The 112,001-nt window shown below is 43.1% G+C and overlaps 3 protein-coding genes and 1 pseudogene across 6 annotated transcripts; 2 read left to right on the top strand and 2 right to left on the bottom strand.

Moving 5' to 3' along the window:
* The first annotated feature begins 20,701 nt into the window (after positions 1-20,701).
* Positions 20,702-34,566, top strand: LOC135509438 (gigaxonin-like). Of its 4 annotated transcripts, XM_064930091.1 has the most exons (13): positions 21,012-21,030; positions 21,170-21,232; positions 21,313-21,510; positions 21,846-21,960; positions 22,213-22,563; positions 22,790-23,010; positions 23,399-23,520; positions 25,581-25,693; positions 26,954-27,103; positions 27,197-27,333; positions 30,735-30,869; positions 32,352-32,461; positions 32,590-34,566. In XM_064930091.1, the coding sequence occupies exons 3-13, from the start codon at positions 21,320-21,322 to the stop codon at positions 32,769-32,771; spliced, it is 1,827 nt and encodes a 608-aa protein (XP_064786163.1). In that variant the 5' UTR covers positions 21,012-21,030; positions 21,170-21,232; positions 21,313-21,319; the 3' UTR covers positions 32,772-34,566. The 4 variants fall into 4 exon arrangements, with proteins under 4 accessions (XP_064786164.1, XP_064786165.1, XP_064786162.1 ...); XM_064930092.1 differs by lacking the exons at positions 21,012-21,030; positions 21,170-21,232 and adding an exon at positions 20,702-20,934; XM_064930093.1 differs by lacking the exon at positions 21,170-21,232 and having other exon boundaries at positions 20,954-21,030.
* A 1,809-nt stretch (positions 34,567-36,375) lies between these two features.
* LOC135509437 (C-Maf-inducing protein-like) lies at positions 36,376-74,824 on the top strand. Its single transcript, XM_064930089.1, has 21 exons — positions 36,376-37,241; positions 61,711-61,836; positions 61,934-61,984; positions 62,179-62,340; positions 62,527-62,568; positions 64,177-64,239; positions 64,654-64,734; positions 64,895-64,998; positions 65,166-65,270; positions 65,723-66,124; positions 66,592-66,657; positions 67,285-67,311; positions 67,420-67,468; positions 67,577-67,684; positions 67,779-67,895; positions 67,997-68,137; positions 68,507-68,554; positions 68,776-68,922; positions 69,043-69,148; positions 69,556-69,626; positions 69,717-74,824. The coding sequence occupies exons 1-21, from the start codon at positions 36,921-36,923 to the stop codon at positions 69,768-69,770; spliced, it is 2,391 nt and encodes a 796-aa protein (XP_064786161.1). The 5' UTR covers positions 36,376-36,920; the 3' UTR covers positions 69,771-74,824.
* Positions 74,825-75,367: 543 nt separating this feature from the next.
* LOC135508830 (1-phosphatidylinositol 4,5-bisphosphate phosphodiesterase gamma-2-like) lies at positions 75,368-98,804 on the bottom strand (annotated as a pseudogene).
* A 1,080-nt stretch (positions 98,805-99,884) lies between these two features.
* On the bottom strand, positions 99,885-105,610 carry meak7 (MTOR associated protein, eak-7 homolog). Its single transcript, XM_064930094.1, has 8 exons — positions 105,534-105,610; positions 105,122-105,284; positions 104,420-104,653; positions 104,174-104,318; positions 103,617-104,015; positions 103,313-103,431; positions 102,945-103,124; positions 99,885-101,631 (listed from the first exon to the last, which is right to left on the bottom strand). Exons 2-8 carry the CDS (start codon positions 105,278-105,280, stop codon positions 101,509-101,511), a joined length of 1,359 nt encoding a protein of 452 aa, XP_064786166.1. The 5' UTR covers positions 105,281-105,284; positions 105,534-105,610; the 3' UTR covers positions 99,885-101,508.
* Between the last annotated feature and the right edge of the window lie 6,391 nt (positions 105,611-112,001).

Below are 112,001 nucleotides of genomic sequence, written 5' to 3' on the forward strand. Positions count from 1 at the left end.
AGAACCCAGAAGATGAGGCAGACACAGCAGTACTTGAGACGGTGTATTTAATAAAGTAAAAAGTGAAGTCCTTCAGGAAAACATGTAACTCCACAACCTCAAAAGGAATTCCACAAGAACAAGGTAATCCACAAGGTAATCCTCCAAGACAAAAGGTAAATCCACAAGGTGGTAGGTATAGCATAAAAAGCCTCAAAAGATACTCAAAAATAAATAAACAAGAACAAAAAACAGAATTCCACAAGAGCGTCCACCGGGATCAACAAGAGTTCACAGAATACTAGGGCTGGGTGCTAACATACAAACACAGAGCAAAGAACTGAGGGAAACTAAGGGTTTAAATACAATCAGGGGAAACGAGGCACAGGTGCAAATAATAATGGGATCAAGGGAAAGCAAAAGGTCAAAAAGCACAATGGGGGCATCTAGTGACCAAAAACCGGAACAACCCTGGCCAAATCCTGACAAGATGGCACTGTGATAAACTGCATCCAGTTTGCTGAGTAGAGTATTGGAAGCTATTTTGTAGATGACATCACCGAAGTCGATGATTGGTAGGATAGTCAGTTTTACTAGGGTAAGTTTGGCAGCGTGAGTGAAGGAGGCTTTGTTGCGGAATAGAAAGCATACTCTAGATTTGATTTTAGATTGGAGATGTTTGATATGAGTCTGGAAGGAGAATTTGCAGTCTAGCCAGACTCCTAGGTACGTATAGATGTCCACATATTCTAGGTCGGAACCATCCAGGGTGGTGATGCGAGTTGGGCGTGTGGGTGCAGGCAGCGAACGGTTGAAAAGCATGCATTTGGTTTTACTAGCGTTTAAGAGCAGTTGGAGGCCACGGAAGGAGTGTTGTATGGCGTTGAAGCTCATTTGGAGGTTAGATAGTACAGTGTCCAAGGAAGGGCCGGAAGTATACAGAATGGTGTCGCTTACTTAGAGGTGGATCAGGGAATCGCCCGCAGCAAGAGCAACATCATTGATATATACAGAGAAAAGAGTCGGCCCGAGAATTGAACCCTGAGGCACCTCCATAGAGACTGCCAGAGGACCAGACAACATGCCCTCCGATTTGACACACTGAACTCTGTCTGCAAAGTAGTTGGTGAACCAGGCAAGGCAATCATTAGAAAAACCGAGGCTACTGAGTCTGCCGATAAGAATATGTTGATTGACAGAGTCGAAAGCCTTGGCCAGGTCGATGAAGACAGCTGTACAGTACTGTCTTTTATCGATGGCGGTTAAGATATCATTTAGGACCTTGAGCGTGGCTGAGGTGCACCCGTGACCGGCTCGGAAACCAGATTGCACAGCGGAGAAGGTACGGTGGGATTCGAGATGGTCAGTGACCTGTTTGTTGACTTGGCTTTCGAAGACCTTAGATAGGCAGGGCAGGATGGATATAGGTCTGTAACAGTTTGGGTCCAGGGTGTCTCCCCCTTTGAAGAGGGGGATGACTGCTGCAGTTTTTCAATCCTTGGGGATCTCAGACGATATGAAAGAGGTTGAACAGGCTGGTAATAGGGGTTGCGACAATTGCGGCGGATAGTTTCAGAAATAGAGGGTCCAGATTGTCAAGCCCGGCAGATTTGTACGGGTCCAGGTTTTGCAGCTCTTTCAGAACATCTGCTATCTGGATTTGGGTAAAGGAGAACCTGGAGAGGCTTGGGCGAGTAGCTACGGGGGGGCGGAGCTGTTGGCCGAGGTTGGAGTAGCCAGGAGGAAGGCATGGCCAGCCGTTGAGAAATGCTTGTTGAAGTTGTCGATAATCATGGATTTATTGGTGGTGATCGTGTTACCTAGCCTCAGTGCAGTGGGCAGCTGGGAGGAGGTGCTCTTGTTCTCCATGGACTTTACAGTGTCCCAGAACGTTTTGGAGTTAGAGCTACAGGATGCAAATTTCTGCCTGAAGAAGCTGGCCTTGGCTTTCCTGACTGACTGCGTGTATTGGTTCCTGACTTCCCTGAATAGTCTCCGCGATATGCCTAAGGCACGTGGGGACTAAGGTACGTTCACGCAGATGAGCAGGGACCCTGGGAATCTTTCTTTTGGGTTTTTTCAGAGCCAGTAGAAAGGCCTGTTTAGTGTCCTAAGTTTTCATAACTCTGACCTTAATCGCCTACCGTCTGTAAGCTGTTAGTGTCTTAATGACCATTCCACAGGTGCATGTTAATTAATTGTTCATGGTTCATTGAACAGGTATGGGAAACAGTGTTAAAAGCCTTTACAATGAAGATCTACTGTATGAAGTTATTTTGATTTTTATGAATTATCTTTGAAAGACAGGGTCCAGAAAAAGGGACTTCTCTTTTTTTGTTTACATATGAGATGAGTAATGCCAGATATGTAAACATTATTAAGTGACTAAAATACTGTAGGAGGGTATAGCATACAGTATAAACATATGAGATGAATAATGCAGGATATGTAAACATTATTAAGTGACTAAGATACCGTAGAAGAATATAGAATTGAATACAGCTGTAACGGCTCTCGTTTGAAGGAAGAGTGGACCAAAGTGCAGCGTGGAAAGTGTTCATGATCTTTAATGTCAAGAATCACTCAAACAAAAATAATGAATACAAAAACGAAGGCGAACAGTTCCGTCAGGCACAGATACTAAGCGGAAAACACCCCCCCACAAAACCCAAACGTAAAATGACAACTAATACAGTGCCTTGCGAAAGTATTCGGCCCCCTTGAACTTTGCGACCTTTTGCCACATTTCAGGCTTCAAACATAAAGATATAAAACTGTATTTTTGTGTGAAGAATCAACAACAAATGGGACAAAATCATGAAGTGGAACGACATTTATTGGATATTTCAAACTTTTTTAACAAATCAAAAACTGAAAAATTGGGCGTGCAAAATTATTCCACCCCTTTACTTTCAGTGCAGCAAACTCTCTCCAGAAGTTCAGTGAGGATCTCTGAATGATCCAATGTTGACCTAAATGACCAATGATGATAAATACAATCCACCTGTGTGTAATCAAGTCTCCGTATAAATGCACCTGCACTGTGATAGTCTCAGAGGTCCGTTAAAAGCGCAGAGAGCATCATGAAGAACAAGGAACACACCAGGCAGGTCCGAGATACTGTTGTGAAGAAGTTTAAAGTCGGATTTGGATACAAAAAGATTTCCCAAGCTTTAAACATCCCAAGGAGTACTGTGCAAGCGATAATATTGAAATGGAAGGAGTATCAGACCACTGCAAATCTACCAAGACCTGGCCGTCCCTCTAAACTTTCAGCTCATACAAGGAGAAGACTGATCAGAGATGCAGCCAAGAGGCCCATGATCACTCTGGATGAACTGCAGAGATCTACAGCTGAGGTGGGAGACTCTGTCCATAGGACAACAATCAGTCGTATATTGCACAAATCTGGCCTTTATGAAAGAGTGGCAAGAAGAAAGCCATTTCTTAAAGATATCCATAAAAAGTGTCGTTTAAAGTTTGCCACAAGCCACCTGGGAGACACACCAAACATGTGGAAGAAGGTGCTCTGGTCAGATGAAACCAAAATTGAACTTTTTGGCAACAATGCAAAACGTTATGTTTGGCGTAAAAGCAACACAGCTCATCACCCTGACCACACCATCCCCACTGTCAAACATGGTGGTGGCAGCATCATGGTTTGGGCCTGCTTTTCTTCAGCAGGGACAGGGAAGATGGTTAAAATTGATGGGAAGATGGATGGAGCCAAATACAGGACCATTCGGGAAGAATGATGGAGTCTGCAAAAGACCTGAGACTAGGACGGAGATTTGTCTTCCAACAAGACAATGATCCAAAACATAAAGCAAAATCTACACTGGAATGGTTCAAAAATAAACATATCCAGGTGTTAGAATGGCCAAGTCAAAGTCCAGACCTGAATCCAATCGAGAATCTGTGGAAAGAACTGAAAACTGCTGTTCACAAATGCTCTCCATCCAACCTCACTGAGTTCAAGCTGTTTTGCAAGGAGGAATGGGAATAAATGTCAGTCTCTCGATGTGCAAAACTGATAGAGACATACCCCAAGCGACTTACAGCTGTAATCGCAGCAAAAGGTGGCGCTACAAAGTATTAACTTAAGGGGGCTGAATAATTTTGCACGCCCAATTTTTCAGTTTTTGATTTGTTAAAACAGTTTGAAATATCCAATAAATGTCGTTTCACTTCATGATTGTGTCCCACTTGTTGTTGATTCTTCACAAAAAAACACAGTTTTATATCTTTATGTTTGAAGCCTGAAATGTGGCAAAAGGTCGCAAAGTTCAAGGGGGCCGAATACTTTCGCAAGGCACTGTATATGAACCCCAATCAGAGACAACGATAGACAGCTGCCTCTGATTGGGAACCACACTAGGCAAAAACAATAAAGAAATAGAAACAGATTCTCCCACCCGAGTCACACCCTGACCTAACCAAACATAGAGAATAAATAAGGATCTCTCAGGTCAGGTCGTGACAACAGCAGATACATATGAGATGAGTAATGCCAGATACAGTGGGGAGAACAAGTATTTGATACACTGCCGATTTTGCAGGTTTTCCTACTTACAAAGCATGTAGAGGTCTGTAATTTTTATCATAGGTACACTTCAACCGTGAGAGACGGAATCTAAAACAAAAATCCAGAAAATCACATTGTATGATTTTTAAGCAATTCATTTGCACTTTATTGCATGACATAAGTATTTGATCACCTACCAACCAGTAAGAATTCCAGCTCTCACAAACCAGTTAGTTTTTCTTTAAGAAGCCATCCTGTTCTCCACTCATTACCTGTATTAACTGCACCTGTTTGAACTCGTTACCTGCATAAAAGACACCTGTTCACACACTCAATCAAACATACTCCAACTTCTCCACAATGGCCAAGACCAGAGTGCTGTGTAAGGACATTAGGGGTAAAATTGTAGACCTGCACAAGGCTGGGATGGGCTACAGGACAATAGGCAAGCAGCTTGGTGAGAAGGCAACAATTGTTGGCGCAATTATTAGAAAAATCACCCTTGGTCTGGGGCTCCATGCAAGATCTCACCTTGTGGGGCATCAATGATCATGAGGAAGGTGAGGGATCAGCCCAGAACTACACGGCAGGACCTGGTCAATGACCTGAAGAGAGCTGGGACCAAAATCTCAAAGAAAACCATTAGTAACACACTACGCTGTCATGGATTAAAAACCTGCAGCGCACGCAAGGTCCCCCTGCTCAAGCCAGCGCATGTCCAGGCCTGTCTGAAGTTTTACAATGACCATCTGGATGATCCAGAGGAGGAATGGGAGAAGGTCATGTGGTCTGATGAGACAAAAATAGAGCTTTTTGGTCAAAAATACACTCGCCGTGTTTGGAGGAAGAAAAATGATGAGTACAACCACAAGAACACCATCCCAACTGTGAAGCATGGAGGTGGAAACATCATTCTTTGGAGATGCTTTTCTGCAAAGGGGACAGGGCGACTGCACCGTATTGAGGGGAGGATGGATGAGGCCATGTATCGCGAGATCTTGGCCAACAACCTCCTTCCCTCAGTAAGAGCATTGAAGATGGGTCGTGGCTGGGTATTCCAGCATGACAACAACCCAAAACACACAGCCAGGGCAACTAAGGAGTGGCTCCGTAAGAAGCATCTCAAGGTTCTGGAGTGGGCTAGCCAGTCTCCAGACCTGACCCCAATAGAAAATCTTTGGTGGGAGCTGAAAGTCCGTATTGCCCAGCGACAGCCCCAAAACCTGAAGGATCTGGAGAAGGTCTGTATGGAGGAGTGGGCTAAAATCCCTGCTGCAGTGTGTGCAAACCTGGTCAAGAACTACAGGAAACGTATGATCTCTGTAATTGAAAACAAAGGTTTCTGTACCAAATATTAAGTTCTGCTTTTCTGATGTATCAAATACTTATGTCATGCAATAAAATGCAAAATAATTACTTAAAAATCATACAATGTGATTTTCTGGATTTTTTTCCCTGTCTCTCACAGTTGAAGTGTACCTATGATAAAAATTACAGACCTCTAAATGCTTTGTAATTAGGAAAACCTGCAAAATCGGCAGTGTATCAAATACTTGTTCTCCCCACTGTATGTAAACATCAAAGTGACTAGTGTTCCATTCCTTAAAGTCGCCAGTGATTTCTAGTCTATGCCTATAGGCAGCAGCCTCTAATGTGCTAGTGGTTTAATAACAGTCTGATGGCCTTGAAAGAAGCCGTTTTTCAGCCTCTCGGTCCCAGCTTTAATGCATCTGTACTGACCTCACCTTCTGGATGATAGCAGGGTGAACAGGCAGTGGCTCGGCTGGTTTATGTCCTTGATTATCTTTTTGGCCTTCCTGTGACATCGGGTGCTGTAGGTGTCTCTGGAGGGTGGGTAGTTTGTCCCTGGTAATGTGTTGGGCAGACCGCACCACCATCGGGAGTGCCTTGTGGTTGCGGGCAGTGCAGTTGCCATACCAGGCGGTGATACAGCCCGACAGTATAATTTCAATTGTATATCTGTAAAAATTTGTGAGGCTTTTAGATGACAAGCCAATTTTCTCTAGACTCCTGAGGTTGATGGAACTTTAAGCTTTCCACCTCCATTGCAGCCCCATCGATATAGATAGGGAGGTGCACCCTCTGCTGTCCACGATCATCTCCTTTGTTTTGTTGACGTTGGTTGAGAGGTTGTTTTTCAGGCACCACATTTCCAGGTCCCTCACCTCCTCAATGTAGGCTGTCTTGTCATCGTTGGTTAAGCCCACTACTGTTGTGTTGTCTGCAAATTTGATGATTGAGTTGGAGGCGTGCTGGTCACGCAGTCATGGGTGAACAGGGAGTACAGGAGGGGGCTGAGCACGCACGCTTGTGGGGCCCCAGTGTTGAGGATCAGAGGAGTGGAGGTGATGTTTCCTACCTTTACCACCTGGGGGCGACCCGTCAGAAAGTCCAGGACCCAGTTGCACAGGGTGGGGTTCAGACCCAGGGCCTCGAACTTAATGATGAGCTTGGAGGGTACTATGGTGTTGAATGCTGAGCTATAGTCAATAAACAGCATTCTTACATAGGTATTCCCTCTTTTCCAGATGGGATAGGGCAGTGTGTAGCGTGATAGTGATTGCATCGTCTGTGGATCTATTGGGACGGTAAGCAAATTGAAGTGGGTCTAGTGTGGCAGGTAAGGTAGAGGTGATATGATCCTTGACTAGTCTCTCAAAGCACTTCATGATGACAGAGGTGTGGGCTACGGGGCGATAGTCATTAAGTTCAGTTACCTTTGCCTTCTTGGGTACAGGAACAATGGTCACCTGTCTTGGGTTGTGCCGTGGCGGAGATCTTTGTGGGCTATACTCAGCCTTGTCTCAGGATGGTGAGTTGGTGGTTGAAGATATCCCTCTAGTGGTGTGGGGGCTGTGCTTTGGCAAAGTGGGTGGGGCTATATCCTTCCTGTTTGGCCCTGTCCGGGGGTGTCCTCGGATGGGGCCACAGTGTCTCCTGAACCCTCCTGTCTCAGCCTCCAGTATTTATGCTGCAATAGTTTATGTGTCGGGGTGCTAGGGTCAGTTTGTTATATCTGGAGTACTTCTCCTGTCCTATTCGGTGTCCTGTGTGAATTTAAGTGTGCTCTCTCTAATTCTCTCTTTCTCTCTTTCTTTCTCTCTCTCTTGGAGGACCTGAGCCCTAGGACCATGCCTCAGGACTACCTGACATGATGACTCCTTGCTGTCCCCAGTCCACCTGGCCGTGCTGCTGCTCCAGTTTCAACTGTTCTGCCTTATTATTATTCGACCATGCTGGTCATTTATGAACATTTGTACATCTTGGCCATGTTCTGTTATAATCTCCACCCGGCACAGCCAGAAGAGGACTGGCCACCCCACATAGCCTGGTTCCTCTCTAGGTTTCTTCCTAGGTTTTGGCCTTTCTAGGGAGTTTTTCCTAGCCACTGTGCTTCTACACCTGCATTGCTTGCTGTTTGGGGTTTTCGGCTGGGTTTCTGTACAGCACTTTGAGATATCAGCTGATGTACGAAGGGCTATATAAATAAATTTGATTTGATTTGATTTTGGTTGCCATCTTGAAGCATGTGGGGACAGCAGACAAGAATAGGGAGAGATTGAAAATGCCCATAAAACACACCAGCCAGCTGGTCTGTGAATGCTCTGAGGGCGCGGCTAGGTATGCCGTCGTGGATGGCAGCCTTGCGACGGTTAACACGTTTAAATGTTTTACTCACGTCGGCCATGGAGAAGGAGAGCCAACAGTCATTGGTAGTGGTCCGCGTCGGTGGCACTGTGTTATCCTCAGAGCGTGCGAAGAATGTGTTAAGATGTCGGTCTCAGCAACGTGGCTGGTTTTCCTTTTGTAGTCCGTGATTGTCTGTAGTCCCTACCACATACGTCTAGTCTCTGAGCCGTTGAATTGCGACTCCACTTTATCTCTATACTGACGCTTAGCTTGTTTGATTGCCTGCTGGAGTGAATAACTACACTGTTTGTATTCTGCCATATTCCCAGTCACCTTACCATGGTAAAATGCGGTGGTTCAGTTTTGTGCGAATGCTACCATCTATCCACGGTTTCTGGTTAGGCTAGGTTTTAATAGTCAAAGTGGGTACTATATCTCCTAAACACTTCCTTATAAACTCAGTCACCGTATCTGTGTATGCGTCTCGATTATTTTCACAAGCTGTCCAGGACATATCCCAGTTCAAGTGATCAAAACAATCCTGAAGTGTGGATTCCGATTGGTCAGACCAGCATTGAATAGTTCTTAGCACGGGTACTTCCTTTATGAGTTTCTGCCTGTAGGAAGGGAGGAGCAAAATGGAGTCGTGGTCAGATTTGCCTAAAGGAGGGTGGGGGAGGGCCTTGTAAGCATTTTGGAAGTTTGAATAGCAATGGTCGATTCTTAGCAGCGCGAGTAGTACAGTCAATATGTTGATAGAACTTCGGCAGCCTTGTCCTCAAAATTACTTTGTTAAAATCCCCAGCTACAATAAATGCAGCCTCAGGATATGTGGTTTCCAGTTTGCATAAAGTCCAGTGAAGTTCTCAGAAAGCTGTTGTGGTATCGGCTTGAGTGGGGATGTAAACGGCCGTGGCAATGACGGAGGAGAATTCTCTTTGGAGATAATATGATCGGCATTTGATTGTGAGGTATTCAAGGTCGGGTGAGCAAAACGACTTGAGTTCCTGTATGTTCCTAGAATTACACCATGAGTCGTTAATCATGAAACATACCACCCTTCTGCATCCCGGAGAGAAATGTATTCCTTTCTGCGAGATGTACTGAGAATCCTGCTGGCTTTACCGACTCCGACAGAGTATCCCAAGAGAGCCATGTTTCTGTGAAACAAAGTATGTTACAGGCCCCGATGTCTCTCTGGAAAGAAATCCTTGCTCTAAGCTTATCAACTTCATATCCAAATAATGAACACTAGCGAGTAATGTACTCGGAAGCTGTCCAACTGAAGCGGAAGATTCCCGGTGTGCGCGCCTCCTAAGTCGAACCAGCAGGCCGCCTCAAATACCTCTCCTCTGCCGGCGATGTTTTGGGTTCAGCCTCTAGAATAACTTCAATTGCTCTGGGGAGAGTGAACAAAGGATCTGCTCCAGGAAAGTAATATTCCTGGTCGTAATGCTGGTAGTTCTGGTGAGTTACCGCCGCTCTAATATCCAATAGTTCTTCCCGGCTGTATGTAATGACACAAAACATTTCCTGGGCTAATAATGTAAAAAATAGTACATAAAAAATGAAATAATGCAAAGTTTCGTAAAAGCTAGTCGCAATGCTGCCATCTCCGTCGGATGTCCCCTTTAAGAACGGAGCTCCCTTGGTCATGCGCAGTGTTGCTCTATTTTATTCTTGTACTAATTTGCTTTGTAAATGTGAAGCTCCAGTTCACTTCCTTGTATTCAGAGTCTTTCTTATTATATAAATTAGTAATAAGAGCTAAGACACTACACTTGCCTTTTCGCTGATCGATTTGTGGTTTCAGGTTGGGCGAAAACAGAGTTGGGTGCAGTGGAATCAGTGAGGGTAACGAGAAGGGGTAATTGTTTATGTTCCTGCTGGTCATTGAATTGTTTTGCTTTCAAGAAAGGGCGCCATTATTAAGGAGTGATTACTGGGGTAGAAGTAAACGTCTGAAAGTTGACCAACTGAAGTGGAAGATTCCCAGTGTTTGTGATGCTTGTTGTTTGGTGCGACGCAGACTGGGTGGTATGTGTGGTGAAACAGAAGAGTCATTGTCTGTTCTTTTGAGTTCAGATGTTGAGTTTTTGCCTGACAAAGTGATGTTAGGATATATAAGTTATTCTGAACGAGCTTTTGTGCCAAATACATTACGTTGTTACAGGTGTCAAGCTTATGGGCATGTTGCAGCAGAGTGTATGAGGGAGGTTCCTAGGTGTGAGAAGAGTGCAGAAGGGCATGAGACAAAGGAATGTGTAGCATTGGGGAAAATAGTGGTATGTGTTGATTGTAGGGGTGCCCATGGGTCTGTGGAACAGAAATGTCCGATGCGAGAGAGGCAGGTTGAGGTTTTCAGTGTTAGTGTACTGCAGAATTTGTCATTTGCTGAAGCAGTGAAGAAAGTAGAGGAAGATGGGTCAAGGGGGAGGGATCCTGAGAGGAGTGGTGTGAGTAGTAGATCAGTACCAGTACAGAGGGATACGGCAACAAGTGATATATGTGTACGAGACTTGACATCAGAGAGTTACAGGGTGTGTTAAATAATGGTGGCCCATCCGTTCAGGCTGTTGGCCTGAAGTAGGACTAAATATATTTAAATAGTGGAGTAGGATATTTTTTGGGGGGTTGCCGGGGCGGGAGGGTTTGTGAGTGTAGTGTTTTTTTTTTTTTCAAGCTAAGTATAAGGGATTTATACTCCAGTCTAGTAGGTGGTGGTAGTGCAACATTTATTTGATTCCAACCACCATTAAACCTAGAAGAAGAAGAGTAGGTTACCTTGAAAACAACAGTCGTACATCTTGGACAGTCTCCAGTTCTTATTATACCTCAGTACTTCAGCCCCATTCAGCAATATGGTGTGCTTCAAATTAAAATACTTTCGGCTTCATACGCCATCAGGTGTTTTTCATAGAAATATGTGGATGACATCAGCACCACCACTATCTACTGACTTTAATGTCTATGGATTAATCAGACAAGCCTGGACCAGAGCAGCCCCATAGCTCTGAAGTTGATTATTAATTAGCTAGATTCTTCAACAACAAAAAAATGACACATTTCTTCAGCAGCAGTGTGAAGTCATGGCTTTGGATAGTAGCTCCAAATCTCTCTTATTTTTCTTCCAGGAGGTTAACTGTAGGTTGCTGGCTGCTTGAAGTCCTAAAACCCAGAAAGCCATCCCTATGGGGAAAATCAATGGGGAAGAATAGGATTTGGGATAAACTCTGAAAATAATGTCTGAGGTTAACACAGGCTTAGGAGATCTTATACGTTTTGTTATATAACATAATATCAGTCAGTTGACATGACCTTTATGAATTATGAAGCCTTTGTGCTTATGCCATTACATAAATGCAGGATGAAAATACGCTAGCTGATGAAGATTATTTCATAGAACAAAATGTATAAGATCTCTTAAGCCTGTGTTTACCACAGACCTTATTTTCAGCATTTATCCAAAAACTACAAAAACGCCATTAATTTCCCCATAGCGATGAAGCGTCCAACAAAACATGGCAGAGTTAGTGCCTACAAAAAAATGGCATTACTATTTCTCTCTATATCCAGGGATCCAGGGATCTGTTCCAGTGTTGACCCGACATTTTTGACAGGATTTGCCTGTTTTGTTATTTTGGCACTAATATGTGTTACATATCAGTTTGCAAACAATGTAAAAAAATATATAATAATAATAATTCAGTTAATAAAACAGAATACAAGTATGGTCTCCTTTTTGCTTTCTTGAGGAAGACAGCTTCAAAATGCAGGTGTTTCAGCCTAGCTCAGTGCTTTCTGTGGTGGTGGGACAACCAGTGGGAAAAAACTGAGCGTAGGGGTAGGTCATGTTCTCTAGTTGCGCTGTGATTGGCTCAGTGTTCTGTCACTCATGGGGACACAACGTCACCGCCTAGTCTAAAAAGGTAGAGCTCGAAAATGTAAGCCCCTTGGGTGCTGCCATAGAGTTACATTAGAAGTGCCCATCCAAGAAGGCTCAAGATCATTGGTTACAGATAAAAGGATGTCAAATCACGTTATATCTACAGTAGCTTTGATTGGACTGATAATGTCAACATCATACTTTTAAAATATTAGCTAGCAGTCATCATCATGAATTAAGTCGACATTCTACTGGCAAATCCATTTTAATCCTTGTCATATGAAGATAACTAATGAAGAGAAACTATAGATAAAATGTTTCGGTGCTCATTGGCCATTAGACATAAACATTACACAACAAGTTGGAAAACGCAAATTCAACAATGAGTGGTTTGGAAGTAATCAGTGGCTAACTGCAAGCAATTCAAAGCAATAACTAGCATGCTATTGAGTGGAGTGGCTGTGTGATCCCAAGTCTGGCATAAAGGGTCTCTTTTCTAAGCTTAAAATTATAAACATTCAACATTGGCAATGCTGTCAATGAAGCATGATTTGTGCCGCACTCAAAACAACTGTTAACTCGGAACTGGGAAATCTGACTTCAGTGAGTTCAAGACAACTGGGCACTCGGGGGAAAAAACTAGCTCCGACTGGGAAAATATGTTTTGAACGGTCATCCAAGTCAGAATTGTAAATCGGGAAATTGGGCCTCTTTCTGGAGCTACAACCTGAAGATCACTGATGTCATCATGATGCGACCTTGTTTTTTTCCCAAGTTCCCAGTTGTCTTGAAAACACCATAAATCCAGAGAATGCCAGACTGATGACAAAATTTGCCCACGAAGGACCGCCGCACCACCTTCCTGTTCAAGTGAGTATAGCACAACAAGGTGAGTCCGAAAATGTATTGTATGCTGCTGCATAAATTATGTAATATGCCAGGGAGATATGTATACTGTAGCTAAGAAAGTAATACTAAGTGTATGTTGTGTAGTATGCTGTTAGTAGCCCACGTGCCTCACCCTAATACTTTGGTTTCTTTTCCCCTCTTAATTTCACCTACTGTTCTGACTTGGTGGTGCACATGTAGCCTATAGCCTGTGTTAGAGAAATAGAATCATAGAATATTATAAGAGCTTCCTTTGTTTGCTTATATGACCCCTTTATTTATCCTACTGTTCTGACTTGGTGTACAGGGAGAACACGGTAAGAAAGTTCCATGTTCTGAATTCTGTCACTGTACATTTAAAAAGTGCTGAACAAATAATTATATTTCCTGTCCATCCTAGCTCGTTCATTAATGTTTTAATATAAATTACGGATTGCCTATCCGCATGTCGTCCCCTTATGCCATAGTTTGTACATCTCAATTGTTAGTAGAAACTACATTTGTTTAAGCAAGTCAGCCATATCAGCTGTTTTTTTAAAGACAGTAAATGAGGCCGAATTAACTGTTTTGCTGCCAGAAAAGGCTCCGCTGATAGCCAGGGGTAGCAGTGGTAAGATGTTGGGACTGCTGTTGGTACTGTGCTGCTGGGACAGCGATATGTAGGCCCTACCGTTTGTCACCGTTATAGTGCAATTAATGTATTGTTCAGTGTTGTGTAGTGGCATGCATCTCACATTATTTTTTTGTTTGTTTGCCCCACCAAGATTTACATGCTAAAATCTCCACTGATCTATTCAATCTTGCAACAGTAAAAGGTCATGGCTAGAAGGGATCCATCCAGCTTTTATCAAATTAACGTCAGATTTGACTTTAACGCAGCAGGTTATGAGAATTAGGCTAAGGTTAGGAAAGGGGTGTTCTTTTGACATTCATTTGACAGCAGTAAACTGGAGCACCAAATCTGCCATAATTAGAATGAAATGAATAAATGCACACAAAAAATATCTATAAATACATGATTGGTGTCACACTTTTTCTCCATCCCTATCAAACACAGCTGATTAATCAAATTGCATTCTAAACTGAAGATCATGAGTTGATTATTGGATTCAGGTGTGTTAGCTGGGGCTGGGGCAAAACTGTGACACCAATCAGGCCCCCAAGGACTGGAATTGCCCACCCCTGTTGGGAATGTCCATTTGGCCAGAAAAGCATGGTAAGCTAACGTTACTGAGTGAGTATCATGCTAGCTAGTTTGACCACAACTGATAACGTTGTGGCTAGCTAGCTGCAATTTACAGACACTCAGTTTTACACTTAGCTTGCCAGTTAATGAATTTAACTGCAATGATCATAAATCATTGCTAGCTAAGGTACCTAAATATCTGTCAGATGTAAAGCAAGCAGTATCGTGGCATGTCAGAAGCAATGCATGTTGACTAGCTCACGTTAGCTAGATCATTGATTAAGCAATAGAGTGGATACTTAATTAATAGGGTTGTCATTTAGTTAGCCAATGTCATTCTTGACATCATCCATCTTTGAAGTTGTTTGGCTGCAAAATTACGTCTCAACAATCCAGGCATCTAAGATAGCAGCTAGCTACCTACAGTCAAATAAGAAGAAACATGTTGTCATAGTGGAATAATTCTCCTATGTGAAGCTAGCCACAATACGGATTAGCCAGAATAGTGGAATTTGCTGTTCGCTTTAGCAATTGTTAGTGAGATTAAATGAGATGTAATAAAAAATAATATATAAAAATAAAATAATATATTAGCTTGGTATAAATTCACATGTATGCCATGTAATTTGTCATAGCTATTATCACAAAATGGCATGTATACTTTTAATCAGATCTATTGCATTTACATACATGAATGTGGAGTAGGCAAACTAATACATTAATTCAAAATACAGATACCAGGTTGAGGCTTTTGACCAGCAGGATCATTGAGCACTCTGTCAGTAAGTCATGAAATTGTTTTCCTTCACATTGCATGATACTAGGGAGGAGGCCATGGGCCAGTGGGAGGTCAGGGCTCTCTCTTTCTAGTATTCACTACCTCTCTCTGTCTCTCCAGGTGCTACTAAAACAGACTGGTCCATGAACATCCGGAGCTTTCTGACCAACTACCTGCGATCTCTCCAGATTGGATTGGATTTACTGTACTCATGTCAAAACTCATGCGCTCTCCTCCCTGTAAAAGTCTCCCAGACATTTATCAGATACATTACACAGGTGTCAACTAAAATATATATCCTTGACAAGATTGAAGAATGAGACAAGACAAAGTGAATAAGTGACTGTGTCTTTTGCAGTTTGTATGAATTTGAGTGGTTACTTACAATACATGTTGACAGAATGGCTGCGAGACAGAGTGAGAGAACTGTTGCTGTACTCCCAGCACAGGAGGTTGGTGGCACCTTGAAGAGGAATTTTACCCTGGAGGAATCTGGGCTTGTTTTCATCATGTCTGAGGCATTTCTAGGACAGTGAGATAATTACCCAGGAGAATCGCAGGTCAGGGCTTTGCATGCGGAATGATAAACCCTATGACGGCTTCCGGTGTATTGATGGGGGGGTAATCAAAATGTATGTAGTCCTGCTTTGTGGCATTTCGAAGGGTTTATGTTAAACTGATCATACTATACGTTTTTGTGGGTATAAATATGATTGTCCTTAGAGCCATTGGACGTCTTTCAGCGATGTTCCTATCGGCGGAGTCATTGCTAAATATACAAGCAGACATTTTTTCCAGTCATTAAAAGACTACAACTTGTGTTGGGCGGTGCTTCATACTCTGGCCCGCGTCCCTCCCCCAAAGCGGGCTTTTTTGAAAAGGAGACGGACACTAACAACAATCCTTTGGGCAAAACTGAAATAACTCCAGACACAATGGCTTCAAGTGATTACTCTCATCAACATGAATTCAATTATGGAGCATCCATTAGCGACATTCAACCATACATGTTTCAACCAGGATAGAGCGAAGAGGATTTGAAACAGTTTGATTTAGCTAACATAACGTTAGAAGCTGAGCTACAGCCGATGCCAGCACCAAGAGGGCAGATGACATTACTGTACCTAGCAGTGGAGGCTGATGAGCGGAGGACGGCTCATGGTAATGGCTGGAACGGCGCAAATTGAATGGCATCAAATACATTGAACTCATGTATTTGATACCATTCCACCCATTCTGCTCCAGCCATTACCATGAGCCCTTCCTCCACAATTAAGGTAACACCAATCTCCTGTGGTGCCTCACTAAGAAAATTATTTTTCCTGCAAGCCATCTGGTTAATTTAGTTTATCTACTGAAACCCATATTGCTGGCTAACATAATACTGTTACAGTAGGGGGAAATCAAATAATGTTTCTGTTTGCTAACTTAGCTACCTAGATGCTAAAGCTAGCAAACAACTACCGGTAGCCATATCTATAACTAAAAATAGAAGAGGTTTTACAATCGGAGATCTTCTGTATCTCGATTTTTAGTCGTAGATATTGCTAGCTACTAAACAGCAAGCTACAATGTTACAACCAGCCAACTAAAGCTAGGTTTACTGGCAAAAGTTAGCACAACTGGAATTGGTTAGCTAGTTAGCCTGGCACCTGCTAACTTGTTATGCGCCTCACATTTGTAACTTGTTCGCAAATGTGTAACATCAGCAACTGTAAATAATTTTACGAGCTAGCTATGTAAAATCATTTGAGGGTTGACATTGGTTATGATTATTCCCACTCAGCCCAGTCAAAACTGTTCGCTGCTCTGGCCCCCCAATGGTGGAACAAACTCCCTCACGACGCCAGGACAGCGGAGTCAATCACCACCTTCCGGAGACACCTGAAACCCCACCTCTTCAAGGAATACCTAGGATAGGATAAAGCAATCCTTCTCACCACCCCCCCCTTAAATGATTTAGATGCACTATTGTAAAGTGGCTGTTCCACTGATGTCAGAAGGTGAATTCACCAATTTGTAAGTCGCTCTGGATAAGAGCGTCTGCTAAATGACTTAAATGTAATGTAATTATGACCGTGCATTTCAATCTCATAAAATGATAGTGTGATGCAAGATAAGCATGCCTGATAGACATGGCTGTAGGTAGATACGGTCTGCCTTCCTACCTAGGCTCATTTGTACAGTCTTGGTCACTGTGCAATGGTTGATGGTTATGCCATATTTCTTTCTATTAGGCTAGATATTGTTGTAAATGTAATCTCTGTGCCTGTGCACATGTATGCATGTTCAACTTGTCTATCCTAATGTTGATGCCATGCTGGCATGGTTCAACTGTTGTTCAAACTGTATAAATGTTTTAGTTAGTCTTACAGAAAATACTGTGTGGTGCCTGGGCTTCTTCCTGGAGTGGATTCTAGATACAGAAACAGGATTCCTTTGCCTGCTTGTGTCATTGTAGCAGAACTGTATCCCTTGAACCATATCCCTCTCGAGGGATAAGACATTATGCTGGATTTCAAGCAGATGACTCATGAGGAGTTGAATGGCAGGTAGATCATGACAACACTCCTTCCACAGATTTACAAGTATTTCCTGAACTTACTGTATGTTTCTTTGGAATGGCAATTTCTTGACCATCTCTCCCATCTGCTGATCACCAGTTCTCTTAGCTAATGAATGTTACAACGGATAATGTGATTTAACTGATTTATGGGGTACATTACTGGGCGTTACAGGATACAGTTAATGTCAAGTTTACATAAACTACTTTTAATGACTCCAACCTAAGTGTTTAAACCACTCCACACATTTCTTGTTAACAAACTATAGTTTTGGCAAGTCGGTTAGGACATCTACTTTGTTCAGGACACAAGTAATGTTTCAAACAATTGTTTACAGACAGACTATTTCACTGTATCACAATTCCAGTGGGTCAGAAGGTTATGTACACTAAGTTGACTGCCTTGAAAACAGCTTGGAAAATTCCAGAAAATTATGTCATGACTTTAGAAGCTTCTGATAATCTAATTAACATCATTTGAGTCAATTGGAGTTGTACCTGTGGATGCATTTCAAGGCCAACCTTCAAACTCAGTGCCTCTTTGCTTGACATACTGGGAAAGTCAAAATAAATCAGCCAAGGCCTCAGAGAAGATATTTGTAGACCTCCACAAGTCTGGTTCATCCTTGGGAGTAATGTTCTAACTCCTGAAGGTACCACGTTCATCTGTACAAACAGTAGTACGCAACTATACAAACCATGGGACCACGCATCCATCATACCGCTCAGAAAGGAGATGTGTTCTGTCTCCTAGAGATTAACATATTTTGGTGCGAAAAGTGCAAATCAATCCCAGAACAACAGCAAAGGACCTTGTGAAGATGCTGGAGAAAACAGGTACAAAAGTATCTATAACCACAGTAAAACAAGTCCTATATCGACATAACCTGAAAAGCCACTCAGCAAGGAAGAAGCCACTGCTCCAGAAATCGCCATAAAAAAGCCAGACTAAGGTTTGCAACTGCACATGGGGACAAAGATCATACTTTTTGGAGAAATGTCCTCTGGTCTGAAGAAACAAAAATGGAACGGTTTGGCCATAATGATCCTCGTTAGGTTTGTCTCGCAAGCCGAAGAACATCATCCCAACCGTGAAGCACGGGGGTGTTAGCATCATGTAGCATCATGTCGTGGGGGTGCTTTGCTGCAGGAAGGACTGGTGCAAATTATGTGGATATATTGAAGCAACATCTCAAGACATCAGTCAGGCATTTAAAGCTTGGTTGCAAATGGGTCTCCAAACAGACAATGACCCCAAGCATACTTCCAAAGTTGTGGCAAAATGGCCTAAGGACAACAAAGTCAAGGTATTGGAGTGGCCATCACAAGTGGCCATCACCCTGACCTCAATCCGATAGAAAATTTGTGAGCAGAACTGAAAAAGCGTGTGCAAGCAAGGGGGCATACAAACCTGACTCAGTTACACCAGCTCTGTCAGGAGGAATGGGCCAAAATTCACCTAACTTATTGTGGGAAGCTTGTGGAAGGCTACCCAAAACATTTGACCCAAGTTTAAAAATTTAAAGGCAATGCTACCAAATACTAATTGAGTGCATGTAAACTGCTGACCCACTGGGAATGTGATGAAAGAAATCAAATCTGAAATAAATAATTCTCTCTATTATTCTGACATTTCACATTCTTAAAATAAAGTGGGGATCCTAATTGACCCAAGACGGGATTTTTTTACGAGCATTAAATGTCAGGAATTGTGAAAAACGGACTTTCCTCCGGCACATTGGTGCAGCTGGCTTCCGGGTTGGATGTGCGCTGTGTTAAGAAGCAGGTGCGGCTGGTTGGGTTGTGTATCGGAGGACGCATGACTTTCAACCTTCGTCTCCCCTGAGCCCTTACGGGAGTTGTAGCGATGAGACAAGATAGTAGCTACTACAACAATTGGATACCATGAAATTGGGGAGAAAAAGGGGTAAAAAAATAATTTAAAAAAATCTCAATTATAGTGGATTTATCGGTGGTGAGTGTTTCCTAGCCTCAGTGCAGTGGGCAGCTGGGAGGAGGTGCTCTTATTCTCCATGGACTTTACAGTGTCCCAGAACTTTTTTGAGTTTGTGCTACAGGATACAAATTTCTGTCAGGAAAGCTAAGGCTAGGTTTTTCAAACTGCCTGTGTATATTGGTTTCGACCTTCCCTGAAAAGTTGCATATCACAGGGGCTGTTCGATGCTAATGCAGTCCGCCACAGGATGTTTTTGTTCTGGTCAAGGGCAGTCAGGTCTGGAGTGAACCAAGGGCTATATCTGTTCCTGGTTATAAACTTTGTTGAATGGGCATGCTTATTTAAGATGGTGATGTAGGCACTTTTAAAGAATAACCAGGCATCCTCTACTGACGGGATGAGGTCAATACCTTGACCAAGATACCCGGGCCAGGTCGATTAGAAAGGCCTGCTCACTGAAGTGTTTTAGGGAGTGTTTGACAGTGATGAGGGTTGGTCGTTTGACCGCAGACCCATTACGGATGCAGGCAATGAGGCAGTGATCGCTGAGATCTTGATTGAAAACAGCAGAGGTGTATTTGGAGAGCAAGTTGGTTAGGATGATATCTATGAGGGTGCCCGTGTTTACGGATTGGATGTTGTACCTGGTAGGTTCATTGATAATTTGTGTGAGAATGAGGGAATCAAGCTTAGATTGTAGGATGGCCGTGAACCGCAAATTGTACTATTGTGGCTAATCCTTTTTGTGGCTAGCTTCACATAGGGGGGTGCAACAGCAATTGTGCTAGGCACTGTGACATTGATCAACCAATGCTGTTTTATACCCTGATGAAAACCGCTTGTCTGTCAACGTTGGATATTAGGTTATTAAATTATTGCATCTGAGCTCCTAGAGTGTGCGGCTCTCCTTTTAGTTTTTCAAGTGTTAGATACCACCGACAGATGTTTGATTGACACATATGTTTTATTAACACCCCCTCATTATCATATTGGAGTAAGAAATACAGAAATGACTAAAAATGAATTAAAGTTTGAATTAGATAAATAATAAAATACATACAGATATGTAGAGAATGTTATTTCATTTTAGTCAGTATTTTTGTATTTCCTTGCTCATTCATTTGTCGATTTTATTGATTTATATAATTGTGACAGGTTTGGTCTACATCGTAAAGAGAAAACAAAAAAACTTTCGTCGCGGGAGAATGACGTATACCACGTGGAGTTTGTGGGCGTTACATGGGTGGGTCCAAAATACAGCACAATGGGGGCTGTGTTCGATTACTTTGAAGATGTATCCACCCTTTCTTCCTCGTGCATACACTGAACTGTATGAAAGCGGAAAACAATGTTGCCACGTATCCATATTTATCTCAGATATGTGATTGTTCCAGGGGAAGGAATGTAAAAGTATTTTAACGGAGCCTGGCTTGTAAAATAGAAAAAGTGTGCTAAACGCTTCTTCTTCTTTCTTTTTTTTAACCTTGCGTTCTGACTTGTGTGTAGTGTGGCCCATGCAAGGTAGGCTACAGTGAAGTGGGACGAAGCCAATGACTATGTCATTCCATTTGGGACGCTCCCTGTTATTTGTTTATATCTAGTTAGTTAGCGAGCTAGGTAAAGTAGCGTACTATTATGGTTATGATTGTCACATGAGCCTGTGTGGTTGTATTGAAATGTTTGACCCTGCCAAGTATAACGTTAGATGATTAACTACCCTATGTCACTTAATATTCAGCCCAATAATTTATTATAGGCAGCTGGCTAATTTTGCATGCTGACGTTAGCCTAGCCTACGGTCGGCTAATTCTGCCTGAAGGTAACTCTGGCATGGTAAATTGCTTTATTCCTAGTTCGCAAGCCGGGCTGGTGTGCTAATGACATGTTTTTTCTCTGTAGGAACACAATGTCCAGTACTGAGTCCGAGGTTAGCGTTGCAGGTTCGGTGGTGTCAGACCCTCAACACTCTCAGAAACTTCTCAAGGCCCTTCGCTCCTTTTGGCAAGAACAATGCTTCCAAGACGCAGTGTTAGTACTGGACGGGGAAAAGATTCCAGTCCAGAAAAACATTTTGGCTGCGGCTAGTCCATACATCAGGTAATCCGTTAGTTATGTCTTGCTTTACCTTTGTCGAAAGCAGAACTGTTGCAATGGATGAAATCCATTCCATGGTTATTCTAACTTTGATACGGCTGGGGATGTGACATTGTTTCCAGCTGTCAACAGGGCGTCTCCCGCAGTGTCCCACTCGATGCTGGTAGACTGTCAGATATTTTACCTGTCATGCTGATCACATTTGTATTGGTTTAGTACACATATTTTGCAGACATTGCAACAGTGCAGTAATACCTAACAATACACTCAAAACCAAACAAAAAGGAATGAAGAAATACTAGAATGCAACACATACCGTATTCTGACATATTCCATAGAACAAAACTGAACTACAACCCTCCAAAGGAAGATGGATCCATGTACACCATTGAGCTTCAGGGAATCTCTGTCACTATCATGAAGCAGATCCTGGACTACATCTTTAGTGGGGAGGTGAGTAGTGTGCAATGCTGTAAATGGGCCTAGAATAATGTGTAAATGGGACTAGAATAATGTGAACATAAATGTGATTATTTTACTGGCTTTTAAATTGCCTATAACAATATTGTCCTGTACTTCCTAACTCTTTTGAGGGTATTCATATTCCTATTTGTAGCTTACAGTTTTTGAATCTTATGTTCCCTATTTGAACAACCCTGATCTTACATTCCTCCTTCCATCCTGCTCATTATTATCTGTGTGTAGATCAGTCTGAGTGAGGACACCATTCAGGACATGGTCCAGGCTGCTGACCTGCTGCTTCTGACAGACTTGAAGTCCCTGTGCTGCCAGTTCCTAGAGAGCTGCATTGCTGCAGAGAACTGTATTGGGATCCGGCTCTTCTCTCTACATTACTGTCTGCACCATGTTCACCATGTTGCCACAGACTTCCTCCAGACACATTTCCGTGATGTGGCTGCCACGGACGAGTTCAGGGAGTTACCCCCAGACCGGCTGTGTGAGATCCTGTCCATGGAGAAGCTCAACGTGGGCAATGAGAAGCATGTCCTGGAGGCTGTGGTGCGCTGGCTCGGGCATGACCTGGAGGAACGGAGGGTGAGAACCTTATTTTACTACTAGGGGTGTGGGGGTTCTGCCCTTGTTTCTGTCTGTCAGAAAACAACCTGTAGTATTCCATGGCTACAAAAGTAGAATTACAACTACAATTATGTTCAGAGACTACTACATCATTTGAAGGACTGTTTTTCCCACATTATTTGCCTATCCATTACTATTGGCCTCTCAGCTCATCCCGAGTAACCTATTTCTGATCCTCTCCCAGGTGCACATGAAAGAGGTGATGTCATCAGTGTGGATCCAGGGCCTGGACCAAGGTTACCTGAGGGAGCAGGTATTGGGAGAGCCCTTGATGAGGGAGGTGATCAGGGAGTACTGCAACGCTCCACTGGGGGGTGCTGCACTGCAGGGTGAGGCTCTTCTAGCCGCCTTCAAACCTCGTGGCTACTCGGAGTGCATCGTCACTGTAGGAGGGGAGGAGAGAGGGTGAGTATTTGCTGACTCTTACTCTGGGAGGATGTCCAGGCATAAGATGTCTACATTCTGTTGACTGTGTATATGAATCATACAATGTGGCCATAACGCATTAATTCTCATTTTACAGAATGCTGTGGTTTTGTGTGCGTATGCTTGTTATACAAACAGTTTGCAATGGAAGTTCTTGCAAAACATTCAGAGAACTGAAATTTATGACAAGCAAGATGGGAATTTAAGGGCCGTAAGAATAGTGTGGTTGATATACTGAGAGATTTGAGGTAACACAAAGATTTTTATGGTGACACAGAGAGAGGATGATGTTAGAGGGAGCCAGTGTGTCAGATAAAACCAACAGGATATAACTCACTTGACTTCCTGTTCTATGGTTCCTGTTTAGAACAAGGAAGCCGTCAGCCATGGCACGCTGCATGTGTCCACTCTATGATCCAAACCGTCAGCTGTGGATCGAGCTGGAACCAATGAGCATTGGCCGAATAGGGCATGGGGTGCTGGCTGCAGGTTGGTATTGAATCCAGACCTAGTTTTATTTTTACAGTACCAGTCAAAAGTTTGGACACACTTACTCATTCAAACTATGAAATTACACATGCAATCATGTAGTAACCCCAAAAGTGTTAAACAAATCAAAATATATTTGAGATTCTTCATAGTAGCCACTCTTTGCCTTTGACAGCTTTGCACACTTGGCATTCTCTCAACCATCTTCACCTGAAATGCTTGAAGGAGTTCCCACATGCTCAGCACTTGTTGACTGCTTTTCCTTCACTTTTCATCCCAAACCATCTCAATTGGGTTGAGGTTGGGTGATTGTGTAGGCCAGGTCATCTGATGCAGCACTCCATCACTCTCCTTGGTCAAATGGCCCTTACACAGCCTGGATGTGTGTTGGGTCATTGTCCTGTTGAAAAACAAATGATAGTCCCACTAAGCGCTAATCAGAGGGTGTATCACTGCAGAATACTGTGGTAGCCATGCTGATTAAGTGTGCCTTGAATTCTAAATAAATCACCAACATGCTTCAGGGTGGGAACCAAACATGCAGGGATTATCTGTTCACCTACTCTGAGTCTCACAAAGACACAGTGGTTGGAATCAAAAATCTCAAATTTGGACTCATCAGACCAAAGGACAGATTTCCACCTGTTGAGTGTCCATTGCTTGTGTTTCTTGACTTAAGCAAGTCTCTTCTTATTATTGGTGTCCTTTAATAGTGGTTTCTATGCAGCAATTCGACCATGAAGGCCTGACTCATGCAGTCTCCTCTGAACAGTTGATGTTGAGATGTTTGTTACTTGAACTCTGACGCATTTATTTTCTGAGGCTGGTAACCCTGTAATGAGGTAACTCTGGATCTTCCTTTCATTTTGCGGTCCTCATGAGAGCCTGTTTCTTCATCAGTGCTTGATGTTTTTTGCAACTACACTTGGAAGAATCGTTCAAAGTTCTTGTTATGTTCCGTATGAATGACCTTCATGTCTTAAAGTAATGATGGACTGTTTCTTGTTGCTTATTTGAGCTGTTCTTGCCATAATATGGACTTGGTCTTTTACCAAATAGCCCTATCTTCTGTGTACTCCCCCTACCTTGTCACAACAACTGATTGGCTCAAATGCGTTAAGAAGGAAAGATAATCCACAAAATATATTTTGATTTGTTTAACACTTCTTTCGTTACTACATGATTCCATATGTTATTTCATAGTTTTGATGTATTCACTATTATCCTACAATGTATAAAATATTAAAAATAACAAAAAACCCTGGAATGAGTAGGTGTCCAACTGTTTGACTGGTACTGTACACACACAGTATATACAGTGTGTTCGGAAAGTATTTCGGTCCCTTTTTCCACCAAGGGACACTAATCACAATGTTGCCATCACAAAACCTCTCGCACTCACAACGCCATAAATGTGGTTGTGAGGCCGGTTGGACATACTGACAAATTTTGTAAAATTATGTTGGAGGTGGCTTATGATAGAGAAATAAACATTAAATTCTCTGGCAACAGCTCTGGTGGACATTCCTGCAGTTGGCATGCCAATTGCACACTCCCTCAAAATTTGAGACCTCTGTGGCGTTGTGACAACTGCACATTTCAAGTGGCCTTTTATTGTCCCCAGCACAAGTTGCACCTGTGTAATGATCATGCTGTTTAATCAGCTTCTTGATATGCCACACCTATCAAGGTGGGTGGATTATCTTGGCAATGGAGAAATGCTCATTAACAAGGATGTAGAATACATTTGTGCACAAAATGTGAGAAATTATCCTTTTGTGCTTCTAGGAAATTCTTGGGATCTTTTATTTCAGCTCATGAACCATGGGACTAATGCTTCACATGTTGTGTGTTATTTCACAGTGTTGATGTCTTCACTATTCTACAATGTAGAAAATTGTAAAAATAAAAAGAGTAGGTGTGTCCAGTCTTGACTGGTACTGTACCATTGCAGTCTTCATGGCAGTTTATAATTATGGATCCCACAATTCTCATGTAAGTCAAACCCAACCCAGTGTAAGGGATCAACCATGAATTAACACCATTCTTTGTCCTCTCAGAGGGCTACCTCTTTGTGATGGGTGGTATGGATGAAACTAAGATGGTCCTGAGCAGTGGGGAGAAATATGACCCAGACACAAACACCTGGACCCCAATTCCTTCCATGAAACAGGTATTCTACGTAATTGATAATGCCCTCAATCTGTGTTTGGAGGATATATTAGCACGGGTGGTGTTTTGTCGAGGGCCGGCAAACCATGCCAACATATCCTCCAAACATTGGCTTTGAGGGCATTATCACTTTTTTATACAATGGGGTTACCAACATATTCATATAATGATTGACATATTTTCATATGTTGGTTTTATTCGTGCTATGTCATCCTTCCACAAGATATAGTTCCGACACAAATATAGGGTTGCTACCTAAGCCGGATGGTTGTTTGTTTGCCATTTAACGACTAGGTCACATCTGTCTTTTTATTCTGTAATCTATGAACGCAACCCAGTTGTTTCTTCTAAATGTTCCATTGCCATACTGGCTGGCAACATTCTTATCCCTTGCTTGCTAGCTAGCCAACTATGGCTAACTTAGTCACATCAAATAGTGTAGCCAGAATAACAATAGTATCTTCATTTGCATTTATGCAAGCTGTTTTCTTGTGACATTTATTTGGACACATCCATAAGAATGATGCCAGCTGATTCATGATTTCGACTGGCTGAGAAACGCTGCCTGTCTGGCTCATTCCGACTCCCGACACGTTCATTACTATAGGATAGCTGGAGATCAAATTTGCGATATTGGAACAATGTTGCAATTGTCGGAGAGGCAGGTGGCAAGGTTTATACAAATCTCCGCTGTTGAAAACTAAATGTTAGTCTAAAAGAAATGTGAGAATGTCTAAATGCTTTTATAGTGGAGATCAAGTTTCTAAATTGCCTGGCTGGACTGATGACTGGATTGCGCAGTCAGATGGAACAGAGTAAATAGGAATTTTAACGTCCATAGATTTTGCCGGTGATAACTTGTGGAATTGACACCTTCTGGAATGCGGTTTTAACCAATTGGCATTCAGGATTGGACACACCCGTTGTATAATACTGCACACAACATAGAAACTGCAACTTTTTTCCCCCTTTGCAATCCTTCCAACCTGTCAGTAGCAACATTCAACCCACTTGTGTCATAGACATTTCAAGTGATGCCATTTTGAAGTTACTTCAATTGGTTATATAGACCAAATGTCTTTCACTGGACCAAGTAATTTAATCCATCAAACGTTCCATATGTCCTTTTTACTTGTATAGGCTACTCACTGGTAGCCATGTTTTATGTTATCTATCCTTCTAAAGCATTATCGTTCTGAGTAATGCCACCAGGGGACAGTATTGCCCACTTATTAAAGGCTTCTGCTCTTTGTTTGGTCAGGCGAGGCAGAACTTTGGTGTTGCAGAGCTGGATGGGATGATCTATGTTTTGGGAGGAGAGGATGAGGACATAGAGCTCCTGACTGTGGAGGTTTTCGACCCTCACTTTAACACCTGGACAACCCAAACCAGCATGACAATGGTCCGCAAGGTGAGACATGAGCACTTCCAGCTTGCTATAAACACATTCACAAATTGCAACCTCTCCAAATCTCTCACCACTTGCCCAACGATCTCTCCTCAGATTGGCTGCTATGCCACCATGAAAAAGAAGATCTATGCCATGGGTGGTGGGTCATATGGAAAGCTGTACGACTCAGTAGAATGCTATGATCCGAAGACCAAGCAGTGGACTGCAATCTGCCCTTTGAAAGAGAGAAGGTACAGAATCAATTCAGTCGTTAAAATAAAATAGTTCCTGTCAAAAGTTTGGACACCTAGCCAAGGTTTTTCTTCATTTTTACTATTTTCTACATTGTCTTTACTATTATTCTACATCAAACTATGAAATCATGTAGTAACATTTTGTATTTATTTTTTTAATCTAAATATAGTATTCAAAGTAGCCACCCTTTGCCTTGATGACAGCTTTGCATACTCTTGCCATTATCTGAACTAGCTTCACCTGGAATGCTTTTCCTTCACTCTGCTATCCAACACATTTCAATTGGGTTGAGGTCGGGTGATTGTGGAAGCCAGGTCATCTGATGCAGCATGCCATCACTCTCTGTTGTCATAGTCCTTACACAGCCTGGAGGGGTGTGTTGGATCATTGTCCTGTTGAAAAACAAATAATAATCCCACTAAGCGCAAACCAGATGGGATGGCGTATAGCTGCAGAATGCTGTGGTAGCCATGCTGGTTAAGTGTGCCTTGAATTCTAAATAAATCACTGACCGTGTCACCAGCAAAGCATCCCCACACCATTACACCACCTCCCCCATGCTTCATGGTGAGAACCACACATGCGGCGATCATCTGTTCACCTACTCTGAGTCTCACAAAGACACAACGGTTGGAACCAAAAATCTCAACGTTGGACTCATCAGACCAAAGGACAGAATTCCACCGGTCTCATGTCCATTGCTCATATTTCTTGGCCCAATAAAGTCTCTTCTTATTGGTGTCCTTTAGTAGTGGTTTCTTTGCAGCAATTTGACCATGAAGGCCTGATTAACGCAGTCTCCTCTGAACAGTTGATGTTGAGATGTCTGTTACATGAACTCTGAAGCATTTATTTGTGCTGCAATTTCTGAGGCTGGTAACTCCAATGAACTTAACCTCTGCAGCAGAGGTAACCGAATCTTCCGTTCCTGTGGCGGTCCTCATGAGTGGCAGTTTCATCATAGCGATTGATGGGTTTTTTGCGACTGCACTTGAAGAAACGCTCAAAGTTCTTGTAATGTTCTGTGTTGACTGACCTTCATGTCTTAAAGTAATGATGGGCTGTCATTTCTCGTTGCTTATTTGAGCTGTTCTTGCCATAATATGGACTATTTTACCAAATAGCCCTATCTTCTGTATACCACAGCTGCCTTGTCACAACACAACTGATTGGCTCAAACGCATTAAGAAGGAAAGCAATGCCACAAATGAACAAGGAACACCTGTTAATTAATGCATTCCAGGTGACTACCTCATGAAGCTGGTTTAGAGAATGCTAGGAGTGTGCAAAGCTGTCTTCAAGGCATAGGGTGGCTCCTTTTGAAGAATCTAAAATATACTTTGATTTAAAATTTCTTTGGTTACTACATGTGTTATTTCATAGTTTTGATGTCTTCACTATTATTCTACAATGTATAAATTGGACTAAAGAAAAACCCTGGAATGAGTCGGTGTGTGTGTGTGTACACTCTCACTAACGTTTAAACGTTTGGGATCACTTAGAAATGCCTCAAGTCCTCAACTTGCAGCTTCATTAAATAGTACCCGCAAAACATCAGTCTCAACGTCAACAGTGAAGAGGCAACTCCGGGATGCTGGCCTTCTAGGCAGAGCTGCAAAGAAAAGCCATATCTCAGACTGGCCAATAAAAAGAAAAGAGGAACTCTGCCTAGAAGGCCAGCATCCGGGAGTCGCCTCTTCATTGTTGACGTTGAGACTGGTGTTTTGCGGGTACTATTTAATGAAGCTGCCAGTTGCAGACATGTGAGGTGTCTGTTTGTCAAACTAGACACTAATGTACTTGTCCTCTTGCTCAGTTGTGCACCAGGGCCTCCCACTCCACTTTCTATTCTGGTTAGAGACACTCTTTGCTGTTCTGTGAAGGGAGGAGTACACAGCATTGTATGAGCTCTTCAGTTTCTTGGCAATTTCTCACGTGGAATAGCCTTCATTTCTCAGAACAAGAATAGACTGATGATTTTCAGAAGAAAGGTCTTTGTTTCTGTCCATTTTGAGCCTGTAATCGAACCCAGAAATGCTGATTCTCCAGATTCTCAACAAGTCTAAAGAAGGCCAGTTTATTGCATCCTTAATCAGCACAACAGTTTTCAGCTGTGCTAACATAATTGCAAAAGGGTTTTCTAAAGATCAATTAGCCTTTTAAAATTATTTGGATTAGCTAACACAACGTGTCATTAGAACACTGGAGTGATAGTTGCTGATAATGAGCCTCTGTACGCCTATGTAGATATTCCATTAATCAGTCGTTTCCAGCTACAATAGTAATTTACAACATTAACAATGTCTACACTGTATTTCTGATCAATTTGATATTATTTTTATGGACAAAAGAAGTCTAATTAAAACAAATAAAAACACATTTCTAAGTGACCCCAAACTTTTGAATGTGTGTGTGCATACCGAAAGTACTTGACATTATGGATTTATGGTACAGCCTTATTCTAAAATGGATTAAATTATATTTTAATGGCGGGAACTGGACCACAGTCATACACTTTTATCCAGAGCATCCCAAACATGCTCAATGGGTGACATGTCTGCGTCTGCAGGCCATGGAAGAATTGGGACATTTTCAGCTTCCAGGAATTGTGTACAGATCCTTGCGACAAGGGGCTGTGCATTATCATGCTGAAACATGAGATGATGGCAGCGGATGAATGGGATGACAATGGGCCTCAGAATATCATCACAGTTTCTCTGTGCAATTGTGTTCGTTATCCGTAGCTTATGCATGCCCATACCATAACCCCACCGCCACCATGAGACAAACCTCTCGCAGTCACGACGCCATACACGTGGCCTGCGGTTGTGAGACCGGTTGGACGTACTGCCAAATTCTGTGAAATGATGGCGACGACTTATGGTAGAAAAATAAACATTAAATTCTCTGGCAACAGCTCTGATGGACATTCCTGCAGTCGGCATACCATTTGTAGCATTGTGTGGTGTGACAAAACTGCACATTTTAGAGTGGTCTTTTATTGTCCCCAGCACAAGTTGCACCTGTGTAATAATCATGCTGTTTATTCAGCTTCTTGATATACCACACCTGTCAAGTGGATGGATTATCTTGGCAAAGGAGAAATGCTCAAAAACAGGGAGGTAAACAAATTTGTGCACAATTTGAGAGAAATAAGCCTTTTGTGCGTATGGAAAAATGTTGCATCGTTTTTTTTTCAGCTCATGAAACATGGGACTAATACTTTACGTGTGTGTCAGGTTTGACTTTAGAATAGAATACACCGTTATTGTCCACATTTAGATGTAACATTTATGAAGAAATCCCCTGTGAAGGATTTGTTTACTGTTGGTGTTGCTATTGATATGTTCTCATTGAGTGACCCCTGATGTTATGGTGTGAATGTCTCTGCCTTCAGGTTTGGCTCAGTGGCATGTGGTGTGGGTCAGGAACTCTATGTGTTTGGAGGCGTGAGGAGCCGTGACTCAGACAATCCAGAATCCAGCACCATGACCACCTGCAAGTCTGAGTTTTTCCATGATGAGATGAAAAGGTCAATAATAGGGCTTGTTACTTTGATCAAGAACTTCCTTATTTAAATGTATGCTTCAGCCAGAATGTGTTGGATTGGGTATATCCTTGTTACCTAAAGATGCATGTATAGTTGAAGTTGGAAGTTTTTACATACACTTAGGTTGGATTCATTAACTCATTTTTCAACCACTCCACAAATTTCTTGTTAACAAATTATAGTTTTGGCAAGTCGGTTAGGACATCTACTTTGTGCAAGACACAATTTTTCCAACAATTGTTTACAGACAGATTATTTCACTTATAATTCACTGTATCACAATTCCAGTGGGTCAGAAGTTTGCATACACTAAGTTGACTGTGCCTTTAAACCGCTTGGAAAATGCCAGAAAATTCTGTCTCCTAGAGATGAACGTACTTTGGTGGGAAATGTGCAAATCAAACCCAGGACAACCGCAAAGGACCTTGTGAAGATGCTGGAGGAAACAGGTACAAAGGTATCTATATCCACAGTAAAACAAGTCTCATTGTCATAACCTGAAAGGGCGCTCGGCAATGAAGAAGCCACTGCTATAGAACCGCCATAAAAAAGCCAGACTACGTTTTGCAACTGCACATGGAGACAAAGATCGTACTTTTTGGCGAAATATCCTCTAGTCTGATAAAACAAAAATTGAACTGTTTGGCCATAATGACCATTGTTATGTTTGGAGGAAAAAGGAGTGTTGCAAGCCGAAGAACACCATCCCAACCGTGAAGCACAGGGGTGGCAGCATCATGTTGTGGGGGTGCTTTGCTGCAGGAGGGACTGGTGCAGTTCACAAAATATATGGCATCATGAGGCAGGAAAATTATGTGGATATATTGAATCAGCGTCTCAAGACATCAGTCAGGAAGTTAAAGCTTGGTCGCAAATGGGTCTTCCAAATGGACATTGACCCCAAGTATACTTCCAAAGTTGTGGCAAAATAGCCAAAGGACAACAAAGTCAAGGTATTTGAGTGGCCATCACAAAGCCCTGACCTCAATCTGATAGACAATTTGTGGGCAGAACTGAAAAAGCGTGTGCGAGCAAGGAGGCCTACAAACCTGACTCAGTTACACCAGCTGTGTCAGGAGGAATGGGCCAAAATTCACCCAACTTATTGTGGGAAGCTTGTGGAAGGCTACCCAAAACGTTTGACCGAAGTTAAACAATTGAAAGGCAATGCTACCAAATACTAATTGAGTGTATGTAAACTTCTGACCCACTGGGAATACAAGCTGAAATAAATAATTATCTCTACTATTATTCTGACATTTCACATTCTTAAAATAAAGTGGTGATCCTAACTGTCCTAACTATGATTAAATGTCAGGAATTGTGAACCCGAGTTTAAATGTATTTGGCTAAGGTGTATGTAAACTTCCGACTTCAACTGTATGTATGTTGTCTCTGTTTACTGTATTTGTAGTTGATCAAAAATCTTTCAAGTGTTTATTTTCCCAACCACGCTCTGTCCAGATGGATGTACCTTGATGACCAGACTCTCTGTGTTCAGACCAGTTCCTCTTTTGTGTATGGCGCTGTCCCCATTGGTGCCAGCATCTATGTCGTGGGAGACTTAGACACTGGTGAGTTAAAGGCAGACTCCTGAAGTAAATTATCACTACTTGGCAAGTATTGGCAAATACATCTTACTGTATGCGTGCACTGTGTAATGTATACATCGATCTCTAAAGGTCTGTGTGTCTCTGCGCAGGTACAACCTATGACTATGTGAGAGAATTCCGTCGCAGCTCGGGGACGTGGCACCGCACCAAGCCCATGCTGACATCTGATCTGTGCAAGACTGGCTGTGCAGCCCTGCGCATCGCTAACTGCAAACTGTTCCGTCTGCAGCTGAAGCAGGGCCTGTTTAGACTCAGGGTCCCGTCCTCCTAGATAGAGCACCTAAATGAGCTCCATCTCCACACTCACAGCAATGGAACATGAGAATGGAGGTTGAAGGGACGTCCCAAAGGGGACATTTGGAGTATTTATCTGCATATTTTGGTGGCTTTCTTAGGTTCCATCAGGGTATTATTCTGTGTGGGTACTTGCTTGAAGAGGGATGGCTTTTTAAACATGACGTTATTTCATATGCAATTTAACAATGGGTATGATTTGTAAATAGGTTTTACTGACCATTTACCCATTGCTTTTTGTTTACTACGTTCTTGCTGCTGTTTGGTGGGTTTTAAAGAATTTAACACACATTTTAAGGGGAGAAAAGCAAGAATGCCATAGTACTGTCATTCATTGTAGCATAGGTAGTAATTTTTAAAGAAAATCTATACCCATGTCTAACACTGCATTTTTTTGTTGTTAAAGATCAGTCGCTGAATGACGAGACATCCCATTTTCGTTGTTACCTTATAGTAGCTAAGGGATTCGTGGCCTTTGAATAGACTTGGGCGATATGGACAAATCCATAATTATATTGTGACTGAATTGTCACAATGATACGATAAATGTAAAACATTAATGTGCATCAGTTACTTTTTACATTATCCTTAGGTACAACACTCAAAGTAGTAGTTATCACTTGTCCTGTTAGCATTCGCCCATATTAGCAGCCTTATTTCGTTTCAAACTTCACATTTATTTAGTATAGACTACTTATTGATATCAGTAAGATGTCCTCGGTGGTGGGTTTGGTTGGTGGCAATCATTTTTCTGGTTTATCATGACAACTTGAGCTACACGAGGAGACTTCTAAAAGAACAGATGTGGTTTTACTTGTTCCCTTAGCTAAGGGACTTGTAGCCTATAAAATAAGCAAAATGTCGTCTTTACCCACAAACTTAACTTAGATTGTTTTTAAATGGACAGCTTTGAATGAGTAATGCCAGAAGCTGGAGCATACTTTGTATTGAAATGGTAACAGGTTTTATATAACGTTACTGTATCTTAAGTGAAATCTCTTTGGGACGTGCGTGTTTAGTGAATTTAAAGCTGAGTTAAGCCCCTTCCTTCCATTGGTTTCCCCTTAACCAAGCACTCTAGGCACAGTGTGGGCCAGAAATGGATTTAGAGTTACTGGTGTCACTCTTAAGTTGCTGGATGTATTTTGCTGATGACTTTTGAACTGGCTTTCCAGTCAGTGTGAATAATTTTCTTGGCATCTGTTAACCCCATTTGTTCTGTGTGAGTTACAGCTGTTGCTGTCCATCCCATTTGAAGGGAAACGTGTCTCTCACATGCTACAGAACTCACAGAAACATATTTTTAAAATGCATTCACACGCCTTTATGAAGCCAACAGAGCTCAGGACACTTCTGAAAAGCACCAAGAACAAATGTAAGAACAGGTATCACAATTTACACTTAACACTGTATACTTACAGTATGTTAGTGTATTGCTGAGAGACTCAACATTCCATAGTCTTTAGTGTAAACTGTGAGAGTGACACTATCTGCATTCTAGTGGTCCAAACAGTGCTTTCACAAAACATTCACCCATTGTGTAACTATCAGAACACTGTGATATGCGCTTTATGCATTGTTCTTTGAGGAATTCTGCAATCGTACCATCAAGTGGTTGTTAACCAAAGTTGGGATGTGAGAGGACCATGAATTCAAATATGTTTGTATTTTTGTATTCAATTCTGTGGGGTAGCAAGGAAGGTGTCATGGAAAGAGCTTAATCATGAGTGTCTTCAGTTTAACAAGATGATTAAACAACACTGGCCAGCTCAGTAGTTATTCCTCTGTGACTTCAGCCCTGGTTTAAATCTAGTAGCATTCAGGGTGTTGGAGTTTTGTTTTTATGTTTCAGAGGATTCAGGAGAAACTGAAGAGGTATTCCTCAAATAATCCATTATATTTGGGTTATTGTTTATTTTAATCTCTCGGAAACAGTTTACCAAGAAAATCTGTTACAGATTCAGTGACACTGTTGACTTGTAACTGTGTGTGTCTTAGATGAGGGGCAAGCATCGGATTAACACAACAGGTTTACTGAAGATAATCAGGATGGAGTTAACCAAGCTGCTCTCATGACTTTCTCAATTTAACTGTAGTCTTGTGACTCAACACCGAGTGGCTAATGTTAAACTGAGCCCTGAGAGACTACTGCTTCTGCTGCAGTTTGGACACAGGATTTCGGCTGGGATTCAGCTGGGAGCACTGCCCACTGAACTTCCATTAGAAAAGACTTGTGGCATGTGAAGGGAAGCCTATCAGAAAGCCACCAGCGCACGACACTGCATTGATAAAACCTGTTTGAGATTTACATTGAGCATAATATTTTTTTTTAAATAATAATGCAGATTGTAAAGTAATTCATTCCACAGACATTAAGAAACCTCATATGTTATTTCATAAGGAGCTTGTTTGTAGGCCTTCATCGTTGCATTTCAGTGTGGTGGATCATTTTAAAAGACACTACATATGGGGTTAAAGTTCCTCATATCTGACATTTCAAAACTGCATCATGACAGTCACTGTTTTTCTTTCACTTTCAGCTTTACTTAACATTCAGGCATGAGCGGCTGAGGCACATCTGCAATGTCGTGGTCAAGTTAAGTAATGGGAGTGGTTGGAATGGAAAAACTTTCTGAGAAATGTGTTCAGCTCCCAGTTGGAGCATCAAACTCAGTGGTCAGGCGATCTTAGAGCTTGTTTTCGACAGTGTGACCCATGAGATGAGTGCCCAAGATACAGTACGTCTCAAGCTCTTTCTACTGAGTCCCCACAAATAGAACAGTTTGAACATGTTGTATAAAGACTGACTTTTAATGAAGAGAACAAGGTACAATTGCTCATTTACATTTTACATTTACATTTAAGTCATTTAGCAGACGCTCTTATCCAGAGCGACTTACAAATTGGCTCATGACAGTAGTGTATGGTTACTCTATCTCTGCAATACTTATTCAACTCAATATGCCCCTAGTCTTGTCAACATAGTGTCATATTCAGTGGGTTTGTAACAACTGTTTCTTAGGTGAAATCTGGACACATGGATACTGGTAGTCTGACCCACTGCTGAAACCGTTTTAATGGTGTGTGTTGTGCACTCCCCAACCAGACAATTTGGATGCTTATCAATCATTTCTGCAAAGTACCAACGTTGAGGTCACAGTTAAAGGGAAACTGTAGTTCATGCTTATTGTAGCCTAGTGTGCATCACAATGCAAAATATTTTGCAATAAAATGGAAAATAAGCCTTTTTCTGTTTGCAATTTAAACTGTACCGACAACTAATTAAATAGGTCGACTTCCTCACATTAAATATTCGCATATGTTGCCCTCAGTATCATATCAGGTCTTCTCATGATTCTTAAGGCCCATGATCCCAGCAACATTTATTGAATAGACTGATAGATTTGTGTCAAACCCCGTCTTCAACAAAAATGGAGACGGCACTGCTTGACGAGAGATAATTAGCATTTGTCGTACGTCCTCCATTTTTGTATTGAGTTAACTGCCCTCCTATCGCACAGACAGCAGACAGTGGAGCTAAAAGACTTACAGCGCATCCGCTTGCCTCCCCATTGACGTCACTTTGGTATCACATGAACGAGAAAGGACCAATCCAAGTGGCTCTATCAAAGTTCTTTTGCGAAGATAGAGGAAGACCGAAAAGGGAACCTTGCCAATGAACATTTAAAGACAAAAAAACGTCGCCTTTTGGATTTGGGTCTTTTGTATCAGAGCTACGTGATTAGTATGAGTTAAATCTATGGATTATGTTAGCTGAACTGGGGCTGGCAATGGCCCAAACATATTGAATAGATCGTTGGGGGAGCAAAACGCGACGTTGTAGTGGGCATTGTACGGATAAAGGATTATTTGCCTACCCAATAACTGCTCCGTCGTGAAATATCCCCACCAAAGATTCGTTCATGGCTTTTCTGTCAGTGTCTCCGCCGTGTCTGTTTTCCGCCCGCAACACCATTTTAACTATTGAGGTCGCATCGCTGTAGATTTGCTCCCAAGCCCTACAATCTACACACCGCCGGCTTTCCTTTTTATATATATATGTTTTTTTAACTACTAAAAGTAATACATAGTTACCTCCTAGGATAATTTTTGCGACCAAATAAATATGGATTTTAACAGCAGCGGTGGGGGAAACGAGCTACATAATAACCAATTCTATCAATCTGAGGAGAGCAAGCCTTTGCTTGGAGAGATGTCTGCGCCGTTGGAGGGGAATAATAATAAATTATGCGCCGGGCCGTGCAAGAGAACTCTGCAACATTGCAGCAGCGGGATGCGATATAAACTACTACAGGAGGGGGACATCCAGGTGTGTGTGGTCAAACACCCTCGGACCTTCCTCAGCAAAATTCTAACCTCAAAATTCTTACGGAGATGGGAACCGCACCACCTCACCTTGACAGACAGCAGCCTGGCGTCTGCGACGGTGAGTTGCTACTGTAGTTAACTGTTTCCAAAGGCCCTAATGTATTTTCTTGAGGGGGTGGGTGACATTGTTTTCACTTCATCGATTAAGCACGACGACTGACTTGTATGTCACTAACAGCAGAAAATGTAGCCAATATTTGTTGAATATGTAGCGTTTCCTTTGTTATACCTTCCATGTTCCATTTACTCAGCTGATAATGTGATCACAACATTGTTGCTTTATTTCCCTCCTCAGTGACAGTTTATTCGCTACACCTATACGCATCCTCGGACAACTCCTATTTGCTGTGCTTTTATTCTAGCTGGCTACATTTTTCACATACAATTTGAAAATCTCTAGGACTTTGTTTAATCAAACATGGCTGTCCTACTGTTGTGCTACATAGGCAAGCACTGGCTTGTAATTTGATAAGAGCGCAAATTGTGGTGTGTATGTATGTATGTATGTATGTATGTATGTATACACACATATTGTTTTGTGAGCAGCGAGATGGCTGGTACGCTCGTAAGTTTATTTGATGACGTTTTCTACAGGTTATGGAAGCTGAATTGGGTCTATTGTTATTGATCTCCCAACAGCTGCCGCCTATGGATTTGTCACCTAGAATAGTGTAGCATGTCAGCGGTCAATTTAGTTTACTTTAGTACATTCAATAAGTTAATTGAAATCCAATTAATGTATAAAATACTCAAACAATATGCACTTATCAATTAAGGCATTACATTTCAATGCACTTCCTGAATTCACTGAATTGACACCAACTGTGATTTAGGGGGTGTAGGCCTAGCTCTCAAACTCTAGATGGCATTCTGCCTTCACCCTACAGTTCTATGCCATTAGCTTCTCCCACGACTGCCTCGAACTACAACAACCCTTAACATTTAGAAACCTCAATAATCATTGCTTGAGATAAGGGCCATATCCTTCAAAAGCTTTATCTTTCATAAGTGAGAGGGAATCCTTCAAATAAAAAAAAATATGTTAACTGTGGCAGTTTTACCCATAACCTAGCTGTATGGATCTGTGCGTCTCCACCCGATGAAACTACATTTCCGCTACACTTCCCTAGTATGCTGGCACACTAGTATTCGGAGTGTGCTAGATAGCTAATTAGCACGAGTGGTCGCCTCATTTTCCGTCAACAAGCGTAGCTCATAGATTAAAGTTATTTCTAAGAATATGGGTTATAAATATACACTGAACAAAAACATTAACGTTAAGTGTTGATTAGAGGTCGACTGATTAATTGGCATGGCTGCTTACCAATTGTTATGAAAACTTGATAATCAGCCTTTTTGGATGCCGATTACATTGCAATCCACGAGTAGACTGCGTGGCAGGCTGACCTGTAACGCGAGTGCAGCATCAAAAGGACCGTGTGGCTGCAGGAAGCCAAGGTAATTTGCTAGCTAGCATTAAACTTACCATATAAAAAACTATTTTCACATAATCACTAGTTAACTACACATGGTTGATGATATTACTAGGTTAACTAGCTTGTTCTGCGTTGCTAGTAATCAATGCGGTGCCTGATAATTCATCACTGAATCACAGCCTACTTCAACTTTGCCAAACTGGTGATGATTTAACAAAAGTGCATTTGAGAAAAAAACACAATCGTTGCAATAATATACCTAACCATGAACATCAATGCCTTAATTAATATCAAAACACAATTATATATAAAGATTCATGTTAGCAGGCAATATTAACTAGGGAAATTGTGTCACTTCTCTTGCGTTCAGTGCATGCAGAGTCGGGGTATATGCAGCAGTTTGGGCCGCCTGGCTCGTTGCAAACTGTTGAAAGGCCATTTATTCCTAACAAAGACTAATTAATTTGCCAGAATTGTACATAATTATGACATAACATTTTAGGTAGTAAAACAGTAATATTTAGACCTAGGTTTGACACCCGTGCGATAATACGGAACGGCTCTGTAACGTTTTGTTTTCAAAATGATAGTTTCCGGATCTGACCATATTAATGACCAAAGGCTCCTTTGCCAAGATAATCCATCCACCTGAAAGGTGTGGTATATTTGATTTTTAACCTTTATTTAACTAGGCGTGTCAGTTAAGAACAAATTCTTATTTACAATGATGGCCGACGCTGGCCAACTGTGTGCCGCCCTATGGGACTCCCAATCACGGCCGGTTGTGATACAGCCTGAATTCGAACCTCAAGTGCTGAGATGCAGTGCCTTAGACCGCTGCGCCACTCGAGAGCCCTCTCAAGAAGCTGATTAAACAGCATGATCATTACACAGGTGAACCTTGTGCTGGGGACAATAAAATGGCTCTCTAAAATCAGCAGTTTTGTCACACAACACCATGACACAGATGTCTCAAGTTTTAAGGGAGTGTGCAATGGTGGCATGCTGACTGCAGAAATGTCCACCAGAGCGGTTGCCAGAGTTAATGTTGTCTCATTTTAGAGAATTTGGCATTACGTCCAACCGGCCTCAGAACCACAAACTACGTGTATGGCGTAATGTGGGCGAGCAATTTGCTGATGTCAATATTGTGAACAGAGTGCCCTGTGGTGGTGGGATTATGGTATGGGCATGCATAACCTACAGACAATGAACACAATTCCATTTTATCGATGGCAATTTGAATGCACAGAAATACTGTGATGGCATCCTGAGGCCCCTTTCTTTTAAGGTATCTGTGACCAACAGATGCATATGTATTCCCAGTTATGTGAAATCAATAGATTCGGGCCGGAGAGTAGGGCTACCGTCTTATCCGCTTTTGACCAACCATGCCATTTAGTTTTTTCGCATTGTTCGTAACATGTTTTGTACATAATATTGCTGCTATCATCTCTTATGACCGAAAAGAGCTTCTGGACATCAGAACGGGGATTACTCACCTCAAATTGGATGAAGAGTTCTTCAATGAGTCGGACGCGTGGGATATACTACGGACACCTGACCAGGCCCAGATCCCCGTGAATCGCTGGAAAAGGAAATGTCGATTTCACGGAAAGAGATCTGGCTGCCTTGTGAGGATCAGGCGACGTGTGGCTAATCTGCCCTTGCCTTCTGTTCTGCTAGCTAACGTTCAATCACTGGAAAATAAATGGGACGAAATGAAAGTATGTATATCATACCAACGGGCCATTAAAAACTGTAATATCTTATGTTTAACGAGTCGTGGAAGAACGACAACATTAAGAACATACGGCTGGCGGGTTATACACTCCATCGGCAGGACAGAACAGCAGCCTCTGGTAAGACGACGCGGGGGCCAGAACGTGTATTCCAAGCATGCACTGACCAACTGGCAACTGTCTTCAATGACATTTTCAACCTCTCCCATTTTCAACCTCTCCGAGTCTGTAATACCAACATGTTTCAAGCAGACCACCATAGTCCCTGTCTCTGAACACTAAGGTAACCTGCCTAAATGACTACCGACTCATAGCACTCACATCTGTAGCCATGAAATGTTTTGTGAGGCTGCTCATGGCTCACATCAACACCATCATCCGAGAAACCCTAGACCCACTCCAATTTGCATACCGCACCAACAGATCCACAGATGATTCCACCTCTTGCATGCACTCCACTATGCACTTTTCCACATGGACAAAAGGAACACCTATGTGAGAATGCTATTCATTGACTACAGCTCAGCTTTCAACACCATAGTTCCCTCAAAGCTCATCACTAAGCTAAGGACACTGGGACTAAACGCCTCCCTCTGCAACTGGATCCTGGACTTCCTGTCGGGCCACCCCCCAGGTGGTAAGGGTAGGTGGTAACACACCGCCACACTGATCCTTTAACACGGGGGCCCCTCAGGGGTGCGTGTTCAGTCCGCTCCTGTTCACTCATGACTGCATGGCCAGGCACAACTCCAAAACAATCATGATGTTTGCTGATGACACAACAATGGTAGGCCTGATCACTGACAACGATGAGACAGCCTATCAGGAGGTCAGAGACCTGACCGTGGGGCGCAAGGACAACAACCTCTCCCTCAACGTAACCAAGCCAAAGGAGATGATTGTGGACTACAGGAAAAGGAGGACCGAGCATGCCCCCATTCTCATCGACGGGGCTGTAGTGGAGCAGGTTAAGCGCTTCATGTTCCTTGGCGTCCACATCCCCAACAAACTAAGATGGTCAAAGCACACCAAGACAGTTGTGAAGAGGGCATTACAAAATCTTTTCCCCCTCAGTAGACTGAAAATATTTGGCATGAGTCCAAGGTTTTACAGCTGCACCATTGAGAGCATCCTGACAGGTTGCATCACTGCCATCCAGGACCTCTATACCAGGCATCGTCAGAGGAAGACCCTAAATAGTGCCAAAGACTCCAGCCACCTAGTCATCAACTTTTCTCTCTGCTACTGCATGGAAAGCGGCACCGGAGTGCCAAATCTAGGTCCAAGAGGCTTCTAAACAGCTTTTACCCCCAAGCCATAAGACTCCTGAATAGCTGATCAAATGGCTAGCCAGACTATTTGCATTTTCTTCTATATATACAGTACCAGTCAAAAGTTTGGATACCTACTCATTCAAGGGTTTTTCTTTGTTTTTACAATTTTCTACATTATAGAATAACAGTGACAATATCAAAACTATGAAATAACATATGGAATCATGTAGTAACCAAAAACGTGTTAAACAAATCAAAATATATGTAATATTGGAGGTTCTCAAGTTCTTTTGTGGAATCTCTTTCCTTAATGCGATTGAGCCAATCAGTGGAGTTGTGACAAGGTAGGGGCGATGTACAGAAGGGAGCCCTATTTGGTAAAGGAGCAAGTCCATATTATGGCAAGAACGGCTCAAATAAGCGAAGCCAAATAACAGTCCATTATTTTAAGACATGAAGTCAATCTGGAAAATTGTGTAGTCACATAAAGCGCTATGATGAAACTGGCTCTCATGAGGACCACCACAGAAAAGGAAGACCCAGAGTTACCTCTGCTGCAGAGGATACGTTCATTAGAGTTGCCAGCCTCAGAAATTGCACCCCAAATAAATGCTTCACAGAGTTAACGTAACAGACACATCTCAACATCAACTGTTAAGAGGAGACTGCGTGAATCAGGCCTTCATGGGCAACTTGCTGCAAAGAAACCACTACTAAAGGATACCAATAAGGAGACACTTGCTTGGACAAGAAACACGAGCAATGGACATGAGACCGGTGGAAATCTGTCCTTTGGTCTGTTTTGAGATTTTTGGTTCCAATCGCCTAGTCTTTGTTCGACGCAGAGCAGGTGAACGGATGATCTACGCATGAGTGGTTCCCACCGTGAAGCATGGGGGAGGTGGTGTGGGGGTGCGTTGCTGGTGTCACTGATTTATTTAGAATTCAAGGTACACTTAACAGCATTCTGCAGTGATATGCCATCCCATCTGGTTTGCGCTTAGTCCCACTATAATTTGTTTTTCAACAGGACAATGACCCAACACACCTCCACCATAATTTGCAAATAAATTCATTAAAGATCCTACAATGTGATTTTCTGGATTTTTTTTTTTCTTCTCTCATTTTGTCTGTCATAGTTGAAGTGGACCTATGATGAAAATTACAGGCCTCTCTCATCTTTTTAAGTGGGAGTACTTGCACAATTGCTGGCTGACTAAATACTTTTTTGCCCCACTGTATACTACCCAATAATGTCAATAAAGACATGTTATACATTTTTGCTAATTTATTGAAAGTTAAATACAGATCTCATTTACATAAGTATTCACACCCCAGTCAATACATGTTCGAATCACCTTTGGCAGTGACGACAACTGAGTCTTTCTGGGTAATTCTCTAAGAGCTTTGCACACCTGGATTGGACAATATTTTCATATTATTCTTTAAAAAAAATTTCAAGCTTCGTCAAGTTTGTTGTTGATCTTTGCTAGACAGCCATTTTCAAGCTTTGCCATAGATTTTCAAGTATATTTATGAATGTTATTTCCCGAAATGGAACCATTTATTTATTGCTTAAGGTAATTATTCATGGCTTGCTTTATTTTATTATTTAAAACTAAATGAATGATTAACTTGTATGCTTTGATGACATGAATCAATGATTGATTGATACAGTAGCCTATAGAAGTATAGGCGATATTAAGACTAACCAGGATGTGCTCTAAGGTCTACAGCTCGATGCTGGTTATACAAGGCTGCTATACTAAGCAGTGTGCGCTAACCAAGGTTGCCAGGTGCATGGTGTTTCCTCCGACACATTGGTGCGGCTGGCTTCCGGGTTGGATGCGCGCTGTGTTAAGAAGCAGTGCGGCTTGGTTGGGTTGTGTATCGGAGGACGCATGACTTTCAACCTTCATCTCTTCCGAGCCCGTAGGGGAGTTGTAGCGATGAGACAAGATAGTAGCTACTAAAACAATTGGATACCATGAAATTGGGGAGAAAACAGGGTGAAGTTCATTAAAAAAAAATTACATTTAAATTTTTTTTTATAATAATAATGAGATAAAGGAAAAATTATCATTATTTTAAATTATTTTTGGAACAGAGGCTGTTCTAACGGGAAAAAAGTGTAAAGCCTTTATTACAGCAAAACGAAGATTTAAAAACAGCCAACTTTGTACATTTATTTACTTGACATGTCGTTGCATGAGGTTTGGCGCTTAAGGAGTCAGTAGGCTATTAAACACTCAAACAGGCAACAGAAGCAGGATCTGTCTTATTTCTGTAGATATATTGACGATTTATAAAGCCAGGCACATTTAACAGTTAAGATATTTATTATACACCTAATTATGTTTGGGTTTAATTTCTCGTCACTTTTCATAATAAGGCAAGGGCTGTTTTCTCATCTCCTCATTCTGCTGCTGCCTCCGCGGTATTGTTCTCAACACCAATATGCTGGTTAACTTTGCTATTATGCACATAGCAACATGGTCTAGGAAAAGGCGCCAATTCAACAGCGCACTGATGTGTTTCAGAACCGTGGACAGCGACCGCTATCCAAAGAGGGAGATTGCATTTGGTATAAAATAACCATTGTGCAACACCAATAATTTTTATGTAATATAATCCTATACAATATCAGTAACATGCCTTGGACTGATGGACTATGCCACCCCCACGGCCTCCATAATGGATCAGTCCAATCAGACAGGAGCAATTCAGACAGGTGTCTTGTACACCATGATGATTTGTTTTTGTCTACTGCTCAACTAAGGCTGTTGGACGACCAAGATTTTCTTATCGACCAAACAATCGACCAGTCTACTTAATTGGACCAGCCCTAATATAGAGTGTTCATAACAAGGTCATATACGGTGAATCAATTGCACGTTGAGGCCCCCAAGGAATAATTTCCCTCATACCTTGTAATTCCACAGCTTGACTATATATCAGACGAGTACGGTCAATAACTAGTTGAATCACAGATGATAGTGCAGAACAGTTTTTTGTACTAATAACGACTTATTGGAGTTCTATTCGAATGTTGTATTGGGTAACCAAACTCACTTAAACCTGAGCCACGTCCCAACATTTTCAGTGGCATTTTCTCACATTCCAAGTGCTAACACATCAGACTTCCTCCTTTCCTGTCATTATTTACATTAGGGGGGGGGAAGCCAGCCCTGTGGATGCTTCAGTTTCAATAATTGAGGTTGGCTACTTTATAAAGAGGTCTTAGGGATCAGTATGAGAAGTGACTCAGTATGAGAAGTGACTCACTACTTAAGCATAGGGCAGTCACTGTTGAGAACCTGCATCATATTTGCATAACACTAACCTATTTCAAGAACTTCCTGTCACTCCTCCGTTTCAAAGGCCTCCAATAAAAATGATCTTGCAGTTCTGATATTTCAAGGGTCCTGTTCTATCTTGAAGCAAACACAAACTAAGAACGGGAGGTTGACTGTCTAATAGAGAAGGGTTAGGCCACATTGCTCCCTAAAGGGCTCAGATTGGACAGAGATACCTCACTATCAGCAAGAAACTGAACACACTATCTAAACACAAAAGTAAGACCTAAAAAACCCATTGTTTTCCACGTCATACTCCACCTAGAGCTAATATTGTAGCGTATAATGAAGTGAAGAGACGTATAATACACATTTGTGACACACTGAAGCCTCGTAGAACCTCATGGCAGACATCAATACTGTGTTCACATTCAAATACATGACCTTTTTTGGGGGATAATCACCCATTATGTGAAGATTTGACTTATTGTCTGTAATGAAGCTGCCGTGCCCTGCCATATATGGTTTCTTATCATTGATCTGAATTTGACTTTTCCCTTTGCCAGAACATGCAGTCGTGGGAGAAAGACAAATGTTTGTAACAAAATAATTAAATTCATTTTAGATATATAGGCATAGATAGGCCTGTTTGTCACCTGTCCTGTGTTTGTATTTATTATGGATCCTCCTCGGGTCCAGCAAAATTAAGGCAGTTATACATTTTTTTTAAACATTACAATACAGTCACAGCAGATTTCACAACATATTAAGTTTGTGCTCTCAGGCCTCTACTTTACTACCACATATCTATAACACAATCTGTGTATGTTATCGGGTGTTTGTATCACAGTCCCCGCTGTTCCATAAGGTGTATATTTTTTTTTTTACATCTAATTTTACTGCTGGCATGAGTTACATGATGTGGAATAGTGTTGCATGTAGTCAAGGCTCTGTGTTGTATTGTGCACTTCCCATAGTCTGTTCTGGACTTGGGGTCTGTGAAGAGACCTCTGGTGGCATGTCTTGTGTGGTATGCATGGGTCTCTGAGCTGTGTGCCAGTAGTTCAAACAGACAGCTCGGCTGCTTTTAGTTTTTGAAATATTTAGGACTAACTTATTCCATGTCACCCATTCTGAAACTGCAGCTCTTTAAGTGTTGTGGTCATTTCAGTCACTCTGGTAACTGACGTGTTGAGTCATCCGCATACATAGACGCACTCCAAGCCACTGGCATGTCGTTAGATTTTTCAATATTTACTATCTTTACGGTCTTATTAGAAGTGTACAGTGGCTTACCACTTTAAGCGTCTAACCTTAGCACCCAGGCCTACTGTATGCCATAACAATGATGAGCAGGGGTTTTAGCTTTGTGCTAATTGGACCAAGAGGTGTTAATCAGAAATCCCTTTACAGGAAATGTTATAGATATTTATTATACTTCTAGCTTCAACAGTGCATTAATATCTAGCAATACAATATCCCAAAAAAATATAATGTCAGAACAAGCAATGAGCCAAAATATTTCACTGTCCCAGTACTTTTGGATCTCACTATGTCTCTATACACACTACATGACCCAATGTATGTGGACATCTGCTCATCTAACATCTCATTTCAAAATCATCATGCGCATTAATATGGAGTTGGCCCCACTTTTTCTGCTATAATGGCCTCTACTCTTCTGCGAAGGCTTTCCACTAGATGTTGGAACATTGCTGCAGGGACTTCCATTCAGCCACAAGAGCATTAGTGAGGTTGGGAGATTACACCTGGCTCGCAATCAGCGTATCAATTCATCCCAAAGGTGTTCGATGAGGTTGATGTCAGGGATCTGTGCAGGCCAGTCAAGTTATTCCACACCGATTTCAACAAACTATTTCTGTATGGATCTCACTTTGTACATGGGGGCTTTGTCATGCTGGAACAGGAGAGGGCCTTCCCCAAATTGTTGACAGAAAGTTGGAAGCACAGAATAGTCTAGAATGACATTGTATGCTGTAGAGTTAAGCTTTCCCTTCACTGGAACTATGGGGCCTAGCCCAAACCTTGAAAAACAGCCCCAGACAAGTATTCCTTTTCCACCAAACTTTACAGTTGGCACTGCATTGGGGCTGATAGCATTTTCCTGGCATCTGCCTAACCCAGATTCGTCCATCAGACTGCCAGACGGTGAAGCGTGATTCATCACTCCAGAGAAGGCTGCTCCAGAGTCCAATAGCGTCGCCCTTTACACCACTCCAGCCGACACTTGGCATTGCTAATGGAGATCTTTTTCTTTAGGGGGCAGATCAGCTTGTAGCTTCCATCAATATAATTGTCTGTATCATTTCCAATCCCCCATATCTTTTTTTTGTGTGTTCCTTCAGAAAGTTTTCAGACCCCTTGACCTTTTCCACATTTTGTTACAGCCTTATTCTAAAATTGATTCAATAGTTTTTTACCCTCATCAATCTATACCCAATAATGACAAAGCAAAAACAGGATTTTAGAAATGTTGCTTTTTTTTTTTTTTTTTTTAAATAAGGAAATATCACATGAGTATTCAGGCCCTTTACTCAGTACTTTGTTGAAGCACCTTTTGGCAGCGTTTACAGTCTTGAGTCTCCTTGGGTATGATGCTACAAGCTTGGCACATCTATATTTGGGGAGTTTCTCCCATTCTTCTCTGCAGATCCTTTCAAGCTTTGTCAGGTTGGATGGGGAGCGTTTGCTGCACACAACTATTTTCAGGTCTCTCCAGAGATGTTAGATCGAGTTCAAGTCTGGGCTCTGGCTGGGCCACTCAAGGACATTCAGAGACTTGTCCCAAAGCCACTCCTCTTGTCTTGGCTGTGTACTTAGGGTGGTTGTCCTGTTGTAAGTTGAACCTTTGCCCCAGGTCCTGAGCGCTCTGGAGCAGGTTTTCATCAAGGTTCTCGCTGTACTTTGCTCTGTTCATCTTTGTCTCAATCCTGACTAGTCTCCCAGTCCTTCCACTGAAAAACATCCCCATAGCTGATGCTCCAGACACTTGGCATTCAAGCCAAAGAGTTTAATCTTGGTTTCATCAGACCAGAGAATTGTTTCTCATGGTCTGAGAGTCTTTAGGTGCCTTTTGGCGAATTCCAATTGGGCTGTCATGTGATGTTTTACTGAGGAGTGGCTTCTGTCTGACCACTACCATAAAGGCCTGATTGGTGGAGTTCTCGAGATGGTTGTCCTTCTGGAAGGTTCTCCCATCTCCACAGAGGAAGTCTAGAGCTCTGTCAGACTGACCATTGGGTTCTTGGTCACCTCCTTGTCCAATGCCCTTTTCCCCCTATTGCTCAGTTTGGCCGGGTGGCCAGCTCTAGGAAGAGTCTTGGGAGAAGTTTGGAACCACCATCTAAGCATGATGGAGGCCACTGTTCTTGGACCATCAAGGCTGCAGAATTGTTTTGGTACCCTTCCCCAGATCTGTGCCTCGACACAATCTCGGGGCTCTACATCATGGCTTGGGTTTTGCTCTGACATGCACTGTCAACTGTGGGACCTTTTTATATAGACAGGTGTATGTGCCTTATCAAATAATTTTCAATCAATTGAATTTACCACAGGTGGACTCCAAGTTGTAGAAACAGCTCAAGGATGATCAATGGAAACAGGATGCACCTGTGCTCAATTTCCAGTCTCATAGCAAAGGGTCTGAATACTTAAGTTATTTACATATTTCTGTTTCAGTAATTTTTATAAATTTGCAAATATTTATAAAATCCTGTTTTCTCCTTGTCAGTATGGGGTATTGTGTGTAGATTGACAGACTTTATTCTTTAAAAAAAAATCAATTTTAGAATAAGGCTGTAATGTAACAATATGGGAAATGTCAAGGGATCTGAATACCTTCCCACTGTACCGTATACCGGGGTGTTTGGAAATAGCCACTTGATGGTTTTTTAATACCGTCAATACTGTTGAAACCATTCCTTTATATTTTAATATTTGTAGCGATATAAGTAAATACCTGCAGTCAACTTGTGCAATGTGTTAGATTAAGCAGATCACATTCTTATTTCACCTGTCACATTATGATTACTTAGTTCCCCAGCACAGTTGAGCCCGTCACGCGTTTGTTAATAGCACTACAGGAGAAAGCGGTGTCAAATCAAGTTTTATTAGTCACATGCGCCGAATACAACAGGTGTAGAACTTACAGGGAAATGCTTACTTACAAGCCCCGAGCCAACCATGCATAAAAATGAATAAAATAATAACAAATACAAGTATTAAAGAGCAGCAGTAAAATAACAATAGCAAGACTATACAGTGGGGTACCGGTACAGAGTCAATGTGCGGAATCACCGGGTAGTTGAGGTAATATGTACATGTAGGTAGAATTATTAAAGTGACTATGCGTAGATAACAACAGAGTAGTTGCGGTGTCAAAGGGGGGGTGGGGTGGAATGCAAATAGTCTGGGTAGTCATTTCAGGAGTCTTGTGGCTTGGGGGTAGAAGCTGTTTCGAAGCCTATTTGACCTAGACTTGGCACTCCGGTACAGCTTGCCGTGCGGTAGCAGAGAACAGTCTATGACGAGGGTGGCTGGAGTCTTTGGCAATTTTTAGGGCCTTCCTCTGACACCCCGCCTCGTATTGAGGTCCTGGATGGCAGGAAGCTTTGCCACAGCGATATACTGGGCTGTACGCACCTACCTCTAGTGCCTTGCAGTCGGAGCCGAACAGTTGCCATACCAGGCAGTGATGCAACCCGTCAGGATGCTCTCGATGGTACAGCTGTAGAACCTTTTTGAGGACCCATGCCAAATCTTTTCAGTCTCCTGAGTGGGAATTGGTTTTGTTGTGCCCTCTTCATGATTCTCTTGGTGTGCTTGGACCATGTTATTTTATTGGTGATATGGATGCCAAGGAACTTGAAGCTATCAACCTGCTCCACTACAGCCCCCTTGATGAGAATGGGGGCATGCTCAGTCCTCTATTTCCTGTAATCCACAATCATCTCCTTTGTCTTGATCACGTTGAGAGAGAGGTTGTTGTCCTGGCTCCACACAGCCAGGTCTCTGACCTCCTCCCTATAGGTTTTCTCGTTGTTTTCAGTGATCAGGCCTACCACCTGCAAACTTAATGATTGTGTTGGAGTCGTGCCTGGCCGTGCAGTCATGAGTGAACAGGGAGTATCGGAGGGGAATGAGCACACACCCCTGAGGGGCCCCTGTGTTGAGGAGGATGTGTTAACTACCCTTACCACCTGGGGGGTGGCCTGACCGGAAGTCCAGGATCCAGTTGCAGAGGGCGGTGTTTAGTCCCAGTGGCCTTAGCTTATTGATGAGCTTTGAGGGCACTATGGTGTTGAATGTTGAGCTGTAGTCAATAAATGGCATTCTCACATAGGTGTTCCTTTTGTCCATGTGGGAAAGGGCAGTGTGGAGTGCATCATCTCTGGATCTGTTAATGCGATATGCAAATTGGAGTGGGTCTAGGGTTTCTGGGATAATGGTGTTGTGAGCCATGTCCAGCCTTTCAAAACGTTGTTAATTTGCACAATATCTCTCGTACACATTTTCTTGTGTATGTCCAAACTCACCATAAATGACATTCGGTAGTGCCTACCTAATATATGTATGAGCTGGCTTGTTTATTTTCATTTGTGCTCGTTAGCATATCAAGCTAGCAGCCTCAATGGAAATGTGCAAAAGTTGCTAGTATTCTGGTAATAGACACCCAATGGGCTTTGCGTTTTTGGCGCCCCCTTGTGTATTAAACCGGTAATACCGTATATCCCGGGGTGAGAGATGGTACGGTATGATAATATATCAAATCAAGCTTTATTTATACATTTCAGACATGGAATGCAATGTGCTTTACAGGGGAAAAAAACTATGTAAATAAAAGCTGAAATATTTACGACACAAACATAATATAAAAATCTAAAGAAAGACTCACTGAATAACTAAAGCACCCTAAGAAAAAGCTAAGCTAAAATTGTGTTTTAAGATCTCTTTTAGATATGTCCACAGTTTCAGCCCCCCGGGTTCTCTGGCAGGCTTTTCCAGAGGCTGGGGGCGTAATGACTAAAGGCAGCCTCTCCATGCCTTTTGGTCCTAGGCTTTGGGATAGTTAAAAGGCACAACTTAAAAGCATGTCTGACGTGTTGGGGTGCACAATCTTGGATTGATTTACAAACCAAATTAATTCTAAAACTCACAAGCAGCCGGTGCAAGAGATCTTTAAAACCGGTGTAATGTGTGCTCTTCGTCTGGTCTTGGTCAGTATCCATGCTGCAGGATTCTGTATGTTTTGCAGTTGACAAATGGCTTTCTTGGGTAGACCAGACAGGAGAGCATTACAGTAGTCAAGCCTGCTCGTAATAACAACATGGATAGGTCTCTATCAGAGGGAAACGGGCACACCGTGGCAATGTTCCTCAGGTGGCACAAAGCTATTTCGGGCACATTCCTAATGTGTGATTTTTAAGAAATTTAGTTCAGAATATAAAATATCACCTAGGTTTTTTTACCTGGTGTGTAATGTATGGTACCAGTCAAGTTTGGACACAGATATTCATTCAAGGATTTTAGATTTTTTGTATTACTTTTTTTGGGGGGGGAATGTAATCAATTTTAGAATAAGGCTGTAACGAAACAATGTGGATACTTTACGAATGCACTGAGCATATAAAGTGGGTAAAACATTACGGAAACATAATTAAAGTGACCCAATGTTCAATAAATTTATGTACATGGGACAGCAGTCTGTAAGGTTCAGGACAGGGTACTGGGCGGAGGCTGGCTATTGTGGCTATTTAACAGTCTGATGCTCTGGAGATTGAAGCTGTTTTTCAGTCGCTCAGTCCCAGCTTTGATAAACCTGTACGGTCTCCTCATCCTAGATGGTAGCGGCCATGGCCTTGATGATCATCTTTTCTTTCCTGCGAAGGGTGCTGTAGATGTGCTGGAGGGCGCCCTGTGATGCTTTGGGCTGACCGCACCACCCTCTGGAGAGCCTTGCGGTTGTCAGCGGTGCAGTTGCAATACCAGGCGGTGATGCATGTTGTCAATGTGTGGAGGGACAATTTCAGGTCCTCAGTTTTTGTTCACGTGAAAGAGCTTGATGCTTTTGACCCTCTCCAATGCAGCTCCGTCTACGTCAATGGGGCGTGTTCACAATCAGCTCCTATGCTTTGTTGACATTGAGGGAGAGGTTCCTGGCACTACTCCACCTGGTATCTCACCTCCCTGTAGGCTGTCTCGTTGTTGTTGGTAATCAGGCCTACCACTTTTATCATCAGCGAGCTTGATGATTGAGTTGGAGACATGCGTAGCCAAACTCTCATGGGTGAACAGGGAGTACAGGAGGGGTAGAAGCACACACCCCTCGGGGGCTCCTGTGTTGAGGATCAGTGTGGCGGAGGTGTTGTCTACCTTCAACACTTAGTTAGGGTCGGCCCTTCAGGAAGTCTAGGACCCAGTTGCACAGAGAGGGGTTCAGTGATGAGCTTGGACGGCTCTATGGTGTTGAAGTTTAAGCTGTAGTTGAACAGCATTGCTTGAATGTCTTACTCACGTTGGCCACGGAGATCGGGATCACACAGTCCTCGCGAGCTGTAGGGGTCACGTCTGCGGCTCTTTTTTTCCCCCTGAGGCGGGCAAAGAATGTGGTTAGTGTTTGAGTGAGCTGTCAGTGTCTGCGACATGGTTTCTTGGCAATTTCTCTCATGGGATAGCTGTGATTTCTCAGAACAAGATTAGACTAAGTTTCAGAAGAAAGATCTTTGTTTCTGGTCATTTTTGAGCCTGAAATCTAATCAAACCCACAAATGCTGATGCTCCAGATACTCAACTAGTCTAAAGAAGGCCAGTTTTGTTTCTTTAATCAGCACAACCGTTTTCAGCTGTGCTAACTTAATGGCAAAAGGGTTTTCTAAAGATCAGTTAGCCTTTTTTAAATGATAAACTTGGATTAGCTAACACAACGTGCCATTGGAACACAGGAGTGATGGTTGCGGATAATGGGCCTCTGTACCCATATGTAGATATTCCATTAATCAGCCATTTCCAGCAACATTAGTCATTTACAACATTAACCATGTCTACACTGTATTTCTGATCTATTTGATGTTATTTTAATGGACAAAAAAAAGACATTTTTCTAAAAAGCACATTTTTGTTTAAGTGACCCCAAACTTTTGAAAGGTAGTGTACACCGGATAGATGCAGTGAAATGTGTTTTACTCCTGCGTTGCCGTTTTGGTGTAGCTCTCGGGATGAATGAGGCTGCCTCGTAAGTCCAAAAAGGATCCAGGCCAAGGAAGTCAAAATTTTGGTGAGTTACCGCCAATTTGATGTCCAGATGTTGTTTTCGGCTGTAGGAAACATTCTGAGCAAATAATGTAAGGAATAATACTTAAAAACAAACAATACTGCAAACGTGGCTAGGAACTAGAAACAGGGTGAAGTGCCTGTCTGTGCCATCTTGTACTAAACTACTGTAAGTTTGAGGTTGCCACCTTTTTTGTTGTAACCCAATCTGTACAGTAACACTGGAGCAGGTGCTAGCAAATATACTGTAACGACCCTGGGTTTATAAGTGCGAAAATCGACTCTGCCGCACGAGCATGCTTTTACAGCACAGTCGATAGCGCGCCGGACCTCGGCCTCGAAGGTCAGGGGTTCGAGACCTGCTCCCTGCTGTTTTATTACATTGGTGTCGGAATTGATCGGACCTTGCATCCACGACAGTGCATGTGCTTGGCACAACATGTAAAGTGTTGGTCCTATGTTTCATGAGCTGAAATAAAAGTGCCCAGAAATGTTCCATACACACAAAAAGCTTATTCATCTCAAATGTTGTGCACAAAGTTGTTTACGTCCCTGTTAGTTTGAGGATATCCCTGCTGGCCAAACCCTCCCTAACCCGGACGACACGGAGCCAAGTGTGCACTAACCTATGGGCCTCTCTGTCGCGGCAGGCTGCGACAGAGCCTGGACTCAAACCCAGAATCTCTGGTGGCACAGCTAGTACTGAAATGCAGTGCCTTAGACCACTGCGCCACCCGGGAGGCCTATCACAGATGTTTTAAGGGAGCGTGCAATTAGCATGTTGACTGCAGGAAGGTCTACCAAATCTGTTGTCAGAGAATGTAATTTTAATTGCTCTACCATAAGCTGCTTCCAACATCGTTGTAGAGAATTTGGCAGTAAGTCCAACCGGCCTCACCCGCAGACCATGTGTAACCACGCCTACCCAGGACCTCCACATCCAGCTTCTTCACCTGCAGGATTGTCTGAGAGCAGCCAATCGGACAGCTGATGAAACTGAGTATTTCTGTCTCTAATAAAGCCTTTTTTTGGGGGAAAAACTCATTCTGATAGGCTGGGTCTGGCTCCCCAGTTGGTGGTCCTGGCTCCCCAGTGGGTGGTCCTGGCTCCCCAGTGGGTGGTCCTGGCTCCCCAGTGGGTGGTCCTGGCTCCCCAGTGGGTGGTCCTGGCTCCCCAGTGGGTGGGTCTGGCTCCCCAGTGGGTGGGTCTGGCTCCCCAGTGGGTGGGTCTGGCTCCCCAAGTGGGTGGTCTCCCCAGTGGGTGGTCTGATGGGTGGGTCTGGCTGGGGGTCCCAGTGGCTCCCCAGTGGGTGGTCCTGGCTCCCCAGTGGGTGGTCCTGGCTCCCCAGTGGGTGGTCCTGGCTCCCCAGTGGGTGGTCCTGGCTCCCCAGTGGGTGGTCCTGGCTCCCCAGTGGGTGGTCCTGGCTCCCCAGTGGGTGGTCCCCAGTGGGTGGTCCTGGCCCCCAGTGGGTGGTCCTGGCTCCCCAGTGGGTGGTCCTGGCTCCCCAGTGGGTGGTCCTGGCTCCCCAGTGGGTGGTCCTGGCTCCCCAGTGGGTGGTCCTGGCTCCCCAGTGGGTGGTCCTGGCTCCCAGGTAAGTGGGCTTATTTCCATTCATGTGAAATCAATAGATTGGGGCCTAATGAATTTATTTCAATTGACTGATTTCCTTCTATAAACTGTAACTCAAAATTGTTGCATTTTATATTTTGTTCAGTATTTGTGTATCCAATACTCTGAGACAATACAGTACATGGGATCCTTGGTATTTCTAAGTGGGGAGTAACAGAGGGGTGAAAGAAAGGACAGTGAGCTGGTTAATGTGGCATGAGGAGAACTCATCATATGAGAGCCTTTGGAAACGCAGCTGTGGTGAGGTCCTGACTGGGCTCTATTTTGTCTCTGTCACAGATCTCACAGTACATGTCCCAACGTGATACCGTTTAGATTTATTTAGTTTTGTGTTTGTTGTTTTGTAATGTTCATAGTGAAATCCCAGTTACAGGGTCCTTCACAATAGCTTGTTTTAGACAGCAGCCTGGTGGGTAATTTACAACCTACTGTTTGGTTCCTTATTATTATGAGGGAAGTTACTGTAGTAATAATAGTAACCTGTTTTGTCACAGTAGCTCTACTGTGTGTTCTGCATCATTCATTTTGACACAGTACAGTGGCCATTTGCATGAAATTTGGGAAGTCATGTTTGTACAATCATATTCTTAAAAAAAAAAAATTAGCAATGTATTATCAAGGGTTCCCGAGTGGCGCAGCGGTCTAAGGCACTGCATTTCAGTACCTTGTTCGACTCCAGGCTGCATCACATCCGTCCGTGATTGGGTGTCACATAGGGCGGCGCACAATTGGCCCAGCGTTGGCCGGGGTAGGCCGTCATTGTAAATAAGAATTGGTTCTTAACTGACTTGCCTAGTTAAGGATAAATAAATCCAAGCCAAGTGTCATATATTTCCGTTAGTTATGTAATGGTTATTTTCCAGCATTGTATGATTCAATGCTTGATCAATTTGCTCTGTATCCCATAATCTATTTCATTTTGATCTTATCTTCCAAATGCCAAAGATGTGTTTAATATTTTTTATATGTATTATAAATTGTTACATTTTCAATTTATTATTATTTTATTATTATTATTTTTACCACCTTTTACCTTGGCATCTCAGTGACGCCTCTTGCACTGTGATGTGCCTTAGTGCCTTAGACCGCTGCGCCACTCGGGAGCCCGAATGTTGAAAGTACTTTCCTAAAGTACTCTGCTAGTATTACTAGTACAACAGAACCACAGTCGGTGTAAAGTTGATCAAGGAATTGGCAAAGAGGAAACCAACCCGTGTCAAATGTTTATTGGGTGAGAGAAGAGAACAGGGTAAAGGTTGCATACACGTGCACATCCACTACAGCTTGTCTCTGGTGTATCTCTGATTAGATCAAACCACACATTGTGCAAGTCACAATCAGTATATGGAGTTGTCCCCATACACCAGTCACAACTTGAATTGATTCACCTCCAGTCCACTAGGTCGTGCCTGATAATGCGCCTCCAATATCTCACCTTCTGCAGACTGATGCTGTGTTACAAAGTTATATGCCTTTCAACCACTGTGTCCTCTCTCTAAATCACTCAGTTTCAGGCTGCAATTGAGAATTTATTAATTGGATATCCTTCATAAAAGCTACCCAGAGGCAACTGCCATCTACTGGTCTCGGATGTTTATAACATGTGCTAATTAGAAAATGGTGGAGAGTACTTGGCTAGCAATACCCATAATGGCTATATAATGGAAGGAGAGATGTGATGCATGTTGTGAATAGGTGTTTTAATGCATCTTTTAGTTGCATCAGAATGCAAAAGGACCTGGCAATATTGGTTTACCTATACATTCTTAAATTCACAATGAATGACTTGTCTGTTTTTCTATCTGTTTTTTTTTTGTCAAATGACATGCATCAACAGATACGTTGATAGAAACATCCTATCAAGACACATGGGGTATGATCATTTAATAAGGTGAGCACAGTATTGAATAGGCTTGGGAGATACAGTGGGGCAAAAAAGTATTTAGTCAGCCACCAATTGTGCAAGTTCTCCCACTTAAAAGGATGAGAGGCCTGTAATTTTCATCATAGGTACACTTCAACTATGACAGACAAAATGAGGGGGAAAAATCCAGAAAATCACATAGGATTTTTAATGAATTTATTTTCAAATTATAGTGGAAAATAAGTATTTGGTCAATAACAAAAGTAATCTCAATACTTTGTTTTATACCCTTTGTTGGCAATGACAGAGGTCAAACGTTTTCTGTAAGTCTTCACAAGGTTTTCACACACTGTTGCTGGTATTTTGGCGCAGATCTCCTCTAGAGCAGTGCTGTTTTGGGGCTGTTGCTGGACAACATGGACTTTCAACTCCCTCCAAAGATTTTCTATGGGGTTGAGATCTGGAGACTGGCTAGGCCACTCCAGGACCTTGAAATGTTTCTTACGAAGCCATTCCTTCGTTGCCCGGGCGGTGTGGTTGGGATCATTGTCATGCTGAAAGACCCAGCCACGTTTCATATTCAATGCCCTTGCTGATGGAATGAGGTTTTCACTCAAAATCTCACGATACATGGCCCCATTCATTCTTTCCTTTACACGGATCAGTTGTCCTGGTCCCTTTGCAGAAAAACAGCCCCAAAGCATGATGTTTCCACCCCCATGCTTCACAGTAGGTATGGTGTTCTTTGGATGCAACTCAGTATTCTTTGTCCCCCAAACACGACGAGTTGCGTTTTTACCAAAAAGTTCTATTTTGGTTTCTTCTGACCATATGACATTCTCCCAATCTTCTTCTGGATCATCCAAATGCTCTCTAGCAAACTTCGGACGGGCCTGGACATGTACTGGCTTAATAAGCAGGGGGACACGTCTGGCACTGCAGGATTTGAGTCCCTGGCGGTGTAGTGTGTTACTGATGGTAGGCTTTGTTACTTTGGTCCCAGCTCTCTGCAGGTCATTCACTAGGTCCCCCCGTGTGGTTCTGGGATTTTTTCTCACATTATAGGATTTTTTTGACCCCACGGGGTGAGATCTTGCGTGGAGCCTCAGATCGAGGGAGATTATCAGTGGTCTTGTATGTCTTCCATTTGCTAATAATTGCTCTCAAACCAAGCTGCTTACCTATTGCAGATTCAGTCTTCCCAGCCTGGTGCAGGTCTACAATTTTGTTTCTGGTGTCCTTTGACAGCTCTTTGGTCTTGGCCATAGTGGAGTTTGGAGTGTGACTGTTTGAGGTTGTGGACAGGTGTCTTTTATACTGATAACAAGTTTAAACAGGTGCCATTAATACAGGTAACGAGTGGAGGACAGAGGAGCCTCTTAAAGAAGTTACAGGTCTGTGAGAGCCAGAAATCTTGCTTGTTTGTAGGTGACCAAATACTTATTTTTCACCATAATTTGCAAATAAATTCATGTGATTTTCTGGATTATTATTATTTATTTTTTTCATTTTGTCTGTCATAGTTGAAGTGTACCTATGTTGAATATTACAGGCCTCTCATCTTTTTAAGTGGGAGAACTTGCACAATTGGTGGCTGACTAAATACTTTTTTGCCCCACTGTATATATGTATAGACCGGGTATTTATTAATATTTTTTTCACAATTTCGTGATACATTGCGATACATTTACGATCTTCTCTCATCGCTGCAACTCCCCAACAGGCTCGTCAGATGCAAAAGTCGACTCTGCGTCCTCCGAAACATGACCCTCCAAACCGTGCTCCTTAACCTCTAGCGTCGAGCAATCCCGTATCCGGGAGCGTAATCATAGCCTCAAGCTCATTAGCATAACGCAACGTTAACTATTCATGAAAATCACAAATGAAATAAATATATTGGCTCACAAGCTTAGCCTTTTGTTAACAACACTGTCATCTCAGATTTTCAAAATGTGCTTTTCAACCATAGCTACACAAGCATTTGTGTAAGAGTATTGATAGCTAGCATAGCATTAAGCCTAGCATTCAGCAGGCAACATTTTCACAAAATCAAGAAAAGCATTCAAATAAAATAATTTACCTTTGAAGAACTTCGGATGTTTTCAATGAGAACTCTGTTAGATAGCAAATGTTCAGTTTTTCCAAAAAGATTATTTGTGTAGGAGAAATCGCTCCGTTTTGTTCATCACGTTTGGCTAAGAAAAAAACCCTGAAAATTCAGTCATTACAACGCCAAACTTTTTTTCCAAATTAACTCTATAATATCGACAAACATGGCAAACGTTGTTTAGAATCCATCCTCAAGGTGTTTTTCACATATCTATTCAATGATAAATCATTCGTGGCAGTTGCCTTTCTCCTCTGAACCTAATGGAAAAGTGGACACAGCTGGAGATTGCTCAATAATTTTGACGGAGGACCCCAAGCGGACACCTGGTAAATGTAGTCTCTTATGGTCAATCTTTCAATGATATGCCTACAAATACGTCACAATGCTGCAGACACCTTGGGGAAACGACAAAGTGTAGGCTCATTCCTGGTGCATTCACAGCCATAAAAGGAGACATTGGAACACAGCGCATTCAAAATCTGGGCCATTTCCTGTATGAAATTTCATCTTGGTTTCGCCTGTAGCATAAGTTCTGTGGCACTCACAGATAATATCTTTGCAGTTTTGGAAACGTCAGAGTGTTTTCTTTCCAAAGCTGTCAATTATATGCATAGTCGAGCATCAAAATATCTTGTTTAAAATGAACGGTTTTTTTTCAAAAATTAAGAGGGCCCCCTATATCGAAGAAGTTAATTAAATACCTGCTGTCAACTTGTGCAATGTTAGAGAAGATTGCCTTCATTTTACCTGTCACAATTGTTAATTATAAAGCTTACCGGTAGTCCCCAGTCACGTGGTGTTTGTTTACAAACACACAATAAGGAGAGTCCGGAGCCTTGTGAGTTGCTAACACGCACCAGGAGAATGTTTGCCTGCTAGATATCTCATAGCTTAATAGTTAACTTTCTAAAATGTGCTAAATGCTCTGCAATGTGCCATTTTCATTTGCAAATTTAGTAGCTAAGTGGTTAGCTTCTTCCAAAAATCAAGCTTCGCTTGGAAACAGCAGAGAATCGCCCCCTCAATCAAGCGCCTTTGTCTAATATTTGTTTTGTTTGCAACAAACTGTGAGTAGCATTTTTGAGTTACTTGTATAACTTTGAGCTGGGATGTCTGTCCTGCAAATGGTTTAGAGCAGAGATTGTATCAAATGTGTGCAATCCGCTCTTTAGCATTTAGTTAGTTTTCTCTATGGGATTATACATGTACTTATTAGCATTGCTAACATTTGGATTGCAGAGGTGAAGTGGGGTTTGAAAATAGCGCCCCTTGTGTTTAGTGTTGGTATTACCGAATATCCCGGGATGGTATAAGGTCAGTATAATCTGGATACCGCCCAAGCCTAGTGCTGAAATAGGAATTGTGTTTATTACTAGAGCTACAGATTTGATCATGAACACTGAGACCTGCTGTGAGAATATTAATTGAGCAGGATCAACAGATTTTCTTTATCGTTCATATGATCAGTTTTCCAGTTCAGCTTAATACAGAGATTCTTTCTGCACATCTCTGTCCACCTGGTTCTCCCTGGAAACACACAAAAAACAAGTCTCGATTTCACCTACTAGTTTCCATGGCAACATAGCTGTTTTGGGGAGGAGAGCTGTACTCCACTTCTCTTTAAGAAAAGCATAATTAAAAAGGACAGAATGAGATGAAGAAAGACCGTGAGCAAAATAGATGGAGGAAAACATGAGGAGTGAATGCTAGAGGAAGAAAGATTGGCACGAGTTACCACAGCAAGGTGTTGTGCAGGATATGACTTCTGATGGTTATTTTAATCTGTTTGCTCCTGTTCTATATTGACTTTTTCGTTTGAGTTTCTCAGAGATGCAAGCTTCCCCCTATCTATTGTGAATTTTGTGTTTTGTGTGTGTGTGTGTGTGTGTCCAAGTACATGCACTTTACGTTCAATTAAAAATGGTTTTGAAGAATGACTTTTGTTTTCAAGATAAATATGTGATATAGAAATCGTGTGTAATGAAAACCCTCCGGATTTCACAATCTGGCTACTACATTTCAAGCATCTCCATCTCAGGAGAAAGATGCGATGAAGAACAGCTAGCTTGCTCTATCACCTAGAGAGCGAGATGTAAATGAAGGGAATTTGTTTGTTCTTTTACAGGGGGAGGGAGACACAGGGAGGAACTGCTTATTTGTTCTATTACACAGGAGAGGCAGAAAAGGAGAGATGCAAATAAACGAACAGCCTGTTAGTTTATGTCGCCCTCATTGAAGCTAAGGAACTCCGTTAATTTGAATTTACAAGGAAAACGTCACAAAGAAAAGGCTCCGGTGTGCTAGTGCAGAGGGAGGACATCAGAAGTAAAAGGAACAGCTTGTTGATTTGACTGGAGGAAAGGTGTCACTAATAACGGAACAGAGCGATGGAGACGCAGAACAGCCTGTTGACATTTCAGGCCATGTAACCAGAAATGCAACAGTCAATCGTGCAGCTGAAATTTTGGTTTTTTTCTCTCCCTCGCTTTACCCCTCTAGTTCTTTTTTTCCCCTTAACTTTCCTTTACTAGTATCAATTCCCAAATATTCAAGGATTTGTCACAATAAAGTAAACTGCTTGACTACCTCTTGGGGTCAGTGATGGAAAAACTAGCAGCCAGTTCAAATGTGATATTAGAGCGACCATAGGATGGCTCAATGCATGACCCAACTGCAGAAGTAGGCCTTTTCACATAGTCCTATAAGGACATCTCTGTTGGGTGTTGAATACTGCCGTGTACAAGTTGTCAGTACAGTGATCATTGTGACTTACCAATGAGCGATTGTTAACACTGCTTGCCTGTGTTGGTCTTGTATTCGTCTTCACAAGTGTGTAGCCTATATGAATGAGTGGTTGACATTATTTCTCTCCTCTACTGATCTCTAGCCCACGGGGTACATGGAGGCTGCCCTGTCCTACAGCACCATAGAGGACCTGCAGCTGCTCTCCTGGGATAACGCCCCCAAATACTGTGTGCAGCTCAGCTTCCCCGGGGGCACCGTCCTCCTGCAGGTATGTTCTGCCCCCCTCCCGCCCTCTTCGTGTGTGTGTGTGTGTGTGTGTGTGCCAATCATGTATCTTTTACTTGACTGACTATGTGCCCTAACAGGCAGCCAACAGCTATCTGCGGGACCAGTGGTTTAATTCTCTACAGTGGAAGGTAGGATTACTAAGTTGAAGTATTCATTGGTTTGCATTCATGGGGGTTCAACAAGATTCACAGCACTTTGGGCAGAGATTTTATCTGTAGTCTACACAGAACGCTGCGTACATTTCCTTCATGCATTTTTGCGTTGGTTTGATAAGCACATAAAACTGTATCTGTACGTGTGTGCCTCTTTTATTTCCAACCAGAAAAAGATCTATAAGTACCGTAAGGTTCTGAACAACCCAAGTCGCTGGGAGGTGGTTCTGAAGGAGATCAGATTGCTGGTGGACATGGCCCTGACCTCTCCCCTGCAGGACGAGTCCATCCACCAGGCCCCCCTGCAAATCATCTCCACCCTGCTGGCCGAGGTAGGCCAATCTGCAGGCCACACACACACACACACACCTGCTACTGGGAGGTCAGCTCAAAACCCACAGATGTCTGCTGTTTGGCAGAATAAAAGTTGTTTGGGAGTGTCTCTCTTACATTTATTTGTCTGAGCTCTCTGTTGCTGATCATACAAGTCTTATTTCTGTTGTCCCCTTCCTCCTCAGAACACCAACCTCAGTACTCAGGACCATGAGAACATCATTGTGGTGAGTTTGAAGTTGCTGTTATAGTGTAATGGTGGATTCATCGGTATGTGTTTGTGTCCCTAACCCCATGGGACCTGGCCACTAGATATGGGATGTTGCAGCTCTTGAGGTACAGTTAAATGGTCTTTTTTTTTTTTTTTTTTTTTAACATGTGAGCAGTTGCTCACCTCATTTACCTGCCTTGGGGTGAATTACGAGCTAAGATGATGAGAGGATTATAGGTACACCTGTGTATTTTTAGGGTGACTTCTGCAGTAACTCTTGGGAATTACAGGCTAGGCTTAAGCTCTCGTGGACATATTATGTAAACATCAATGGTTGAGCATCTGACCAAATTATGCAAGATTTTAGTTTTGGCTTAACCGAGATTAGGCTAGCACTTTTTATTCACCCATGACAGGTTTATCAGCTGTATGCCCGGGCGACACTTGGAATACACTGTCCAACGAAATGCTTACTTACAGCCTCCTTCTCGATAATGCAACAACAATAAGAAAATATAAGAATACAAACATGAAGTAAATGGCTCAGTAGAATAGAATACACATTTTAGTGTAAGTACAATACAGATGGGCACAATTTATAGTCCAATATTTACAAATGTTTTGGGGAAGGGGGATTGGGGGAAATTGTTTAAATTTTGTGGTTTTTAGCAATAATAATATGAGTCTGGTAGCAGCAGTTGTAGTGTGTGTAACGTGGATGTGTGCATGTCTGTGCGGGTGCGTGCGTGAGAGAATGGATGTGCGATTAGGTGCAGAGAATCAGAGCAGGTGGTTGGTTCAGTTATCTTGTTCACAAGTCGGATAGCTTGTAGTACTTTATTTTTTGTACTTTTGTCCCCAATTTCGTGATATCCAAATGTTAGTTACAGTCTTGTCCTATCGCTGCAACTCCCAGACTCAAAGAGAGCCGAAGGTAGATAGCCATGCATCCTCTGAAACACGACCACGCCAAGCCGCACTGGTTCTTGACACACTGCTCGCTTAACCCGGAAGCTATCCGTGCCAAATGTGTCGGAGGAAACACTGTACATTTGGCGACCGAAGTCAGCGTGCATGCGCCCGGGCCAGCCACAAGGAGTCGCTAGAGTGCGATGGGAGGAGGACGTCCCGGCCAGCCAAACCCTCCCCTAACACAGACGACTCAGGGCCAATTGTGCGCCGCCTCATAGGTCTACCGGTCGTGGCCGGCTGCGACACAGCCTGGGATTGAACCCAGGTCTGTAGTGCCTTATACCACTGCGTCACTCAGGAGGCCCGGCTAGTACTGTTTCACCCAATTTATGTATACTGTATTCTAGTCATGGCTCATACTATATAACTTATTATAAAAACAATTCTGGATTGTTGTTTTTTTCCCGTTTTTATTGCTAGGTATTACTGTGCTGTTGGAGCTAGAAACACAAGTGTTTCGCTGCACCTGCTATAACGTCTACAAATCTGTGTATGTGACCAATAAACTTTGATTTTATTTAGTAGAAACTGTCTCGGAGCCTGTTTATCAGACCTCATGCACATGGTCATTGTAAATAGAAGATCACATGGTTGGGGAAATTGTGAAGTTATATTAATCAGTCCTGTCTCTGGTATCTCTTTGTGTCCCTAGGCCATCGCTCCTCTCCTGGAAAATAACCACCCTCCACCGGACCTGTGTGAGTTCTTCTGCAAGGTAAAGATGGGCCCCACTTCAACCTGTTGTCAAAATGAAATCCCATAACTGCCTTGACCCTTAGTGCTTGTGCAACGGAGTTGGATTGGTAACCTCACTACTCCGCTTGAAATGCCTCCACCTGCGCCATCGAATAGTTTGCTTTTCAGTGGCGTAGCTGGTTAAGGCATTGTCTAGAGGGTGGTCACGTGTGTTTGCGAGGACATAGGACAGATCAAGGTCCGGTAAGAGAAGGAAGCTGTACTGTTAAGCAAGCACAGTGACGTCCCTCACACTAGGGCCATTGTTGGAGCGGAAGATGGAACCACTTTGCTACCATGGCTGTCCTTAAAAGCCCATGTACAGTTTATCCAGGCCTAGGTAATAGATTCACATTATTGTTAAGATGATGGAGTGAATGCTTGTTTTGTGCAGCACTGTCGGGAGCGTCCGCGGTCCATGGTTGTAATTGAAGTGTTCACCCCTGTGGTCCAGAGAATCCTCAAACACAACATGGTGAGCTGAGCGTTCCGTCTTGTTCCCTGTGTAGGTTCACACTCAGTTTGTTTTCTTTTCTTCTGTGGTTATATATTGGAGTGTCAAAGCCCACTGTGCCGCCTCTTGTCCTCTCTCTGTCCCTGTGTTTATTTCTCTGCCTCCTTTCTGTCTGTGCCAGGACTTTGGGAAATGCCCCAGACTGCGTCTCTTCACTCAGGAGTACATCTTGGCTCTAAATGAGCTCAACGCTGGGATGGAGGTCGTCAAGAAATTCATTCACAGGTGAGTCAGTGACCTGTTTTTAGGATGGTGATTTTTTTTCTTTTCTTCCACCAACCAGGAAAAGCTCAGGCCCTAGTTATTTTCAATAGTACTCCATGATTTACTCTGCGTTCTCCCTGTTTCATGGAGTCTATTGGGTACTAATTGTGTGTGTGGCTGTGTTTCAGCATGCATGGCCCCACCGGGCAGTGCCCTCACCCCCGTGTCCTGCCCAACCTGGTGGCAGTGTGCTTGGCTGCCATCTACTCCTGCTACGAGGACTTCATCAATAGGTGAGTGATCTGCTGTACTGTAGATCCAACACACATACTCGACTCTCTGGCCCAATGAACGTCCCTGGTTAGCTTAGGTTACTCACCTTCCCTTTATCCCTTTAAAAATGTACCGAGGTGTTGACTTGAGTAATGAGTTATCATTATATCATCACCCCTGGGTCCTCAGCCCCTGTAGGAGAAAATTTGCTGGATTTCCGTTGCATTGTCACCCCAGAGAATCATTGCTGGGATACATGACCCTCAACACGCTCCCTCTAAGTATACAGGGGCTAATGCCGTTGTAACAGAGGCCTGGCTACAACCCCAGCACAATGACATGTATTCTAACTTTGGACTTCTGAGTGTTAGTCTTGAGACGATTATGTAATGTGTGATACAATGACTCTCCATTCTTCTATTACACAAAATGGTCTCTCCATCTCCCCAACAATATCTCTCCCTCTGTGTAGCCGGGACAACTCCCCCAGTCTGAAGGAGATAAGGAATGGCTGCCAGCAACAGAATGAGCGTAAACCCCCTCTGCCCCTCCGCCTACTCCGGCCAGAGCCCCTAACACCCGCACCCACAGGTCTGCTGTCCCTCTCCCCTCCCCCCTCAGCTCCCCTCCCCCCTCCCCCCACACTGCCCCTCTCTCCACCGCCTTCCATCATCAACTCCAGTGAGATCCTGGTGGAGTTGGAACGCAACAACAACACTGCCAACGCCAGGCGGAAGGGCCCAGGGGGAGGCGACAGTGAGCCCAACCTGATCGACTGTCTGCTGGTCAGCCCCGCCCTCAACGCCCTGTCAATCCAGCTGCCTGCCCAGGCCGACCGCGTGCTTGGCTGCTTCGCACTCATCCTCAAAATGCTGTGAGTTACCACTACTGTTACTGTATCCCCTCTGCCTTACTGTCTGCCTTACTGTGTGTGTTTAAATGTTAACAAGGGTTCATGTTTGGCACTATCTGTGTGGGCTGTGCTGAGTAGCTCAACACAGCTGCTGCCTCTGATGTCCTACTGGAGAATCATTCAAAAGGAAGGAGTGTCTGCTAGTGTGTCTCTGAATGGATGGATGACATGGGTGTGACGATGTTTTGCAAGAGGGAAGTGGCACAAGTGGTTCTATTATGTGTGTGGGAACGGGGAATGACTAACTGTGACACTTAACAGACAGGAATCTGATCCTCTCCTCGTCCCATTGAATTGATGGATTTGTTTGGCTTCATAGGGCGACACTCGGGTTACCTCTCGTGATTCCCTGTGTGCCCAGCCCCCTGCTCATTATGTGTCCACCTTTCTGTTCTTACTCTTATCTCTTTCTCTCTGCAACCATTCAGGTCTGACTACGATGACTGGAGACCCGCCCTGGCTAGCCTGCTGCAGCCCATCCCATTCCCCAAAGAGTAAGTATACTGCCCTGGCTCTACACCTATCCACTTCCACCTCTTGTGCTCCCTCACCTTTTCCTGGTCACTCCCCGGCCCTCCACCCTTCCTCCTCCAGGCTTTGGGGTCGGGGCTGGGACTTTGGGTGAGTGTCTGTCTCCGCCGTGTAGTGGCCTGGGAGTGGTGTTGACGTGGGTGTGCTGCTGAGGTGCCCTGCTGGGGATGAGGTGCCCCCCCTGAGTGGCTGTTGTAATTGGCTCCTCAGTCCGGGCCCTCATTACCAGTCACCTACAGAGGGATGTTGTTGTCACAGCCGGCAGACTCACCTGCTGCTCATCTGCGCACCAGAGCCTAATCCAAGCGTTCAGGCGTCATTAGAAAGGGCAACAACACTCCGACACAACTCCTAGAGGGATTGAGTCAGACAGAAAACACACACCCCCAACTTCCGATAGATTGACATGTATTTGTGTGTTGTTGCTCATATGTTCAAACCAACAAAAAAATGGGATGTGTTTCCTATGCGATCCAGCTGCAATCTGTTCAACATCTCACTGCATGTTTAAACATGTTTTATTCTCCATTTAATCATAATTATTGTATTTCATCTTTCATCTTTAATGTGTATTCTTACCACCTCTTTAGGGCCCTTGCACATGCCAAATTTACGAAGTAAGTATCTACAGCCATGACTTCTAGTTAACAAATGTCACATTTCAGTTACCATCCTATAAGGAAAGCATGAGGATTGTGCCTGACTTGTCTATCTGTTTTGAACAGAGAGCTGAAACATGTTATTCAGAGGTTTGCAGAGGACCCCAGACAGGAGGTTAGTGTGTGTGTGCATCTCTGACCATACATCACTGTTTCGCCTTAGTTCAATGTTGGATTTGTGTGTGTGTGTGTGTGTGTAGTCATTGTTGTGTGGTTGTTGCAGGTCCACTCCTGTCTGCTCAGTGTGCGCTCAGGAAAGGACGGTTGGTTCCAGCTCTACAGTCCAGGGGGTGTGGCTTGTGATGATGATGGGGAGCTCTTTGCCAGCATGGTGAGTGATTGGTGGTGTTACCCTAATAATCCTGACCCTCATACCTACCTTGTGTTCTGATTGGCTAGACTTGACCTTTGACTCTCTCCTCCAGGTTCACATTCTTATGGGCTCCTGCTACAAAACGAAGAAGTTTCTCCTGTCCCTGGCTGAAAACAAGCTGGGGCCCTGCATGCTCCTGGCTCTGCGTGGGAACCAGACCATGGTTGAGGTGTGTGTGTCCTATGTACAGAGCTGACTTGTTTTTATTACTGTGTGTTTTTAGAGGTGTGAGTGCACAGGAAGCAGAGGTGACCTGTGTGTGTGTTTCAGATCCTGTGCCTGATGCTGGAGTACAACATCATGGAGAACAAGGACACCCAGCTGCAGATCATCTCCACCCTGGAGAGCACTCCGGTGGGCCTTCACATGTACGAGCAGCTGTGTGACAGGCAGAGGGAGCTCAAAGAGCTGGTGAGTTACTACCGCACTGTGCACAAACAAAGGCTCAAACACCACACGCTCAACCTCACACTGCTTTCCCAATTCTACTGTAATGTCTTCTCAAAATACACAAGGTCTGGGCTGTCAGCGGACAACTGTAGTATCTGCTCAGTTAAAACTGTTACTACTCTACACTGTCCACTCTGCTAGAGTTATCTATTCATTATCCCGTGTTACCTAGTGTTTCTGTATTGTAACTTCATGCAAATATGAACGATTTATCTCATTTAAGAGACCTCCTATTTCATCATTGGCACATTGCTCATAGACACCACCTGCTGTCTGAATAGGGAACTGCTGTAATCAGTCGCCATTTTTAAAATTTCCTTTCTCCCTCAGCAAAGAAAAGGAGGCCCCACCCGACTCACTCTGCCCTCCAAGTCTACAGTGAGATTGGCTTTTATTACACGACTGCCATTTCCTCAAACATTATTTGTTTTTCTTTCACCCGAACATGTGATAATATTTTTTTATACAAAATGTTCAAATTTAACGTTTTTTTTTTTCGAGAAAGATGACCTGACTCTCCATGTCTCAATTCAATTTGAACAACATGATGTCTCTCCCTGCCTCTGTATCTGACCATGTCTCTGTGTATCTCTGAGTAGGATGCAGACCTTGCCAGGCTGCTGAGCTCTGGTTCCTTTGGGAACCTGGAGAACCTGAGCCTTGCCTTCACCAACGTCACCAGTGCCTGTGCTGAACAGCTCATCAAATTGCCCTCTCTCAAACAGCTCAACCTTTGGTCCACCCAGGTCAGAACACACACACACACACACACACCACATGTTTTGTTTTTATTTGAACTTGATGAGTAATACTCTGTATGACTTTGAAAGACAAATCCTCTCTTCCTGTTTTTGTCTTTCCTTCAGTTTGGAGATACAGGATTGCGGTTGCTGTCTGAACACTTGGCGTGTCTGCAGGTATTGAATCTGTGCGAGACACCCGTGACCGACGCCGGCCTGCTGTCCCTCAGCTGTAAGAACTCATCTAAATCATTTGACTATATGCTACTCACATATGGTATACAGTGGGGCAAAAAAGTATTTAGTCAGCCACCAATTGTGCAGTTCTCCCACTTAAAAAGATGAGAGGCCTGTAATTTCCATTATAGGTACACTTCAACTATGACAGACAAAATGAGAGAAAAAAATCCAGAAAATCACATTGTAGGATTTTTAAATGAATTTATTTGCAAATTATGGTGGAAAATAAGTATTTTTAAGTGGGAGAACTTGCACAATTGGTGGCTGACTAAATACTTTTTTGCCCCACTATACTTCACACCTGCCCCACAACCTCATACATTCAGTATAGAACAGGCCTCCTAGATCTATATATGTTCATGTAGGTTAAGGTGACATGTTTATGCGTGTCTCTTCCAGCCATGAAGAGCCTGTGCAGTTTGAACATGAACAGCACAAAGCTCACAGCAGACACATACGAGGACTTAAAGGTAAGATGAACCGTGAGACCCTCTCTCTTGACAAGAACACCGAATTCTAGTTTGTGGTGTCTTATCTTTTCTCCTCTCTCTTCCTGTCAGGCCAAACTCCCCAATCTGACGGAGGTGGATGTCCGCTACACCGAGGCCTGGTGAACACATCCTGTGTGACATCACTAGAACACCAACTCCCACACCATCCAAACATGAGGATTACCTGATATCAACAGAACACATAGTCTCTCTTACATCAATAACAAGAGGATCCTCTCCCATCTGTAGACGAGGACCTTTTTTTATAAATCTGGAGACGACATCAGAACTCCTGGACCTCTCTCATGTCAAGCGAGAATTACTATCTTTCTAGTGACATCAAAATACAAGGAGCTCCTTTTTAGCGTCATCAAAAAAGCAAGGACCCACTTTCTTGTGACACAAGGGACCTTATCTTTCTCTCTTATGCGTGGTTTCTCACTCAGTTCCTGTCCACATCATCCTATTTGCCCTCAATAGACTCCTCATAGATTTATTCAGTGTTGTGTCAAATGTACACAGAACACCAAGTAAACAAATGGATCTTTCTCCCCTCCCTCTCTCCCACTCTCTCTGAGGACCTTTATGTTTAAATGCACTCTTCCCTCCATTTACTGGGAGTTCTTCTATCCTTGTCTGATCAAGGTTAGATAACCAGGTCACATTCCAGTACACTTTTGATATTGCCTCTACTTTAATCCAAATGTAGCTCTAAAGATGTGTCCAATTGTCATTTCGGTCTTGTTTTATTTGTTTGGGTTCTTTCAGGTTCAAATTCTGGCCTTTCCAGTCCTTTATTGGGGATGAGGTGCTACCTCAAACAAAATAAAAATTGCAAGACTGTGCCTAATTCCTCATATGACACTCAATCAATTTTTATCAACTTGAATGAACATATTTTTCCAGACATCTCTGCATTCATATATTGTGTGTGACATTTAAGCAGACATTTCAGGAGCTCTGCTCTGTGGTTGCACCACTTAAAAGGAAGAAATGTTTCCTCTTAATTTGTGTTTTCAATGTACATAACTCCCATATTTAATAGAATGATTGTGTAGTAGGTGGTCTGGGACTGCCTTGTATTTATAATTTCTCATTTCTCAACTTCATATCCCTTTTTCTGCCTCCCATTATTTTCTCATATGTTAAGACACTTACCAGGCATACCGCAGTTGACTTTCGTCACACAATCAATCAAGATGTTGCCTAACATTCTTATCCATGCTGAGGCCTAAACTGAAGCCCTGTGTGCACCTTGCATCAACCTCTCAATGTTGACTTTTTGGCATGATGGTACAAGTTTTTCTAAAGATAAATATGGGATACATTTTGATATTGGCTGTAGATATACAGGCTGTGGTCATCCTTAGGAGTATTTAGTGATAAATGTCAGGAGTGAACAGACTGTAGAGGCAACAGCATGGTGTATAGATGACCCTGTTTAAGAAAGCAGCACATAACCTGCCCAGAGTCTAGAATAAGACCTTTTGTGGTTGGCCGGTCAGTACCAGAGTGGAAAGCCAAACAAGTTAATTTCTGTTTCAATCCATTTTTTGTTGTTGCCATACTGCACTTCAAAACACAAATATATTGTATCATACATCAGTACTATCTGATACAGTGGCATAGAATCACGTGGACTCCAAAGTTCTAATCATTTGTTCAGAGCCACATTTCTCTCTACTCTGACTAGGTCTCCCTCTTTCCCTTTGCCCATCAAGCATGGAGAGATGGCACTGTTTTGGAGTATGCTCACCCATTATGTAGTACATGTAGCTGGGGTAAAATGTTTCATTCCTCGATCTTCATTTGGAATCATGAGAACACTTTCTGTTTGCATGGGCAATACCACCAGTTCTGAATAGATTTCCTATATTATTACCAAGGAATGTGCTATTACAGCATTCAGGTATGTAGTAACTTGGCCCACACAAACTGCAGAAGAGATGTCCCTCTGTCTCTTCTGCTTTAGGTGGTTTTGATGAATCTGTTCCTTCTCTGTGCCCTTTCAGGGTGTCTGGTATACATTCGGAGCGTTATTCTGTATGCCCAACTCTGGTTCCCTCCACTTTTGTTTTCTCCAGAATGCTCAAGAATTCTTTCTGTTCAGTTTTGGCAGAACTTTCAGGACACAGTTGGACACCGTCCAATAAGATTTCAATGCTATGTTTATTTTGAGTGCCACGACGGTTCGGTGCACTAAATGTTGTTGTATATGGCCACCAGGCTTAGGACCTCATGCTGTCACATCCTGTATAATGTAAATACAAGTGTATATAATTTTCTGTCCCTCTCTATGTTCCCCTCTGCTCTGTGTTTCTCTTAGTCTCCCTGTTAGGGAGGCTTTTGCCTTCATCTTCAGGATGTGTGCGTGTGGTCATTACTTTAATTTTCACACAAAGTGCACTGTAATATAACTTCCATTATGTTTTCATGGTAATTGTTATGGCTGATTTTGTATTTGTTTCAACGTTTGTTTGATTTGATCACTTTAATCAAGTGTTTGTCATCTGTTTTGTATGTACAGTACCAGTCAAATGTGGACACCTACTTTCTTTTTACTATTTTCTACATTTTAGAATAATAGGGAAGATATCAAACCTATGAAATAACACACATGGAATCATGTAGTAACCAAAAAAGTGTTTAAACAAATCAAAATATATTTGAGATTCTTCAAAGTAGCCACCCTTTGCCTTGATGACACTTGGCATTCTCTTAACCAGCTTCATGAGGAATGCATTTCCAACCGTCTTGAAGGAGTCCCCACATATTCTGAGCGCTTGTTGGCTGCTTTTCCGCCATGCTGCGTTCCAACTCATCCCAAACCATCTCAATTGGGTTGAGGTTGGGTGATTTGTGGAGGTCATATGATGCAGCACTCATCACACCTTTGTCAAATAGTCCTTACGCAGCCTGGAGGTGTGTTGGGTCATTGTCCTGTTGAAAAACAAATAATATTCCCACCAAGGGCGAACCAGATGGGATGGCGTATAGCTGCATAATGCTGTGGTAGCCATGCTGGTTAAGTGTGTCTTGAATTCTAAATAAATCACTGACCGTGTCACCAGCAAAGCACCATCACACCACCTCCATGCTTCACGGTGGCAACCACACATGTGGAGATCATCCGTTCACCTACTCTACGTCTCACAAAGACACGTCGGTTGGAATCAAAATTCTCAAATGTGGACTCGTCAGACCAAAGGACAGATTTCCATCGGTCTAATATCCATTGTCGTGTTTCTTGGCCCAAGCAAGTCTCTTCTTATTATTAGTGTCCTTCAGTAGTGGTTTCTTTGCAACAATTAAACCATGAAGGCCTGGTTTGCGCAATCTATTCTGAACAGATGTGTCTGTTACTTGAACTCTGTGAAGCATTTATTTGGGCTGCAATTTCTGAGGCTGGTAACTAATGAACTTGTCCTCTGCAGCAGAGGTAACACTGGGTCTTCCTTTCCCGTGGCAGTCCTCATGAGAGCCAGTTTCATCATAGTGCTTGATGTTTATCGCGACTGCACTTGAAACTTTCGAAGTTCTTGAAATTTTCCGGATTGACTAACCATGTTTGTCTTTGCTTATTTGAGCCGTTGTTGCCATGATATGGACGTAGTCCTATTGGTAAAAGACCATCTTCTGTATACCACCTCTACCTTGTCACAACACAACTGATTGACTCAAATGCATTAAGGAAAGAAATTCCACAAATGTACTTTTTAATAAGGCACACCTGTTAATTGAAATGCATTCCAGGTGACTACCTCATGGGGCAGCAGGTAGCCTAGTAGTTCGAACATTGGGCCAGTAACCGAAAGGTTGCTAGATCGAGTCCCTGAGCTAAAAAGGTAAAAAATCTGTCTTCTGCCCTTGAACTAGGAAGTTACTAGGCCGGCATTGTAAATAAGAATTTGTTCTTAACTGACTTGCCTAGTTAAATAAAGGTCAAATATAATGAAGCTGAATGCCAAGTGTGTGCAAAGCTGTCATCAAGGGTTGCTACTTTGAAGAATCTAAAACATATTTTGATTTAGTTAAACTTTTTTTTTTTACTACAAGATTCCAAATCTGTTATTTCATAGTTTGGATGTCTACAATGTACAATGTAGAAAATTGTATAGAAAAACCATTGAATGAGTGTCCAGACCTTTTGACTGTTATATCAGCTGAAGTTTATTTTATTTTAACTTTATTTTTTACGATTTTGAATATGAAAAGGGTCAGATCACTAGCTCTGCAGTCGCCCTACCCCCTTTGTCCATGGGTTACCACGATGTTCTGATCGGAGCGCAATGATGAGCAGTTCATGTCGTAGACCAGCGACTGAATCACCTTTGTGGTTACAGACCTTTTGTATTGCTGGAATACATTAGCTTGTGCACAAAATACTGTGTATAATGATATGAACATAGTAGGTATGTATGCCAGTGAGTTTACTGGTTACTGTACTGTTTGTACACTGGTGAGATACTGTGTGATAAGTGGAGAGATTCAATATGTGGAATTATTTTTTTTGTAACCGTTGACAGAATCTGCTCTTGGACCATTTCTATTGATGTGGTAATAGTGGGTGGGGTGGAGGGGGGGCAGTGGGAACATTTTTTTTTTTTGTAGCCCTGATGCTCCTCTAGTTTTTAACATTTCAACTGTATAGTTAGAGGGAGACCTAGAGGTGGGAATGTGGAGGATTTTATTACTGTAGAGGAAATTGTGATTGTTATTAAAAAATATATTAATTTGTTATATTGCTATCCTGTGGAGCTCACTGTGCTTTGCTTGGGTTTAAGTCTCTTCTCCCTAATTCCCTCTTTCTCATTCCTCTCTATCCAGAGGTGATATTACCTGTTCTAATTTTTCGGGAATTTGTAAAGATTTTTAATTAGAATTGTGACTGCGGCTTGAGTCTTAATGTGGTTGACAGCGGGGTGCCTGCTGCTGTGCCCCCCCCGCTGGCTCAGTCAGTCATGGACATAAACTAGGTTTCCCATGATTCCTGTAATTTTTGCAGATCAAACGCTGCCCTCATTTTCTCTTGTCTGTGTTATCTGCTTCTACAGCTGGGTTACTGCTGCTGCTGCTCTGTGGCTGTTGTAATACAAATACAAGACCTTTTACAGGAAAATAAGAACTATGATGTGAAATAATTTCAATCAAAATAAACTGTCTGAATATGTTTCAAATGTGAGTGCTGCATAGTTATTTATAGGATCACTGTAAATTTCAATTGGATGTCAAACATCCCATAGTTAAACCTCGTAAAATGAAGCAGAGGTCATGTTTTGACAAAATGATGCAGAGGAACCCTAAACAAAAATATAAACAAAGGATTATCAAAGCAACATAATTAAAATGTTGGAAAATAAAGGTGCTCTACGCAACAATTCAACCTGCAAATAGCCCTTTTGTCTGATATATCAGTAGTAAAGAAATGCATTTGTTGAAAGGAAAACATAAAAGAAACCATTTACGGGTAACACTAATTCCTGCCCCTACAGGTACTTTTCAGCTGTATTCCTCAAATTGTACTTATTTCAATGCTGCATAGTGCACCTTTCACTGTTCATCTGATTTACCTTTTCATTAAAAAAAAGAAAACGTATGCAAAGGTAAAAAAAATATATATATATATATGCAATCACCTTTCGTACAGAGGTATGTCACACATGATCTCTCTTTTGGCTTTGAAAGACTGAAGCTTGGGAGGCAACCCCACAGGCTCAGGATTAGCTGACCTCAGGAATATAATTTACTGTTGATTTCTTTTCCTGTATCCTAGGACAGAGCAGAGGACCAGACGAGAGAATTAATGTATGCCCATTGTAACATGAAAGGAGCCTAACTCGGCCTACTTCTGTTTGCAGGTGTCTTGGATCTTCTCTGTTTTTCATTGGTGCTGAACTCTCATGAGGTCATTGCGGAGCTGTGGGGGTCGGAGCTCTGCTGGCTGGCGTGGGTGTCGTACAGGAAAAGCTTGTTGCTTAGCTCCGCCTGCCTCCTCTGCAGTTGGCTAGTTGATGAGTATAGCTCCTCTGCTTCTGAATGGCACAGGCTCACCATCCAGACACACAAACACCACCAGTGACTCACATCAAAGGCTGTTTCCAGTCAACATGCAGTGTATGTGTCTCACCTCCACCTGCATGTTGATGTAGACTAGTAAAGAAGCTAGCTCTATGCTGTCATGGAAACCATTTTTCAGAGGAACTGAACGGTGCCGTAGGAGACAGAGAACAGTGTGTTAATGTGTAAATGGGAGCCTATGGGTTCATGCACTGCATATTAGTGTGTGGATCCTACCTGAGTGGATGCCCTTCACAGGGAAGGTTGCCTGAGCCAGGAAGTTTGGGTCTGAGAACATGTCCTCCTCATTCACCACGAAGCGCAGGATGGTGAGCTCTGGCTCATGCACTAGGAAAGTCACTGGCTCTGGAGGGCCTTCCACACTGGGTTCAGCCCATTGTCACCTGAACAAGTCCAGTTACCAACATAAATAAATACACAATCCTCTTTGAAACAACACACAGAAGCTGAGTTTCTTTAATTAGCTGGAAAGTAATTCCATCCACTCAAACTCCCACTCCTTACGAGAGAGAACGGTCTTAAACTTGCTGTCCTCTGTGACCACACAGCTCCGTCTCTACAAAAGGGCTGGCGATGCTACGGCCTGGCTTTGGCAGGTGTCTGGCAGCTAGCACCTACAGGCGGCAGCACAACAGATTCAGTGCTCAACAGTAACCAGTTTGTTTACCATGTGAAAGATTATCAGGGATATGTCATTGTAACTAAATAATTCTGGACAATGAGGAGAGCCTTACTCTGACAGTAAGGGTGAACTTGACTTTCCTCTTCTCCAGCTGTGGATCATAACTGTCAGAGCACATCATTTCTGTCTGTTGCCTGTATGTGGACTGAAGAGGGCACTGTTGAGTTGAGTATTTATCTGGGGACACAAACAAATGATTACCACTGGTACACCGAGAAAGCACTTTTTTCATATCTGAACACAATTCAGGAGGCACTCACTCTCTAGTTTAGGTCTACTTTACACAGAATACTAGTTATCTCATTCCTCCATCTTTAACACGTGCTTGTCAAACTCACCTGCAATCTGAAAGTTGAGCGCCACCATGTGGCAGCCGCAGGCTCACAGAGGGTAAGGGTCGTAGTTGGATGAGTCCACACATTGGCCCTTGGGGTAGATGCGGCTCAAGGCCATGCGGTTATACCTCAGGAAGTCTGGAGTTCTGTTCTTGGCCGGGGTCTTGTACTCCACGAAGGAGCGGATCTCTTTGTAGCAATATTTCACTGTGGGGACATGGTTGGGAATGGGCAGACTTGAGTTTGATCAGACCAATACGAATATTTGTTTATTTATTTGGATCCTGTTTCGCAGCTGCTACTCTTCCTGGGGTCCACCACATTTGACTGTTGTGGAGAGTGACTTATTCTGGTAGTAATCATAAGAGTGTGAGTTAAGAGTAGATTGCATTTAATTTGAAAACACAAATGTGAAATCTTTCAATGTGTATTGCAGTGCATGTTATACAGTGGCGGCTCCTTAGAGGAGGTAGGGGAGGACCATCCTACTCAGTGAATTTCAGATAAATAAAAAGTGAAACAAAAAATGTTACCCTTTTTTAGAAAAAACTATACTAAACATATTCCTGTCACCAAACACACTGTCTTGCAAAGAAGGTCTAGAGTAGTATGGTGTAGCCGCAGCTATTATCCGTCCTCGTCTGGGTACACCCCCTTCCATAGACTTACACAGTAATTATGACAACTTCCCGAAGGACGTCCTCCAACCTATCAGAGCACTTTTCGTATGAACCAACATATTGCCCATCCAATCAAATTAATCCAGTACTGAAAGCATAAACTACAGCTAGCTAGCACTGCAGTGCATAACGTGTGGTGAGAAGTTGACTCAGAGAGAAAGACAACAGTTGAACAGTTTTTAACAAATTAATTTCTTTAAAAATGAAGGAGAAGGAGCAGAGAGAGAGAGAAAGCTAGCTATATATATATTTTTAGTTTCACTTACTTAGCTAATGCAGCTAATTTAGCCTTCTCAACAACTTGACTCAAACAGAGAGGAATGGTATTTCTGTTAGCTAGCTGGCTATCCAACACTGCAACTCTTCCAAGTCAAGGTAAGCTTTCGGGTTTCATTTATTTATTGCCACGGGGGCCCGCCGGTGTAACTGCTGAACTGTTTGCTGTATACCGTACAGTGTGATTGTACACATGGATTGGATTTTGGATTTAGTAACAAGTTAGTTCTAGTTTGTTGACTATAACATTAATATGGTGGCAACAATGTAGGCTGTGTAGCTGTTAGCGGTTATGGTATGAAGGTTTGTCTTGGTCAGGGTGGTAGGGCTGAGGATCATACCAAAGTGGTCCTTCTCCTTGCTGCGAGGCTGGGAGTACTCCACCAGGTCAGACATCTTAATGGCAACCTCTTCACTCTTCTCCACCTCCTCCTGCTGCTTGATCTGTAGGACAGAAAACACACAGCAGCTTCCTGTCAGCATGACATCACTGAAGACGCTGGGCTGAACACCTTTAGAATTGAAGATATAATTATTTCATAGCCTCTTAACTATAGATAGGTTATATGGAATATTATGATACTGGCCTCTAACTGCTTGTTGTGCTGCTTGGTGATCTCTCTCTGGGTGATCTCTCTCTGGGTGATCTCTCTCTGGGTGATCTCTCTCTGGGTGATGTCCCAGGCCACCTGGTACCACTCAAACAAGTCTTCCAGCGACTCAGCCGCAAAGTCAAACTGTATTTTACTGTCATAATCACTCAAGTGTCATGACATGGGACTCCCCATTCTTTCCCGATCTCACTGAGAAGAGAAATGGATGGAGGAAAGAGCGAGTTGACTATTTACTATGTGCAATGTACTGTAATAGAATACAGTGTTGTGTTTGGGTACAGGATTAAGCTGTGTTTATGTGAAGTACAGTAAATCTTATATTTAGCCAGTGTATGGTGTGGAGGTTTAAAACGATCCCTTTGGACTTGTGCAGTTGTGTGTCCTGTTGATATGTAGTATGGGCAGTCAGTGTGATGAGCATGTGCTGTGTGGAAGGACTGGGTGCTTTGGTATGTAGTGTGTTTGTCATGTGAAGACAGCATGTTTTATGAATAGATTATGGGCTCTATTCAATCCGTAGCGCTGAAGACCTGCTTTATAGCATGATTGAAAATTAGAAGCAATGTTCCGGCGGTCACAGAGACTGCATTCACGGCAAACGCTGCATATGTCGGCGCAAACAGAAATTACCTTTACATTTAGATCACGCAAATCTGTAGTGTGTTTGGACAAACGTTACACTTGGAAATGTCAACAACTCATTTTCACCTATTCCCCCAAAGGATTGTCCTCCATGACCCGTAAGACAAATATGTACACTGTAGAGTTCTAAATGTATACTGGTTATGTTAACACACAGGCAGAAATGGATGCAATCTTGAAACACAAGATACAGATAACTGCCAAAATAAAGGAAACACCAACATAAAGTGTCTTAATTGAGCCTCCACAGGTCAGAACAGATAGATCTTGGCATTGATTTTACGTGTCTGAAACTTTATAGTAGAAATGAGACCCCATTCTTCCATGAGAAATTCCATCATTAACGTGACTTGCAAAGCAAGAGTTTAAATCTTCAACATACTTCTGACTTATATGCGGGGTGGGGTATGTAAGTGAGGATATGTGGGGAGAGTGTGGGTGTGTTGAAAGATTGTGTGTCCGAGTGTTTGTGGGATTGGAAAACAGTGAAGAGTTGAAAGTGAGTGAGCAAAGGAAGTGGTTGCAAATGTCAGAACCCATGTGTGTCTGCGAGCAGGAGTTGTGACAGAGCGAGAGTCTCATTTTTTGCGCATACATGGGATATACGGTAATTTTATTTTTACAAATATATAGTTCATTTATATCTGTCCTATGGTGATGGATTGGTGCCCAACACTACCTACCCTAAGCATACCGCATGTAGCCTACCCAATCAAGACAGAAAGATGAATGCTAAAGCAGCACCGCCCCCTAGAGAGTCTGAGCCTGCCTGGCAGGGTTGGTCCAACAAAGCCAAAGCCCCCTGATGGGAGAACATAATATACAAGGATTTTCTCAAAGCTGCTAATGAAAACCTTGACAACATTGTACCTAGCCGGTGGGAATTCCGTTGGAGGATCCCAACACAGGTAGGTCGGTCTACAGGTGGTCGGGGAGAGAGGGGTAGAGGTGTTTGTGTGGGAAGTGTGGGTTGGGGTGTGTGCGTGTATGCATCCCACATCTGTTGCTAAGGGGTAATGATGTCAGGGAGTTTGGCTACACCTTTTCATTCAAGGGTTTTTCTTTATTTTTACTACTTTCTACATTGTATAACGTAATGAAGACATCAAAACTATGAAATAACACATATGGAATCATGTAGTAATCAAAAAAGTGTTAAACAAATTAAAATATATTTGAGATTTGAGATTCTTCAAAGTAACCATCCTTTGCCTTGATTGACAGCTTTGCACACTGTGATGATATTAATTAACAATAATTTAGTTCCAAATGTGAAAACTGTCCAAAAAATACTGTCCAAAGCAATACACAACTCTATTATTGTGGTGCGAGATTATAATATGGTTTTAAGTATCTCAATGAACCGTAACCATACTACAAACACCCTCATGCACTTAAGGAAATTATGAATATTATGGATATATTGGAATTAGTGGAGGCTCAAATATCCTGACCTAGTGAGATATACATGGCGGAGGCTCAATCAAGCTAGTCATCTTGACTACTTTCTTCTGACATTCTCGCTGGAACCAAAAGTTAAGAAAGTGTTCATATAGAAAATAATGCAGTCAGACCATTAAATAATTGGCATACACATTATTTTACAGCATTTCAACATGGACAAGGATATTTAAAATATAATCAAAGCCTACTGGATGACAACTTGTTTTTAACCAAGACAGAATAATTTATAACGGACATTTTCCTACATAACATAGGTGCAGAAGATCCCCTTATTGTATCGGACACTTTTAAATGTGCCTTTAGAGGCAATGCAATTCAATACTCATCTTTCAAACAAAAACTATTTAGGTCAAACGAGTTAAGAAAGGAAACAGATGAACTAACAGTACAGATACAGTTGAAGTCAGAAGTTGACATACGCCTTAGCCAAATACATTTAAACTCAGATTTTCACAATTCCTGACATTTAATCCTAGTAAAAATTCCATGTCTTAGGTAAGTTAGGATAACCACTTTATTTTAAGAATGTGAAATGTCAGAATAATAGTAGAGAGAATTATTTATTTCAGGTTTTATTTCTTTCATCACATTCACAGTGGGTCAGAAGTTTACATACACTCAATTAGTATTTGGTAGCATTGTCTTTAAATTGTTTAACTTGGGTCAAACGTTTAGGGTAGCCTTCCACAAGCTTCCCACAAATAAGTTGGGTGAATTTTGGCCCATTCCTCCTGACAGAGCTGGTGTAACGGAGTCAGGTTTGTAGGCCTCCTTGCTCGCACATGCTTTTTCAGTCTTGACCACACATTTCTATTCGATTGAGGTCAGGGCTTTGTGATGGCCACTCCAATACCTTGACTTTGTTGTCCTTAAGCCATTTTGCCATAACTTTGGAAGTATGCTTGGGGTCATTGTCCATTTGGAAAACCCATTTGCGACCAAGCTTTAACTTCCTGAACGATGTCTTGAGATGCTGCTTCCATATATCCACGTAATTTTCCTTCTCATAATGCCATATATTTTGTGAAGTGCACCAGTCCCTCCTGCAGCAAAGCACCCCCACAACATGATGCTGCCAACCCATGCATCATTGTTGGGGTGGTGTTTGAGGACAATTCTCCAAAAAGTATGATCTTTGTCCCCATGTGCAGTTGCAAACCATAGTCTGGCTTTCTTATGGTGGTTTAGGAGCAGTGGCTTCCTCCTTGCTGAGCGGCCTTTCAGGTTATGTCGATATAGGACTTGTTTTACTGTGGATATAGATACTTTTTTTACCTGTTTCCTCCAGCATCTTCACAAAGTCCTTTGCTGTTGTTCTGGGATTGATTTGCACTTTTTGCACCAAAGTACGTTCATCTCTAGGAGGTAGAACACATCTCCTTCCTGAGCGGTATGACGGCTGCGTGGTCCCATGGTGTTTATACTTGCGTACTACTCTTTGTACAGATGAACGTGGTACCTTCAGGCGTTTGGAAATTGCTCCCAAGGATGAACCTAACTTCTGACCCACTGGAATTGTGATACAGTGAATTATAAGATAAATAATCTGTCTGTAAACAACTGTTGGAAAAATTACTTGTGTCATGCACAAAGTAGATGTCCTAACCGACTTGCCAAAACTATAGTTTGTTAACAAGACATTTGTGGAGTGGTTGAAAAACAAGTTTTAATGACTACAACCTAAGTGTGTGTAAACTTCTGACTTCAACTGTAGATAGTAATAAAAAACTGGACCATAAAGGCACAGAATAAGTTACTGGAAAAAAACAAAAAGAACTGGAGGAACTTATTCAAGAGAGAAAAATTATTTCAGTCATACAAAAGTTATACTTAAATCCAAACTGGTTTTCCAGGAGAATGGTAAGAAAGACTCACTCAGCGTTCAAATTACAACCTTTACTTTCAGTTATTTGAAAATTAAATCATCTCCAAAAGATCTCTATTTTGTTTTTAAAGCCATAGAAAGCTGGTTGCAATTTCAGTTTAATCCACCAGAAAATACATAACAAATATAACAATACATATTATGGTTAAACTCGAATATACTAATTGACAGAAAAAAAACATTACAAAATAAATATATATTTTGTTCAGTGATATCATAAATAGGACTGGTGGAGTTACAGTATGTCACACATGCAGCTAACAAAAACATATGAAAATGTCTGCTCTATGCAAAATTACCACCAACGGATTGATGCATTACAGCAAAAATAGAGGAGGCAAGTGGAAGAGGGAGAAGATAAAGAAAAAGCATAAATTGTCCCCACCACTAATCTAATAGTGGGGTGGTAGGTGCTCAGTCTTCCCTATGACTCAGCTCAGGTACACACACACAATTGTATAGAATCGCATCAATTCGTTCCCCTAATCAAACCAAATCTCACGGAATCTTTTCAAACTGAAATGTATCATTCCTATATTGTTTCAGAGCCCATGTATCTATCTAGATGCGTATCAAATTGTTCATGAAAGGAGAGATGCACATCCCTATTCAGGCACGCTACTCCTTACACAGTTTAAGCTAGAAACACCGTTCAAACTGTAAAACGTGTTGACTGGTCTGGTTTGAGTTGCTTGTATTCAACTTTTATACTTTTAAAACTATTAAGCTTTTTGTCCTTTTTGATGTCCATCTTCATTCACTTTCATGGGACTTATTTCAGCAACATAAAGGTCCCATTGTGACATCATAACTTCCAACATTTAATTCACTGTAAATGCAATAATGAAACTTTTGACACAAATTAGCTACTTTGACCACTTTGCCAAAAAATTTGATAAAAAGTTAGAGGGTATGAATTTTTCTTCTACTTCTCTGCTATTCAAATACGAAATCGGAAACAAAAATATATTCTACCGATTACAGATTTTTCCAACTGCTTACACACAAAATCTTTTCATGTCACACGATTTTTGAAACCTCTCACTCAAAGTGCAAAACTACACACCAAATATCCAAAACCATAAGCTATTTCTCAGCCTTTGACTCAGTTGTCAATTGCATAAAACACTTTTTTCAAAACACTACACACAATTCTCTACCTAAAACACAAAAATCTAACAGGAAGTGACTTGCTTTCCTTTTCCAAACACAACCAATCAAAATGCTACACTTATTCACCAGGTCACACACACACTCCTCACATGTACAAACACTAATAGCTTAACTGATCACTAACCAATCATTTCTTTACTGTAGTATAGGCCTATAAATAGGTCAGATTACCTGTTTTGAACTATGGATGCCAACAATGGACAGAGAGCAAGAGGAGTAGGAGGGAGAGGAAGAGCAAGAAGAGGACGAGGGCAAAGAAGAGAAGGAAGGAGAGCTATCTCTGATGAGATTAGGACAACACTTGTTGATCATGTGATCAACCACGGTTTGACCATGAGAGAGGCTGGACTGAGAGTCCAGTCCAACTTGAGTCGATTTACAGTGGCGTCCATAATTCGAACCTTCAGAAATGAGAACAGGTATGCAACTATCTATTACTATTTTAGCATTACAGTAATGTACTGTAAAATACGTATGACTGCATAGTATTGCATAAACATTTGTAACTGTAACCATTTACTGCACTGCATTGAATGAATGAGGTTGGTTATCAAGCTGCACTACATTGTTTTGTACATTGTTTACAGTTCCTATGCTGAACACATACTGTGTTTGAATTCTGTACAGAGTGGAAAGGCAAAGACATCATGGAGGACGAGAACGCTTGTTTACAGATGTACAAGAGACTGCTATTATAAATATGGTTTTGGCCAACAATGCAATTAGGATTCGCGAGATAAGAGAGCATATCTTGAATAATAATGAATATTTAACAACATCAATGCTGTAAGCCTGTCGCCCATACAACGCATCCTCCAACGGCACCGAGTGACAATGAAACAACTTTACAAGGTGTCATTTGAGAGAAACTCTGACAGAGTCAAGAATATGCGACATGAATTTGTAGAGATATGTATGCAACACTACTTCCAGTACTTCAGACATGCCATATTTACTCATCTCTATATCCTTTTGTCTGTTACAGAGAGTATTGGAGCTGGATGGCATTTACAGTGTACTTGTTACCCCTCTCAGCAGATTACTTTCACTGTAGAACATTGTATTGAAATGTAGATATAAGCCTATGAAAGACCAAAGAGCTTTAGATTTAGAACAACAGTGTTTACATGGTATATCCAGAAATGTACTATTATGAAAGCAGTGTTTGCCATTTGATGCAAATGCTTCATTCTGACATGTGTTTATGGCATTTTGAATGCAGTGTTACATTTTGAAGGAGATGTGAGGCCTTTTGCATTTTGTGTGCGCAGTCTTGGGAATTGTGTGTAGAGTTTTGAAAAAAGGAGACAGTTTTGAAAACGTGTGTAAGCAGTTGGAAAAAACTCTAAACTATACAGCTGTTTTACTAACGGCATCAACCAAATTTCCTGTAACGTTTTATAAACAACTTAAATTTTGACCACTTTAACAAAAAGTTAGACAGAAAGTAAGATTGTATGAAATCTTCCTCTACTTCTCTGCTATTCAAATCGAAACAATAATATATGCTACAAATTTAAAGGTACAGCTGTTTTAGTAACCACATAAATGAAAATCCCAGCTTTTTTCCGAACAACTGAAATATGTACAACTTTTGCAACACTTTATACATCAACTTAGAGGGCATATTGGTCTACATTTCTATTCACATCTGGATTCAGAACATAATTATCTACAACCAATCAAACGTTACAGCTGCTTGTCAGGGTTTAGAGTGAAAAAAGTAGCTAGCTAAGTCAGCTAACAGCACTCCCATGTCTCCTCATTGAGCAGCCCAAACTGAGCCGTTGCTATGGATACTCACACAGGCAGAGGAGCGAATGGGGCAGTGCAGGCAAAAATGATGAGGAGGGTGATTGAATTTAGAACAATATTGTAATGATGATGAAGAATTGGGAACACCAAGTAACCAGCTACAAGGAGGCAGCTAAGGCCTTAGTGCATCGTCCTCCTTCTCAGGATTGTGCCCGCTGCTTTTTATAACGCAACTGGCTAGTTTGTCTGTCTGTAAAGAGAAGAGCTGCTCTGACTGGATAGAGCGAAGCTGTCTCCCTTTACTCCTTTCATATTTCACCCCATCACATCTCATCGCATGTTTCAGCCTGATCATGTAGCCTGCTGTTACTATGATAAATCAATAGGCAATGATCTTTTCTAGCAAGCTATCGACAAGCGAAGCGAGAGTAGGGAAAGAAGAAGAAACACTGATGTGCATTGTCACACCCCTAATAACAATACAATAGATCAGGGGTGTCAAACCAGTGGAGGCTGCTGAGGGGAGGAGGGCTGGAATAATGTCTGGAATGGAGCAAATGGAATGGCATCATCAGCTGTATATTAAAGGTCCCACAGTTGACAGTGCATGTCACTGCAAAAACCAAGCCACAAGGTCGAAGGAATTCTCCATAGAGCTCAGAGACAGGATTGTGTTGAGGCACAGATCTGGGGAAGTGCACCAAAACATTCTGCATCATTGAAGGTCCCCAAGAACACAGTGGCCTATCATGGATCCCCCGGTACTAATGCTCATTCTGTTCACCAGTTCCGGAAGTCTATGTCACCGGCTTCATTAAAAGGGATTCATTATCATCAACCCCGGACTGTCTTGTCTGATCACACACACCTGGTTCCCATTTCCCCTGATTAGTATGTTATATATGTGCCATCTGTTCCCTCTGTCAGTTATTGTTCCCATGTCCATTGGTGGTGTGAGTACCTATGCGTTGGTGCAGCTGTTATGCTATGTACTTTATATATTGTGTATTACGTGTATCGTCCCGTGGCTTCAACAAGGTTTACCCTCGCTCTTTTGTTTGGGCATATTTTTTTGGGTGTATTAAAAACCCATATTGTGTATTCCTGCACTTGTCTCCAAATTCCTTTATACCAGCATGACATGGCCTCCATCATTCTTAAATGGAAGAAGTGTGGAACCACCTTGACTCTTCCTAGCCCAGCCAAACTGAGCAATCGGGTGAAGGAGGTGACCAAGAATCTGATGGTCACTCTGACAGATCTCCTGAGTTCCTCTGTGGAAATGGGAGAACCTTCCAGAAGGACAACCTGATAGAGCTTGAGAGGATCTGCAGCGAATAATGGGAGAAACTCCCCAAATACAGGTGTGCCAAGCTTGTAGCGTCTTACCCAAGAAGTCTCAAGGCTGTAATCGCTGCCAAAGGTGCTAACAAAGTATTGAGTAAAGGGTCTGAATTTTGTGATATTTCAGTTTTTCTAAAAACTTGTTTTCGCTTTGTCATTATGTGGTATTGTGTGTAGCTTGATGGGGGAATGTTTTTCAAATCCATTTTAAAATAAGGTTGTAACGTAACAAAATGTGGAAAAAGTCAAGGGGTCTGAATACTTTCTGAATGCACTGTATTTGATACCATTCCATTTATTCCAAACTCATTCCATATGGCCTAGTGTCTGCAGGTTTTCGTTTTTTCCTTTCAATTAGGCCCTAGACAACCAGGTGTGAGGAGTACCTTACTAATTAGCGGCCTTAATTCATCAATCAAGTACATGGAAGGAGAGAACCTGCAGACACTTGACCCTACATGGAATGAGTTTGACACCTGTGCGGTAGATGTATTTGATGCGTAGTCTGAAGGGGAAAACGTGTTTGTTTTTTGTTGCGTGTGAAAACTTCTTTCAGTTTTGACATGCAACATTTTAATTCGAGTTGTGTAGCCTGTTCAGTTCAGTCAGTCAGCATTAGTGATTCGTATTTTCCTAAAATGTTTGGGAAACGGCACATGAATGCAACAGTCTGTGCGTGCGTGTGTGTGTGTGTGTGTGTGTGTGTGTGTGTGTGTGTGTGTGTGTGTGTGTGTGTGTGTGATGCACGTGTATTTCTACACTTTATGTAGCCGTTAACGATGATGCTAATGTAAACTGTCCTTCCAAAAATCTCTCAATTAAATGTTAACTACAAAGTCGCCTACAGGCCTCATGGCAGAATGTCATGATTGATGTAAATAATGTAGTTGCCATTTGTTTTGCAAACTCTGCAATCGCATTAGCACCATGCAAAATACTGATCACTCCTCCTACCAGATCCTTTGTCTCAGATTTGATATTGAACACTTCCTCAAAAAAGTTGGCAGGGAAAAATAGCTGCAGTTTTCCTCCATAGTCCCCTTTCCACCTGTAGGGAGCACCAGACAGAGGTTTGTATGTTTCTAATCTGACGTGTGTGTGTGTGTTCTTGGGCCTCTCCATCGATCACTGTCTTTGGACACATTGTGGATCAGAGCCCCCTGGCAGAAGTTTACTCAGTTCATCAGGTCTCATGGGTCTGTAGTCGTACGCTTTATCTATCTGTGCTCTTAGGCTTGTGGAATTACAGATACAGTATATCAACAGGTAGATGCATACATTAATACACATACAAACACACTACATTTGAAATTGCTTGAGAAAATCTATGAAAATTACCTCAATTTAGGGAAACATGTTAAAGGGATACTTCGGGATGTTAGCAATGAGGCATGCTAGAAGATACCCATAGACTTCCACTAATTGTGATAATTCTAGTTAGCAACTTCCTTGAAAATGCAAGAAAATACATCAAATGGTATCCATGAGTTAATTTGACTCTGGGAAGTAGATACAAAGGAATCCTTTAACGTAATGTGAGCCTACCAGTGATGGCTCGATTTCATTTCATTTACAGTGAGGCGCAGTCTCTCTCCTACACAGACGCACCATTGCAAACACATCAGTAAACATACTCTTTAACTTTCCCACCCCCAGTAGTCCAGTGTCTAGCCCCCTTTCTCCCTCCCCCTCCCTCTGCCCTCCTCCCGTCCCCATTATACACTGAACCAAATTATAAACGCAATATGCAACAATTTCAACTATTTTGCTGAGTTACAGTTCATATAAAGAAGTCAGTCAATTTAAATGAACTCTTAAGGCCCTAATCTATGGATTTCACATGACTGGGAATACTGTTGTTTACAGATACCCGTAAAAAGAAAGGCAGGGGCATGGGTCAGAGAACCAGCTTTTGACCACCACTTGCCTCATGCAGAGTGACACATCTCATTTGCACAGAGTTGAACAGGCTGTTGATTGTGGCCTGTGGAATGGTGTCCCACTCCTCTTCAATGGCTGTGCGAAGTTGCTGGATATTTGCGGGAACTGGAATACACTGTTGTACACATCGATCCAGAGCATCCCAAACATGCTCAACGGATGGCATGTCTGGTGAGTATGCAGGCAATGGAAGAACTGGGACATTTTCAGCTTCCAGGAATTTTGTAAAGATCCCTCCGACATGGGACCGTGTATAATCATGCTGAAACATGAGGTGATGGCGGCGGATGAATGGCACGACAATGGACCTCAGGATTTCGTCACAGTATCTCTATGCATTCAAATTGCCATCGATAAAATGCAATTGTGTTCATTGTTCGTAGCTTATGCCTTCCCATAATATAACCCCACCATGGGGCACACTGTTCACAACGCTGACATCAGCAAACCGCTCGCCAACATGACGCCATACACGCTGGCTGCCATCTGCCCGGTACAGTTAAAACTGATTCATCCATGAAGAACAGACTTCTCCAGCGTGCCAGTGGCCATTCAGATGAAGCATTATCCAACTGAAGTCGGTTACGACGCCAAACTGCAGTCAGGTCAAGACTCTGGAGAAGACGTCAAGCAGGCAGATGAGCTTCCCTGAGACAGTTTCTGATAGTTTTTTAAAAAGTTTTTTTTTCTACCCCTTTTTCTCACCAATTTTGTGGTGTCCAATTGTTTTAGTAGCTACTATCTTGTCTCATCGCTACATCTCCCGTACGGGCTCGGGAGAGACGAAGGTTGAAAGTCATGCGTCCGCCGATACACAACCCAACAAAGCCGCTTCTTAACACAACGCCATCCAACCCGGAAGCCAGCCGCACCAATATGTCGGAGGAAATACCGTACACCCGGCAACCTTGGTTAGCGCGCACTGCGCCCAGCCCGCCACAGGAGTCGCTGGTGCACGATGAGACAAGGATTTCCCTACCGGCTCAACCCTCCCTAACCCGGGCGACGCTAGGCCAATTGTGCGTCGTCCCACGGACCTCCCGTTCGCGGCCGGTTACGACAGAGCCTGGGCGCGAACCCAGAACCCAGCTGGTAGTACAGCTATCCGGGTGGCTTGTCTCAGACGATCCCACAGGTGAAGAAGCCGGATGTGGAGGTCCTGGGCTGGCATGGTTATACGTGGTCTGTGGTCGGGCGGACGGTTGGACTTACTGCTAAAATCTCTAAAACGACATTGGAGGCGGCTTATGGTAGAGAAATTAACATTAAATTCTCTAGCAACAGCTCTGGTGGAAATTCCTGCAGTCAGCATACCAATTGCACGTGGCCTTCTATTTATTGCCCCCAGAAAAAGGTACACCTATGTAATGATCACATGGTTTAATCAGCGTCTTCATGTGCCACACCTGTGAGGTGGATGGATTATCTTGGCAAATGAGAAATGCTCACTTACAGTGATGCAAACAAATTTGAGCACAAAATAAGCTTATTGTGTGTATGGAACATTTCTGGGATGTTTTATTTCAGCTCATGAAACATGGGACCAATACCTTACATGTTGCTTTTATATTTTTGTTCAGTGTACATCTCTTCCAACCTTCCCCCTTTCCCTTTGTTCCTCGCTGCCCCCGATCTCTCCTCATCCCTCTCTCTCACTGTGCTGAAGCGGCTGACCAGTTCCGGTGTGACAGGGTAGCGTAGTTTGATCTTGCGATACAGTGGCTTCTTTCGGAAGTAGTTGACCAGCTCCACCAGGCTCTGGAACTCAATGGTGGATCTCAGCATGTACATAGAGCCATCCTTCTGAATACGACAGTGTTTGACCTTCCCATCACCTCTGAAGGTGATGGCGTAGGAGTCGCCATCCTCTCTCTGTCCGATGAGGAAGGCTCAGTCCCAGGGCACAGCCTAAGTGAGGCACAGGTCAAAGTCGTGGCAGCGGAGGGGCATTTCACGATAGTGCTGGATCAGTGAGTACACACTGGGGAAGTGCAGGTTATCAGTCAGGAACTAGAAGGTGTCTTCCCTCTGAGCCAGAGCGGACACGACAGTGCTGGACCTTCCCACTGCGCCTACAGTATAACACTCCAAAAACAAACATCAGCACAGCAGAGTATTACACACAGTACACACATACTGAAGATGTCAGTAGAGCTGCAGCCAAGCTGGCGTACCAGAAGGAGAGAGTGAAGTCAGTCACAAAGATGTCACTTTCTCAGATCAGGAAGGTGCCATCCCTGCCTCCCGACTCAGCACAGAACTCCTGCAGCAGCCTCTCTGTTGTCTGCCTCCCCTCACTCCTCCTACCATGGAACCAGGCCTCTGACGTGTGGAACTCTGGGGACTACAGCAGGAAGGGAGGGAGGGAGGTTTGGAAGAAAGGTAGGCAGATGAGAGAGAGAGGAGTACAATAATGAAAGAGTAATAATTAAATACAGTGACAATAATCATTGGTTTACTACTTTTACAATATTCTCCCTTGTTAACCTTCCTGGGCTCCTCGTCCTCTTCCTCTGCGGAGTAGAGCTTGTCATCTGAAATCACACAGTAGCGCTCGTTCCATCGCTATGGGTGGACAAACAGGAACAATGTCAGAGCAGTCGTCAATGGCAACCATCACAACAACAATATACACAAACAACACTAACAATGCTTAGTCATGAAACAAATATACAACCTACTTCCTGAACCAAATACTGTAGGCTTACCGATTTCTAAGGAACTCAGAACCATATCATGGTAAGGCTGTCTCTAAGTTACCTGGTCTACTGGGTCCCAGATGTATGGAGCAGAGTTGTTTTGTGAGGGTGTATTCTTTCTGTGATACTCCTGCACTGCCTGGTGAATTCTCAGGCATCTCCTGGGTTGTGTTCATTAGGGCACACTGTGTCACGACTCTCGTGGGTTGAATAAGGAGACCAAGGTGCAGCGTGGTAGGTGTTCATGATATTTATTAAACTGAACATCGCAACAAAATAACAAAGTAGAAAAACGAAAGTGCACAGTTCTGTCAGCCAACTAAACAGCTAAACAGAAAATAACTACCCACAAAACACTAGTGGGAAAATTGCAGAGTCAACATGATTCCCAATCAGAGACAACAATAGACAGCTGTCCCTGATTGAGAACCATACCCGGTCAAAACATAGAAATAAAGAAACTAGAATGCCCACCCTAGTCACACCCTGGCCTAACCAAAATAGAGAATAAAAGCCTCTCTATGGCCAGGGCATAACACACTGTAGCACATCTTTTAAAACAAGTGCTTTTTATTGTATAAGTTACACTATTACCTTAGTTTCACTGCATTTTCTTCCATTTTGTGCCTATTGAACACAACCCTGATTTGCTTTCCATTAATACACACACACACATATGATTACGTACGCACTATACATACACATCGATTTAGTACCTTAGGTATGTGGTAGTGGTGGAGTAAGGGCCCGAGGGCACACAGTGTGTTGTGAAATCTGTGAATGTATTGTAATGTTTTAAAATTGTATAAACTGCCTTAATTTTGCTGGACGCCAGGAAGAGTAGTTGCTAATGGGGATGCATAATAAATACAAAAATACCAGAAATGAGGAGAGCACTGAGGTCGCATCTGAGGGATGTCTCAGGAATCATCATCTTTGTGTCTTATAAGCATATCTGGGCTGTGGTTAGTGTTTGCATTACATGGGGAAAATGGCAACCTGAAGACACATTGGCGAATTGGAAATATATTAAAACGGGCACCAGAGAAGTGTTATTGCAATGTCGCCATGTCAGTTAGTTTCTCTGCTGTGTGACAAATCTAATAACCCAAGAGACGGTATAGGATCATTATCATAAATGGGCCTTTGACTTTTTCTGGTTTGGAATGTGACCTCCACAAGCCTATCATGAAGGTTATTTCATCTTTATAGCCCATCATACCATGGTGATGATCAATATACTGCAACATTCTGCACATACTACACCGGAAATAGTTTTGCCCTATGACTCAATCCTTCACATTATTCCCTCCCATCACCATGGTACCCTCTGGCCTGGCCCCCACCTTGAGGATTATCTTGCCCTTGAGCTGCATGTGGGAGGGCAACCGTTCAGCCATCAGCTCCACAGGCTCCATCAAAAGCTTGTCCTGGAATACCTCTCTGAAGAGACGAGCCATCTGCCTCTGCTGCTCTATGGGGCAGTGCACCTCGATGGAGAGAACCACAGCGTATTTGACAACAACAGCACCACAACTCTCAGTCAACACAGGGGGAATGTTCTAGAAACATGTACAGTCCTCAGTTGTAAAGCACTTCAGTTGTGGGTATGTTTGTTAGTTTGGGTGTGTTTTCTCAGACAGAAAAAGACTCAATCAGATGTGACGAAGGCATGGTCATTGATAGCCTTCACCACTTCCTCAAACTTGATCTTGGTGGTCCTGGTCCAGCCATGGTATATGATGGGCTCAACTGGCCCTTCCCAGCAGTCCACTACAGGCCCACACAACAGAAGACAATCATTTAGAACTATATAAGTAAATGGATAATGTAATGAGTCCAAATTGAAATATGTGAGGGACTTTTTATGGAGTTTACGGTGTACTACTAACACTCAACACAGCAGCATCCCAGACGCAGGCAGCGTACATCGGCCTCAGTGGATAACTCGCTCCGCAGCTGGTCTCCAGTCAAGTACCTGAAGGAAAAACATCACAACAAGAAATACAAAATGCAGGCAAATCATTAACATCTGTGTGTTTATCATAACATCATCCACAGCCTATTCATTACATCGTTTTACAGTATTGCTGAGAACTGTACTAACACTTGGTGTGAAACATTGATTTAAAAAAAAGTGAAGTAGTCTGTTTCATAGTGTTGTCGTGTATTTCTGTGTTATATGGCGGTACCGACGTGTTATGTGAGGAGTTGATCCAATAGAGGGACAGTGGGTTGTTCATGTCCAAGTTGCACATCTGAGTATTTCTCATCCCAAATCGAGTTCTCGTCAGAGAAGAGGAAACTGAGGAGCTAAAGTGAGAGAAGAGAGAGAGAACGAGAGCGCTGTGACAAACATAACACACTATTCTCCACTCCCCATACAGACAAATCACACACTGTGTCCCACCTTGCTGACAGTGAACTCTGGATCGTTGGTCTTCCTCATGGTTTTGCCTATAAGGTTGGTCATCAGCTCTCTGACCTGGTTCACGACTCTTGAGAGAGAGGAGCAGAAAGAGTGAGGAAAAAAGAGAGAAAAAAGTACAATACAGGGAATTATAAAAGGTAGATTAAACACTGACTGAAAATTACAGTTTTACCAATTTTATAATTGAAAGATAGCTTGATTCTTTACCTTCTGCTGGTACAGAAGAAACCGTTGGAAATCATGGAAAAGAACTGCAGAGGCATATGGTTTATCTGTACTACTACAGTAGGGTAGAACCACAACACACCAACAACAAGACACGCTTACCGGTATAAGCCGAGAAAATTATTGATTGTGATTGTAGAACGACATACAGTATTTCAAAGAAATAGAAAGACCCACCCCATGATGAAAGCACACGACTCCCTTTTAAACTCCTCGAGAATCTGATGAAACACATACACACACAAGTCACAAGTCAATACACAGTCACACACACAGCCAGGTTGACAGCACAAATCTGTCTCATCATATTATTAAACATGCTAAATGTGATATACGAGCTAACACTTTCAATATCAACACATACAGTACATAAGCTGGAAGAGGAGTAAAACTGTCAGTAAATGGTGGTGAATGTCAGAGCAAAAACCAAGCCACAAGGTTGAATGAATCGTCCATAGAGCTCCGAGACAGGATTGTGTCGAGGGTACCAAAAAAATTGTGCAGCATTTAAGGTCCCCAAGAACACAGTGGCCTCCATCATTCTTAAATGGAAGAAGTTTGGAACCACCTAGACTCTTCCTAGAGCTTGTCACCCATGTAACGGCTGTCATTGGTGGAAGAAGGAGAGGACCAAGGTGCAGCGTGGTACGTGTTCATGATCTTTTAATTACACTGAACACTAGAACAAACATAATAATAATAAACAGAACAAACGAAACAGCCCTTCTGTTACAGAGACAGACAGAAAACAACTACCCAGAACTCAAGGGGGAAAACAGGCTGCCTAAGTATGGTTCTCAATCAGAGACAGCTGTCAATCATTGTCTCTGATTGAGAACCATACTTAGGTAGCCTGTGTTCCCACTATGATTTGTGGGTAGTTGTTTTCTGTTTTGTGTATTCACCTGACAGAACTGTTTTGTTTCTTCCTTTCACTTTGTTATTTTGTTTTGTGTGTTTAGTCTAATAAATTAACATGGACACTTACCACACTGCATATTGGTCCGATACTTCCTCGTCAGACGGCGAAGAGATTCGTTACAGCCCAGCCAAACTGAGCAATCAGGGGACAAGGGCCCTTGGTCAGGGAGGTGACCAAGAACTCAATGATCACTCTGACAGAGCTCCAGAGTTCCCACTATGAAGATGGGAGAACCTCCCAGAAGGACAACCATGTCTGCAGCACTCCACCAATCAGGCCTTTATGGTAGAGTGGCCAGACGGAAGCCACTCCTCAGTAAAAGGCACATGACGGCCTGCTTGGAGTTTCCAAAAGGCACCTAAATGACTCACAGACCATGAGAAACAATTTTCTCTGGTCTGATGAAACCACGATTGAACTCTTTGGCCTGAATGCCAAGCGTCACGTCTGGAGGAAACCTGGCACCATCCCTAAGGTGAAGCATTGTGGTGGCAGCATCATGCTGTGGGGATGTTTTTCAGTGGCAGACTCTGGGAGACTAGTCAGGATCGAGGGAAAGATTAACGTAGCTAAGTACAGAGAGATCCTTGTAAAAAACCTGCTCCAGAGCGCTCAGGACCTCAGACTGGGGCGAAGGTTCACCTTCCAAGAGGGCAAAGACCCTAAGCACACACCCAAGACAACGCAGGAGTGGCTCCGGGACGAGTCTCTGAATATCCTTGAGTATATCCCGGACTTGAACCTGATCAAACATCTCTGGAGAGACCGGAAAATAGCTGTGCAGAGACGCTCCACATCTAACCTGACAGAGCTTGAGAAGAGAGCTTGAGAAACTCCCCAAATACAGGCGTGCCAAGCTTGTAGCATCATACCCAAGAAGGCCCAAGGCTGTAATCGCTGCCAAAGGTGCTTCAACAAAGTACCGAGTACAGGGTCTGAATACTTTATGTAAATGTGATATTTCTTTTTTTTTCTTTTTTTAAATTAGCAAAAAATTCTACAAACCTGTTTTCGCTTTGTCAATGTGGTAGAGCCGTGCAATGCACTTGGTTGAATTGGAAATTAAAATTCGAATGGAAATTTTGGAAATGCACTTACTAATAGATTATAAATTAGATCGACATTCGGATGTGCAACCGGTGTTTTGTCTTGTCTGCCAATTCTATTAGGAATATTAACACAAGACCCCCGCCAGAGACTATTACAGGTGCACAAAAGACATCACCATTGCGCTCCAGTTGAACCTAAAAGCAGATTTCCCCCTTGTCATTGTCACTTTGCTTTCCACTTGCACACCTACAAAAAAATGGAACGTTTTAAGACTTACACAATAAATGAAACAATCAGTGCTATAGCTGTAAAGTAGCCTCTTCTATAAATTAGGCTACAGATGAAATAAGTTATGATGAACTTCACAGGGTGGTGAAAATGCACGGTGATGAGCTTGATGCTCCTTTCCAATAAATATCGAGGATCTTATTTTGGTGACAGGATCATCAATGCTTGGCTGTCATTTAACAGAATATCAAAATGCATGTTTTTCCATATTAATCTCATCATGTTGGCCATACATGGGCACGTGCCAATACCGGAGTGGGCACACTCGCTGTATAACGCAACATCGTTTGTGGGAAAACCATCAGTAGAGTTGGAAATGTGATGGAAAGCCATTTACCATGTATTTTTTATTTGGTACATGGGAATTTACCCACAAAAAAAGTGTTTTTGTGTGTGCTACATCATCACGCACAGCCTTTTATCTGCAACAAGTCAATTTGATAGAAACACCTCTGGTGGGAAAATGTGCATATTGTTTTTATGCAGATTTTAGAATATTCACATAAAAATCTGTCAAAAATTGGAAGAAAACCTAGCTGGTGTTAGCAGTGGTCTCCTTGTCAAAACTAAGACTGCTGCTGAAACAAAGACGGTCCCATCGATCTATTGGAGGAAGGCTGCACACCACTGTCTCACCTGAGTATTTTACCTATTTATTGTCAGATTCTCTCATTTGGCTCTTTTGTAGTGTTCGCAAGTATGTGTGTTTTCTATCCCAGTTCGCTCCCCGCCCCTTGGCTGCAACGCTTCTAATTTGGTGTACCCTGCACGCACCACCCATGTGAAATTCTTGGTCTTTGGCAGTGTTTGGAACTGCCAATCCGTGGTTAATAATCTAGAGTTCATCTCAGCCTATGCTGCCCTTCAGTCTCTAGACGTTTTGGTCCTGACGGAGACATGGATCACCCCAGATAACACTGCTACTCCAGCTGCTCTCTCTTTATCTCGTCTCTTATATTCCAGAGAGCCTCTGATTGTCGCAGTGGTGGCACAGGGCTGCTAATTTTTCCTAAACGGAGATTTTCTCTTTTCTCCCTCACTCACCTGATCATCTCCTCATTTGAATTTCAAGCTGTCACTGTCACTTGTCCACTCAAGCTGAACATTGTTGTCATCTATCACCCACCAGGTTCCCTTAGAGTTCTTCAATGAGTTTGACATCTTAATAAGCTCATTTCTTGACGATGGCTTACCGCTCTTCGTACTGGGAGACTTCAACTTCCTGATGTCTGCCTTCAATTAATTTATGTCCAACTCTTTCTTTCCTCTCCTTGCCACTTCTGACCTCACCCTTTCCCAGTCCTCTCCCACTCACAAGGCAGGCAATACGCTTGACCTCATCTTTACAAGAGGCTGTTCGCCTACTAATCTCATGGCAACCCCCCTCTAAGTCTCTGATCACTACTTTGTTTCCTTTTCTGTCTCCCTCTCCTCCAAGCCTAGCCACTCAGACCCTAACCAGATGGTCATGCACAGTCGCAATCTTCACTCTCTCTTTCCTACTACTTTCTCCTCTTCTATCCTATCATCTCTCCCTTCTACTAAATCCTTCTTCATCCAGTCTCCTGATTCTGCCTCTTTGACATTACTATATTCCCTTTCTGCATCATATGACTTGCACTGTCCCCTTTCCTCCCGGTTGCCTTGGCCCTCCCCTCTTGCTCCGTAGCTGAGTGACTCATTCTGAGCTTATTAAATAATAGGGCTGCGGTCAGCTGAGTGAAAATGGAGGAAAACTAAACTTCCGGAGGACTTACCTTCTCTTCATCTGTATCTGTTGCTAAACCTACTTTATCACTCTACATTTCAAGCTTCTGCCTCTAACCCTAGGAAACAATTTTCTACATTCTCCTCCCTCCTCAATCCTCCACCACCTCGCTCACTGCGGACGACATGGTCAACTACTTTGAAAAGAAGGTTGATGACATCCGCTCCTCATTTACTCAGCCTATTGAGTCCACTGGTCCCACTCACACATAACTACCCTACACCTTGACCTATTTCTCCCTTCTCTCACCAGATGAAATCCTGTGACTAGAAACCCTCCTCAAGTAATCAAAATTCAACCCCTCTGACGTAGAAAAAAAAATTATATTTATTTTCTTTCCAAAACACTAGTGCCGTCTCTGACCAACTCTCTTGCCATCTCTCCCAGAACGATGTACTTGGCCCTAACCAGTCAGGCTTCAGGATGGGTCACTCTCTGCACTGCCAAAGCTGACTCTATCTCCTCTGTTCTCATCCTCCTTGATCTATCCACTGCCTTCAACACTATGAACCATCAAATCCTCCTCTCCACCCTCTCAGGGCTGGGCGTCTCAGGCTCTGCACACTCTAGGATTGCATCCTACCTGGCAGGCCACTTCTACCAGCCGACATGGAGAAGATCTTTGTCTGCACCACGTACTCTCACTACTGGTGTCCCCCAGGGCTCGGTTGTAGGCCCTCTCCTGTTCTCTCTATACACAAAGTCACTCAGTTTCATCATATCCTCACATGGTCTCTCCTATCATTGCTATGCGGATGACACTCAACTACTTCTCTCCTTCCCCCCTTGACATGCATCTCTACGTGCCTGGCAGATATCTCAGCTTGGATGTTGGCCCACCTCCTCGACATGACAGAGCTGCTCTTCCTCCTAGGGAAGGCCTGCCCGCTCCAAGACCTCTCCATCACGGTTGACAACTCCACGGTGTCCCCCTTCCAGTGCAAAGAACCTTGGCGTGACCCTGGACAACACCCTGTCGTTCTTTACAACATCAAAGCAGTGACTCGCTCCTGCAGGTTCATGCTTTACAACATCCATAGAGTACCACCATACATCACACAGGAATCGGCGCAGGTCCTAATCCAGGCACTTGTCATCGCCCGTCTGGTCTACTGTAACTGTTGGCTGGGCTTCCTGCTTGTGCCGTCTGGTCTACTGTAACTGTTGGCAGGGCTTCCTGCTTGTACCATCAAACCCCTGCAATGTATCCAGAACGCTGGCATTCAACCTTCCCAAATTCTCCTATGTCAACCCGCTCCTCCGCACACTCCACTGGCTTCCAGTAGAAGCTCGCATCCACTGCAAGACCATGATACTTGTCTATGGAGCAGCAAGAGGAACTGCCCCTCCCTACCTTTCAAGCTCTGCTCAAACCCTATACCTCAATCCAAGTACTCCGTTTTGCCACCTCTGGCCAGCTGGCACTGCATTGGTGGAAGTTGGAACCAGCTTCCCCATGAAGCTAGGACAACAGTCCGGGCCCATCTTCTGAAATCCTACCTCTTCAAAGTATTGAGAGTATCTTAAATAATCCTTTCGAGAACAGGATGGTTTGTACAAGGCTAGCACTGCACCGCTATCAGAGATAACAATTTGAGAAACATCAACTGATAGTTTATTTAATCGTTTCATAATTTCAATGTATTTACCAACGAACCGTAAATATTATTATTATTACCATTACATACAAACCATTACATACTGAAGTCAATATCTAATATTAAACAAATGCTCAGTGACTACAATAAGCCTTCTTTTTTTAAGTTGTGGAAATGTCTGATCTATGATCTATTATTTATTTTACTTTATGAAGCCACCCTCGTGTTCTATTCCATTCACTACGTCTACATGGAAATTAAACTGCTGATTTGCGTATGTACCGTCACTTTCCCTCATCATTTGCATAAAAATATGAAGAGGCGAGATCAGCCAACCAGAGTACTAAACCGAGCGAGGCAGTACAGTGAATGAGAGAACCACCAGAGTAGGTTATGCAGGCTTCATTACTGTAAGTTGCCTCCTGGAAGTTTACATTTATTGGTGCTGTAAAGAAGTAGATTAGCCATTATGTCTATCTAGTGTCATACTTAAAAATAAAAATAAAAGGTTTTACATACCATTCATGTTAAAGGTGAAAAACAATGTTTACATATAGGATCCTTACTAAACACTTTGGAATAAAAAGCCATCAAAGCAAAACAATGACTTATGACAATACAAATTATTAATCAATTACAATATTTCTTTAAATACTTGTTCACATGAGCTCAGACAGACTCATCCTAATATTTATATATTTCTTAATTCCATTATTTTACTTTTAGATGTGTGTATATTGTTGTGAATTGTTAGATACTACTGCACTGCTGGAGCTAGGAACACAAGCATTTCGCTACACCCGCAATATCAGGTGCTAAAAATGTTTATGTGGCCATTAAAATTTGATTTGAGAAGATAAAGGTTGATGTGATTGGGCAACACCTGGTGTCCTGTTCAGTTAATGGAGCCAATAGTACCTGTAGTTCACACAGATAAAAAATCTGACTTAACCATCTACACACACACACACACACACAGATAAACAAAACAAATATTTATGGGGTTAGGTGCCCAATTCCAGTTTAGGAAATTACTCCTTCCTTACACACGCCTTTTTTTTTACACACTTCTCAGTAGCTGGTATCCAGACTGTAAAAACGAGCTTTGCCGGTGTGGTTAACTGCTGACAACCCTCCCACTTGTTGGCCAACAGATTTTCGTGTGGAGTTTTCATTCAATAGGGTTCAGTACATTTATCTTAAGCCATCCCTTTAAATACGGTGTACCTCTTAGTTAGAATTTTGTCCACAGACTCACTAAAATGGATCAAGAGAACGGGTTCAGAATATTAGGGATCATGAAAGAAAGCGCTCTAAATATATACATATTTGTCTCCGTTTCAACACCAATTAGTAGATTTAAAAAATACTCTAATCTTGTAGGTTATTTAGGCTTAGGAAAGTATTTATGAATCATAAAAGAACAGGTTAGGAGAGCCTTTACTCACGAAAGAAAAGTGGTTTGATTCATTCTGAAAATTGCCACATTCAAGTCTTCAACCCATTGTAATTTTGGAAGATTAGTGTACTGTACATAGATTTACAATAGTGTTCTATACCCTAATCTATTGCCTGCACTAACCATGGAACTGTGTGATGACACAACCAAGTATTGCGCCATGTGTCGGGTTCATACTGTTATGGCTAGAGTAGATGCTTTCTCCACTTGGAAGCGGTAGGTTCGCCAGACCTTATTCATGGTTCCTTGGGCGTAAAGGTGGTGAAATGATTTGGGAATTAAGTCAAGGTCAAAATACAGCGTACCTGTAGACACACTTATTTGATCTCCAACCCAAAAGAATAGTGGGTGAATAGCATGCTATTCCCATGCTTAAATTCAAGGTCAGAATAAGTGTAGAGAAAAAGGGAATTACGTTCCATTCACGCTCGCTTAACACGGGTCAGAATCGGCCCCTAGGTGATTATTGCACCCTTTTCTACAAAATGTCTTCTTGACACGTCTTGTCTGAGAAGAAACTGTGACAAATCTATATCATGTCTACATGTCTCATTATCCATTGTTCTCCTCTGGCTCTCGGAGGCCCTGGCTGTGTAGGGTCTTCCCTGCCATCTCCATCATGGCCTGAACCTCAGGGTCTGCATCCAGGATACTCCTCTTGCCTCCTGTCGCTCCCTGCAACAAAACACCCCAACATCACTGATGTCCTCATGACAAGTCATGAATACAATAAATCAATGAATATTCACTGAGTGTACAAATCATTAGGAACACCTGCTCTTTCTATGACAGACAGACAGATCAGGTGAATCCAGATGAAAGCTATGATCCCTTATTAATGTCACTTGTTAAATCCACTTCAATCAGTGTAGATGAAGGTGAGGAGACAGGTTTAAAGAAGGATTTTCAAGCCTTAAGGCATGGATTGTGTACGTGTGCCATTCAGAGGGTGAATGTGCAAGACAAAAGATTGAAGTGCCTTGGAACAGGGTATGGTAGTAGGCAGTGGTGTAAAGTTAAAAAAAATACCCCCAAAAACTTTGAAGTATCTCTACTTTACTATTCATATTTTTGCCAACTTTTACTTCATCACATTCCTAAAGAAAATAATATACTTTTTACTCCATACATTTTCCCTTAAACCCAAAAGTACTTGTTACATTTTGACAGGAAAATTGTCAAATTCACACACTTATCAAGAGAACATCCCTGGTCATCCCTACTGCCTCTGACCTGGCGGACTCACTAAATACAAATGCTTTGTTTGTAAATGGTGTCTGAGTGTTGGAGTGTGCCCCTGGCTACACGTGAATTTAAAAAACAAGAAAACCGTGCAGTCTGATATGCTTAATATGAGGAATTTTAAATGGTTTATACTTGTACTTTTACTTTGATACTTATGTACATTTAAAACCAAATACTTGTAGACTTTTACCGAAGTAGTATTTTACTGCGTGACTTTCACTTTTACTTGAGTCATTTTCTACTAAGGTATCTTTACTTTTACTCAAGTATGACAATTTAGTACTTTTTCCATCACTGGTAGTAGGTGCCAGGCGCACCGGTTTGTGTCAAGAACTGCAATGCTGTTGGGTTTTTCACACGCAACAGTTTCGTGTGTGTATCAAGAATCGTCCACCACCCAAAGGAAATCCAGCCAACTTGACACAACTGTGGGAAGCATTAGAGTCAACATGGGCCAGCATCCCTGTGGAACGCTTTCAACACCTTGTAGAGTCCATACCCAGATGAATTGAAAAACGGTGGGGGTGCAACTCAATATTAGGAAGGTGTTCCTAATGTTTGGTGTACGTGGTAGGTTACTTCCTATAATTATTTGAATGTGCCTCTATCTCCACCTGCAGGTAAAAATAAGGAACACACTGATACAGGCACAGCATTAAAAGAGAAAGAATTCATGAAATATTAGATGAAATAAATGGGATCAAAGGAGTAAGAAGGCAGTGGTTGTCCAGGTTGATACTGACCTCTTCCTCCTCAGGGGGCTTCCCAACCCCCCACACCTCCAGAGAGTCCAGGGTGAAGTCCTCCTCAGCAGAGAGCTGAGGGCTGCCATAGGTAGTGCAGCGAGGCCGTGCCCGGCTATGCCCACGGCCAAAATCACTATCCAGCCACAGGCCAAAGTACCCATGCTGACCACCCATGCCCTGATCATAAGCAAATTACAGAAATGACATTGCTTGGGTTAAGATAAAATACTATTGAGGCATGTGGTAGTTAATATGATGTAGTTACTTGTGTGGTACTTCACATATAATTATAGTAACAGATAGTAAAATAAAATGTTCAGGTGAGATTGTGTAGTTGAGATGTGTGTAGTAGTGGGGTGTCTCACCAAGCCGTTGGGCATGGTCTGCTGGCCCTGGTTGAGGTACATGTAGTGCTGGTTGTATCCTGTGCAGGTGTACACCCGTAGACAGGGGAATACTGAGAACAGGAAGCACCTGGAGTCTCCTACACTCAAGACAATCCAGTCACAAACACACACATCCAGAGATGAGCACTGATTATAGAGATGGACAACATACTGTATATGTCAGCATACATTACAAAAAAGGGCTTAAATATCTCTGCAGCAATCTCAGTAGGCCGTGAGCCTGTTTCTCCCGATTGCTACTTCCATCCACCACCACTCTCACCTTGGAACTGAGGCTTTACTTCCCAGCCATGGGAGGCGAAGCCACCAAAGATGTGTCCTTTAGTGTCTTTGATCAGGAGCACGGTGGGCCCGCGGCCTTTACAGCTGCCTACTATTTTGGTGAAGCTCTCCCCGTGCAACTGAGTGGAGAAAAGCAGCTTCCAGGGGATGTTGTACCCATCAGGTAACTGTGGTGTGAGGAACATCAGCACGGGCAGGTCCAGCAGGCAGCGCAGCTTCTCCCAAGGGGTTTCCCAGCAGGGGGGCAGTAGGGTGGGAGGGGGACGGGAGGTTAAGCCCACGTTTAGGCCTTCACCTATCAGAAGGTCCATGTACATGGCCACATTGGAAACTCTGAACAGCCAGTCCTCCAAACATGGGACGTCACAGGTACGCTGGTCTGAAAGGAGGGAAGGACAGAATGTCAGGTTTTGTTGCTGATACAGTAATATGTATGAATTATTGAAAATATGAAATCTGGGTGAGCAAGATTTATCTCCTTTCCTATTCACTCTATTCTGAAAGCCTCATCAGTAAATTATCCTTCCATCCCTTTACCTGAGGGTTTTAGTTCAGAGCTCATCTGTTCAGCCAATAGTTTAACACCAATGGAACCGTCAGCCATTCGCTCTGGCTTCCAGCCCTGCAAACGACTCTTCTGGATGATGATCTGCACCACAGCAGAAACCAGGTCCTGCAAGAACTGAAATCAGAGCCAAATTAATTTTGAGTTCAGAGCTAAAAATGCATGTTCCGCTAAGAACACAGGAGCACTTGCAGAAGACCTTCTGAGGGTCTACTAACCTCTATTATTTGGTCACATGTGGCAACACCTGTCCCTGTCCCCTGAGCCATTGCCATGAAAAGGGGCGCTCGCTCTTCTGCAGTGCCTCGCAGGACATCGGCCAAGAAGACCACCAGCTGCTCCCGACTCACCCCAGCTCCAGGGGGAGGAGGGGCCACTCCGGGGTCCATGCTACACATCCCAGCATAGACCCTCTTTATCATAGAGTCTGAGGCAATGTTTCCCATACAGGGCTACAGGACAGAAGATGTTATATCTCCCATACTGGTACTGTTAAATATCTGCAAAATAATAACCACAGTTATTACATATATATGTGTTATTACGCCTCCTACACATTGTTATTACAGTTATTACATATCTTGGGGCGGCAGGATAGCCTAGTGGTTAGAGCGTTGGACTAGTAACCGAAAGGTTGCAAGTTCAAACCCCAGTGCTGACAAGGTACAAATCTGTCGTTCTGCCCCTGAACAGGCAGTTAACCCACTGTTCCTAGGCCGTCATTGAAAATAAGAATTTGTTCTTAACTGACTTGCCTAGTTAAATAAAGGTAAATAAATAATTTCTGTATTATTATTTGTATTATTTATTATATCTTAGTACAAGATTTTAAACAAGATTTTGATTCTGGTATTTAACTGATTAGATATCCTCGATTTGATAAATAAAATGTAATATCATCATAGTAACTCCACCCTCACCTTCAACATGCCCAGCGTTAAAACCTTCCCTGCTTTTCCAGCGCCACCTGCTGGACTCGCGCCGTGAAGCCGATCGAACACTCCCTCCACAACGGGCCGCTCCTCTGGGCGAAAACGGGCCAGCCGTTTCTGCACCACAACACTGTCGGTGTTCCCCATGGCCCTGTGTGCACAATGGACAACACTATCAGTTTAGCCATCGACAATAAAACGAGCACGACTTGAAACTGTCTGAAGGCTTGAAGCATCCAAGGCTTCTGATCTGATGTAAAGTTAGCTATCGTGACTGCTAGCTAGGTGTCGGTGACATAATTTAACTGACGTTAGCTAGCTCGAGATGATGATTATAGCTATTTACTTATCTATTAACAAACAACGTGGCAATGAAATTAATATGAAACATCTAGCTAACCTTGTTGAAATAGGATAATTATCTCATTCCAGGGGCACTATGTAAACACAATGCACTTCCTGGTATAAATAAGGGGCGAAGATGAACACCAATCGAAATACCCGATAATCAACAGACTCCAATTATATTGGCTGGTAGTTCAAAATAATGATATGATTGGTCCAACGTCATATGGGTTTCCTCCAATCTGGAATTAGGGGAATGGGTGTTGGGCCGAAACCGAAAAACGTGAAGTTGTACGATCCCCGTCGAGGGAGGAGCTGTTTTTTGTATATGATAGTAAAGCATTCTTATGATGACTATAACAGGTGTTGGCACCTTCCATTCTTGCACATATTCTAATAAAATGTATATTTTAACACTGTCTACTCAAGCAAATTTGCCGAACTGATAAACTTGGAACCAATTAGAACTTCCGTACAAACCCCTTGTGATGAAGCCAGCCAATGGCCTGCTTCTATCTAGGATGTAAACACAGCCTCAAAATGAAAACTTACCTGCTTTCTGTATGTATGTGATGAGCTCCCAAAAACTGAAATAAGATAAATATATGTTATGTAGCACAATATTTGATTATTCCAATACGGTATCCTTCTGCGCGGCAGTGTATATAAACGCAGAAGTATACCCGCAGCTATTCAATAGCTTGGATCAGCTACCTTTTGGTGTACCAGTATTGTTACAGACGACCCACACGTATATAGCAAGAAATAAGCTATAAACGTGTGTGAGGTAGAATGCCCCTTCACGATCAGGCAATTTACACTGTTGGATTCATTATTTTTCCACAAGGAGACCAAGGCTGATACTGTGGGTCCATAGTAATCGTTACCTTTATGCAGTATATACTATAAACATAGTACATTACACTGATGGCTTAATTATTTCCAAAATGAAAAGGTACAGCCATTCACCTCTCCTTCAGATAGTGTATGAGACGAAGGATGATGCTGTATGTTTTATTCTATACAGTATTGCCCAGTGTGTACTAGACACAGTAATATTACAGTTGGCTTCATTTTCCAGTATTGGGCTGAGTTTATGTTAGCCCAACCATAGTTAGATTACATTGGTGTTTGTTTTTTTTTTACACACAGTTGCTGGGTTTGATAGTTTTTGTTACACAACTTTACAGTACAGACAGTCATAGTTTCCCATGGAAACTATATTGCACTGAGGGTTTCAGTGTGTATCTGTGTTTACTATAATTCTGTTGCACTACTTTACAGTACAGACAGTACCTATCCCTTAATTGGACACTGACAGATCTATTACACTACTGTTTTTTTTCACACAGTGTCACGGTTTACAAAGAGTGGTGGGTGGAATCAGGCGCAGAGAGCAGGTTTCAGTAATTTGTCAATTTATTCTCCGGCGCACAACAACGGTCACGCCAACACACAGGGCGAATACAATTACCCAGCCCAAACACAGGACCAAAATAGTCCGGAGAATAAACACACGAAAACCACCATACAACAGGATAACAAAAACAATAAACGTAACGTGAAAACCGAAACAGCCTAAACTGGTGCAAACTAACACAGGAACAGGAACAATCACCCACAAAACCCAACAGGCTACCTAAATATGGTTCCCAATCAGAGACAATGACTCACACCTGCCTCTGATTGAGAACCATATCAGGCCAAACATAGAACTAGACAAACTGGACATGAAACATAGAATGCCCACTCATATCACACCCTGACCAAACAAAACATAGAAACATACAAAGCAAACTATGGTCACAGGGTGCGGACTCCGGCCGCAAAACCTGAACCTATTGGGGAGGGTCTGGGTGGGCATCTGTCCGCGGTGGCGGCTCTGGTGCTGGACGTGGCCCCCACTTCACCATAGTTTTAGTCCCCCACCTTCCGTGGTCTCCAAACCACGGCGACCCTACTTAATGACCCCACTGGACTGAGGGGCAGCTGCTCGGGACAGAGGGGCAGCTGCTCGGGACAGAGGGGCAGCTGCTCGGGACAGAGGGGCTCTGGCGCCTCTGGGCTGAGGGGCTCTGGCGGCTCTGGGCAGAGGGGCTCTGGCGGCTCTGGACAGAGCGGCTCTGGGCAGAGGGGCTCTCGGCTCTGGGCAGAGGGGCTCTGGCGGCTGGGCTGGGCAGAGGGGCTCTGGCGGCTCTGGACAGAGCGGCTCTGGGCAGAGGGGCTCTGGCGGCTCTGGGCAGAGGGGCTCTGGCGGCTCTGGGCAGAGGGGCTCTGGCGGCTCTGGGCAGAGGGGCTCTGGCGGCTCTGGGCAGAGGGGCTCTGGCGGCGCTGGGCAGAGGGGCTCTGGCGGCGCTGGGCAGAGGGGCTCTGGCGGCGCTGGGCAGAGGGGCTCTGGCGGCTCTGGGAAGAGGGGTTCTGGCGGCTCTGGGAAGAGGGGTTCTGGCGGCTCTGGGTAGAGGGGCTCTGGCAGCTCTGGGCAGAGGGGCTCTTCAGACTCCGGCAGCGCCGGGCAGAGGGGCTCTTCAGACTCCGACAGCAGCGCCGGACAGGCGGGAGACTCCGGCAGCAGCGCCGGACAGGCGGGAGACTCCGGCAGCAGCGCCGGACAGGCGGGAGACTCCGGCAGCAGCGCCGGACAGGCGGGAGACTCCGGCAGCAGCGCTGGAGAGGAGGAAGGCTCTGGCAGCGCTGGACAGACGGGAGCACCTGTACGGATGAGCCGGAGAGACAGCCTGGTGCGGGGGGCTGCCACTGGAGGGCTGGTGCGTGGAGGTGGTGACGGATAGACCGGACCGTGCAGGCGCACTGGAGCTCTTGAGCACCGAGCCTGCCCAACCCTACCTGGTGTCCTGCTCCCGGTCGCCCTGCCAGTGCGGCGAGGTGGAATAGCCCTCACTGGGCTATGCAGGCGAACCGGGGACACCATGCGCAGGGCTGGTGCCATGTAAGCCGGCCCAAGGAGACGCACTGGAGACCAGATGCGTAGAGCCGGCTTCATGGCACTTGGCTCGATGCCCACTCTAGCCCAGCCGATAGGCGGAGCTGGAATGTATCGCACCGAGCTATGCACCCGCACTGGGGACACCGTGCGCTTCACAGCATAACACTTTGCCTGCCCGGTCTCTCTAGCCCCCCGATAACCACAGGAAGTTGACGCAGGTCTCCTACCTGGCTTCGCCATACTTCCTGTGAGCCCCCCCAATACATTTTTGGGGCTGACTCTCGGGCTTCCATCCACACCGCCGTGCTGCCTCCTCATACCAGCGCCTCTCCGCCTTCTCCGCCTCCAGCTCTTCTTTGGGGCGGCGATATTCTCCAGGCTGTACCCAGGGTCCTTTACCGTTCAACTCATCCTCCCATGTCCAGTCTTCCAAATAATGCAGCCTCTCCCACTGCTGCTACTGCTGCCTGTTGTCACGCCGCTTGGTCCTGTTGTGGTGGGTGATTCTGTAACGGCTTTCTTTATGTGAAGGCGAGTCGGACCAAAATGCGGCGTGGCTATTTAGATTCATGTTTAATAAAACAAAGGAAACACAAATCAATACAAAAACAATAAACGTAACGTGAAAACCGAAACAGCCTAAATTGGTGCAAACTAACACAGGAACAGGAACAATCACCCACAAAACCCAACACCAAACAGGCTGCCTAAATATGGTTCCCAATCAGAGACAATGACTCACACCTGCCTCTGATTGAGAACCATATCATGCCAAACATAGAACTAGACAAACTAGACATGAAACATAGAATGCCCACTCATATCACACCCTGACCAAACAAAACATAGAAACATATAGAGCAAACTATGGTCAGGGTGTGACACACAGTTTCCAATGACTATCCTAGTTTCCCCCCTTGGAAAGACCAGCAGTGTATTTTAGCTACTCTGTTGTACTTACAGTTAAGATGGTAACTATCCTGGTTTCCCCTGAAAACTCACATTACAGCTCTATTACGCTGCTGTTTTTCCCACAATGCGTAGTGGGGTTGGTGCTCAATAGTTTCTGTTACGCTACTTTATAGTACATACAGTAACTATCCTAGCTTGTTTCCATTGGAAACTCACAACTCAGTTCTATTACACTGAGGGTTTCAGTATATTGCTGGGTTAACTATAGTTATGTTACATTACTTTACCTTTATTTACTAGGCAAGTCAGTTAAGAACAAATTCTTATTTCAATGAGGAACAGCAGGTTAACTGCCTGTTCAGGGGCAGAACGACAGATTTTGTACCTTGTCAGCTCGGGGATTTGAACTTGCAACCTTTCGGTTACTAGTCCAATGCTCTAACCACTAGGCTACACTGCCGCCCAGGCAGTAACTATCCTAGTTTCCCTTAGAAACTCACATAACAGCTAGAATACACTGCCGGATGTACGCAGTGCGTAGCTGCGATGCTGGCCACCGCTATAGTTCTACTGAATACAGTGATGGAAGGCTACTAACTCCAGTTCGATGCTGGCCACCGCTATAGTTCTGGCGCCTCAAATGTCCCAGGGTCTTCTAGTGTTGACGCCCTGGTTGACTGAATGTTTCCCAATGAGTTCAAATGAAGGGGTGTCAACCTACATCTTAGCCCCTTATTCTGGCCAAGGATTCTGTCTGACAGACACGTTAACCTGTCATTACAGTTGTCCATATACGCCCTTCTTGCTGTTGTGGGTGAACTAAGGGCTTCCCCCAGTGTGTTGTGCCCAGCTAGGGCAATGGACACTTCACAAACGCAGGCAATACAAAATCTTTATCAGTTTCTGTTTACTATGGTAAGAGAGTTCTGGGCTAGGGCCTATTCGACCGGACTCTCACATTGCATGGTGGACACCTATACTGCAGCATTTCTGCAGGCCCACCGGCCTTTGCCTTTTGCTGTGGTGGTACATTCTACTGGAGGAGTAACTGCCTTATATGGACGATTGGATAGTCTGCCTCATTCAGGAACCAGGCCACAACGGACACAAGGACGTCTTGAATCACATTAGAGTTCTGGGCCTCACCCAAAACAAGGAGAAAGGTCACCTGACCCCTCACGGAAGGGATATCCATAGACTCGACTCTCATGAGGGCATGTCTCCCTCAGGTGAGAGTAACAAAATCCTATCCTACCTCAGCTATTTACGGCTCGGACGAGCAATGTTGGTGTTAGAGTCCCAAATGTTAAACATTACTCGGCCTGCTGAAGGTGGCTAGGCGTTCTCCATCAGGCCACTCCAGCGATGGTTCAACTCCCAAAGCCGGCACCCAAAACAACACAGACACCCTCAACTGTTGGTGATGAGTGCATGTTTGAGGACCCTATCAAAGTGGCTATCCCACTCCTTCTTGTTAAAGGGGGTGAGCCTGATCAGAGTCCACCGCAGAGAGCTGGTGTTTAGTAAAGCCTCTCTGACGGGTTGAGGGCCGTGTTCAGAGACATGGCGGCTAGCGGCCGCTGGAGTCCCCCATGGAGTGGTCAACACATCAATGTGCTGGAGCTCAGGGTGGTTAGTCTAGCTCTTCAACAGTTCCAACCCTACCTGGTAGGACAGCATTTCCTGATTCAATGGCTCTGGAGCTTTTGCCGTGGGCCCAGACCCGCTTGGCATTGCTGCGAGCAGCACATATCCTTGGTGTTTTGAACAATGCAGCGGTCATACTCTCGAAAGAGGACCCGCCGTTAGGGCAAATGAAGTCTGACTTTTTAAAGTGGAAATTAAACTTTAGAAGCCTTTTTAATCACTCCACTGCAAGCTAGCATTTCCTGCTGTGCAGAAAAATTCTCAGCAGCAAAAGATTGATCAAATGATGATTATATCTGTATAGCATACCTTGCAATACAATCTTCTATAAAAAACAGCTGGGCAAAATGTATACAATGTGCTCTGCAAGAAGACGACCAGAACTTAATATCTTAACCAGATGAGTTCTCAAATGTCAGCAGCTGCCCAATACCATTGTGTGCATGCATAATGTTGGATGTATTGGGATATAAATCAAATCTAACTTTATTTGCCACATGTGCCGAATACAACATGTGTAGACTTTACCGTGAAATGCTTACTTACAAGCCATTAACAAACAGTGCAGTTCAAGAAGAAGAAAATGTTTTCCAAGTAGGCTAAAATAAAAAAGTAATAATAAAAAGTAACACAATAAGAATAAGAATAACGAGGCTATATACAGGGGGCATCGGTACCGAGTCAGTGTGCAGGGGTACAAGCTAGTTGAGGTAATCTGTACATGTAGGTGGGGGCGAAGTGACTATGCGTAGGTAACAAACAAACAGCGAGTAGCAGCAGTGTACAAAAGGGAGGGGGGAGTCAACTTAAATTGTCCGGTGGCGATTTTTATGAATTGTTCAGCAGTCTAATGGCTTGGGGGTAGAAGCTGTTGAGGAGCCTTTTGTAGTCCTAGACTTGGCGCTCCGGTACCGCTTGCCGTGCTGAAGCAGAGAAAACAGTCTAGGGTGACTGGGGTCTCTGACAATTTTATGGTCCGACACCACCTATTATATAGGTCCTGGATGACAGGAAGCTTGG

This window comes from Oncorhynchus masou, chromosome 22 (assembly GCF_036934945.1).
Source record: "Oncorhynchus masou masou isolate Uvic2021 chromosome 22, UVic_Omas_1.1, whole genome shotgun sequence".
Lineage (NCBI taxonomy): Eukaryota > Metazoa > Chordata > Actinopteri > Salmoniformes > Salmonidae > Oncorhynchus > Oncorhynchus masou.

Coding starts and splice junctions, on each gene's coding strand:
- LOC135509438 (XM_064930092.1), top strand. CDS start 21,320: ATGTCCAGTACTGAGTCCGAGGTTAGCGTTGCAGGTTCGGTGGTGTCA. Junction 23,011..23,398: donor GTAGGAGGGGAGGAGAGAGG/GTGAGTATTTGC, acceptor GTTCCTGTTTAG/AACAAGGAAGCCGTCAGCCA. Junction 25,694..26,953: donor CAATTCCTTCCATGAAACAG/GTATTCTACGTA, acceptor TTGTTTGGTCAG/GCGAGGCAGAACTTTGGTGT.
- LOC135509437 (XM_064930089.1), top strand. CDS start 36,921: ATGGATTTTAACAGCAGCGGTGGGGGAAACGAGCTACATAATAACCAA. Junction 62,569..64,176: donor ACCATGAGAACATCATTGTG/GTGAGTTTGAAG, acceptor TTGTGTCCCTAG/GCCATCGCTCCTCTCCTGGA. Junction 67,312..67,419: donor GCACATGCCAAATTTACGAA/GTAAGTATCTAC, acceptor TGTTTTGAACAG/AGAGCTGAAACATGTTATTC.
- meak7 (XM_064930094.1), bottom strand. CDS start 105,280: ATGGGGAACACCGACAGTGTTGTGGTGCAGAAACGGCTGGCCCGTTTT. Junction 104,319..104,419: donor CATGTGACCAAATAATAGAG/GTTAGTAGACCC, acceptor CTCTGATTTCAG/TTCTTGCAGGACCTGGTTTC. Junction 104,016..104,173: donor CTCTGAACTAAAACCCTCAG/GTAAAGGGATGG, acceptor CCCTCCTTTCAG/ACCAGCGTACCTGTGACGTC.